General features: G+C 39.5%; 8 protein-coding genes and 1 long non-coding RNA gene across 19 annotated transcripts in view; 7 read left to right on the plus strand and 2 right to left on the minus strand.

Annotated features, from left to right (window-relative positions):
* The window catches only part of tor4aa (torsin family 4, member Aa), an 8,043-nt gene extending 5,718 nt beyond the window's left edge, over positions 1 to 2,325 (plus strand). Inside the window, 2 exon segments of the mRNA XM_079658333.1 lie at positions 340 to 585; positions 588 to 2,325. Coding sequence (XP_079514459.1) covers positions 340 to 585; positions 588 to 1,190 — 849 coding nt within the window. The 3' untranslated portion in view covers positions 1,191 to 2,325.
* A 140-nt stretch (positions 2,326 to 2,465) lies between these two features.
* On the minus strand, positions 2,466 to 15,000 carry LOC307024299 (non-selective voltage-gated ion channel VDAC2). The gene is made up of 9 exons (XM_079658338.1): positions 14,860 to 15,000; positions 11,564 to 11,634; positions 10,781 to 10,830; positions 8,569 to 8,721; positions 8,429 to 8,481; positions 7,675 to 7,896; positions 4,522 to 4,672; positions 4,368 to 4,425; positions 2,466 to 3,610 (listed from the first exon to the last, which is right to left on the minus strand). Exons 2-9 carry the CDS (start codon positions 11,628 to 11,630, stop codon positions 3,519 to 3,521), a joined length of 846 nt encoding a protein of 281 aa, XP_079514464.1. The 5' UTR covers positions 11,631 to 11,634; positions 14,860 to 15,000; the 3' UTR covers positions 2,466 to 3,518.
* Positions 15,001 to 16,715: 1,715 nt separating this feature from the next.
* On the plus strand, positions 16,716 to 25,444 carry slc25a1b (slc25a1 solute carrier family 25 member 1b). Of its 2 annotated transcripts, XM_079658918.1 has the most exons (9): positions 16,716 to 17,237; positions 20,502 to 20,609; positions 21,237 to 21,336; positions 22,196 to 22,334; positions 22,540 to 22,624; positions 22,832 to 22,936; positions 23,041 to 23,156; positions 23,249 to 23,322; positions 23,824 to 25,444. In XM_079658918.1, exons 1-9 carry the CDS (start codon positions 17,126 to 17,128, stop codon positions 23,936 to 23,938), a joined length of 954 nt encoding a protein of 317 aa, XP_079515044.1. In that variant the 5' UTR covers positions 16,716 to 17,125; the 3' UTR covers positions 23,939 to 25,444. The 2 variants fall into 2 exon arrangements, with proteins under 2 accessions (XP_079515044.1, XP_079515045.1); XM_079658919.1 differs by lacking the exon at positions 16,716 to 17,237 and having other exon boundaries at positions 21,208 to 21,336.
* A 744-nt stretch (positions 25,445 to 26,188) lies between these two features.
* pi4kaa (phosphatidylinositol 4-kinase, catalytic, alpha a) lies at positions 26,189 to 50,372 on the plus strand. Of its 2 annotated transcripts, none has more exons than XM_079659411.1 (54): positions 26,189 to 26,396; positions 29,197 to 29,313; positions 29,401 to 29,494; positions 29,652 to 29,740; positions 30,332 to 30,404; positions 30,482 to 30,729; positions 31,193 to 31,259; positions 31,360 to 31,508; positions 31,606 to 31,671; positions 31,761 to 31,857; positions 31,970 to 32,161; positions 32,256 to 32,356; positions 32,732 to 32,861; positions 32,950 to 33,079; positions 33,172 to 33,267; positions 33,352 to 33,535; positions 33,677 to 33,777; positions 34,347 to 34,515; positions 35,042 to 35,092; positions 35,397 to 35,505; positions 35,591 to 35,727; positions 35,814 to 35,947; positions 36,056 to 36,138; positions 36,216 to 36,286; positions 36,930 to 37,054; positions 37,138 to 37,219; positions 37,302 to 37,385; positions 37,502 to 37,591; positions 37,723 to 37,842; positions 38,173 to 38,265; positions 38,429 to 38,585; positions 38,697 to 38,824; positions 38,920 to 39,078; positions 39,183 to 39,334; positions 39,531 to 39,638; positions 40,046 to 40,266; positions 41,028 to 41,183; positions 41,856 to 41,935; positions 42,038 to 42,237; positions 43,643 to 43,730; positions 43,831 to 43,998; positions 44,087 to 44,140; positions 44,249 to 44,369; positions 44,968 to 45,097; positions 45,185 to 45,255; positions 45,630 to 45,702; positions 45,807 to 45,987; positions 46,074 to 46,178; positions 46,627 to 46,752; positions 46,925 to 47,045; positions 47,158 to 47,317; positions 47,511 to 47,600; positions 48,051 to 48,134; positions 48,250 to 50,372. In XM_079659411.1, exons 1-54 carry the CDS (start codon positions 26,298 to 26,300, stop codon positions 48,299 to 48,301), a joined length of 6,366 nt encoding a protein of 2,121 aa, XP_079515537.1. In that variant the 5' UTR covers positions 26,189 to 26,297; the 3' UTR covers positions 48,302 to 50,372. The 2 variants fall into 2 exon arrangements, with proteins under 2 accessions (XP_079515537.1, XP_079515538.1); XM_079659412.1 differs by having other exon boundaries at positions 40,046 to 40,173.
* Positions 50,373 to 54,954: 4,582 nt separating this feature from the next.
* On the plus strand, positions 54,955 to 64,621 carry marveld2a (MARVEL domain containing 2a). Of its 5 annotated transcripts, XM_079660696.1 has the most exons (10): positions 54,985 to 55,037; positions 56,311 to 56,406; positions 56,544 to 56,729; positions 57,468 to 58,436; positions 59,065 to 59,288; positions 60,244 to 60,279; positions 60,420 to 60,583; positions 60,734 to 60,905; positions 61,922 to 61,972; positions 63,377 to 64,621. In XM_079660696.1, the coding sequence occupies exons 4-10, from the start codon at positions 57,485 to 57,487 to the stop codon at positions 63,494 to 63,496; spliced, it is 1,719 nt and encodes a 572-aa protein (XP_079516822.1). In that variant the 5' UTR covers positions 54,985 to 55,037; positions 56,311 to 56,406; positions 56,544 to 56,729; positions 57,468 to 57,484; the 3' UTR covers positions 63,497 to 64,621. The 5 variants fall into 5 exon arrangements, with proteins under 5 accessions (XP_079516819.1, XP_079516818.1, XP_079516822.1 ...); XM_079660693.1 differs by lacking the exon at positions 56,544 to 56,729 and having other exon boundaries at positions 54,955 to 55,037; positions 56,311 to 56,373; XM_079660692.1 differs by lacking the exon at positions 56,544 to 56,729 and having other exon boundaries at positions 54,976 to 55,037.
* Positions 64,622 to 65,573: 952 nt separating this feature from the next.
* On the plus strand, positions 65,574 to 75,603 carry oclna (occludin a). Its single transcript, XM_079660704.1, has 9 exons — positions 65,574 to 65,647; positions 66,364 to 66,445; positions 67,083 to 67,755; positions 68,174 to 68,341; positions 71,911 to 72,041; positions 73,350 to 73,532; positions 74,016 to 74,187; positions 74,753 to 74,794; positions 74,948 to 75,603. Exons 2-9 carry the CDS (start codon positions 66,393 to 66,395, stop codon positions 75,044 to 75,046), a joined length of 1,521 nt encoding a protein of 506 aa, XP_079516830.1. The 5' UTR covers positions 65,574 to 65,647; positions 66,364 to 66,392; the 3' UTR covers positions 75,047 to 75,603.
* Positions 75,604 to 75,726: 123 nt separating this feature from the next.
* Positions 75,727 to 80,631, minus strand: ankrd34ba (ankyrin repeat domain 34Ba). 2 transcript variants are annotated; one of them, XM_079660698.1, is made up of 2 exons: positions 80,529 to 80,631; positions 75,727 to 78,158 (listed from the first exon to the last, which is right to left on the minus strand). In XM_079660698.1, exon 2 carries the CDS (start codon positions 78,107 to 78,109, stop codon positions 76,502 to 76,504), a length of 1,608 nt encoding a protein of 535 aa, XP_079516824.1. In that variant the 5' UTR covers positions 78,110 to 78,158; positions 80,529 to 80,631; the 3' UTR covers positions 75,727 to 76,501. The 2 variants fall into 2 exon arrangements, with proteins under 2 accessions (XP_079516824.1, XP_079516823.1); XM_079660697.1 differs by lacking the exon at positions 80,529 to 80,631 and adding an exon at positions 78,407 to 78,574.
* Positions 80,632 to 82,365: 1,734 nt separating this feature from the next.
* On the plus strand, positions 82,366 to 85,502 carry LOC307025819. The gene is made up of 3 exons (XR_013804286.1): positions 82,366 to 82,483; positions 83,605 to 83,727; positions 85,136 to 85,502. It is a non-coding gene; the product is annotated as an uncharacterized lncRNA (long non-coding RNA).
* A 3,184-nt stretch (positions 85,503 to 88,686) lies between these two features.
* Positions 88,687 to 119,039, plus strand: rasgrf2a (Ras protein-specific guanine nucleotide-releasing factor 2a). 4 transcript variants are annotated; one of them, XM_079660682.1, is made up of 29 exons: positions 88,687 to 89,472; positions 101,781 to 101,887; positions 103,321 to 103,468; positions 103,828 to 103,917; positions 104,696 to 104,949; positions 105,035 to 105,114; positions 105,472 to 105,665; positions 106,261 to 106,370; positions 106,457 to 106,575; positions 106,662 to 106,825; positions 107,000 to 107,066; positions 107,152 to 107,288; positions 107,374 to 107,456; positions 107,824 to 108,072; positions 108,735 to 108,827; positions 108,908 to 109,410; positions 109,993 to 110,118; positions 110,196 to 110,285; positions 110,776 to 110,882; positions 112,016 to 112,128; positions 112,316 to 112,376; positions 112,467 to 112,496; positions 113,804 to 113,907; positions 114,354 to 114,438; positions 114,877 to 115,074; positions 115,154 to 115,233; positions 115,322 to 115,439; positions 116,060 to 116,128; positions 116,223 to 119,039. In XM_079660682.1, the coding sequence occupies exons 1-29, from the start codon at positions 89,194 to 89,196 to the stop codon at positions 116,316 to 116,318; spliced, it is 3,954 nt and encodes a 1,317-aa protein (XP_079516808.1). In that variant the 5' UTR covers positions 88,687 to 89,193; the 3' UTR covers positions 116,319 to 119,039. The 4 variants fall into 4 exon arrangements, with proteins under 4 accessions (XP_079516808.1, XP_079516809.1, XP_079516810.1 ...); XM_079660683.1 differs by lacking the exon at positions 112,467 to 112,496; XM_079660684.1 differs by lacking the exon at positions 108,735 to 108,827.
* The last annotated feature ends 624 nt before the right edge of the window (positions 119,040 to 119,663 follow it).

A 119,663-nucleotide genomic window follows, 5' to 3' on the forward strand; every position in this document is an offset into this window, starting at 1 on the left:
TTAAATCACGGGTAGCGTTTAGCTGAGTTTCTGCCGGTAGACAGCCTTCTCTTCACAGAGCTCACCGCTTGCATGGCTCCAAAAGGGCGTGGCCAGCAGCAGCTCGGTTACATTTAAAGGGACAGACCCAGACTCAGCACTTTTGTAACAGGGCTGAAATAGAGGTGTATGAGGCATGCTACAATGGGTGATCTGTTTGGAATTTTGAGCAAAAAGATTCAGAGACATGTTTTGTATAGATATGGCACTATAATATATTGTTCAAATATAGTAAAATATGGGACCTTTAAGGGGGACCTATTATCAGTAATGTAATATTAACATCTCGTTTTTATCCAGGTGTACAACGCTATAGAGAACCTCGACGACCACCTTCTCAGGTACGACCTGGAGGGGCTGGACAAGACGCTGAGGAGGGAGGTGTTCGGGCAGCAGGGAGCGGTGGAGGGTCTACTGTCCCACCTGAAGGAATACCTGTCCACCTACGTCCACAACAAGCCCTGGTGCTGTCCCTGCACGGCCCCAGCGGGAGTGGGAAAAAGCCACCTGGGACGCCTCCTGGCGGGACATTTCCGCTCAGTGGTGGGGAGACGCTGGTGCTTCAGTACTACGTCCTCCACCACTGCCCCCAGGAGGCAGACGCCCTGCAGTGCGCCCGAGACCTCTCCGCTCTGATCTCGGAGATTGTGGAACGAGCCGAGGAGGAGGAGAAGATCCCGCTCTTCATCTTCGACGAGGCCGAGCACATGCACGGAGAGATCCTGGACGTGCTGCTGCAACTCGTGTCGTCCGAACAAACCAACGAGTATCTGAACGCTATCTACCTGTTCCTGAGCAACCTGGGGCACTCACACATCACCAAACATATGCTGCACAACTCCTCCAGTACTTCTATGGCGAAATCCGGTCGTTATAGTCACTTTGTAAAAGAGCTGACTCCGATTTTACGTAACACTCTGGAGAAGCTTCACGTGCTGTGGACCGAGGCGGACATCTTACCTTTGGGCCTTTTGGAGAAAGGTCAAGTGATGGAGTGCTTCCTGGATGAAATGACTCGAGAGGGCTTCTACCCGGATCATACCAACATAGAGCGCCTAGCGGGGGAGATTGAATACTACCCCGAGGTAGGGGGACATGAGTACTCCCAGACAGGATGCAAGCAAGTGGTAGCAAAGGTCAACCTGTTGTGAAATGCTCTGCAGGAAATCTTGGATGTTTCACATTCTTGAAAGCATGAAGAAAATGTGCATGATATGTGGGTGAGGTCTAAGGGTTATGAAACTTGAATGGCAAAACCACAGCTTTCGAGAAAATCGCAAAGGGTGTTGAAGATGTTCCCCTCTGTTGTGGGAAATGTGGCGTGAATCCTGTGAAGAGGTTTGAAAACGCGCGGTCACATACAGTAAACAGTCCTCAGAGGGTCAGTTCACCGTGAGAAAAAGCTGGTTTTGACTGAATGAATGTCAGCTCTCACATGTAGTTCGGACATTAATATACCCCTTAGAATTAATCGTTATAACTTTTATGCTCCCTTACTTTTCTTCTAATGCCATCATCAGATGCAAAGTTTACTTAATATTTTTGCAAATGCATTGACGTTTCCATCAGAGCAACTGTACTTGGTGGTCTTACTTCCAATATTCAAAATGACCACGGCAAATGAAGTTTCACTGATTTCCAGTATAATGAAGTTAAGGCAGACATCTAAGAGAAGCATTTTCAAAAACCTGAAACAAACATTTCCCTAGAGGTAATTGAAAATGACTTCTTTATTATGTGGGAACTGACCCTTTGCATACGTCACAACTACATGTTAGGCAGCTCAGACCGACATTGGACACAAGCAATATTCATTCATGTAATAAAGTGAAGTTCAGATATTTATAGTGCAGTTACTAACAAACATTGTTAGTCAATAAGAAGTTCCTTTTTTGTCAGAAATGTCTTACGTGATGCAGCATGACTTTTATTAATGCTAGTGCAAGTCTGTGGATAGTCTTATTTAGTCCACATTGTAGATCTACTTAAATAATGTGAATTTAAGTAACTCATTCTGGCTTTGACCTGCAGAAGAAGAATATCTCCTCTTTGTTTTAGAATACCTGACACATTTATTTATTAAAGATAGTTTTGCATGGGTATGCTACATGTTCACATCCAGAGATATTGACATAAGGTCAACACAGACTTGCACTAGGATGATGTTTTATTGACCTAATGAAAGTTATCGAGTCAAGAGTATGTTAATATCCTGTATTCAGGTATCCTACAGTCGAAATGTAAACTTAATTGTGTTTCAAATTAAAAAGACACCATTTAAACAGCTGTGAGATTGTTCTTTAAAAGCAAAACATGGATAAAAGCAAAATATGGCTCTTAAATAATGAAAGATTACGAGTTAAAAACAACAGCAAAAATAATAGTCTACCCTTATTGATGAAGCAATAATTACAACAACTTTCAGATAGTGTTTTTTCATGATTAGAATTCCTTTAATTGACATTGGAAAAAAATGAGGTACTGTGTCTAAGTCACAAATAAAAGTAAGCCTTATGACAACACAATAAGATAGAAACAAAAAACACACATTTTGGTTGCAGAAAGGATAAAAGGAAAGTCATTTAGGACAACCTCTTGAATAATCCTATGCAGTGTTTTGACCGAGTCCCTCTGAGGACAATCAGCTGTATTTTATGTACAGATCTGAGGAGTGTTTTCGAGGAGAGAGCACTGACGGCAATGGGTGCAGTCCTCGAGCAACATGAGGAAACAGCTGGAAGTGGAGTTAAGACGAGTAGTTACCAGCAGATGCTAAATATCCTCCCTCTTTGTGAACGGCTGAGACAGATAGATGAAAACAATATTGTAGAAATGCAAACTAACTACATACGCTACTATAAGATAAGATTCCACTACATTGATTTCACCTACCAAAAGTCACAAAGGATTTGAAAGATAATTCATGAGCACCTTTCCTTGTTTTAGTTTTTAATATTTTTGATTACCTCTCAATAATATTTCAGTCATATGTTCATGAAATGTGTTTAAACATTTATATGGATAATAGTCCACAGACAACACAGCCAAAGGTGCTTAAAATAAAAAATAAACAGACACTCAGCACCCTTTTTTTGACCAAGCGAATAAGCTTTCAGCTCTGCATCCACGTTTTTCATTCTTACATGCTTTCAGGAGGGAAGGAAACAACTGAATACAGAAGCTAAACATTAACGCCAACAGTTACTCCTTTCAGAGACCTACAGGGAAATAAATAGTGTCACTTCAATGACCGTAAAACTGTACGCCGTCAGTTTCGGGAACAACAACCTCACAGCTCCTCTCAGGGTGTTAAGCATGGTGCTGAGGCTCCACTATTACTGTCAGATACGGGGGGGGGAGGGGAGGAAGCGTGAGGGAGAGCCCAGAGAGAAGCTACATGACAGTGGTGGACTGTGAAGGGGGGAGGGGTGTGTGTAGTGATGAGGTTCAGGGGTTTGTTTCCTTCTCTTTTCTCCCCTCTATGCCTCCAGCTCGAAGCCCATGCCCACTTTGTGTCCGCCGGCGTTGAAGTTTTTCCCGTCGATCAGAGCGGAGAGGGTGACCTTCACACCTGCACACACACAAACGTAAGACTTTAAGATGTTTTTACGAACAATTACGATGCAGTATAATATCTGTTTGCCTACTGGGTTTTACTGTCAAATACTTAGATATTTAACTTTAGCAAAAGTAGCAATACCACATTGTAAAATCCTGCTATAAGTCAAAAAGTTAAAAGTACAAAAGTATTAGCATCAACATATATTTGAAGTACTGATCTTGCAGAATAGTCCTTTTCATGAAAGTTTACTATATTTTATTATTGGATTATTTATATGAATGCATTTATACGTACAGCACTTTTATGCATCAATGTATTGATTACTTTCATCCTGCTGGGTATCTTAAGAATATATATAAATTACATTTTAAAATTAATAAAGCCTTTTAATATTAATGAATAATATCATAATGTATCTATTGAGAATAAATGTATTGTTTATCAGGAAAGTCATTTAAGTTAATGAACTATTAATTGGTACCCTCTGAAATGTAGTGGAACATTGTACTTGAATCATTTATTTTAATTTATTTCCATCAATGACAAAGTATGTGTAAAATGAGCTACTCAAAGACATCACCATGGAAAACTAGGATGACATTTGACACTACTTTCTGACCCTTTTTTATAGAGCAAAGAGAATAACTTGTAAAATAGTTTGGAAAGTAATCAAATATGTCATGAAATATAAAGACAGCCCTACAAAGCTACAGGGTCAACCCTTCTCTTATCTCAGATATTTTAGGTAAATATTGAAGTGTGTTACCTGGCCGAAGGCTCTGGGTGTAGCCCACTCCGATCAGACTGGCATTGTTGACTTTGGCCTGCGGGGGGGGGAAACATGATGAGTCATGAAACAGAACAGCACATTTGTTTGGGATCATTTATCTTTCACAACAGAGCTGTGACCCAGCACTCACAGACAGAGAGGCGTCTTTGTCCAGCTTGTATTTGGCGGCGATGCCGAAGCGAGTGTTGTTGCTGCCGGCGGTCCAGGCCAGAGTGACCGCTGTCTCCAGGTCGTCGTTCACCTTCTGGTAGATGGAGCCGCCGAACTCCGTCCCGTCGTTACTGAGAGACGAGATCCAGAGACAGATAGTGAGATTTGTTCAGAGTGTAATCCTGCAGACCCCTAACTCATCTGGAACATTAGAGTTTGTAATCTTGGCTATCATATGTCATACAGTGGTGCAGAATTTTAAATGAGCACTGATGTTGCACTCATCTACGAAAAGGAGCTGGAACATATTTCTACAAACTATTACTCGTTTTTTAAAGAAGTTCTTGATTTCCTTTTTGTGAATGATCATTTACTTTATTTTCATAGTGATTAAATCCGTTCGTCTTTGGTTGCCTTGACCTTTTTACAATTTTTAGACATCGATTTGTTTTAATAATAATAATAATAATAATAACTTTTATTTATATAGCGCTTTTCAATAACCCAAAGTCGCTTACAAAAAAAATTAAAAGTACAGAAAGGGGGTGAACAGGCAGAAGACAACATATTGGACAAGAAAATTGAACATGAACATTACATGAACAGGCAAAGGACAACACAGGGGGGGAGCAAGCATAGGACAACGAGCAAAAGACAACATAATGGAAAAGAGGAAAGAAAAAGTTGATGAATGTATGAATAAGAGATGCAGCGTGGGGTGAATAAGAGATACAGCGTGGGGTGTGAGTGAAGTCAGTGGGTTGGGGGGTAGGGTAAGTTGAAGGCTTGGGAGAAGAGGTATGTTTTCAGCTGGGTTTTGAAGGTAGACAGTGTGGGAGAGTGGCGGACAGATTGGGGGAGGGAGTTCCAGAGGCGGGGTGCTGATCTGGAGAATGCTCTGTTGCCAAATGTTTTGAGTCTTGATGGTGGTACTGTGAGGGAGAGAGTGGAGGAGGATCGGAGGGCTCGGGGGGGGTTGTAGGGGATGAGGAGGTCAGAGAGGTAGGGGGGGGCTAGGTGGTGAAGGGCTTTATAGGTGAGGAGGAGTGTTTTGAAGATGATGCGTTGTTTGATGGGGAGCCAGTGAAGAGAGCGGAGAACGGGAGTGATGTGTTCACGGGTCCGGGTGTGGGTGAGGAGGCGGGCAGCAGAGTTTTGTACCATTTGGAGTCTATGGAGGGAATGGGAGGAGATGCCATTGAGGAGGGCGTTGCAATAGTCGAGGCGGGAGGTGATGAAGGCATGGATGAGGGATTCAGCAGCACGGGGGGGGAGGTAGTGTTTGATTTTGGCAATGCGGCGGAGGTGGAAGTAGGAGATCTTGATGATGGAGCTGACATGGGGGTCAAAGGAGAGGGTGGGGTCCAGGATAACGCCAAGATTGCGTACCAGGGGGGAGGGGGTGATGGTTGAATTCTCAATGGTGAGTGAAATGGGTCCTGTTTTATTGAGGGTTGATCTGGTGCCTATGATGAGTAGCTCTGTTTTATCACTGTTGAGTTTAAGGAAATTGTGAGTCAGCCATGTTTTTATTGAAGAGATGCAGGTTTCGATATGGGTGAGGGGAGGGTTGTGAGGGGATTTGGTGGTGATGTAGATCTGGGTGTCATCGGCGTAACAGTGGAAATCAAGGTTGAGGTTGCGAATAATGTGACCAAGGGGGAAAAGATAGCAGATGAAGAGGAGGGGGCCGAGGACTGAGCCCTGGGGGACCCCCTGTGTGACTGGGGAGAGGGCGGATGTGTGGCCAGAGAGGGAGATGAATTGTTGCCTGTCGGTGAGGTAGGAGGTGAGCCAGTCGAGAGCGGAGCCCTCAACACCCTGTTGGCGCAGCCTTTGTAGGAGGATTGAGTGATTCACAGTGTCAAAGGCTGCGCTGAGGTCTAGTAGTAGCAGGATGTTGAGGGCACCGGAGTCTGCAGAGGAGAGGAGATCGTTGATTACTTTGACCAGGGCTGTTTCAGTGCTGTGGAGTGGGCGAAAACCAGACTGGAGGGGTTCATAGAGGTTGTTGGACTGGAGGTGGGTGTGGAGCTGGGTGGCGACAATACGCTCCAGTGTTTTGGAGAGGAATGGCAGGTTGGAGATGGGGCGGTAGTTGGAGAGGTTGGCTGGGTCAAGGGTGGGCTTTTTGAGGATGGGGGTGATGGAGGCAAGTTTGTAGATGGAGGGAACAAGACCAAGGGATAGAGATTGGTTGAAGAGGGTGGTGAGGTGGGGGATGAGGACAGGGAGGCAGGCCTTAGTTAGGGTCGTAGGGAGGGGGTCAAGAAAGCAGGTGGTTGTTTTGGATGAGGTGATGATGGCTAGGATGTGGGAGGAGTCAACAGGAGAGAAGGCAGTGAGGGGAGGGAAGGGCGGGTGGACTGGGAGAGGAGAGGGGGCGTGGGGGTTGGAGGAGATAGTGGTCATGGCAGTTAGGGAGCTGTTGATTTGTGAAACTTTGTTGTTGAAGGCGAGGAGGAAGGAGTTGCATAGGTCAGGGGAGGAGGGTGGATTGATGTCAGGTGGCTGGAGCAATTTATTGATGGTGGAAAACAGGATGCGGGGGTTCCGGTTGGTGCTGTCGATGAGGGTGGAGAAGTGGGCAGATTTGGCGGCTTGGAGAGCATCACGGTAGGAGGAGATGTGAACTTTATAGGCTTCGGCGTGGACGGTGAGGTGGGTTCGTTTGAACAATCTTTCAAGTTGACGGCCGGTCTGTTTCATGGTACGGAGTTCCGGGGTGTACCAGGGGGCGGGGTTGGTGAATGAAACAGAGGAGGTTTTCCAGGGGGCCAGAGAGTCGAGGGAGTCAGAGAGAATTGAGTTGAGTGTGGTGGCATAGTCGTCAGGGGAAGAGGGGGCAGAGTCGGGCGGGAAGGCAGAGGATATGAGCTGGGAGAGCGTGAGGGGGTTGACTGCCTTGATGTTGCCCATAAAAAAGGGAGAACAAATACTAACTATTACTACTTAAAAAATATCTTTCACAATCGAGGCAGCATCCAAAATACTTCATCCTACATTTCCTACAACGTAACTTATTATAAGTCTTTCAAAGATGTTTGTCATGAATGCTTTCTGCAAAGGTGTGTCTCCTAAGCTAAAGAACAGATGAGGATGAATGTGAGGTGTAGCCTCCTGGAGTACTCACACGTTGGTGTGCAGCTGGAAGTCTCCGGCCTTGTATCCCAGGGCGAAGTTGTTCTGGGCCAGTTTGGACTTGGCCGTGTCGAAGGCCATCTGGTAGCCGGCCAGCCAGCCCTCGTAGCCGAGCACCGCTGTGGCGTGGATGATGGGACCCTCGAAGTCCACGTCACAGCCCATGTTCACAAACTCACGCTTGTAGGCCGTCTTCAGCTTTCCACTCTTCTTACTGAAACAGGCAATCATAGGGTTAAATATTTATCTCTAATATCCATTGTAAATGTAATACATGTTCCTTGATCCCCATAGACACTGTGGTTTATGATCCCACATAAATACATCCATCCTGTCCCCAAATACTGACTAGATTACCAAATGTGGATTAATACGCCCCTGAAAGTAGTCCCCAACAATTACTATTATGGCCCTGTTTGTTTGTTTTGAAGGAGTAGCTGTTTTTCTTAGATTACTGAGACAGTTTTAATATCAAAAACTATATATTTGCGTGTCGTATTTGAATTAGGTAAAAGTTAAACTAATCTTTCAATGTAGGTTTGAAAATGTGTGAAAACAACAGATAATTGTTGACAAAATAAAAGAAACCTTAGTGTATATAATTATATATTGTGTATATTAATCACTGTGCTCTGACTTTACGGCACTACCAGGCCTTAGCCAAAGTTTATACTCACTGTATTACATTATGTTTCAAGTCAAACCCAAAGGAATGCTATAACTGATTCATCCAAATGTCCACTTACCCTGTGTTTGGTACAAAAGATGTATCCAAGGCGACCTTTAGTCCTTGAGTCAGCTGGAGGTAAAGTAGCAGAATAACAGTGTTAGAAATGCAATTTAACGTTTAGCAAAACCAAATCTGAACCCTGACGTTGGCACACACCTGGTCCTCCACGGTGACCTCGGTGGCCAGCGTGTTGTCTGTGTTCCACTTCTGGTTGAAGGTGAGGCCCAGCTCCTTCATCTTGTATTTGGTCTCCAGGCTCCCTGCAGCCTTCCCTGTGTCTGTGTTACTGGAGCCAGATGTGTTGAACTCCTGAAAGGAGGACATTCAGTCTTTAGTATACACAAGTTAATCACACTCGGATAATCAGACAATGTCCAACGCACTAGCAACACATAGAAAGAGACCTTAAAGACAAGCGTGGGGAAAAAAAGAGTAAAACCTGTGCAGACTACAACTGAAACTAAATATAATTATGATTAAACTGTACAGAAATAAATCCTATCAGAGGCATATAACATTGTTATCATTAAACAATACACTTGACAGACAGCCTCAACATGAATCCATGCAGGACACCAGTAGCACATGTAATGGACAGAAAAACATGTTGCAGAGTGTATGGTTAGAAAACATAGACCAGGGTGTTAAAAAGTGACCATATTGGCTTATAATGTAGTATTTACCATTTTAAACCTTGTTTCGTACGGCTGCTGTTGTCTTTCTTTTCATAATGTAGATGAAGTGTTTGGTTGTGCATGGTCAGTGTTTCCACGGCTTATCTCATATACTGCTTGACCCATCAGCCTAATATTTATTGAGCTAATTTATGACTGTATGCTCAAGGACCTCTTGTGGGTGCGGTGGTTCATGATTTATGAAAAGCTACTTATTGAATGTTATAGCGTTGTTGGCTGTGACTCTTATCTCCTCTTGAACAGCCGTTACAGGCAGCATACCCACTCTTTCAGTTAGGAAATGTTCCTAAGTAAGTCCATTAGTATTTCTGATCTATTTTCCATCTACATCGATGCATTTGATTGAGTGGTTGTGCTCAGTGAGTGTGTCGTTGGAAACAGAGCGTTTAGGGCAGAAAGCTGAATCTTTTTGTAACAATCTGACAGAACTCTGGAGGGGAAAAGGAGGAGGTGTGTGTTTCATGGTAACGGATGTATCGATTAAAAGGAGCTGACCGGATTGCATTTCACTAGAGTTGTACTTTTTACAGTTTAATGAGTTGTATAAATTGCCTGATTGATTTGTATAGTACATAATGTAATGAGGAAAGCAGCTTCCATGGAGCATGGATTGTGAATTTAAACTTTTCAAACGATTATTTTCTTTCTTTTTCGCCAACACATCACAGCTATCATGTTAAACTGTTTTAAATTAGATACAGTAGCCCATAGGCTGACATTCGTAAGCAGTGACATAATCTCAGTGGTTGACCAATCACATCCCTAGAACAAACAGTTAATGGATTAATTAAGACAATTGACTGACAAGGGAAATTAAGCCCTTAAGAAATGAAAAGTTAGAGGTTATTAAGAGTGAAGTGACAGGACATTAAAAGCAAATAATCGTTATAAAAACACATTAATATTCGTGCTGTGTGAATGATGCTCACAAAGACAAAAGAAGACAGACACTGGAGCATGAGAACAGCAGTGAGGCATGATGGAGGTGAACGGTAAATGAATAGCAGCTGTCAGCGCTGACTCCGATCTTACCATCTACATTATCGTCCGGCACAGAAGGCAGCAGCATGGAGACAGAGCAGCGGTTAGGGGAGGCAGGGGGAGACAGGTAGAGAGACAGACAGGCCACAGTACAAACATGTCTGTCCTGTTTCTTAGAGAACAAGTTTAGCAAAGCAGGTCTGCATCAGCACCGCTCAGATACCTGGAGGCGTCCCACTACAGGTCACAGCAGGGGGCGGGGTTCAGGTAGAAGGTGTGCTGAGGCTTTTATTTTGGAGGAGGGTGAGAGAGTGCAGCAGTGATGGAGAGCAGGAAGGTTGTAATATGAGATCAGTGTATTACTGTGAGCTTCTGAGATGTCCAACTCTGTAAAGAGCTTGCTGACGTGCTCCACTAGTTGTTTACCTATCATGTGCTACCATTTCCTGTTTGTTACATTGGTATCAGCTTCCAGAGCTTAAAAACACTTTGCCTGTCCGCCGGGCTCTGAGGACAACTATGGGGTTCTTTCTTAAATATCTGTTCACAAAATATTATCACAACGACACTCAGATAAAACCTTTCTCTGGTTATTTCAACAGTAAATTAGGTTTTAACAGAGATGGACTGGTCAGAAAGACACTAGAAAATGACAACTGGTAAAAGAAGTAATATAAGAAAAGAGTCCTCACCACTCCACTCTGTGATTTGGTCTTGAGGTCGAGCTTCACAACTCCAAAGCCTGGAAGATTGTAAAGGACAGAATGATGTGTTAGCAATGCAATGAACAAATAATTCCAATAAACAAGATTTAAAGGAATAGGTGGACATTTTGGAAAATATGTATATCCGGGAAAAACTACTCCTATCTGCCTGTTCAATAATATAAACCTGGAGCAGGAGGCATTTACATTAGCTTAGCATAAAGGCACATAAAACCTAGTGGCATTTTAACATGTCAGTGCCAGGAATGCATGATATGTTAATTATCGATCTAAGAGAGGTTGGAATTTGTTTTTAAATATTTGGACAAAGCCTGGTAAGCTCTTTCCCCCAGTGACCAGTCTTATTGCTAAGCTAAGCTAACAGTCTCCTGCATCTTCACATTTAACAAAATAAAATTTAAAATCATGTGGATATATATATTGATTTAAATATAATGAAATGTGTGCAATGTGATGACGTACATTGTTTGGAATTTGATTTGATCTATTTGGTTTGAAACTCACATCACCTACAATTAAGTTTATATAATAATGTGATATAAAGTGTATTCCTTTTGGCCTTCTCCTAGTTCAAACATTACAGAACTACTTTAAATCGTCATAGCTATAATCATCAATATATTTATATTATCTGCGCAACAGAGAGGAGTCTAAGAGCTACACTCACTAAACACCAGGTTTGAACAGTCTCTGTATTTTAGGAATTCCTCACGGATAATAATTGACTCTTTAGGCAAAAATAGTACTCACCATATCCCTTGCTGAATATATCCTTGGCAGATTTGCCCAAGTCCGCGTATGAAGGAGGGACAGCCATTGTGCTGGAGGAGAGAAAGTCAGTAATGTCATTAGTGTCGCTGACTCATTTTAATATAATATATATATATATATATGTTACAATGTATTTATTGTTATCAACTTATTTATTGTCATATGAACAACAATGAATCGTGTTTGCTCCCTCCAACAATGCTCAAACACATACAGATAAAAAGGAAAAAATAACTTGTTGTTGTGCAGCTCTGTTTATTGACCTTTCCAAAGCGTTTGACACCGTTGATCATCGTGTCTTAAAACAGAGGCTACTCAGTACTGGCATATCCAGCCATGCAGTGGGGTGGTTTGTGAACTACCTCTCTGAAAGGTCCCAATGTGTTCACTTTGATGGGCTGTCTTCTGAGTGGTTAAACATTGCTAATGGTGTTCCTCAAGGTTCTGTTTTAGGTCCACTTTTATTCTCCATATATATCAACAGTTTAGGTGAAAATGTGGATGAAGCTACTTTACATTTTTATGCGGACGATACCGTGATGTATTGTGCAGGTCCCTCCATTCAGGAGGCGGTTGTTAAATTACAGGCTGTTTTTAACATTATTCAGACTCAGCTCTCTGAACTAAAGCTTCTTTTAAATGTGGATAAAACCAAGATAATGCTCTTTTCAAAAGCTAAAAAGTCACCAGAGCCTGTTTTAGATATTGTATCAACGCAAGGAACAAAACTTGAAGTTGTTGCCTGTTACAAATACCTTGGTATCTTGCTTGATGACTGTCTCTCTTTTAAACTTCATGTCAATAACCTGCTTAAAAAACTGAGGGTTAGGCTAGGTTTCTTTTTCAGGAATAAGTCCTGTTTCTCGCTTGAGGCCAGGAAAAGGCTAGTCACTGTGACCTTTTTACCTGTGCTGGACTATGGTGATCTGCTGTATATGAATGCACCTGCCAACTACCTAAGCAAACTAGATGCTGCGTATCATAGTGCTCTGAGATTTGTCACTAACTGTAAAGCACTTACTCATCACTGTACACTGTATACCAAGGCAGGTTTACCATCACTCACTGTACGGAGGCTCAGTCACTGGTACACTTTTATCTATAAAGCTATGTTGGGCAAACTCCCGTATTATATCTGTTCATTGATAAAGCAGAAAGTTGCAAGCAGCTATTGTCTGCGATCACAGGATATAGTCTTGTTAGATGTGCCAAGAGTAAGGACTGTCTTAGGTAAGACAGCTTTTATGTGCGCAGCTCCACTTGCTTGGAACAGTCTACAGGCAAAATTGAAATTGAGCATTTTTATTTCTTTGAATGTATTTAAGGCATGTCTAAATGAAATGCTTTCTGACACTCTGGGTAGTTGTAAATGTTGAATATGTAAATATGATATCCTCTGTTGTTTGTATGTTGTTTTTATGTTTCATGTGGAACTAAATGATGCAGGTCTCCCTTGTAAATGAGATCGATGATCTCAAGGGACTAATCTGTCTAAATAAAGGTTTGAAATGAAATGAAAACTTATATTTAACTTAATAAAAAAATATAATACATAAAATAATGCAAAAGTTGATATCGAGAGATAAAACACAAGTATATAAAATACAATATTTTCTGTGGTATACAGTCATTGCAAAGTGAATGAACTCTAATGTAAACAGGAAAATAGTAAATGCATAAAGTAATAATAATAAATAAATTAAAATTTTTTTTGAATAAATGTACACATTTATTAATGTAATACTGTAAAAAAATTCATTACAAAAAATAAAAGAGCAGTTTGAAGCACGTTTTCTTCTCTGCTCTGTGTTGCAGTGGTTTAGTCCGTCACATGTGAGTCTTCCATGATGCCGCAACACTAGCGAAGCTCATCCTGATTGAAGTCAATAGGGTTTTGTCATATACCAACACAATGCAGTAGCCATCACTTAATTAAGTCACCATGTCTACAGGTTTGCTCCAGCAAAAGGGAACAAAATGTTCTTTTAGAGCAGCTGGGAGGCTAACAACCGAGGAGCTCTGCATCTGGATGCACCAAGGAGCTACTGGGGCACCTTAAGAGCCCAGCACCATGACATATACATTTAACTTGGAATATGAGTTCAAATGAACATAAAATAACATGAAATAACTAATCTAGCAGGTATTATATGTGATATTCTGTTCTGTCATACTGCTGTACAATACAATATATTATGAATACCTTACAACTCATACTATAACTAGTATCCCATACTTTATTATAGTTAACCATTTTGTTGTATGTTATAACTATTTGAACACTGGTTTGTGCATCATTTATCACACTACTGTCACTTTTGTCTCTCTTGTTTGCATCGTATACCTATTTTAATGTTTTACACCTCTTATTATAAACAATTTTTATTTTCTCTATTTAACTGTTCTCCTGCCTAACTTATAAAATATGTATTTCGTTTGATCCCCATCCTGTTGAAGCATCCGACCAAAAGGCTCTCTCTACACATCTCAAGGTTGTAAAAAGGGCCCTCATCCTGGGGATTCTGCTTTTGGATATGTTTCTACTGAATGAACATCTGTTTTAAATCAATCCCAATGTGAACAATGCTTTATTTGCTGCATGTAAAGCCCCTTGGTGCTGCATCTCTGATTCGGGACAAAGGACAGCAGATGGGCCTGAGAAAGAGGTGTGGGGGTGTTTTACAGCTAGCTCGCTAGCTAGCTAGATAACTAACTAGTGTGTTAGCTGCAGTAACAAGCTAGCTTACTTGCAATTATAGGATACGAAAGATATGCATCACTTAATTGTTATAGCTAGTTAGTTAATATATTATAGTCTGCATGCACCGCATTACACACACACACACACACACACACACACACACACACACACACACACACACACACACACACACACACACACACACACACACACACACACACACACACACACACACACACACACACACACACACACACACACACACACACACACCTACACCTACACCTTCAGGTCTAGTAGCTAGCCATAAACCTAGCAAATAAAGTTGAAAAATGCTAACCTGAATCTCTGCACCATAACACTGTTTAACCTAACATCAAGGATTAAACTGCACTCCAAGGCTCAGCATCATTACATAACTGAGCCACCGCTAGCTAAATCGCCTAACATGCTATACTAACCTTGGAGAGAACCGTTATCACAGCAGCCATTAGTACCGTTAATTATTACACAGGTATTATACAGCTGAACCCAATGTTTAATATGAATTTGTACTCATTGTATGTCTCCTTACCGTTGTGTGTTTGGAAGGGGGGTTTGCAGAGTTCCCTGGCGTGATGCTGCTGAGTGGATTGACAGCTAGCTTAGTTTGGCAATGGCAATGTCTAAAACCGGGGACAGGGCATAATGAAGGAGACATATAGCGCATGCGCAGTACCAGAGAGAGAGAAGAGCGATCAAAGAGTCAATGTACTGTAGAAGCAAGAGTTAAACCCACAGCGCACAGCATCATCCGAGCAGGTTCACCTGATTGTAAAAAATAAATATTGAATGTGTTTGTGTATTCAAATTAGAAAATGTTCAATTACTATACTTAACTTCAATTTTGAGGGACTTGTACTTTAATTGAGTATTGCACATGTGTTCTACTTTGTACTTCTACCCCCACTATGATTCATGAGGTTAATGGGTGTACATTTTCGATACAATAAATATACCTTTAGTTACTTTGCAGATTTGCATTCATATCGTTAAATATACAATACTTAAATAAGACCTACATCTTATACGTGTATTCAATTTCACAAGCTCCCCTGCAGTATACAAAGTCATTCAAACTAGCTGCACCTTTACCAGCTTTGATAACATTAATGCATCAATAATTATAATCAAAACATATAATATATCATTCTGAAATGGGCCTATTTGAATAATGAGTAATGAGGTAAATGTTGATGCTAAAATTGTTCTACTTTTACTTCAGTAACATTTTGAATGCAGGACTTGTAACAGAGTTTTCCTACACTCTGGGTCTTCTACTTTTGCTTAAGTACAAGATCTGAGTACTTCTCCCACCTCTACTTATTTTTTAAATGAACCACTATATTTATGTGTTGTCATGAATCCCTGGGCCATTGGGACAGACCGCAGGGCTCTTTCACCTTGTGGCTGACCATAGGAGGCTGGAACTCTTTACACTTATGAAATATAATATAATCATAAACGTTTTTTGTAAGAGAACAAATCCAATTACATCTGCCAAATAAAGTGGTGAAATAAGAATAAAATAGATTATTTTTGGTAAAAGTAGAAATTAACTGTAAAACAAACTGGCAAGTAAAAGAACTGCATAGAAAAATAATACCATAATATACTTTAGGCCTAAGTGCGCAAAGAGAGAGATCTTGTAATGCGTAATAGCCAGTGTTATTACAATGTATATTTTATTACTTGTTTATTATAACCATGGATGCATTATTTTGTCGCCACTCTTATTTTTGCTGCTTATAAGGGAGGGGATGATTGTAATTACCTTATTCAGGCCTACTGCTGGGTAGCTTTATCTATACTTCCCAATCATAATTCCTGGGTTGATGTGAGTAAAAAGTACAATGTGTTCCACACTGAGGTGTAGTGCAGTAAAAATACATTATCCCTGGTACAGTTCTGAGTGGAAGACCAGGGAAATACTCAAGAAAGTACAAAAACATCATCATTTTGTTAACGTTTGATTTATTAATACTGAGCGATTTAAGTAGTAGGCTACTCAAATAATTCACTTAAGAAAGATGTAAGCATCATAATAACCCCAAATACCAAAAGAAAGACACTCAGAATCATAAATATTACAGGACTATAATTATTCATGAGTTCATGTGTTCATAGTTTCAATGCTACAGCTAGTTAGGGTGAATTTTGTTTGGTTGACCTTTTATAAACTGTAGCTTATTCTATAAATCTTAGAGGATAAAAATCTTAGAGGATAAAAGAGGATTTTAATGCTGTTTTACCAATCTGAACACAAACATTGTCCAACTGTTACTTTGTTAGTTTGAAGATAAAAACATGACAGAAAATGCTATAAATTGATTGCTAGTGCACAGACAACGTGAATGATGTCCTTATATTCAGCTATTGGTTTCTGTACAGGGATAATGTGAGAAACAGCGCCGTCTACAGGGCCATTGTGCCCGGGACAAAGTGCAGCCTCCGGCTCTTCGCAGTGAATCTCTCCGGTCCTCCTTAAATGTTTGTGACAAACATGGCGTTCCTCCGTTTCATGGGGGAAAGTGTCTTTTCGTGCCCCGCCCTGAGTGAACACTGACTCGACGCTATCAACATCTCAGGGCCACGGAGGGAACTTCACTGTTGAAAGTACACAGAGATTATCAACTCTAGATCTGCACCAAAAGTCCAATGGTCAATGTTTGCAACAGGACTCCTGCACACAGCTCCCGACTGCATGAGGGCTTGAAGGCTGCCGAGCGGGTTTGAAGCCACCGATTAAGTCCGCATTTGACACCCAAATACAAAAGTTAGGCCGGGGTATCGCAGTCATAATGTCCGGACAACCTAGATTTGTGAGCCCGTTCTACAGACCCCGGTGCCTTGCTGCTGCAGCTCCGGCGGGGAAAGCCAAACTAACGCACCCCGGGAAGGCTATCATGGCAGGTAAGAAAGTTTCTCCTCACTCCTGAGCTCCGGAGCTGTTTACAAGTTTGCGCAATGAACGTGTGTGTGCAGATCTGATCAGAGGCTCTGCTGGAGCTATGTATACTACTCTTGCACTTATTTTAAGTGCAAATAACAGGTGCATTGTGCGTTAAAGGCAGAAACGTATGATGAAAAACAACAAAAAGTATATTTTTATGGTTAATATTGCACAACTAGAGTCATGGTTAAACTTACATCAGCCTCTGGAGTGGACACATCAGCATTACTTGTTGTTACTGGTCTTAATGGCTGGAGGTTGGACAGTTCTCAATGTCCTAGGACCTTTAAATGTTCACCATATCATGTTGAAAGAAACCTGACTTTTAATTCATGTTTTTGATTAGTCACTACCAAGTTATCAGCTGCTATTCCTGGGGTCCACACAATGAACTCCGATTGATTGTCAATCAGTGACATATGTTCAAACGTTAGTGTGCTACAGGGCAATCATTATTGATGTCATTGCAACATCAATAGGTTGTAAATAAGCTGACAGACACACTCCTGCTGAATCCATCAACCTATAAGTTCTAAAGAGCATTTGTATGCTCATGTAACTGTACCTGACTGTCAGCAGTATGGTGGCTGTTTTCTGTTGAACTACTGGCCTTTTACTGTGTGCTCAGAGGCCTCTGGGTCCACATGTTCAGATTCATGACCCACGATGACAAAGCACATTTCTCTGTCAGTCGCTGCACACATTCACCTGGTTACAACATGCCTGTCACACGCTGTGCTGTGGGCTTCAGCAGAGAGGCGTGAAAGGTCAAGACATGGCCACGTCCGCCTGCCAAGAAGCTGCTGTCCAGTTTTTTTTGTTAGATAACATCATAAGCCGCCTATGGTAATGTGTATTATCAGTCAGTTGTGGAATGTGCATATATTCAAGTACGGTACTATATTGAGGTAATTTTATGATTCTTTGTAATCTACATTTCAGAGGCCATATTGTAATTTCAACTTCATTTATTAAGCACTAACCATCATAAACTATAGTATATCAAGTAATTTAATAAGCTTAACTTAAACCAGCTACACCATTAGAGTGACAAACACATACTCTATGCATCTATCAGTAACTATTTGAAAATGGACCTTTCTCCATAATGATTACCTTTACTTTTGGTTATTAAACAAATATTTGTATGGTGATACTTTGCAATTTTACTTGAGTCAAGATGTGTTAAGCAGACCTTTCCCTTGTAACAGAGATCTGAGTACTTATTGAACCACTGTCTAAGCATAAATGTAATGCCAGCACAAAATCAGGGATGAATAGGCCCAAATCAGCAAGTCACAAGAGAATAATTAGCTCACATGCCAAGGCTTTACAAAAGCATTAATCCCCACTTAAACAGACAGCATCTTTTTTTAACACTGTGTAAACTGTGGCTTAAACACAATTGACATTTGTATGTTTTATTTTATATTTGTCGGACACATAAACATGATTCTTTATGCTAAGATAAGCAAATCAACTAGTGTTTGTAGCTTCATAATAAATGAAAAAATGTGAGTATGGGGAAAAAACTAAATGTCCTAAAATGTTAAAGTATTCCTTCAGTTGAATTATGAGTAACTTTCACACAAATCTTATCTAATCCATGACAATTAGCATGACTTCCTATCCTGTGATAACTATAATCATACACCACTCTAGCCTCATTATCAGCACATCAAATAGCATGTATTACGCAGTAATCATGAGTTCTGTCTTGAATGTTGAATCGGTAAATTGAGTCCTGACCATAGGTCCTGACTAGAAAACTAAAGGATACTTAGTGCAAGTGTTGCCAGTATCTTAAAATAGAAGTAGTATATGTGGACATCTGCCTGCACTGACTTTTAATATACCTGTTTAACTATCTGTACACCTCCGACTCGATAAACTGGTTCCATATCTTTTTCCAGCTTGAATACTGGGACAAAATGCAGGTACAACATGCAAGCTGTTTGTAGATGGTGATGTTGTGCACTTTTTTCTGGTGTAATGTGTAGGTACAACTACAGCTCTAAAGCCAAACATCTCTAACCAAAGGAATGCTTAACTGAGTCTGTAGCCAAAATACACTTCATGTTTTAGAGGAAAACTGTTATCTTGTGATTGCACAAGTAGTGTTTTGTTTCTCGCTGCATGACATTTTGGGAGAACTAATGCATGGTAAAGCATCAACAAAGGGTCCTTTTCTAAATGTGTGAGGAGGATTTCAAGCTTGTTTAAAAGTGAATCATGTGCCATCTACTTTACTAAACAGTAAGGGTTTTATTTCTGATGCAGCCTTCAGTTTCTCTACCTCTCTTCTGCAAAATGATGGTGTTTTTTTGTTTTTAATAGTTACTTTAAGCAAGGCCTTTGTGAGCCTTTTGAATAGAATAGTTTAGGTTAGTAAAAACAGGGATATTAGTAGGATATCTTCCCTTCATTTAACTTCATGGAAACTTGTCACTCCTAGTCCTAAGCTTTTAGGAGGAATCAGACCACTATCAAGCGGCTGCTCTGTGTGAGGGGTTAACACAGTGTGTGCTCTGAAGGCTACACAGTACACACCCCCATTGTTGGAGTCAGGCCAGGGGGAAGTGTCTGTAGGAGGCGTGCTCTGAGATCAGCTGAGCCAATCAGCTGCAGGCTGCATGTTAGCTGCTGAACGGCAGATGTGTGGTGACAGCCAGCATTTAAGGTGGAGCTGCTTCATACTGTACACGGTTCAAGGCTCACATGCATGAAACATCCATAGACACTGTAAACTACCTTTGATAATTACTAATGTTTACCCAGCTAACAACTTTTATTAAAACAAATCCCACAAACTTGTCTTGCCTTTAGTAGTAATTGTATTTATTTCTATAAGTTCTACTAATTTGGTGCATCTGTTTTTATTTGTAACTTTGAGTTCATTGTGAAGCACGTTGTTTTGCATCTTAGTTTTTATAAAGTAGTGTATAAATACATTTATTTCATTATTATCATTATAGATCATGACAAATTGTATGGAAGTACCTTAAATGTTAAATGGTGTGATTGTTATGGGCTGTTAAAACCAAACCTGTGGTCTGTGAAACGAAAAAGTATTTGAGTTTTATTTTCAATATCTTCATTATATAGTCAAGGTGATTGCTGTATTGCTTAAATGCACTTGTGTGGTGTTGACATAAAAACTGTTAATGTTTTTCAAATGTTCAAATGAGTCCATGCTTAAAGTTGTGTTTTTACTGTTATTTCAGGTGGGATAGCAGGAGGCATAGAGATCTGCATCACCTTCCCCACGGAGTATGTTAAAACACAGCTTCAGCTCGACGAGAAGGCCAATCCTCCCAAATACAGAGGCATCTGTGAGTTCTTTTCCACCGTCTGAAATGAGCCTTTCATTTTCAATTCATTGCTATAATCACATGTGATGATAATGCTACCTCACTCTGTGGGCACTATTACTTGCACCTGTAGACCTTAATAACAAAAATATACAGTAGTTAATAAAGACTGCATTACATTTTACAGGTGTAATAAAGTGGCCTTTTCTGTACATGATACAATATATTCCACTAAACCAAACAATCTACATTAAAATAACTGGTCCAACAGCAAGTTCTCAGTGTTCTTTTGATGAAGTTAAGACATCTTGTTTTTCCAGATTTTAGAGCAAACTATGCACAGATGTGTATTTGCCTAGTAAGTTAATGTTTGTTATCTGTTAGAGGAGAGCCTGTGAACTTTGGCATAGACAATGTTTGTCTGTAATAACTCAGTATGAAGGACTGTTGTTCCAGGCTGCAACCAACCAGAACCCAGAAACTCAATATGCTTGTCTTTAAACTACTTTACTGTTACAGTGAGATACTCCAAACAAAGCAGCTGCTGATCAAGAGATAGCTTTTCTTGGCAGTAGGGTTTACATTTATGAAAGTGGTGCAACAAATGATTGTTTAGTAGGCTGCTCTCTTTTTCCTCCTCTCCTACAGCTGACTGTGTGAAGCAGACAGTGAACGGTCATGGGGTGAGGGGTCTGTACAGAGGTCTAAGCTCTCTGCTGTACGGCTCTATACCTAAAGCAGCTGTCAGGTACCGCACGAACGCACGCACGCACGCACGCACGCACACACACACACACACACACACACACACACACACACACATTAATGTACAACAGCTTAATTCCAATAAACCTCCATAACACGTTCCACCAGCTTCTCAGATGAGAGGATTTGCTGTTTTTCTCTGTTTCATATCATTGTGTTGCACTTTTCTTTTCCCTAAACATGTGATGTTTTGGTGTTGTTGTTTTTTGTTGTTTTGTTTCTTTCCGTTAAAGTCAAGTGGGAAATAAGTATTTTTTTTTGTTTCTCTTAGTATCCTAAGATACTGTTAGGTTTGGCTGTGACATTTTTTTATTATGAAGGGCAGACCATATATTTGTATTTATTTTGTTTTTTTTAGAAAGGGGCAGGTCACATAAGATTTTATTCTTCTCCCTGCTCCTTTTCGCTTCATGGTGTTTTGGTAGAGTCATGTTTTGTTGGCAATTATTGTACATTTGGTTTTGCGTACCATGAGCGGGACAACTAAAAATGAAATGAAATTGTGAAGTGAATATCTTTGGGCAATTTCAAAAAGGGCTATTCATTTGAACAGATCCATCAAAAGAACAAACATAATAATGATCATTGTTCATTGCAAATAAATGATTATTTGTATCTACTGGTTTTATTATGTACCACCAATGTTTGTATACATTTTTAAGTCAATTATTGTTCTGCAGATTAATCTCTCAATAATCAATTAATTATTTGAGCTATAAAACTACAGGTGACATCCTCAGATTGCCTGATTTGTCCAAACAAAATGACTGTTATTAATGGTTTAGCAAGGCCACTGCAAGCCACGTAGACAAGTAACTCATATTTGTTTCCTTTGGCCGCAGGTTTGGAGTATTTGAATTCATCAGTAATAAGATGCGCGACGAAAATGGGAAACTCAGCAGCACACAAGGTTTACTCTGCGGCCTCGGGGCCGGAGTAGCTGAGGCTGTGGTCGTAGTCTGTCCTATGGAGACAGTAAAGGTAAAAAATAAATAAATAAAAAAACATAATTAATCCTGTATTAATTCATTATTTAGCCACTGGGGGAAGCATTAACACTGAATCCATCAACCTTGCAGAACCATTCTTCCTATTTAAGTGCTGCACTGTAAAGTTTCTGTTTTGATTATATATTTTACACTTTGGCTTGACAAATATATTTATCATTGTTATGATTTCATTTAAGGTCAAATTCATCCATGATCAGTCATCAGCAAACCCAAAGTACAAGGGATTTTACCACGGAGTGAGGGAGATTATCAGAGTTGAAGGTATGGAAGGTTTCTTCATCTTTAGTGCCACCTGCTGTTCAATCTCATAATGATATCGCCATGCAAGAAATTCTACTTCTGTATTTGAGTCATCACACCTGTTATTGAGGTTACATTTCTTTCTCTGCCTCATTAGCTCTGAACTGGATGGCTGTGAGAGTTTTGCTTTTGATGAAGTTCTGATGATGCTGATGTTTCTATCTGCAGGTCTCAAGGGGACTTACCAAGGCCTCACAGCCACCGTGTTGAAGCAAGGCTCCAACCAGGCCATCCGCTTCTATGTCATGACTTCCCTGAGGAACTGGTACAAAGGTGTGTGATAGTGAATAACTTCCACTTCTTTTATATCCGCTTTGTTTTGTGATAAACAGCCCAAACATTTCCGTTTTTTTGTTTTTGTTTTGTGAAACACGAAGGTGATGACCCCGACAAGGCCATTAACCCTCTGATAACTGGTATGTTTGGAGCTGTGGCTGGTGCTGTGAGTGTGTTTGGAAACACTCCACTGGATGTCATTAAGACCAGAATGCAGGTTGGTTGATTATCATGGTCTCCTCCAAAGAAAAACATAAATTCATTAAACCCTGAGCAGATTGACTAACATGTACAACTCTTATTTATCAGGGTCTCGAAGCAAAAAAGTACAAAAGCACACTGGACTGTGCCGTCAAGATCATGAAGCACGAGGGACCAAAGGCGTAAGTTTATAGAGAGAGTTGATTTTATATTTATAGAGAATGAGTGGCAATAGAAAGACTTTGCATATTTTGTATAAGTTGTCTTTTATGGAGGGTAAGACATCTTATCTTTAAAGGATTCACACTCTTTTCACATCAATTATTCAGTAATCATTTTGATTATCAAAATGTCAGCTACTGCTTAGCTCTATCTCAAGGTTAAAAAATTATAGTAATTTATCATGGTCCTTATTAACACCATTTTGAAAAAATAATGCACATAAAAAAACTAATTTTAAAGACATAGAACTATTTTTGGGCTTTTCCAACACTGAAATCACTAAATGATAAAGATATTATTATTATTATTATTATTGGGGAAGCATTTTTTCTAGAAGGGCGACTTGGTTCCAGTGATAAGGCATTTTTGTAAGTGTAGTAGTAAATGTATTTAAAACATTTTAGATGCATTTTTGAATGCCCTAAAGTACGATATTCACTCTGTCCTTGTGTGCCCTTCAGGTTCTACAAAGGTACTGTTCCCCGGCTGGGTCGGGTGTGCATGGACGTGGCCATAGTCTTCATTATTTACGAGGAAGTTGTGAAGGTCCTGAACAATGTTTGGAAGACGGACTAAGATGGGCCCCCACCGGTGCTACACAACAAGCAGGAGTGTTATGACAGGCCATTCATATTATTAACCAGGCCAAGTCCCAAACCAATCTCCTTTAAACCTGCTTATAGGTTCTAATATCTACCTCTTAGTGATTTTCAGAGAGAAAGAAAGGGATTGGTATGTTCTTGGATTTATTTATGACAAAGCTACTAAAAGCGTAAGCATTTTCTGCATGAAGAAAGCTCCAGACTGCAGAGTCAGTGCTTACACTTGGTTTTATTCCTTAAATTCCAGAGGGGGGCAGTTCCTTCAGATCTCAGGGAAAGGAACAGGGGCAGGCATTTAGATCCGATTGACTTGAGCAATGGGAAAGCTGTCAGCACAAACAACTACAGCGCTTTGAGTTCACTTATGCTAACGATGTATGTACTTCATCAAAGAGAAACCAATTGCCAACCGAACAAAATGTGATTTAGAAAACTGTAGATTAAAACGTTTTACTTGAAATGAGAGATTATAACAGATACAAACATTTAAAGCCCTCTTTAAAAGAAACTATTTAGACTTTTTTTTTTACAAGACTTTCAAAACCAGTATTTAATTCAGTGTCTGAACAAATCATTTATATTCAGATGTCATGCTGCAGAGGCATCAGGTACGTTAAGAACTAAATACCTTAAATTATAATTGTCAGATTAATCAAGTTTGCGGGATCCATAGATGCAGGTTTTTTTAAATATGTTGCATGTACAGTAGACAACTTCAGTAGTAATGCACATTTCCACATAATAGTGATTGATGAAAAGAGGGTTCTTTTAAGTTGCCGAGATGTTTTTAATCAACTAAGTAGATCGATGCTATAAAAAGTGCCTATGCATTATATGATTCATTTTAAGATCATTTGAGATTAAGAATGATTGAATGTTGTATGTACTTAAGAAACGACAGATTTTTAATAATGTGCTGCGGTGGTGCCAGATGTTTAATTCCAGTCTGTTTCTGAGGTATTCCTGAGATGTTCATATCTTCTAAATTCATCCTGTGTTTTGAGGTATATTTCCTTTGATTGCATAGACAGTTTGAGAAGTGCCATTAATAGTGCCTTCCATCTCATTCCAGGGAGTGCTATAGATTTTATTGCAGATTACGTTTTTAATGTCTAACTTTATTAATTGCCTTTACATTTTTTTCACCAATTGATGACCCAATGTGCCAACTGCTGCTCTTATACAATATATATATATATATATATATATATATATAAGAAGTCACCTAAAGACTGGAGTAGCTTGTTTACATGCAATGCTAATAATTGTTTTTACAAATGTTTACTTTGAGCTATATTTTTCAGCTCCAGCTTGCATACATGTAGACATCATGACATAGCTATTTAAATATCTTTGGAGTTTTCATATTTATACATGAAACACATCCACATCCAGTAGTCAAAACCAAGTATTGTGCCTTCAGTCTAATTCATTCTACTGTAACATGTATGCACACAAATAAACATTGGATCAGACGGTTCATTTTGTCGTGTTCATTTCATTCTGGTTATCTTATCATGATTTACAGAACTTATTCCTAGCAGGGGTGGAACATGTACTCAGATATTTAACTTAAGGAGTAGCAATACTACAGTGTAAAAAGACTGTTACAAATATATAAATAAAATCCCATCATTTAAAATCCTACCAAAATACAAGAACAAATACTACTCAAAAAACAATACTATATTAGCAATAATACTCTATTTTAGTATAATGTAGATTTAGTTTAATGGAACTGTATTTTTTACTGTAAATCTTATATTTTTGATTATGCTTGAAAGCGATTTAAATGACCCAGCGTATGAAATGTTGTTCAAATAAAGCTGCTTTGCCTTGCCTAATGTTGCAGCTGGTAAAGGTGGAGCTCATTTTAAGTCCTTCACAGACTTTAAGGTAGCTTAATCTAATAATAAATTTAAATGTATTTCTTGATTATGTGTTGTATTTATAATATCGATCTGTTTAAGACAAGTTTTAAAATTAATGTAATGGTGTAAAAGGTACACTATTTGCCTCTGAAATGTAGTGAAGGAGAAATATGAAGTAACTTAAAATAGAAATACCTAGTTGAAATTATTAGTCACGACAAATTACATTTAGGTATTTGTGTCCAGTAAATGTAGCATAATACTTTAATTGTCACTGTTTTTCTTCTCTTAGCCATGCTCTCCATCACTAGCTCCTTGTATGTTTCCTCTGTGACCTTGCTTTGCGCTTTTTAGTACCTTGCGCTTGCCGTAGTTGTCAGTGCAGCGTTCTCCTCCTTGAATCGGACGAATGAAAGAAGATGTTTGTTTTCATGTGGCGGCGGTATTAAGGCATCTTTAAACATGGCTCTCAATGGAGGGGGAAGCCGAGGATTTTACTTCAACACCGTCTTGTCTTTGGCTCGGTCGTTGGCAGCTCACAGGCAGGCCCCGCTAGAAAAGGTAACGTTATACGTGGCCCGGTAGCTAACGACAGTTTCAAGCTAATACCTGTCAAGAGTCTTTGACATTAAAGGCCTGTTCTTAACTTCGCTTCTCTAATGGGGTTATGTGATTTTTGATTTAAAAACCACAGTTAACATGTCTAGCAGTTTCCTAGTGTATGTATTACGTTGCCATTTTCTGATTTAAGACGACACAGTAGCACTTATAACTGACTTCAGAGGTGGCTAACGTCGGCTAACTGTTAGCTGTTTTGAACCTTTAGCTAATCTTCTCTTTGGTTTAAGACTTGATGTGTACGATCCTTAACAGGAAGCTTGATGTGTACGATCCTTAACAGGAAGGAAAGCTCACATTTCCATAAGGTGTACACTTATTCCTTTGTAATTTTATGTAATAGTTCATATTCATTAAGCTGTCAACACAAGTTGTATAACACAGATCTTCATAATGTTTTTTATTCTTTCTGCATAACATCAAGAAACTAATAATCCATTAGAAAATGACTTGAAAGACCAATTCATTACTAAATAAAAGATAGATAAAGTTAAAATGTTTGTAAGGAGGTTATTGGATCACATGTAATTGTACTGTATGTCATGCACAGAGTTAAGATACTAATATAACAAAGTGTCATTAACACAGAAATGTATAGAAACAAATAAATGTGTCTTAGGATAGCGTGGTTTCACTATTTTTTAATGCCAAACAGTCAAATTACTTATCATCAAAATGATGAGATTATTCCATGTTGGAAAAAACAAGTATGAATCTAATATTCGATTTTAAGCTGAGGGTAATTTTCATTACTATTTTGATTCTAGAAACATACTGTCATTCAGCATGGTGTCCAATATTACTTATTGTAAAACCAAATAATTCAGTTGGAGTGATGTCCTTAGGTTCAAAAGCAAGAGCAGTGTTTACTTCAGGTGTCAAAAACATTTTTTGTCCCCAAACAAAGAACCAATTAGTGCTAAAGTATTGCTTATCGCTATAGGGTGAATCAATGTATCCATTAAACTAATTGCAGCATTTTCGCGTGACAAAGTGAAGCAGTCAATGTGCTTTCACTGAAGCAATCAATAGTAGATGAGAAGAGTTCTAACCAGAGGACCACCAATCAGACAGCTGCCCTGGGGAACCACAAGTCCCAGAACACTGTGTGTCACTTTCTTTTTGGTAATTTAAGTACTTTCATATTGGTCTGGGAATGTCAACATTAATGTACAATATCAACCTTTTCCTGCATTTCTATGTAAACTTAAATAAACATGAAATAAAATAATGCTGTGATCTCTAGCGACAGCAGAGACCCCACCCAAACAGGTTCATCTGGCAATGACAAAGAGGAAGTATCACCTCTATATTACTGTCATCATTTAAAGACATAAAGGAAGATGTATTATGAAGTCATGACATGCAGACTAAGGAATCACAAAAGGGAGGCAACCAACTTGAAGTCCCACCCAGAAGATGTAATCATTTCTTCTCACAACATATTTTAGATGAAGGGTTTAAAAGTAAATTAGATGTATTTCTGTGTATTGGAAGTACTGTTGAAACTAAACTTATTTGGAATAATAGGGCAACTATGTAACTCAGTCAGGCGGTTAGGATTTGTATTCAGGGATTATGATGAGCCTGGGAAATATTTCACAACAAAAGAGCAGACAGGAATTGGAGTGATTTGACCACACACCCACTGAGATTTAAAATGGGGAAATGTTTTGAGCTAAAGAGGAAGTCTATCTTCTAATGAAAGAGCTGTGGTAGCAGTAATACAGTGAGCAGGCAGTTTAGTGAATTATTGTGAAAGTGGACTTTGCCTTTCTGATTTTTCTGTCTATGTAAGGTCTTTTGAAATGTGCTTGTTCTAGTGGTCTGCAGAAGCACACTTACAGGAGTAGTTTAAAGCATCCACCATTAATCAGACTTACAGTATGTTTTGCTGCAATAATAATTTTGATAGTTGATTTAAAATACATTTTTATTTGCCATAAATCACTCATGGGTTTATTCTTTAATATATTAGAAAAGCGTAAAAGTTAATAATTACCCAGAATCTAAAGAGACTGCTTGTTTTTTTAGTCTAAATCCTCCCAAAGGTTTATTTAACTATCAAATATGACAATTAATTGCAGCAAATCCTTAATTTGGCTTAACTTAGTTAATATATTGACTGTTTGAGTCCAATGCTTGTGTGGAATGTAAAGTTTCTGAATGTTATAAGTGCATAGACCAGATTGTCTGAACAATACCCTTCTTTCACTGGGTGCGAGAATGCCCTTTGGTACCTTAAGAACATGTTGTATTTGACTATACACTACTTTCATTAAGCACAGTTTCCCTGGCTCAGTGAAGATCTTAGCTGCTGTCAAAACACATAGCATTTTATTACTGTTTTAGGACTGAAAAACAACCGTTTTGAGATTTAGCTTTTGAGTCAAATGTAAATTCTCCACAAATGTTCTTCATCCTTTAACAGCATTAATTAAATATACTCTACATTGCATACTGAATAAAACATTCAAGACCTAGAGATCCTATTCTGTATTTGAAGGTGTATAAATCCCTCATAGCTTCAGCCCTTTGGCATTAGGTTAATTAATGCCAGAGGCAGACTTGGCTCAGTTCCTGCTGCATATTCAGGGAATCAAAATCATTATCACTAATGGCACCTAGCAGTGTGCAATTCATTAAGCTGAGATAAATAATGCACTGCAATTTTCAAATAGTGTGTTGTCCATAGCTGATGCTTACAGCTCATTTGAATAATTGTAATGTATTCCTCTCACAGGTACAGAAGCTACATTGCATGTGCCCCACAGACTACAGAGGAGTCTTCCAGCTGGATGAGAGGAGGAGAGATGCTGTCATTGCTCTGGGCATCTTTCTGGTTGAGTCAAACCTGCAGGTAAACCTAGTTCCTACTTACCTCTCTACTACTGTATTGGTGTCCTAGTATCTCTGTATAACTTCCTATGCAATACTTCTGTTGCAGCACAAAGATGCTATTGTCCCCTACCTTCTTGGGTTGCTTAAAGGGCTTCCTAAAGTTCAGTGGATTGAAGAGAGCTCAGAGCGCAAAGGAAGGGGTAATGATACACCTCTGATTTTGCAACATTATTAAATATAAAGCACATAAGATTCACTTTAATTGTGTGTTATTCAATATACTTGAGATATGGATGACTGAATACAATTTTTAAGGGCGTTGTTTTTTAAATATTTGGTGCACTTCCTGTCTTGCAGAGACCCTTCCTGTCGCGGAGAACTTCACCTTTGGTCTGGTAACACTACTGTCAGATGTTGCCCAACGTGATGAAACCTTACGAGGACAGGTGTGTGTGTGTGTGTGTGTGTGTGTGTGTGTGTGTGTGTGTGTGTGTGTGTGTGTGTGTGTGTGTGTGTGTGTGTGTGTGTGTGTGTGTGTGTGTGTGTGTGTGTGTGTGTGTGTGTGTGTGTGTGTGTGTGTGTGTGTGTGTGTGTGTGTGTGTGTGTGTGTGTGTGTGTGTGTGTGTGTGTGTGTGTGTGTGTGTGTGTGTGTGTGTGTGTGTGTGTGTGTGTGTGTGTGTGTGTGTCTTGCATTGTTCATGCTGTGAAGGAGTAAGTCATGGGAACATCTCCTTGCAAATCTCTGCAAAAAAGTAATCTTGTACTTCTTTAAGTTAAACAACCTTGGTTCTTTCTATCAACTTTGCAGTGGATGGAGTTCAACCATTCTTCTTTGTGTAACTCTCCTTTACGGCAGCCACCAAGGATAGACTCTCTTTGGGACATAGAGGAAAACATTTTGTAACAAAAGAGCTTTCTGCTGAGCCTAATATTGGTTTTGTCAAAAAAAGAGATTTCCATATTGACATCGAAAACTTTAAATGTTGATATGCATGGTTGAGGCAGAGTATATGATATCTTTGTATCATCTTTGACAGATTCTGGAGGCGATCATGGACATCATGCAGATCCTGCAAGATATCTGCAAGAATCCAGAAGTTCACGATAAAGGTGCCACATATCCTGCCTTCTTTGTATTCTACTTATCATTTCTAATGTTCTAACCTCCATGACTCTTTTCTGTACAGAATACCTGTGCAGGTACACTGTGCCCACCCTGCTGGGTGTTGCTCGAGCTTTTGGCCGCTACAGCAACACTGATGAGCCGTTACTGTCCAAGCTGTTCCCCCGACCGGTTGCTCCTCTCCCGGCTACGGCGGATGAAAGTGATGCACCGCACCGGCGCTCCTTCAATGACTTCCGCTCCATCATGCCGAGCTCTTTACTGTCGGTGTGTCAGGGAGACACTCTGAGGCGCAAAGGCTCCAGTCAGCAGGTAGAAATCATTTGGAAAAAGTAAAGGAACAAACTTAACCGAACCCCTAAAAAGCTATATGTTTTCCAATTATGGTGTCAGAATATACCAAAATTGATGATGAACATATTATTTAAAAAATTGAATTTTCATATATTGATAAAAATACATATATGACAATACCCTTGTGGCAGATGTTAGGCTGTTGGATGGTTTTGTTTATTGGTTAATCTGAATGCCTATTCACTATCCGTTAGTGTATTTGAACATTTTTGAAAATCAAGACTTTCTCGTCCTCCTTCTAATTAAGTGTATATGCAATTTATATGCAAATAAATTAACAAAACATACAATGAACAACGTTAAAAATAAATATGGCTAAAAGGATTTTATTTCCTCAAAAGTTCTAAAGATAAAACAATATTATAATTATGTAAATTGTTTAGGCCTAGATAATTACATACTGTTTTTTGTGTGTTTTCAGGCCAGTCCAGAGAGAGCCTGTCTGACCCCGATCTCCCCCTCTGACCCCTCCGCACAGTACTTTGAAGGTCAGTACCTGAGCAGAAGTGTTTGAGGCCGTTGGGCTTTCAGGAACCATCAGTGACTCTCTGAGGAAGCTGTTTTAAAAACTTCTGCTTCCCTCTTCAGGTTCATACCTCCCTGATGGCAGCGCAGTGGACCCTGACTACTACTTCTCCACCATCAGCTCCAGCTTCTCCGTCTCCCCTCTTTTCACTGGAAGCAGCTCCGGAGAGTTTCATGTCCCTCTGGATATGCTCAAACAGACCCTTCACATGGTTAGCAGCAGAAAATATGCAATTGATTCAAATAAAATTCAGTCCCAAGTAATGTATAAAAAGTGGAATTTCATTAACTTGTCTCTCTCTATAATAGGTTGAACATTTTGTCTCTGAGACATTTTTAAAAACACTGGATGACGCCTTGGCAGAAGTTATAGAGGTATGATTCTTAAATCACTTGTACTTGTGTACTTATTGTTTTCTTGATACATTTGGTTCATTAATACATTTTTGCTAATTTCTTGGCAGTTGAATCCTGGCTTTCATCTGTACTACAAAACCTTCAGTGATCCTCTGTATGTAGCCATTTTCAAAATGCTAAGAGACACGCTTTACAATTTAAAAGGTAAAGAATCCAGTTTTTTTACTCTTTTTCAAACGTTTTGAACATTTAGCGACATATTTCTCGTTTTTAAATGGGTCCATCAGCAATCATGTTTTATTGGTTGTGTTCCCAGACCTACAGACAGACTATGTGAAGGAGGTTCATGACTTTGTGCTGGAGCAGTTCAGCAGCAGCCAGTCGGAGCTGCAGAGGATCCTGCATGATGTTGAGTATCTCCAGAGTGAACTGAGCCCTCTCAAACTGCGCTGCCAGGCCAACGCTGCCTGTGTGGACCTCATGGTGTGGGCAGTGACTGAAGAGCAAGGTCAAATATCTCCTTTTCAGACCGAATGTAACTGTCAAGGAAATCATTACAGCAATTTTCATCTGTTTTCTGTCTATATATTTCATATCAATAGGAGCTGAGAACCTTTGCACCAAACTATCAGAGAAGCTGCAGTCCAAGACGTCGAGTAAAGTCATCATCGCTCACATGCCACTTCTCATCTGCTGCTTACAGGTAACCATTAACTGCTTGTTAAACAAAAAGGTTTCTGTCATTCTAATCTAGTCTTGGTTATTACACATCCTGTATCCATGGATCACACATTGCATGATATATCACCAGATCTTCACTTTTACAGTTTACACAGTTGCTTTAGTTAGCTACACAACCTTTTTTAACATATGGCAGTAATTGGGTGTAAATGTAAAGAAACAAGTAATCTACATGTTAGCCGTTTTAAATATTGGGTAAAACTAAGCTTTAAAAGTTCAAAATTACAAAATGTTGCTGCAACCTTCTCCAGGTATATCGTTTTTCTCAAAGCCTGGATGCAGTAGAACCATAGTTGTTCATTCGTTCACAAATTGACACAAATGTCTGTGTCTTCAGGGCCTGGGTCGTCTGTGTGAGCGCTTTCCGGTGGTGGCCCACTCTGTCACCATGTCCCTGAGAGACTTCTTGGTGGTACCCTCTCCTGTCCTGGTGAAGCTGTACAAATACCACACCCAGTGCGCTCAAGGTAACACAATAAACTCACAGCTCCACCAATCACTTGCAGTATTATCTCCATTGCAACGTTTACTCACCAAATCCTAAACAATTTGAAGGGACTGGTGAGATAAAGATCCATGTGACCAACGAACATTCCCAGTCAACCCTCAGTACAAATTCGAGCAAGAAGAGCCAGCCCTCCATGTACGAGCAGCTACGGGATATCTCCATCGATAACATCTGCAGGTGAATTCACTCACACACACTTGTACAGCATATACACACACACACACACTGGTATCCACACACATGTTACCTATCTCTCTCTCTGTTCTCAGGTGCCTGAAAGCCGGACTCACTATGGATAATGTCATCGTAGAAGCTTTTCTCGCCAGCCTGTCTAACCGTCTCTACATCTATCAGGAGAATGATAAGTAAGTCATATCATACTGACTTTGTAGAGCATGAAAAGTCTTCCTTTGAGAGTGTATTTACAGATGTTCCCCTCCCTTCCTCAGGGATGCTCACCTGATCCCAGACCACACCATCAGGGCTCTGGGTCACATCGCTGTGGCTTTACGGGACACCCCCAGAGTAATGGAGCCCATCCTCCAGATCCTGCAGCAGAAGTTCTGTCAGCCTCCCTCACAGCTCGACGTCCTCATCGTAGACCAGCTAGGCTGCATGGTCATCACTGGCAATGTAAGGAGTTATTTCTTTATTAATTATTTGAAAACAGACCTTACCCTGAAGATAAAACATCGATATAGCTAACAGCTGATTCTATACCTTTTTAACGTTAAATGTTTCTAACCTCATAACTTGATTTTTTTTCCATCTTAGCAATACATCTACCAGGAAGTGTGGAATCTGTTCCAGCAGATCAGTGTGAAAGCCAGCTCCATGGTTTACTCTAACAAAGACTACAAGGACCATGGATACAGGTGACCTAAAATCTTAACTGACACAATTGTTATCCTTCTGATTACATAAGCAAGTGATGCACAAGTGGGAGAATATTGTAATCCTCATAGTTGAGTATTAATCACATTTGTTGAGATTCTTGTAAGTGAATGTTGCTGTGTGCACACAGTAAAGTAGCTGCTGCAGCAGAGGCAACTGTTTTTCAATATTTTACTTCTGGGAAAAGCAGCACTGTTTCATTAGAGAGAAAGAAACTCGGTAAAAAGTGGAACTGAAGTTATTGACAGAACGTTAATCTGCAAATTATTCGAAAATGTATTGTTTTCTAGCAAAAACACAAGACATTGTCTACTTTTTTTCAATTTTGATGATTTGACACTTTTATATTTATATATATATATATATATATATATATATATATATATATATATATATATATATATATATATTCTAACCATTACTAAAATGTGGTTTGTATAAACTAGGGGAATGTAAAGTGGAAGAATATTCTCATCCTCATATAGTCGAGCATTATTCACAGTTTGTCATGAAAGTCTAGTAAATGTCATGTTCCTTTTCTTTTTTGCAGACACTGTTCCTTGGCTGTGATAAACGCTCTGGGTAACATAGCAGCGAACCTGCAGGCGGAGCAGATGGTGGACGAGCTTCTTGTCAACCTATTGGAGCTCTTTGTCCAACTGGGCTTAGAGGGGAAGAGAGCCAGCGAGAGAGCGCCAGACAAAGGCCCGGCTCTGAAGGTAGAGCACACACACATCTACACACACCGCAGCAATGAGACTGCAGTGTTGGCTCAGGGCGGTAAAAGTCCAGGAGAAAAGATGATCTTAACATAACCTTTGCAGCCGGTCGAGAGCATGTCAACATTTATTCCAGCTAGAACATTACCAATACATTTCCAAAATTAAATTATTGTTTTTTAAGGGTTTAATGAGCCAACCATTAACATCAGCATCTCTGGTTCGTCTCCAGCTGGGGACCTTTTGTTGCATGCCATTTCCTGTCAAGTCTCTGCCGTCAACTATCAATAAAGTGATCAACTGAACAAGAATATAAACAATGATTTAACTGCCATGATGAACGAGGCAATTACATCATCTCATCTTTATATATGAATAGCGACATTTATTATAAAGACAGAGATTGCAGGGAGAGAAGTAGGATTGCATGCCCCTTGAGGCTTGTGTAAAGTATGCATGCTTTTGTTGTAGAAAGTACTTTTAGTAGAATCATACTGACACTTAGATTCCTTCCTTTTCTCTTTAGGCATCAAGCAGTGCTGGGAACCTTGGTGTCTTGGTTCCAGTTATTGCAGTGGTAAGTGTTCTGGATAAAATGTCCAAAATGTTGAGCTTTAATCACACTTGTTTATTAACCATGTTACTACATATTCCCTTTTTAAGTTGAATTGGATCCTTCCCCCTTTGCTGCATGTAGTCCCCCCTCAACCTATTTCCGCTTAATCTGTTACTATCAATTAAGGCAAAAAGCCCCAAAAAAGTCAACTTGTTCCACTTTTTTTGTAACTTATATAATACTCTACCAGCAATGCTCTTCAGCTTTGAATATACTGTACCTTAACAACCGCTCAGATCCATTCTCTCTCTTCCTCTGCTGTTAGCTGACTAAGAGGTTGCAACCAATTAAAGAAGCAAAGCCGCGTCTGCAGAAGCTCTTCAGGGACTTCTGGCTCTACTCTGTTGTCATGGGATTTGCTGTTGAGGGCTCAGGTACAATAAAATACATTATATACATTAATAATAATCGACTATATCTTACTTCAGCATCACGTGTTGCTTCTGTTGAAATCTTCAGGTCTGTGGCCGGAGGAATGGTATGAGGGAGTTTGTGAGATTGCAACCAAATCACCCCTGCTCACTTTTCCAAGCGGGGAACCTTTACGCTCAGAGCTCCAGTACAACTCTGCACTGAAGAATGACACTGTCACTCCGGTATGAGAGCACAATCATGCACAGATATGCTCACACATCATATCACACAAGTGCTCATACGTTTGTGGTTGGTTGTTGTTTTTCAGGCGGAACTGAATGATCTGCGGAGCACCATCATCAACCTGCTGGATCCTCCTCCTGAGGTTTCTGCTCTCATCAACAAGCTGGACTTTGCCATGTCCACATATTTACTGTCTGTGTATAGATTGGAATACATGAGGTTTGCCAACATGTCTATAATATGTATTGGGTTATGTGCTTCACGGTGTTCGGGGATTATTCTAGTGTGCAGTATATCGTTTCTATAAGTGATGTTTTCTCCTTTTAGGATGCTCCGTGCTCTGGACTCTGAACGCTTTCAGGTCATGTTTCGATACTTTGAAGACAGAGCAATACAGAAGGATAAATCTGGTAAGCAAAAAAACAAACATAAACAGGTGCTTTTACATGCTTATTATAATCATGAACATTTAAAATATTCCTTCCAGGCATGATGCAGTGTGTCATTGCTGTGAGCGACAAGGTTTTTGAGGTCTTCCTGCATATGATGGCTGAAAAGGTAAGGGAGATGTTTTTTCAATGAAAAGAAACTTGTATCCTGTGAGGAATGTGTTTCTTCTTTAGTCATTAAACAGTCAAATTGCATTTGTACTTGTCACTTAAGGATTTCTAAGATTACATGGTTTGTTCCATTGGCATTAAAAAAATGCTGCTGCTCATATAAGGTATTTTAAGCGCTGCCTGCGTAGAGGCACAAATATAGGAGGGCTGAATGAAAATGAATTCAAGTTGCTGCAGCTGCACCTGATTTATTGTGGCTTTAAAATAAACTGTGTATAAGATGTTAACATCTGGGAAAGCAGATTTTTTTTAATGAGAGAGAAAGAAAACAGTAAAAAAAAGTCTTAACAGTTTAGAAAGTAAAAAAAAAAAAGCTTGTAAATCTTAACTAAGGAGTTAATTGACAGAACATTTATATAGAGCTTGTTTGAAAATGTTGGATTTTCTAGCAAAAATGTGCTTGTACTTCCAAATGTGATTGTTTTCCATTTTTGCCTGTTATCACTGTACTCTAAACATTATTCAACTTTGGACTGTTGGTTGAAACAAAACAAGACTTATTAGGACATTTCTAGAACAAATAAAGAATTAATTAATGAGAAAATAGCCAAACTTATCTAATATTTATGCTATATTTTCAGCCAAAAACCAAAGCCCACGAGGAGGAGCTGGAACGACATGCTCAGTTCCTCTTGGTCAACTTCAACCACATCCACAAGAGGATCCGCAGAGTGGCTGACAAATATCTGTCCGGCCTGGCTGAAACGTGAGAGTGCATCAATACACATGCCTATATATCCAGAATACTGTTTAATATACATTAGTGTCAACACTATTTTCTCTCCTCAGTTTCCCCCACTTGCTGTGGAGTGGCCGTGTGCTGAGAACCATGTTAGACATCCTGCAGACGCTTTCCCTCTCACTCAGTGCAGTAAGGGATGTTAAAAGTGGATTATTCAACAGTCATCAATCAGTTTCTCTCTATACTTAAGGGTGTTTGTGCTGCATTTCAGGACATTCACAAGGACCAACCTTATTACGACATCCCAGACACTCCACACAGAATCACCGTCCCAGACACATACGAAGCCAGAGAGGTAATTACACTTTATTCTTGATTTCCGCTTATAAAGAACTCAGCATTTACTTATGTTCTACATCTCTATGTGCAATTTGCTAAAAGTATCTAATGCTTTTGTATCTTAAATTGTAGAGCATAGTGAAGGATTTTGCTGCTCGTTGTGGAGAGATCCTTAAAGAGGCGATGAAGTGGGCGCCATCTGTGACCAAATCCCACCTCCAGGTAACATTTATTTCTGAAAAAAGTAGTTTTATAATACTAGAAATCTCTACATGTAGAGCCTCATATTAAATAAAGTTCACATTGCGGCCCAAAACATTCTTTCACCTTTGTACTTTATGTGTTTTTTTCAGGAGTATCTGAACAAACATCAGAACTGGGTGTCGGGCCTGTCCCAGCACACGGGCCTGGCCATGGCTACAGAGAGCATCCTGCACTTTGCTGGTTACAACAGACAGAGCAGCACACTGGGGGTAAGTCATACAGCTTACTTGTACTTATACTTGTTAATGCTGCAAATTGATAATTTATTTCAGAAATGAAAATGGCTCAAGAATGGAGCCTTGTGGGACACCATTAACAATAGTTGCTTAATTCACTGTTTATCCACTAATGGGGGCTTGTAGTTATTATAGGTGTACTTGACTTAACTCAAAATAAAGTGAAATAGATCCAGAATACTTAGAGCAAGAGAACAATGTATTTGAGAAATAAATGTGTTACTTAAATATGATGGCAAGTTAACCTTCTTTCTACTTTATAAATTACAATTGATATGCTTATTTCTTATGCTTCACCTGTAGACCACTCAGCTGACTGAGAGACCAGCCTGTGTGAAGAAGGACTACTCCAACTTCATGGCCTCCCTCAACCTCAGGAACAGATACGCTGGAGAGGTAAAACCAACAAATCATACATACAATTTCTCATAACTAACTGCTCTGCTTTCTGTGTCTTAAAACCACCAAATTATATTAACTTATTTGATCAAACACTTTTAAATGTCGCTTCACATGCTCACTTCTTCTCTATCTTCTTTTCTTTCTCTTTTGTCTGTAGGTATCTGGTATGATCAACTTCTCCGAGGCAGTTCGAGGACAATCCGATCTGAGCCAGATGATGATCAAGCAGATGGTAGAGGCTTTAGAATCTGCACAACCTAAAGCCTTCACTGAGTCCATGTTCAAACTGGCTGCTTTGCTCATTAGCTCCAAAGGTTTTACATTTTCACTTAGATTAATATGTTTTATTTTAAATGCACAGCTCTTTGTTCTTCTTTGCTCTGGACTTGTTGTCTGACTTCTACTTTCTCCATATTTTTCTTAAGAATGCGATCCTCAGCTCCTGCACCACCTCTGCTGGTCTCCTCTCAAGATGTTCACATCACACGGCATGGAAACGGCTATCGCCTGCTGGGAGTGGCTGTTGGCAGCACGTGTTGGAGTGGAAGTACCGGTATATATCTTTTTTTCTCTAAATCATTTTTGTGTCCTTTGGGACAGTGCATTTCTATAGTGCTTTTATACAGTAAAAATCGCTTTTCTACACAGTTTATGCGGGAGATGGCAGGAGCGTGGCAGATGACGGTGGAGCTTAAGATGGGCTTGTTCTCCGACGCTCAGGTGGAGGCTGATCCTCTGGCTGCTTCAGAGGAGAGTCAGCCTATCCCCTGCCCTCCAGACGTTAACCCTCATCAAATATGGATCGAGGTCAGACAAAAGCAATTCCACTTTGGTTACTATAACATGCTTTTATAAATGACCTTCCCCACTACTTATTGTCTCTCATGCCTACCTTTTTTATTCTTCTCCAGTTTCTAGTCCAGAGGTTTGAGATTGCAAAGTATTCCAGCGCAGATCAGGTTGAGATCTTTGGCAGTCTGCTACAACGCTCCCTGTCTCTCAATGTCGGTGGGGCGAAGAGTAGCCTCAACCGCCACGTAGCTGCCATTGGGCCTCGTTTCAGGTACATTAACACAAAAAGCTAAAAGATAATGTCGGTATGTTTTCTGATCCCTTTACTTTACCTACCTGTCAATTGATGTCTGTTGATTCTTCAAGGGTCTTCAAAACAAGCTTGTTTTTTAAGACAATGTGCTAATTGCATGGAAAGTGTAGAATTTTGTGTTGCAGATTTGTTTATATATGTCTATGTACTTCAGGTTGCTGACTCTGGGACTGGCTCTGCTCCACTCTGATGTCCTCACAAATTCAACTGTAAGAAATGTGCTCCGAGAGAAGATCTATTCTACAGCCTTTGATTACTTCAGGTACCTACAAACTCAAAATCTATGGAGCAACAAATATTTTCATGCAATACATGTGTAATGGCTTTTTCAATTACAATAATATATGCTATAAAACCTAAAAAGAATAGTACAAATACCACAGTAGCTTGAGAAGATTTCTTTATAGTGCTTGTTTCCAAAAATAGTCCGTATTCCAAAAGAATCAATTATATAAAGAAGAATGTTTTTTGCTAACATGCTAAACTAAGATGGTGAATGTTGTTTTACCTGCTAAACAGTGATATGTAAGCATTTTGATTGGGTGTATGTTAGCATGCTGACATTAGCCAATAACTAAAAGCATTGATTTGCCTAAGTAGAGCCTCAAAAAGAATTGAATTGCAAATCAAAATCCCACTCAATAAACTATTGATGATCTAACTCTCCAGCGCCCCTCCGAAGTTTCCAACCCAAGGTGACAAGCATCTCCGCGAGGACATCTGCATCATAATCCGTTTCTACGCCAGCATCCTATCTGACAAGAAGTACCTGGCAGCATGCCACTTGGTCCCACCTGGTGAGCTTGGTACTACCCCGGCCCCGAGCACGCTCTCTGCCGGGATATTTGGATCGCTTATCGTGTCCAGCACTTCTCCGATTTCCCTCTTAAGTAAGCCTAAAGCGGTGCAGCTCGGACTGCACTGCAGCAGGGGCATGCTTATGGCGCGTGACATATTTGACGCTGTTTGTCCTCACAAAGCTGCTGATAGATCCTGTTATCTATCGGTTTATATTACCAACCTAGCTCTTTACATTTTTAACGTTTTTTCCTCAGTGTTGGTTTTACACTTCTTTTCTTCCTCTTATTTTCAGTGCCTTTTTTTAAATTTGTATTTACAATATTTCCTGAATAATAAGCAGCTGTGAGGAAAAGCTCAAATTTGTCAACTGCGTTAAGATGCATGATTATTCATCATCTCAGCCCCACCCGTCTGCTCCAATCCTCGATTTGATCAACTTCCAAATAATTAATTAAAAGCTATAAAAATGCTTTTTTCTTCCAACACAGAAAATCCTCTCCTCTTCATTACTGACGACCCAGAGATAAGACATGGTCTCATTCTCATACACATTGTAGCGCTTCAGGTAGAAGGGTCCTCTAACCGCTGATCCTGGGTCAGAGTCATTCGCTGCCAGCCCCCCTGCACATTAACAAGACAAAAAAATATCTGACCCAGTATCAGTGGTTTAAAGGAAGCTCTGCTTACATGCTTTCAAACGCATGACCATCACAACAGCAGAGGACTAACTGATAACTCATCTCGCTCATCTCTCCTCATATTATGATCGTTTTGCACTGTTGAGAATTACTACATGAGTCTACATGTGCTTGTGTCTGGACCAAACTGAATCTGTTTGCGTGTAAAACAGATAATCAGGACCCGTCCCTGAACAGTCTGTCGGTGATGAACGCAGCCGACCTCCGGAGCAGCATGGACTCCAGTGCTCGCTCCCAGCAGAGCAGCCAGGGCTGGATCAACACCTACCCGCTGTCCAGTGGTATGTCCACTGCATCCAAGAAATCAGGTACTGCTTAGGATCAGCATGGGAACAATATGTTTACAGAGAAAGAGATTCCAAAAATGAGTTACAAACTCTTTTCCAATTTTCTTACCTCAGTTCTGCTGTTTTTTAAACAGTCTTATTTGTTTGTTTGAGGTTATGCCTGTATGGATTTATATGTAAGATCTCATAGTATCAGATGTTTTATCTTAACCTGTAGTGTTACAAATATGTGGAGACTCTTAATATGAACTAAATAAATAAGATGAAGTTGGTCATTTAACTCTCAAAACTGGGAGCATGCAATATGCTGGATATGCAACTTGTTCAGTCACTTTCAGGTGGTAACACTTCAACTATAAAGCTTAACAAGCTTTTTGAAAGGTTTCTGCATTAACGATGGAAACTGTAAAATAGACTGGTTATCTTAACTGTATAGCACCAAATATAACAATACATACAATTAATTGGAAAAATACTGCAACTGTTTTTATTTATTTAATTATTTATTTTGACCCTAAAGTAAACAAAGGGATGGACAACATTGACTGTCCCATAATAAAAGATAATTGAACCTTTAGACCTCCGATAGGAACAGAGTCCGGATTAAGACTAAAGAAATGTTCCCATTCCATGAGAACACAAATACAGTCAACTTAAACCCACATTATGGTCTAACTATTCTCTGTTCCCTAGGCACGTCTAAGAAGAGTAACAGAGGGACGCAGCTTCACAAATACTACATGAAACGCAGGACTCTGTTGCTGGCCCTGCTGGTGAGGGGGAAAAAATAAATGTCATTCATTGTTTTTAACTCCTCTTCTCCTTATCACCCAGTCTTCATGCTCTCTTTCTCGTTCCCCTTTCTGTGTTTCCAGGCCAGTGAGATCGAACGTTTGACCACGTGGTACAACCCCCTCTCCGCTCAGGAGCTGGCCATCGCAACGGAGCAATCTGTGGAGACCAGCATCGCCAACTGGAGGTCCAAATACATCAGTCTGACAGAGAAACAGTGGAAGGACAACGTGAACCTGGCCTGGGGCATCGCACCTTACCTGGCCATGCAGCTACCAACAAGGTTCTCACTCTGTTTGTTTTAAGGGGACCTATCATGCAAAATGCACTTTTCGATGTCTTTTATTCATAAATATGTGTCCCCGGTGTGTCAGGGAACTCACAAAGTGTCAGAAAACAAAACCCTCTCTCTTTTCCTCGGTACCCAAATCTAAAAAAAACGGAGGTACAACGGAGCTGATCCAGATCTGCGTCCAATATGACGTAATATCAGAAATGCAGACCACGGCCCTATCAGAAACAATTCCCGACGTGTTTTGGACGTAATATGGTCTTTGTTTACATTAGCAAGCATCGCTAACACTCAGAGCTAACCTGCACTGGAGAGAGTACTGTATGTGTAAAAAAGCAGGAAATAAAAAAAGGAACTCACCTTGTGGTAAACCAGCAAGAGAAAAAGCATTTGAGCTCCATACTGTTTCAGAAATAATCCTTGATGGGGTTTGGAACATGATATGGCGTTTCATCACGGCAACATTGAGCTGTTTCTCCGGTATAATTCTGAGCAGGCATTAGCTCCCCCTCCTCTTTTTTAGAACCTGCAGTTCTCTAACACAGGGGTTCCCAAACTTTTTAAACACGATAAAGAAAAAAACTCTTCCTCCCTTTTGTAAAACTAAATTTGATAGATTTATTTGTTTCTTCAATACATTTAGGAGTTTTGCAGCTGCAGCCTTACTTACAATACGTTTAGTAGCTTAAAGTGGATAATGTTCACTAAACCTTTTTAGGGAATACAGTATATTCTGATAAAATATAAAATCTTTAAACCAAGCTTTTTTAATTGTTTTACCACTATAATTTAATTTGGATGTCATTTTGAATGAAATGTTCTTATGTGTGTACCTCATTGGAATAACAGTTGCACTTCAACGCTTTTCTTTGTCACTTGTTGTTACGGTTGAGTGAAGGAAGCAGGACCCAAATGCAGATAACCCTGAAAATGCCTTTATTTCAAGGATAAAATAATAATAACTTGGACCAAACAGAACACTCACCGGTGAACTCAGTCACAAACAAAAGACGAACCAACACTGAACACAGGAAGAGACTAGACTAAATACAGGGAGGGGTAATCACAAGACGAGAAACAGCTGGGCAGGGGAGGAGAAACACAAGAGCAACAGGTGAACACAATCAGACAACTAGACACACCAGGGAAACTAACGACAGGTGAAAAACACAGGAAGAAGGACCAGACAATATACAAGGAGGAAAACATGACAGGGAGAACAGCAAAACACCCAAAACAAGACATACAAAACGTGACATAACACAATAATCCTGACACTTGTGACCGCATCGGCTTCCGTTCAGAAACAGTTATATCGTTTTTTGAATTCCAACCACTGAAAAAAGGTCAATCTCCTACCTGATCCAGATGATTTACTTGTTTGCTTGGTTCCCAGGTTTAAGAATGACGCTATTGTTGCTGAAGTGACCCGGCTGGTGAGACTTGACCCCGGAGCCGTCAGTGATGTCCCTGAGGCTGTCAAGGTAACAGCACTTAGTCCAGTATAGCTCAGATGCTAAGCTTCTGAAATTGTGTATTTTATGTTTTAATTTAATATTTTCGTTCACTCTCCTTACTTCCTAGTTCCTGGTGACGTGGCACACTATCGATGCAGACTCTCCTGAGCTGAGCCACATCTTGTGTTGGGCTCCAACAGACCCGCCCACTGGTCTGTCGTACTTCAGCAGCATGTACCCTCCTCATCCTCTCACCGCTCAGTACGGGGTGAAGGTGCTGCGCTCCTTTCCTCCAGTAAGTCACACACTAGTGGATTCCTGCTGTAGAGACATACAACTTGAGGGCATTCACAGATATAACGTTTGTTTATTTCTCTTTTTAGGATGCCATCTTGTTCTACATCCCTCAGATTGTTCAGGCTCTCCGTTATGACAAGGTAAACATGATCTGCTATAGCTAGAATGGTTAGCCGACTGAAATGAATCAACAACCGTTATACTTCATGAAGCAGTAGTAATACACTCTGATGCTCTGTCCTGCTCAGATGGGCTATGTGAGAGAGTACATCCTGTGGGCGGCCCAAAAGTCTCAACTTCTCGCCCATCAGTTCATCTGGAACATGAAGACCAACATCTTCATGGACGAGGAGGCGCACCAGAAAGACCGTGAGTAGAGGGTTCAAATCACAAAGACCTTTAATGCTTTGACTGTGGTTTACAGCAGCACTGACAATAGTGAGACCTCAGATTGCCAGATTTAAGTGTACAACTAAGGTTGAATACTAGAAATTGAGATCTTAGTATTACTTTATATTTTCAGTTACTTCAAGCTATTTAAAAAAAAAAATATTGGGCACCTCATGTCTGTTTGTGCTGAAAAAAACCTTATTAACTCTGACCTTTTATTACAGTAATGTAACTTGATACCCTTTTAGTTGATTAGTGATTTTCCTCCAGTTACTTTACACACTAAAATGGCAGTGTTGCAGGCCTTCATGTCTTTAGTCAGACTTCACTTCATTATACATCAATGAAGAGTGATGTTATTGAGATCAAAAATGTCCATTTGTCCTAATTCCATGTGTCTGTTAATCTTTAATACACTCTGAACTGTAACATTTTTACCTTCCAACAATTCCTTTTTCTTTTTATGTGTAATAACATTGTCCGCCTAACAGAAATCCATTATCAGGCATAATTCAATCCAATGAAGGTGAAAGTGTAGGTGTAATGTCATTAATTCCCGCCTCATTAACATGTGCAGCTGACATCGGGGAGCTGTTGGAGCAGATGGTGGAGGAGATCACAGGTTCTCTGTCGGGTCCGGCCAAAGACTTCTACCAAAGAGAGTTCGACTTCTTCAACAAGATCACCAACGTGTCTGCCATCCTCAAGTAAATTCCTCACCATTACTCTACAAATCATTAGCAAACAACGGGATGTTTTGGTGTATATTTAACTTGACATCTTTTTTTTTTCAGGCCTGTTCCTAAGGGAGAGGAGAGGAAACGGGCCTGCCTCAAAGCTCTGTCTGATATCAAAGTCCAGCCAGGTAACATACTCCTCCTCAGTCAGTCTGGATGGATCAGTAAACATTGCTAACACATGTTGTTTTAAGTAGTCATTTTTACAATATTTAATGGTCACAGTCTTATAGTGTAATAATTCATAGATATTTAAAAATAGAAAGAAAACTAAGACCACAGCAAATTCTTTCAAGTTTCTCCAAATTAGGTAAATGTATGTTTGTATATCTTAATAGAAATCAGCTTGTGCTCATTTGCCAACTATATCAAATATATTTTCTCTTTACATGTTTTCATTGTGGTGCTGTCTCTGTGTTGTGTTGTTTGTATACATATTTTTCTTTGTAAACTTATTATTATAATTATTGAAGTGTGATTGACTCCTTTTGGTGTTTTCTAGGCTGTTACCTACCAAGTAACCCTGAAGCCATAGTGCTGGACATCGACTACAAGTCAGGAACACCCATGCAGAGGTAAAGGAGATTTAGCATCTTTAACCTCAGATGAAATCGGCATGATACTTTATCGGGACCTATATTGTTGATATCTCATGGGAATATATTCTCTATCTTCACAGTGCTGCCAAGGCGCCCTATCTGGCCAAGTTCAAGGTGAAGCGCTGTGGAGTGAGTGAGTTGGAGAAGGAGGGTCTCCGCTGCCCCACAGACTCTACAGACGAAGGAGAGGAGAATCCAGACGGATCACGCAGGATCTGCTGGCAGGCGGCCATCTTTAAAGTGGGAGACGACTGCAGACAGGTAGCCCGCTGAGTTTATTCCCTGGGATATTTCAATAAAGGAAACTTTGACTTTTGTGTAACCCTGCTGCGTTCCTCTGTCTCCAGGATATGCTCGCTCTGCAGATCATTGGGCTTTTTAAGAATATTTTCCAGCTGGTGGGCCTGGATCTGTTTGTTTTCCCCTACAGAGTGGTGGCCACTGCACCAGGGGTAAGACTTCATGTTCAATCATCCACTAAAATAAATGATTCTCTTCTCTGTATTTCCGATTACATTTTTTCGCAGTCTGTAACTTATTGTTGTAGCTTTTATTTTTCATTTTGATGACGTAAACATGACAGCACTGCTACACACAGCTTAAGACCAATCTGGCTAATCACAAAATGTGAAAATACTCAACATTTCCTAATCATTCTTGCATAGTAAAACTAAAAGTACTGTAAGTTAAAATTGTCAGCATTTTGATAATAAATGGATTTCGGCAGTTAAAAGATATATGGCTTAAACTAGATGTTAAAAAATCCGTCATTGGCCGGTCATTGCAACCCCATATCTCAACAATTATACTGTTAAACATATTATAATTGTTAGGAAGGATGGCTAAAACGTTGTAACTGTAGATATGTACTTGTTTACTCACTGACCTTTTTTCCCTCAGTGCGGTGTGATCGAGTGCATCCCAGACTGCAAGTCCAGAGACCAGCTGGGCAGACAGACTGACTTCGGGATGTACGACTACTTCCGCAACCAGTACGGAGATGAATCCACCCTCGCGTTCCAGAAGGTGCAAAGAGTTTAACCTTTCAAAGTCACGCTTTTACTCACTGTTCATGAACGACTGTCAACCCTGTCTAATCATATTAAGTATTAAGACAAATAACGTACACCAAAACCGATCCAAAAGAAGATGCAGAATTGAACCGAGGTGTGGCTGTTTCTCTCTTCTCTTTCCACAGGCTCGGTATAACTTCATCCGCAGCATGGCCGCCTACAGCCTGTTGCTGTTCCTGCTGCAAATCAAAGACAGACACAACGGCAACATCATGCTGGACAGCAAGGGCCACCTCATCCACATAGGTATAGTGTTTAGATATTTAGACATGGAGGTCTGGACTAAGTTGTTGTGGGGGTTACATCCTTTTCAGATTCTTCCAAACACGATTTGTTCATGTCTTCCTTGTTTTTTTAGACTTTGGCTTCATGTTTGAGAGCTCTCCTGGAGGTAACCTGGGCTGGGAGCCTGACATCAAGCTGACCGACGAGATGGTGATGATCATGGGAGGAAAGATGGAGGCCACGCCGTTCAAATGGTTCATGGAGATGTGTGTCAGAGGATACCTGGCTGTACGGTAAGGAAAGAAAAGTGTGGACTCGGATTGTAGATTGTTTGTCCTCCATATGCTTTGTTAAGGGACAAAAGAGCTGTATTTCTTTTACGTTAAAGAAGGGAAACAGTGTTCACTTTCATATTGTTGTTCAACATGATACTTTGTTTAAATTTCAATATATCTTATGTTATGTGTGTCTTCTCTGAACATAAAGACCCTACATGGATGCAGTGGTTTCCCTAGTGACTCTTATGCTGGACACTGGACTGCCATGTTTCAGAGGACAGACGATCAAATTACTCAAGTGAGTCCAACAGTATGATGTCGGGAAATGTGTGTAAAATAGGGGGTATACTTGGTGACTTATATACTTATTAACGTTGCACACATCACTTTATTAAATGGACCTAATTGTGCAAATTCCACTTCTTTCCTATTTTACATTACATTTGTGTGCAGTAAATAGTGAGAAAGCGGATGGATAATACTGCAGTTATAATAATTGTTACTGCACTGTATATGTGCAGCGTTAAGCATTTATCTCAATGTGATTGGGACCAACAAGATACAGAGAATCAAAGGTGTTACAATAGAACAAAACTTATTTTTTGCTGAAACCTTTGTTTTCATCTTTCATTTTTTTATTTTGACACCCAGAATTATGTTTACGGCGTGTTTTGCTGCCCCTTAGTGGTCAGAAAATCCATGAACGCAGCATTGAACATTAATGTGTATTTTATTTTATTATAATCAGAGGACGGTTTAACCCTCAAATGAGTGAGAAAGAAGCGGCAGCCTTCATCATTAAAGTCATCCAAAGCTGTTTCCTCAGTAGCAGGTAAGCAAAATACTAAATGTTATCAACATTATGCAAAACACCAACAAAACAAGACATTAAACTGGCCGTCTTATTTCAAACATGTTATGACTTCCGTTGTCTTTTCTTTTATCAGGAGCAAAACGTACGACATGCTGCAGTATTACCAGAACCAAATTCCTTACTGAAAGACTTCTGCCGGACCACCACTGTCCGTCCGATACAAACGTCTCTACACAAGCAATGCAAACCTTCTTTGGGTTGATTTTAAAAAGGCTGTGCGATGCATTTTCCACTCCGAAACAACAATATGGCACTTTGTATCCTAAAGCTCTGATTTTATTCAGCATACTCTAAGTTGTCGGATTTTATATTGTACTTCTGTGTTTTAAAGTACGTCTTCATTCAACTTGAGACTAAAGAACAATGAACAACTTTTACCAAAACAGGTATTTAAACCACCCTTTAAGTATTTTCTTCTTGATGCTGTTGCTTGTTTCTAACACTAACTGTCACACTGGAGGAAGAAGTTTTTGTCAAAGCAGCTCTAATCATCATTGTGATCAATTGTTACTATGCTGTTATCCACTTTTATGCACTTTATAAATCCCAGTATTTCATCGGCTTCTCCTGCCTATGATCACAAGCTTAAATAGAGATTATAAATTAGAGACAAAGCAATCTGCATTTGAATCAACTGATTCTGTAATCACATTATGTTTGATTTAGTAGAATACTAAAGCTGGTAGACAGATCCAGAATTACTCTGCATTTAATCTAACAGTAGTTTTTAGGAATACAATTGGTATTTAGAGAATCAAATGTAATTATGCTGTAGTACGTACTGTAGAATATTTCCTGTAGATCAAATCAACATCGCAGCTAGTTTTCTGTGATTTATGTGGAACTTGTAGAGTGTATGTGAATAACTTATTAATCAGAAGATTATAATAGCTGTGCTGCTTTGAAGATAACCCTCAAAGCCAGTCGTGTCTCACATCAAAATGTTAGCTTTTGCTTTGTTTCAGTTATGTAGAGATTGTTTATTTTCCACTACATGAATCTGATGACTGACGACCTGCAGTTTGAGGAACCTGTACGGCTTTGGTGCAAGGTCCTGCTTTTTGTTTCCACTGTGTTTTTTAAACTGGGTTGTTATGGGTATACCTCTTCAAAAATACATTTCAAATGCTCTGTTTCTAAGCAGCGCTAAAAGGAAGGACAAGTGTAGAGAACAGAAGAGGAAAGCAGAACCTGTGGCTTCATGTTAAGTTCCTGTTGTGGAAAAGGACATGAGGATAGAGTAAAGCTGCAACAGTACATTTGTCAATTAAATTAAAAGTAAATGTCTACTATTTTCAAACTCTATTAATTGTTGAAGTAATTTGTCCTATAGAAAAGTCAGAAAATGCTGTTTCAAGCTTCTCAAATATGAAGCCGTTCCCTTTTTTTCTCAGTTTTATCTCATATTAAACTGAATATCTGGAGAAACTGGGATGAAAAACGAATTTCTGATATTTATAGACCATTTATAGACCAAACAATGAATAGATTGTATTCGGCAGATTAGCTAGCTGACGGCAGAACAGGAACCCACTGACTGCTAATCACATGTATGTCTTGTCTTATGAAATGTGTCAGAAACATTTTCCTAACATGTAACTGTTTGGAAACATTCCTTTGTGTATCTGAGTTATATTGAATCACTTGGGTTTGGAGTTTTGTTGGATGATCTTGCTTTTACCGCTGCAGACGATGATTATACCTTAAAAGCCATTTCTCATATACCTAAGGTAGAAACACAACTGTAGTAATACTTGACAAAAACCCTAACCTTATGCAATATATTGATGTATATTGATACTGTACTTGTGTGTTATATGCTCAACAAATGAACTCGCTATAATTCCTTCCATCGTGAGAAGTGTTTCTCTGTCTGTCTTAGTGTCGTTGCAGAATCGACGTAAACGCAAGTACTTGTTTAATGGCTTGTAAAAGAGTTAAAGAGGCTGCTGTGATAAACTCTTTATGAAGCCATTTCAATGTAGTGGATTTTATTCTTGAGTTGCTGTATTTTAAATGAGTTAGTCATCCCGTATCTCAATCAGATATGTAATATATAAATGTGTGTGCATTTTTTGTTTGTATTTGCTCAGTTTGTGGCGACATCATTGACGGTTCAGATTAATCACCTCTGTTGTTCTGATAATATGTGAAAATGTCTTCTTTCCAGATTAAATGTGTAAACATTTCAAATCACTGATGTGTGTTACTCCTTTGTTCTCTGCCTTGTTGTCATGAGCTCAAAATAACTTCCACAGCGGATTAGAGTTTTTTTTTTAAGAAGTTGGGTTCATTTTTCAACCCATAAAGAAACTAAATGCTAAATATATAAATAAAATGTTTTTTTGTTTTAAGGCAATCTGGTATGTATGCGGTGGAGTCGGCTACCAAGGGATTCTTATCACGTTTCAATCACATTTAATTGTATCTTAGAGAAAGGTATGCAAATTAAAATAATAAATCAATCAATCAAAGTTTATCCATATATCACAAACGTTACATTTGTCTCGGGGGGGGGGGGGCTTTACAGTTTGTAAAGAATATGACCCCCTCTGTCCCTCACATTGGACAAAGAAAAACTCCCAAGGAAAACCCAGAGTTAATGGAGATAATAATTATATTTTATTGTATATTAAGAATAAATAAATTAGGATTTTCATAAATGCCCCTTCAAATGATCAATAACTTCCACTATAGTTAATGTTAAAGATTATATTTGTTCAGCCCGTAAATCAAAGTTAGTATTTTTTTACTCTCATAATTCAGACCAGAATAATGAATTGGAGAAAGAATCCATCCATCCATCCATCTTCTCCCGCTTATCCGTGGTCGGGTCGCGGAGGTAGCAGTTCCAGCAGAGAGCCCCAAACTTTCTTTTCCCTGGCCACATCAACCAGCTCTGACTGGGGGATCCCAAGGCGCTCCCAGGCCAGAGAAGAGATATAATCCCTCCATCTGGTTCTAGGTCTACCCCTTGGTCTCTTCCCAGCTGGACGTGCCTGGAACACCTCCCTAGGGAGGCGCCCAGGTGGCATCCTAACTAGGTGCCCGAACCACCTCAACTGGCTCCTTTCGACGCGAAGGAGGAGCGGTTCAACTCCGAGTCCCTCCCGGATGACCGAACTTCTCACCTTATCCCTAAGGGAGACACCAGCCACCCTGCGGAGAAAACCCATCTCGGCCGCTTGTACCCGCGATCTCGTTCTTTCGGTCATGACCCATCCTTCATGACCATAGGTGAGGGTAGGAACGAAAATGGCCCGGTAGACAGAGAGCTTTGCCTTCTGGCTCAGCTCCCTTTTCGTCACAACGGTGCGGTAAAGAGACTGCAGTACCGCTCCCGCTGCTCCGATTCTCCGACCCATCTCACGCTCCATTGTTCCCTCACTCGAGAACAAGACCCCGAGATACTTGAACTCCTTCACTTGGGGTAAGGACTCATTCCCTACTTGGAGTGGACAGTCCATCGGTTTCCTGCTGAGAACCATGGCCTCAGATTTGGAGGTGCTGATCCTCATCCCAGCCGCTTCACACTCGGTTGCGAACCGATCCAGTGAGTGCTGAAGGTCGCAGACCGATGAAGCCATCAGAACCACATCATCTGCAAAAAGCAGTGGTGCAATCCTTAGTCCACCGAACTGCAGACCCCCTCCCCCACGACTACGCCTCGAAATCCGATCCATGTATATTACAAACAGGATTGGTGACAAAGCGCAGCCCTGGCGGAGGCCAACCCTCACCTGAAATGGGTCCGACTTACTGCCGAGGACACGGACACAGCTCTCGCTTTGGGAGTACAGAGATTGGATGGCCCTGAGTAGAGACCCCCTCACCCCATACTCCCGCAGCACCTCCCACAGTGACTCCCTGGGAACCCGGTCATACGCCTTCTCCAAGTCTACAAAACACATGTAGACTGGATAAGCATACTCCCAGGCCCCCTCCAGGATCCTTGCGAGAGTAAAAAGCTGATCCGTCGTTCCACGACCAGGACGGAATCCGCATTGTTCCTCCTCAATCTGAGGTTCGACAATCGGCCTGACCCTCCTTTCGAGTACCTTAGAGTAAACTTTCCCGGGGAGGCTGAGTAGTGTGATGCCTCGGTAATTGGCACACACCCTCTGATCCCCCTTTTTGAAAAGGGGAACCACCACTCCGGTCTGCCACTCCTTCGGTACTGTTTCCGACTTCCACGCAACGTTGATGAGACGTGTCAACCATGACAGTCCCTCAACACCCAGAGCCTTCAGCATTTCTGGGCGGATCTCATCCACCCCCGGGGCTTTGCCACTGTGAAGTTGTTTGACGACCTCAGTGACCTCCCCCCGGGAGATTGGTGTCGATCCCCCTTCATACTCCAGCTCTGCCTCTAACATAGAGGGCGGAGTTGTCGGGTTCAGGAGTTCCTCAAAGTGCTCCTTCCAACGCCCTAACACTCCATCAGTTGAGGTCAACAACGTCCCATCCTTACTGTACACAGCTTGGATGGTTCCCTGCTTCCCCCTCCTGAGGTGTCGGACAGTTTTCCAGAACAACTTTGGTGCCGCCCGAAAGTCTTTTTCCATGTCTTCTCCGAACTTCTCCCACACCCGCTGCTTTGCCTCGGCCACGGCTGAGGCTGCTGCCCTTCGGGCCTGTCGGTACCTTGCAACTGCCTCGGGAGTCCCCCGAGATAACAAATCCCTGAAGGCCTCCTTCTTCAGTCGGACGGCTTCCCTGACCACCGGTGTCCACCAGGAGGTTCGAGGGTTACCGCCCCTTGAGGCACCTAGGACCTTGAGACCACAGCTCCCCGCCGCGGCTTCGGCAATAGAGGCTTTGAACACTGGAGAAAGAATAAATGCTTTTAATGAATCTGAAAAGATATGAAGATCCTATAGCTTCTCCCTGATTGTTTCTATTAACGTATTGTTTGGTTATACACAAAATAATCCACTTTCTAAGGATAGCAGGGCAGCTGAAACTCTACTTATCATATTCTGTTGTCTGAGCCTGGAAGCTGTGAACGGAGACAAACAAAGGGGAGGAGAGTTTAATGAGAATGCAGCCAGTTGTGTTGAACTCTGACCTGGGACACAAGAGAAGGGGCCCATTTCACACCAGAGGGCCCCGTCATATGTCTGATAGGAAGCAGAATAATGTGATTTCATTAAGAAAAATCTGATATAGAGAAGTTAACAAAAAGGATTAAAATATGTTTCAAGTTTGGTGTTCTACAAACTATCGATAATAACATTTTTTATTTTGTGAACCAACAAGATGCCAACCGAAGAGAGAAATGTATGCCAGTAACACAAAGGCAAAGATGGCGGTGGGAGTGAAATCTTGGCTTGTGCACAAAGGACCCCCGACCCCCCCTCCTCGTTATTGTCACTGAGCTGTATAGGGCATGGGCCCCTGGGGACATTTTCACAAAAAATCCTATAACTAAAAATAGCTCCTAACTGGCCAAGCTTGGAGAAACTGCTAATAGTAATGTGGCTCCTACTTTGAGTCTCAATGAATTGTTGGTTTGTGCAACTCTTTACTGCAGAGATCCTGAAAAACACAGTTTGCAGCTTGATGGACTTTAAATATCTCAGAACTATGACCACACATTTTGTCTTAAGAACTAAATATAAACATTTGACTTTGTTTCACATATGAAATTTGTGATAGTTTAGTAAATATATTAAACATTTGTTTATGAAAAAGGACTTGATACATTATTTATTTCACAATCTCTGACACAGTCATCCTAGAATCACTGAAGCACAAAATACTCCCTCAGACTCTCTTATTTTAGACAGCATTGTGTGATCATGATTTGTATGTGTACCCTAACTTCAGAGCTCCATCTAGTGCTCAGAAAACACTTTCAAACTCAGATATTCGGAGGAGGACATGGGTCAGCTGCTGCTCTTACAGAAACGTGAGAAATGTGTCTGATTCAGCATTTAGTTTTTTCTATTCAGCCTATGTATACAACGACATGAAAAAGAAATGTGATGGTGAATAACTATTATATATGGACAGCAGTCCATCAGACAAATAAGTATAGAACTGAAGACTATGATAAGGGTGAATTTAGTTCAAAGTCCAGAATTACCAGTGTGACTATTACCACTTTCATGTTTGTATGCTAAATATAAAAGCCATTTATCTTAGCATATATATAAAAAAGCGTATAAAGAATGCAAACCCATGGAACGGCATGGCATATTCATAATAATAACCTTGTGGACTGTTTTAGTAAGATAGTTTTGTGCAATGGATTTCTTATGAATGTCAATAGACTCTAAACTTGTTTATAGCATGATTATAGCCCTGTCCTTTGTGTCCTTGTGATTACTGTTATCCTTATTGTTGACTTTTACTGAGTTTTATTTGATTTATTCATTTATTTTTGGCCCATTGCTGATACCAGGAATCTTCCAAATATTCTATGCGTTAGAATTGCTTTCTTACATTACTGTATAATTTAATGTCAAACTTTGCTGTTGTATATTTTCATGCATTTCTGCATGAATGAGAAACAATTCCACCTATAATATTTTGTCCTATAGTGGTGAATTGTAACTAAGTGTAATTACTTAACTGCATTTAACTGCAGGAAAGATTATGCAATAACTTATCATAACTAACACATAGTGAGTATGTTCCACTACGTCCTATAAATGAGAGGTTACTCACAGGTGAGTATCACTGTATGACTGTCTGTCAGGTGCTTTTATCAACAGGTACATTTCCCCCTCCAACTGAGTGACGTCATGGGGATGGGCAGGTCACGTGGTCCGGTCATAGGAGACCTGTTGGTGTAAAGTTACTGAAATGGGAGAGAAGAAGAAAAGGAGGAGGTGGATAAGGAAGGAGGCGAACAAGGTAGGTTAGGCAGAATAATAACTGCATTTATATCCTAATTTCAAAAGTATTTATCTATGGGGTTAGTTAGACATCAATATGGAGTCTTTTATAGCTTGAAACGGCAACCTTTTAAGGAAGAAAGGTCAGTAAACGTAGCGTTTTGTTATCTTAACGACGGCACCTCGAGTGAAGTTAACCGCCGTTGTCGTAACGAAACTTTTTTTTTTATACAGCTGTCTAAAGTGAAATTTAAGCAAGCTAATGTCTGTTTTTCTTTTATAATGTAACCTGAAGCATGATAGTTACCTTTAAACGGAGTCAAGTTATTGCGTTAATTTACTTTTCTCCCTGACCGAGCACTCTGGATGCGAGCCAACACTTGTTGCAATGTTATTAGGCCTCCTTCACTGCACACATGTATTACATACCTGCTGTGGACTGAGTTTTAAATGTAGCCTTTGTTGTCAGTACTTCAGTGTCATGTAATTATATCAGAGCCGAGATGTTTATAGACCTCTGTATTATTATAAAGCAGATTCCTCATAACAGGAGTCTCTGACATTATTACTGTAGGTGTACACAAAAGTACTTCCCTATGTGAGCCATTATTATAGGAGAAAAGTACTAATACCGTACTGGTTAGCACACATATAAGTACTGCATTAAAGGTATGAGTTACTTAGTAAAATTATGTAATTAGGAAGTGTACTTTACATGCAAATATTAAAAAGACAACGTACTCGCCATGTAGAGTTGCCCCTTTCAGAATATATCATATAATTGGATTATTATAATGTGGATGCATTTATGTGAGCTAGTTTTGATAGCGTTATATACTGCTGGGTAACTAAATGTATACGTTTGAAGTGTTGTTGAAGAACAGGATGAGTGAATTCATCAGTGGTGGAGAAATTATTCAAATGCTTTATTTACAAACTACTAATACCACACTGTAATAATGTAATACCTGTAAGTACAAGTAAACGTGAAAATATGTTACTTAGTATATAGTACAACACACTACTTGAGATGTAGTTTCTTGATGTGGTGCTATCAATTTTATAATATATATTTTTGTTTAAGGGAAACATTCTTTGTTTCCACCTTACATTTTGTGTTGCTTTTCTCAATTGTCCAGCACTGTAAATGTAATATATGTTTTTTAATGTTGGCTGGACAAAACACACATTGAAGACAGTTATTTGGGAAATTGTTAGAGTTTTTATTCTCATTAGATGCAGCGTTAAAGAAGTCGACCATCATCTCATCTCATCTTGTTGTTTCTCTGCAGGTGAACCATCCAACGACACACTGTCTGTTCATACAAGGTTTGCATTCTGACCTGCAGGCCAATGTAAGTCGTGTTGAGTGACTGCGTGTGAAAGAGGTATTGAAGCTCAGTTAATATCATTTTTTACCTCTCGAGATCATTAAAGAAATGGGCTTTTAAGGGCTGATTAAATGTCAAGAATACATTTTTGTGCTGCCTGCAACAACTATTCATAAGTTTTGATTCCTGGGTAGGACACATGAGAGCTTATTACAACATCAACAACAACAACAACGGGGGAATTCTTACTTCATATTGGATGGCAGCACAAAAATATATTCTTGACTCGGCTTGCATGGAGGATGCTGGGATAACATCTTCACTCATGAGGGCTTTTCTCTGGTGACCTCAGGTACTTGGGGGTTAGCTGCAGCTTGTAGGTATGTGGGGCAAGCAGATTTTGCATGAATGATATTCTTGAATGTCTAATTCAAATTTCTCATCAGTTTGGGAAAGGTTTTTATCTTCTGGCCTTTTCCTTCTTACATGTTTATTCTTTCTTTGCTTTCCTGGTTCAGGGTAATGATTTGAATCGATGAAAATGTATATCTAGGGCTGAAATGATTATTTTATTGACAAAAACATACAATACATTTTCTAGCAAGTTCCTGCCTCCGGGTACTTTTTTCAAGGATTTCCTGCTTTTTCTATGTCTTATAAGATTGTAAATTGAGTATGTTTCACTTTTTGACTTTAAGTTGGCAAAGCAAGGCATCACCTTAAAATGAGGCTTTGAAAACATTAACAGTTTTCTTGAATCACTTATTCATCTGGTCTATTAAGCATTGGAAAAGGATAACAAAAACTTATTTTCAATTTCAATTACCTAGAGCTCAAGATGATATCTTTAAATATCCCGTTTTTTTTAAAACCCAAAGATATAAGTGAACAATGTGATAAACAGAAAAAAAAGGCAACAAATCCTTTTATTTGAGTAGCTAAAAGCAGCTCATGTTTCTGCTTGAAAAAAGATAAATCAACTATAAAAATATTTGACAATAATGAAATAATGAGTTGTTGAGCAACTTATTATTTCAGCTTTAAAATAAGGATAGAAAGACCTGTTGGTCAAATTGAAACGCATTAAAACGTCTAAATGAATGTGTGTGTGCTCTCAGGGACCACTACCATCCTCATGTCCAATGGAGGAGGCTTTTATGGACGCACTGAGCGTGTCCGCCAGTCGCCGTACTACGACCAGGTGCCACTGGGCTCCTTACCACGAGCAGACTCCTACGATCCACTTCCGCTGAGAGAGCAGAGAGACACTCGCCTCGCTCAGAGCGCCGACCCCCTCCCTCCTCCGCCTCTCCCTGACCACCCCCCCGTGGGCCCAGAGTTAAATCCCAGCGGCAGTGAGGACAACGGAGACCCGGACGACCCCTCCTTAGATATCAAACCCGTCCACCGCTTCATCCCAGACTCCTGGAAGAACTTCTTCAGAGCAAGTGACCGCAGCAGTAAGCAGGCGTGGTCAATGCCTGACTCGTCATGTAACAACAACAACAGCACCAGTGACGGGGTGCGCTGCTCTCCTCCACAGTCCCCGGTCCCTGGGTCCTACCGAGATCCTTTTGGGGGCTCGGGAGGCAGCTACAACTCACGCAAGGAGCTTCTGGAACTACGGGATGGCAATGAGTCCTTGTCGGGGCGCACCCACCGCACAGGTCTGACCTACAGCGAGCGGGTGGAGGAGTACCATCAGCGCTACGACTACATGAAGTCCTGGTCAGGGCTGCTGAGGATTCTGGGATGTGTGGAGCTCCTGCTGGGGGCCGCTGTGTTCGCCTGCGTCTGCGCTTACATCCACAAAGACAACGAGTGGTTCAACATGTTTGGATACTCGTCTCCTGGAGCAGCGTACGGAGGAGGAGGGTTATATGGCGGAGGCACAGGGGGGTCCTACTACTCGGGCCCCAAGACCCCCTTTGTGTTGGTGGTGGCAGGGCTGGCCTGGCTGGTGACTGTGATCATGTTGGTGCTGGGGATGACCATGTACTACCGCACCATCCTGCTGGACTCCAACTGGTGGCCTCTGACCGAGTTCACCATCAACCTGGCGCTGGCTTTGCTTTACATGGCTGCAGGTCGGCAACAGCTCATATTACAAATGGTTTTTCACCTTGATGTATCCATACAGATAGTTTTAATATTACCGTTGCTTTTGTATGCATTTCAGTCACTTGTCAGGGACCATGTTCAATATTTAAAAAATACGATTGCCACTTGACATAGTGTACCAGACATCAAAAAAGATAGATTGTTGGTTAGAGTTGGTTACCTTTTTAGAAGACTTAAAATGTGTTTTAAGGATCATAGCAATTCATAAGATTGCTTTTACTAGTATTTGGCATGTTTCTTAATGGGAAATTGAGTTTTTTTTAAGGATAACTACAGCTTTTAAAATATAATGATTTGTCAAAAGTTCTAATGATTTGTCAAAAGTTCTAATTATTTCTAATTCTAAGTTCTAATTGAACTATTTTTGCAATTCAATTATGTGTACACATTAATGCATCTGTAATATATTTCCAATAATGTAATATAGTCTATTGTAGTATAACAATAATGTTAAATATGTTCTTTTTTTAGATATAGCATCAGAAATCTTGAAGACAGTTATCTTAAAATTGCTAGATACCACTTGGAAAGCAAGACATTTTACTTTCATGCATGGACTGCCTCTTCATAGCATGTTTGCTTTCTGTTTACCAGCCATTGTCTATGTTCGAGACACGACTCGCGGAGGGCTTTGCTCCTTGCCGATCTTCAACAATGGCATCAACGGGGCGTTCTGCAGAACAGAGGCAGGCCAGACGGCAGCCATTATCTTCCTGTTTGTCACCCTGATTGTTTATCTGATCGGAGCCATGGTGTGTCTCAAGCTGTGGAGACATGAAGCTGCACGCAGATACCGGGAGAAATACGGCGAGGAGGAGGTGAGAGCTATGACACTTTAATTATTTATTCAGTTTGAAGGGTTGGGACATGGGTTTCGTCTGACAGTTAATGATTAATGCAACACTATCTACCATTCACTATATTGAGTTAACAGACAGGCTGCAAACATGTTCTCACACACACACACACACACACACACACACACACACACACACACACACACACACACACACACACACACACGTGCACACTGCATTACAACAACACACCATATCATTTGCATACAGGACTACAGCTGTGGAGGAAGGAGTAGGCGGAGTCAGTGAGTCCTACCTGTTTATTGGAGGGCAAAACACTGCACACAGTCACACACACATTCTGATTCAACAACAATAGGTTTGAGATCCACATAAAACTCTTCTTTTGGGTTACTTGTTATTTGTTGTGTTTTGATGTGTTAAAAGAATATCTATTTGATTTATTGCGGAAAGTAAGATGAGAAGATTGATATCTCTCCTGTGTCACTAAAATACTTTAGCCAGGACATTGCTAGCTAAACCTAGCTAGACTGAATTAAGGGGTAAAAGCTTACCTTGCTCTATCTTCTAAAAGTAAAACAATCTGTCAATTGAAGCTCACTGCTCTTGGCCAGGCAACAGTCCACCACATACCCTCTTGTAAAACCACAGGAGGATGTTTTTAAATGTTGTTGTCTTCCAAATATACAAACAATAACATGTGTATCAATGAGCTTTAAGGACGTTGTAGGGTGGACAGAGCCAGGCTAGGTGTTGTCCCTGCTTTATACTTAGCGTCTTCTGACTATAGCTTCCTATGTGGCGGACGAGAGAGATATCTTATTTTTTATCAAGCTCTGCAAGAAAGCAACACAAAGTGTATTTCCCCAAATGTCTCTACTATCCCTTTAAATGGTAAGACATCATTAAAAGCCTAATGTTAACTGGATTCTATTTTTGTATGTTTTACACACAGATGCGTCCCTCGGACATAAGAGCTACACACTCATTGGTAAGCCTCCTGTAATTTGTTTTATTGTAAAGAAACATACTCACGTTTGTGTTTATTTAAACGTGAAAGTTGCTCCTCTTTTAATTCAATCTTTACAATCCTTTTGTCATAGCTGTGTTTGTCCTGTTTTGTCTCTGCAGATGGTTCCAGATTCAGCTCCCATTCCCAAAGCTCCAGAGCAGGTGCGAGGCTCCTCAGTGGTTCCCATCCACGCCGCTCCTAAAGCCATCCCACCTCACATTCTGCAGGGAGCTATACCATCAGGACACATCCCAAAACCTGTCATCGTGCCTGACTACATCGGGTAAGCTCTGCTCAAAATAAAAGCAAGACAAGTAGGTGCAATATGTGGGTTGCTATGTTGGTTAAATAGCAACTGTATGTCCGGCTTTGCCTAACATACATACAGTTTACCAACGTTAATAAAGAGTTGTTCTCTTCTTCCGTCCTGCAGTAAGTACCCGACGATCCGCTCAGAGGAGGAGAAGGACCAGTACCGAGCCGTGTTCAATGACCAGTACGCAGAGTACAAGGAGCTCCACGCCGAGGTGCAGGTCACCACCAAGAAGTTTGACGAGATGGACGCCATGATGCGCAGTCTGCCCCAGAACCCTTCCACCCAGATGGTGAGTGTTTACTCACTCAGAATACAATCGTGTTTTTCACTCAATAGTCAATCAGAACTCCTTTATCAGATTCTATCTGTACTCTATCTTCCAAAATGTAGATGCCATTTTTTTTAATCGCATGGGACTGTTTGTGCATTTATTCTATCTGCAGTCATGTATTGTCTTCAGTTTTTTGGTCTTTTTGTTTTCAGATAGAAATGCTATTTAGAGGTACATTTTCCAATGAATTTAACAAATCATAAAGACTTTAGAGATGCTGATCACACATTGTTTTACAAAGTAAAGTGCACACTAGACACTTTATTTTGTCAAAAATCAAAGCTAAGATACAGTTTCCTTTAGTTATTTTTTTTGTAAAATATGTTTTACTCTTATATCAGAAGATGCGTTCCTTGTTTTATACAGTGTATTTTTATTTCAACATTTTACATTCTGCAGAAAGTTTCAAACAAACCACACTGCCCAGAAATGATCTCAAAAAGGTTTCTGAGTTCGGAAACCCTTAAGTGTAGATCATTTTTAACAATGTCTTTGCAAACACTGGAAATCGGCCAACAAATACACATTTGATTGATCTTGAGGATTTTTAATCTCACCCAGTTCTCATGTGTGCTCCTGGTAGCCATGCCTTAACAAATGACACACACACTTAGTGCATCATCACACTGGACCTACTTTGCATGGATGAACACAAGTTAACATGAACCCTGCTGGACTGATACCATCAGGGTTTGGTATTATGACAGTGCTGGGAAAACCATTTCTGTCAGAGAATGATTGTGTGTCTGGAATATGCACCCAGTCTTTTTGTTGTTAAAATGTGCCTCATTTCCCCCTCTCATAACTTCCTCTGTTTGCACTTCCTGTTCCTGCTGTACTTCCCCTCCACCCTAACATTCCTTCTCTGCACCATCCACAAGCACCTAGTTGTATTACCTAACTGTACTACTTCATGTATTTCAATCTTTATGGATGACCTTTAATTGAATTCAGTCTCTTGTCTCTACTTGCAGGAGGTTGATCGCATTAACAGAATCCTTCAGGATTACCAGAAGAAGAAAAATGTGAGCCGATTCTCTTTTTTCGCTGTTTTGTATACAGTGTTGTTCTGCTGCCCGTGTTGATATGTTCTTAATAGATACTTAAATCGCTCAAAACACAAGTATGTATTTAGATTATTTTTTTAGATCTCAGTAATTTCTTAAAACAGCTGTTCACTTTAGTTTTTTATCAGACAGAACTAGGTGCATGTTTCGGCACTGCTTTCACTCATGGATTAATCCACATTTGGTGCTTTTGTGAGTTGTGTGGCAGCAGGACATTATATGTGATCCGCTCTATCGAAATCAGTCGGAAGTCGCAACGGCTCATTTCAAAATAAACGTGGATTTGCGTAAACAACTAGTTTTTCGGGGTTCGGGTGTTTTGTTTGATTTTTAAATAAACAAAGTCTTAGCTTTCAGAATATGAAACTTTTATTTCCAAAATCAAACGATAAATTCATACCAGCTGAAATTATGCATATAAGGCATATAGTAATCATAGATAACACGGCAGGGTCCATTACAGTTTGTTTTCATCTGATTTCAATTAAACAAAGTCTTGACTTTCAGAATATTAAACTTGTTTCAGCAAATTCAGATGATAAATACAACTTTGAAGCTTGTAACGGCATAATTACAAGCGGAGAACGGAGTAACTTAATGTCACAGCAGGCATAACAACAGCCGGTGTTTCTCGTGAGTGTTTTCCCCGGGAAACAAACACAATACACACAAACGCAAAAATACACACACACACACACACACACACACACACACACACACACACACACACACATTCGCGAGCTTGCCCCAGACCAGTAATCCAAACAAAAATATTATTTTGATCATTTGCTCCGCTAATAATCAATCAGATCTATGGATTCCAGAGAAGAGGAAACTTTGAAGGCCTTTTTCTTAAAATGATGACTCGTGACAGTCATTATATAATGTGACATATTTTGCTTAATATTTGGAGTACAAAAACAATCCTGATATCATTAGAAAGCTAGGAATCTCCTCTTTCCAGCAGTGTATACAACTCAAAATGTGTCTTCGGATCAATGCTACTGATTTCGATAGAGCAGGACACATATGCAGAGTTAAGTCAAATGTAATGACAGTGTGTGTTCATAGGAATACAGGAACATGTCACCCAGTTGGACAGTGTGGCTCATTTATGTTTTTTTTAATCAATGGAACTGAGGAAAATATATAGCAGATTGTGGTGCACACACAATACTTGTTAGTAGATATTTATTCAGTGTTGGTTTCCATCTTTTCATTTGATTTGTTGACGGGGAGAAAAAACTCATTCATTATAATAGTTAACAAACGGCCCTTGAACAGCTGAATTATACAGTAAAAAGTGTGTATCTCAAACTTACATTTTGTATTCTCATCGGGGTTTCTTCTTTATCAAATCAGGACCCGACTTTCCTCGAGAAGAAGGAGCGCTGTGAGTACCTGAAGAGCAAACTGTCGCACATCAAACAGAAGATCCAAGAATACGATAAGGTGATGGAGTGGAACGACGGATACAGCTAAACCTCTTGCAAATATCTGTACCCGGGCACACCTCTGAACACTAATACAGAACTAATGCTGACAGCTGGGCTACTGGTGGGGAAAGTGACATTTTAACTGGAGAGCGAACATGACGCATGTACATCTGTACAGCTGTTTTCATCTATCAGCAGCTTTGACTGACTGTGTTCATTAAGAAGTAGAACCAAATGTGACAGTTTTATATTTAAAGACATGTCTTGACATTTTGGGAAACATGTTTGATCGCTTTCTGGTGTGGAGTTAGATGAGGAAATAGAAATAGCTCTAATATTTGTGAGGTAACTATAAATACACATCAAGAAGCCAGATCAGCAAAAAGCTTGTAAGTAACAAAAATAAAACAAAGTCAGCCTATGAACACCTTCATTTCACTAATGTACATGTTATTTTTTATTCCAGTGTAAAATGGAGTTATGTGCGGGACTATTTTCTTAGAAATAGAGGCTAAGCACATAAATAAAACAGATATGGATGATATTTTTACTCATAATTTTACAAATCAAACAAACAAGATATAAAAAGTTAATTCAAGGCTTTGAAAGTGCTGGTTGGTGGGTTTCGGTTCCTTTCCGCTAAGCTATCTGTGACTGGCTATAGTTTTATGTTAAAATGATAAGACTCCTAAGTCTTTGCCTGAAAGCGAATAAGCATGTTTGCCAAACATGTAAAACTATTCCTTTATTTTAAATGGTTTGAATATGCAAATAACTGGATATGAATATACAAGATATTTATGTTTAATACTGTGATTATGATAACACTGGTATCCCTAGTGAATGTTTGCGTTTAATTAGTGGGAGATGGAAGAAGCAAGGGAAAGTTCACATGATTATCTTTCTATTAGTCCACTTGTTTGCCTGTTTACATTAATTTCACAACTTTAAAGCCTGAAATGAAAACCACTGCTTATCCGGACATATACCATCTAGCTGCTTTATGTAAAGGATTGTTTTAATTGCACACTGTTTTATTTTTTTAACGCGTATCTGTTTTTCTAAATCTGGAAATATCCATGTCTGATAGTATAATTTAAAATGTTGTTTGTTCTGTGTGTTGTAAAATTATGTTCTACCATTTCACTGATTAAACATTTTGTACTTTATAGCCACGTAGCTCCCTGAATATCTTCATTTTATCCTCTTTATACTGTACACATGTGACCTCTTGATTCAGTGAGAATATTATCATGGGTCTGTGTTTGCCTAATGTTATTAAGAGAAATTGTAAATATGTTGCTGTAAATGTCCATATTCTTTCATAATTTAAAGTGATCATTTTGTGCTTTTGGTCGCAAGAATACAATTTTGCTTCTCTACTGACGGTCTGTGGGGTTTTTTGTTTGATCAGCTGGCAGCTACAGTTCATTTTTTATTGTAAAAAGGAACAAATAAAAAACAGTGCCCAATTAGAATAAGCTGAATGAAGTTATGAAACTACAGAGATGAAATAGGTCAATTAGTTTTGTTCTAGTCGTTTTAGATTTTTTAAAATCAAATCAATGTGACATTCACTGAGTCATTACTTGAATATTGAATTAATTGAGAAAACTGCCATCTTAATACTTCAATAATAAAAAAATTGTGTGTGTATACTTGCACCTGGGTAAAAAATAGCTACACCGCAGGCATTTGGCTATCTGTTGTAGCAGTAATTATTCAATAATATCTCAATGGCGTTTATTTAAAAATGTAAACATCAATTATTATTATTATTTTATCTCCTTTATTTTTATAATAAATATGAAGAATAATCTGAGGGTTCAATAACGATGCATTATAGGCCCTTCTTAATCATAAGACTTTCATAAGTGTAAAATATTTGTAGGGTAGGCCTACTATATATTTACTTTTTTTGGGTCAATTTCTCTGGTTGTTTACCCAGTTAAATTTATTTGATGCTGCATTTTAACAACCAAAAAAATAGCCTACAATGTTGTGTTTGCACTGTTAGGTTTACTGAAGCCTTTCATAGTATTTTCCACAGGTATTTCTATGAAGACTAGGTGAGGACTTCCGGTGTTGCGGGCGGGGCTAAAATGACCGACAGCGGCTAGGTGTGGCCTGCATTGTTTTTAACAGCAGTCAGTTTCAGTTGAAACATTTCAGGTGGAGTATAGAGACAGGACGACAGGTGAGTGTGTGCACCTCAGTTTGTGAGATTAGCATCAGAGTCTACTTTAAATCTGTGATTATTTGCTAAATCCTTAATAATTGGACACCTGTTGCGACAAAAAACAGGTGTGTTGTTAGATACTTTAAATCACTTATCTCCTTAGCGCGGCACCTCGACTGTGTTGTCAAATGGATGTGTTGAATTGTCTTAAAAGTGCGTAAATACTGTGAATTTATCCGTGGGAAGTGGTTGAGTTTGTTGTCTAACAATTTATTTTGGATTTAACAAGAAATGTGGTACTTCAGTAGTTTATATTAACATGAATATATCCAAGGCCAGAGATGTTCCAGCCGCCGCCTAACCTGATATTAAAAATGGCCATTTAAAATAGATATGTTATAACATGAGACAGCCCTGATATTACTAATCGGTTTGTTAAACGACAGAATATGTTTTTACTATGGAATTTATCAAGCAAAAGGTGTCCCCAGTCCTAAATTATTTAATGTGAGAAATTACTGCCTTGTTTTGGCCTTCTCTTAGTGAATGTAGTCCCTATTTTATAGTAGACTCGTCTTGATATGTTATGGTCTTCAATAACCTCTGGGTCATTTTTATAATTTATTTAAAAATGTTCAGGCCTAATGATCATTCAAAAAAGGAATCAATTGTTGCAGCTCTATTTTAAATAAGTTTTGTTAAATGATGGCCTAACAACATAAATATTCTTTCAGATTATTTTTAACCAGCGGATCCAGCAGTGATGTCCTCGAGGCCGAATGGGAGTCCACCTCCCTACGAATCAGATACTGGATAGTGAGTCTCTTTCAATGAATATAGCCTACAGTAAACCTTACGGTTGTTGAATATTTTAGATTTATTTAAATGCTTTGAAATGTTCACCTAGATAAAGCTTAATACAGACTGTTTATGGATACCCTATGGAAGCAAAGAAAGGCCACAATAATTTGAGTTTGGTTGAAATGTTGGAAAATGTTACTGAATTCTTTATGTTTCATGCAGAATAAAAAATATGTTTGCTTTGAAAATTAAACTAGGGGTGTCTAGGTGGCAATTTGAATATTCCTATTTCTGAAAAACACTTTTATTTAATTATGGGTTCACAGATTCAAAGCAACTATATAAGTGTTGGGTTTTCAGTCGGTCATCTAAGTTTGAAAAAAATCATTTAAAATTCCTATTCCCTATTTGACATTTTGGATTAAAGCAATTGATTGTTTTTAACTTTTAGATGTATAAATAACCAATTTGACTATTTGAACCTGTAACTGACATGAAGAAAACCTCTGAAATCAAGATTTTAAAAATCACACAAATTCTTAGTCACAAATGTAAAACCTCATAAATTCAGCCTTACGGTTTTACAAAAAAATATTTCAGGGGTGTTTCAATTCTACATATTCCGCTGATTTCTTTGTTACTGTCTTCTCAGTAATGTGCCCCCCCAACCAGCCTATTCCTACTACCCAGACGATGAGTTCCAGCATTTCTACCGCTGGACATCTCCACCAGGCGTCCTCAAAATCATGTCCATCATCTCCCTCGTGATGTGCGTGGCCATATTTGCCTGTGTTGCCTCCACGCTGGCCTGGGACAGTCAGGGAGCGATGAGTGGCATGGGAGGGTCCTACGGGGGAACTGGGGTTGGTGGGTATGGTGGCGGTGGGTATGGTGGCGGTGGGTATGGTGGCGGTGGGTATAGCAGCTTTGGAGGCGGTGGATATGGAGCTGGAAACAGCTATGGCTACGGTGGGCTCGGAGGAAACTACAATGACCCCCGCAAGGGCAAAGGGTTCATCATCGCCATGGCAGCCATCACCTTCATCGCCTGCCTGGCCATCTTCATCATCGTAATTTCTCACCAGACCCTATCAACAAGCAGGAGGTTCTACCTAGCAGTCGTGATCATCAGCGCTATCTTAGCACTGCTAATGCTAATAGCAGCTATAGTGTACCTGGTGGCAGTGAACCCCGCCTCTCAGTCCTCGGGATCGTCCTTCGGCAGCCAGATCGCTGCACTATGTGCTCCGTACAAACAAACACAGCCCACTGGAGTGTTTGTCAATCAGTATCTGTACCACTACTGCGTGGTAGAGCCACAAGAGGTGAACACACACTTGAATTTGTTTAAGTCTTTAAAGGGGGATTTGTTGTAGGGTGTGGCCATGTATCAATGTTAAATTTGATATGGTGATATCAGACTAGATTTCGTTTAGATTTTTGATATCGTAATATGGTAAAATTGTAAGTTTTCCCAATTTTAATGGATGCACCGAAGTAAAGTGTTGTCATTTTCAAATTTGTATTAATTCTATTTACCCACTTAAATAAATATAACTACTTATAATCCAATTACTGTTGTTTATTTATCAAACATCTCCTTGGGTAAACATTAACCCTAAACATTTTTCACAATATCGATTTTGAGGTATTTGGTCAAAAATATTTAGATTCTTTGGATATAATCCGTATGGTCCAGCCCTTATTTGTTGTGTTTGTAACTCAGTTTCTTTCTCCTCTCAGGCCATCGCGGTAGTGTTCGGCTTCCTGGTCGCCATCGCTCTCATCATCATGCTCGTCTTCGCTCTAAAGACTCGCAAGAAAATCCAAAACCACGGCAAGAACAACATCCTATGGAAGAGGGTGAAGGTTATCGAGGAGATGGAGCCACCTCAAGATGTAGAGGCATGGGTGAGTTAATTGTTCAAAAACTAGTGTACATGCACATCCAACCCTAATCAAACAGGTGTTGAGCTGAAGGGGAGCACACAATGATGTCAAATAAATAGCTTGCACACACAGCATGGGAGCCCTACAGTGTTCAAGCTGTTTAAGCCATTTGTTTTGAGTTAATTATTCAACCTGACTGTTGGGGAATAATTTGCTTAGGTATTCAGCCTTTGACACAGTTAATAATTTGCCCTTTCACTGTCTCTTTTCCCATGGCATAAGTCTAAGGCCTTGGGTATTGCTGATATCTCTCTTAAGGAGGGGCAGCTGGGTGCATTGTTGTTGCCAGCTTATGACCAAGCACAAGCTGACATGAGATAGTTTATTGTTCAGGGACATCAAGATGCCCTTCTTTTCTGGGACGTAGGTTCCCTGGCGCACATTATTTTCTATGGACGACAGCTCTAGTTAGATTTAGGGTCCATATTTGTCTCGCTGATAAAGAATGTTGATTATTACACTCCGAACTACTTAAAACCTCAAACTACAGAAGAGTTCTTCAGAATTGATTTGGCATCTCTATCCATCTCTGCCCATGACATGTCTTGCGAATTCTCCGGCCGAAGCTCCAAATAAACCGTCAGTGTTTGCCATCAAAGCTCCAGCTCTGGGGCCTCATGTATAACGCCGTGCGTAGGATTGACGTGGGAAGGTTGCTTACGTAGTAGAAATCCGAAAAATAAGCCCCTTTCCGATTCACCAAACATTGCGTACCTGCGAGGAAAGTGCGTATGGCACTTCCTACGTCGGTTTCCCTTTTTATAAATCACAACCGACTTGAAATGCGGTGCAGCTTTTGCGGGCTTCACGTAACGCCCATATTTGCCTATAAATAGTCAAAGAAACGCCCTTTCTTTCATTCATTCATTTTGACTGACTGCATGGAGAAGATCGCAGGAAATGACGACAGAACAGCTAAAAAAGAAATCTCACACCGTGTCAGATTTTGGTTATTTTTGGGAGGTCGAGATAAATCATATTGTTTGGTGGATGCAGTTTGAACCAGAGTAGCAGCATGGAGGTCGGATCGTCACCAAAATAAATAAATAAGTGGTCCGAAAAAGGTTAATGACAAAAAAAATACACATAGCCTTCCTCAGGCAGTGTGTTTGTACCGGGGACAGGAGACCCCCCCCCTTGATGAGAAACTGTAAGAAATGATCGGGGAGTCACTCCGGAGTGGAGTCATGACGACTGGATCTGAATTATGTTTTTGTATTTGGTGGTTTGTGTCCCAGCTGTCGATCAGCTGTGCGCAGCGCACTGCAGCTTGTGCATCTCAACACCAAAAAACATTTCATAACATTAACACAACATATTCGAGGTGGTTTTAAATAACATATCCGTATTTATTTATTTCTCCCAGTTATGTTTTTGTGTGCACTGAGGAGTCGCAAAGAGGCGTTTGTTAAATCATTTTAAGATTGGCTTTAATCAATGTTGGAAAATGAATTCTTCATATATGATAAATGAGAGGTAACATTTTATTTATGGTATTATTTCCACATATTTCTCTCCATTTTTCCTTCTGACAATGGTGTCGCAGTTTCTCGTCTCTCCCGTTGTGCGTACGCATGGGTTAGAGTTTACGTGGAGGACCGCACGTTTTCCTGTCAAGTTAGTATCTTATAAATCGCAAACATTGCGTAGAAACTGCCGTACGCCATTTTTTTTGAGCGTATACCGCTTTATAAATGAGGCCCCTGGTCCTGTTTCCAATTGCTTCAGAAGAGCTGAAAACTATAAGTCAGTACAGTCGATAGACAATTTAACGGAAACAACTTCAATCATTGTTTGTGCCGTATTTACAGCAAAAATAGTAATAAAACATGATGAACATACTATGCCTCCAGTTGCTCCAATAAGAGGATTCGCTGCTTTTAGTGTTGTATATGCTTTTTGTTATTTTAGCTGAATGTTTTTTGGGTTTGATTGTTGGTTGGATGAAAACAAAACATTTGAAGACATTACCTTTTTTAAAACTGATGTGGGCAATTTCAAGGACTAAAAAAAGTGTTTTTCAATTGTATTTAATATTCTAGTTGTTTTCTCGACCAATAAAATAAACTGTAAAATCGTTACGTGTGTAACGTATGAAATATTTGGCATTTTGCTTTATTATTTAAATGAACGGTAAAGGGATAAAACAATTGGTCGATTAATTGATTAGTTGCTTGACAGAAAATTAATTGGCCACTTTTTTTAAATTGAATAATCAAACTGTGATGTTTCAATGTTATTCTCAATCACCCATGACGGTAACCTGTTTAGTGTTTTGGATAAATCAAGACAAGGAGTCCCATCTCATTCCCATTTTCAGTGTTGTTGTTTTTTTAAGACAAAGAAATGAAAAAGATAAATCCACTATTACAAAAACTGCAGGCCTAAAAAGTTAAGTAATTATAGAACAAGTTCATTTAATTGTTAATTGATTGACTCGACCAGCTCTTAAAAATGTTTGAAGTTAAAATCAGAAGAAGCTATCGTGGCAGATCTTTTAGGCCTGTCTTTAAATTGTCTTTCTGATGAAGCAGCAGTTGAGTGTAACAGCCAAAGCAGTAAAACCAGTTTAGTGGCAGTCACCTGTTGCTCAGCGGGGGAGGGGAACTGCTCCTGTTTTCAAGGTGTGGTGTTTACACTGGATGAGTGTTTCAATGTTACACAGGCATGTCCCTATGGTAGGAAGAACTCGCAGCAATAAAAACCTGGACTTTTTATTGCCTATTTCTTCAAATATTATTTACATTTCACGGTGAATCATTCTTTCTGAAGTTATTTTAGAAGTGTTTGGCAACAGCTGTCACATCTGAACTACTCCAGTGTACCAATGAGTAGGTGAGTCATTTTTGTAATGATGACATTCAGTGCAGTGAAGTCCTGAGCTCACTGCAGAGCAATGAAGAGGAAGAACAGGTCGGACTGGTCCTCTTAAACCTCAAATCCCACCAGTTTGCAGAGACATAACACCGGTAACATGATACTGGGAGCTAGAGGTATTTACCTTTAGTGTACTTAGTGGAAACTCATGTGAAAAGTGCTGAGGCGACCTGCAGAACATGCAGGTGTTGTTTTGGAGGTGTGCAGCAGGGTGAAGCTCCCATGTCTCACATTTTCAGAGGACAAGTCCATGCAGGTGGATCATACCAGAGTTGGCAGAGATCCAGTCTTTCTGTTCAAGGAAACCGCCCGTAATTGTATCATGGTTGAAAGCACTGTTTACTGCACACTGTAGTGTAGATCATTTGGGTAAAGCTATATTTTTAACAACAAATCTTGCAAAAACACGCCTTTTTGTGATGATTTTCTTAGTCCAAGCTCAAGTCTAATGTCTTCTTTTGTCCGACCAAAACCCCCAAATAGTCAGTTTGATATCATACAGTATATTAAGGAAGCATCAAGCTGTCCCGTTTGTGTAGCACAACATTTATGCTTAAAAGATCATTTAAACGATTATTGGATTTGTCAAAATAGGCATTTAGACATCTTTTTTTTAAATATTATTTTGCTAATATGTTTTTTTCCTCACCTAGGTGAACAATGTGTCTGGAAGCCCAGGAGTGCTCCCAATGTCAGACTACCCCGAGAAGCTGAGAGGCTCCAGGAGTCACCTGGATGACGAGAGCACCAACTATGACAAACCCCCCTACATCTACACCCCTCAGTGAGTATGATAAGGAGGAGGACGTGTGTGATGTTGCACGTAAAAACACTCTGTGCCCTAATGACATTTTAAATGGTTTAAAAAGTAACTGGTAGAGTGAGATTAATTGTAGGTGGAGAAAGCAAGTTACCCAGGTGTAACCAAAATCGTGGATGTTGCAGTTACACAGTGTGAGTTTTCACCAAAAAACCACAGCGTTTGAGCACTCATGCTGCAAACTTTGAATATCCTTTGAATATCCTTTGAATATCCTGAATCCTCAACAATGTGTTAAAAGTTCAACTTTGTCCTTGAATGCAACACAGAAAAGTTGCTCGGAGCTGGATGAAATTTTAACCTAAATTGGACTGAAACAAGACCACTAAAGTGATAAAGCCGTGTAATATTATTAGCATCTTGATGAACATTTAATTGTATCCTTGTTATTCATATTAGAGCCGCATTTTCTTTTTCAGCTTTTATGTTGAACTTGTGTATTTTACATTTTATCAACATGTTCATCAACTTTATCATTGCTTTTGGATCATTGTTACAATAAGAAAATAGATTGTAGTCACTGAGATTCTAATAATAACCAAAAATTGAAATAATTTGCTCTATCTTTTATTCTTTTCTGTTAATACTGTATGTCATCAAGTATAAACATATAGTATTTTAATATTATCAGTATATAGGACATGAGATTGGGCACAGCTTTTAGAACAGTTTTCAGGTGTCTGCTGTCATAAAAAACTTGCTGGAACTTGTTATTCCGCAAAAATACTTTAAGGAAAGTCAGGACATACAACACAGATGTCAGTGTCTCCCAATATGAGCTTTTTTTAATTAAATAAAAACATTGCCAGTTTCGGCATGAATTACATCACACTGAAACTACGTCAAATACTTTTGTGCTGATCAGGGAACGTGAAGTATGAATAAGAGAAACAGGAAGTCATTGTTGACATATTTACTCATTCAAGATGAACTGATAGATCATTATGCTATGTTGTACTTCCTCCTGCAGCATTGAAAGGTGACTAAACAGTAGAAAGATTAAAACATTTGAACTAATGATCATACTTAGAGCAGTTTATTGGATTACAGATGTTATTTTGCCGGGTAAACCATCTCCACCTTTAACGTGAATTGCAGGTTTTTTTGTATTTAACCAGATGAAAGCATTTACAATGTTGACCTGGCCAAGAAGGCAGCAACGTTACACATTATTACACAGGTGTAAGGTGAAAAGCATATGCTCTGTCATTTTTATATATACAATTCTGTATACTTACTCTAACAATATGAATACTCTTCCTTGTTCCACAGGCCTGCAGAAGAGAACATGCCTCTGCAAAATGGAGCTCCCTACAGCAGTGTCTCAGAGGTGGCCAGCTCTCGTGGAAAGCCCAAAAAGAGACGAGCAGGGCGGCCGCGCCGGGCCGACGGACAGGAGTACGAAACGGACTACAACTCTTCCGGAGACGAGCTGGACGACAACGACTTCGACAGGTAGGAAGAAACTAAAGACCCACCTCTCTCCCCTCTAAAGTTTAAAGTCTTAAGTAAAGGAAGTGTAATTGACAATGTCTAATTGAATTACAAAAATATGCAGAATGTCTTTTAAACATGTAACATATTATTTAATACCATTCATGTGCATTAACACAGTTTGGCAGCATTTTAATGTCAGTTAAATTCAGCTCCACATAAATAAACTATGTGAAATGATGATTGTGTTTGCACTCCAAAAAATAGGAATTAGTTATTGCAAGTCTTTTTTCACCAAATAAAATAAAATCAAGATTAGTGGTTTTCTGACGGAAAATAATATGTTGAATAACAAGTGGGAGTATAGCAACATCGTCCTCGCAGTATTTTCACCTACCTTTTCCAACTGATACTGTAGTCAGCTAAGTTTCCTTTTTGTTTTTGTTGACTTGTTTTGTTGTTCTTCTCTAACTGAAGTGTTCCCTCTCTTATTTTCTGCTTTAGTGAATACCCTCCCATAAGAAACGAGGTGGAGCGCAATGACTATAAACGTGATTTTGATCGCGAACACCAGGAGTACAAAGACCTGCAGGCGGAGCTGGACGCCCTCAATAAGGGTCTGTCAGACCTCGACAGAGAGCTGGACGACCTGCAGGAGGGCAGCCCACAGTTCCTGGTGAGACTTAGTTTAAATTAACAGTTTAATATTGATTTATTGACTGCCTTATTGAATATAACCAATATTTCTGTTTTCATTTCAATTATGTTGAAGGATATTCCCAATTTGAAAACGAGATGTATCTGTGCAAAGACCCAGCAGTAACTGACAGCATGAGCTCAGAAATGTAGTTTGCTTTAAAATTCATAGCAGTGAAGCTGCGTAGTCAAAAATGTGTGTGCCATTAAAGGAAGCTTTTACAGAAAATGTGCACCAACGATGCCGTTTCAGTGTCTTTTAACACCTCATTGTGATTTTGTGATTTCCCTTTGGAGAAGACCAAAAACAGAGCTAACAGATATGAATTATTGGAGTTATAAAGGCTAATGTTAAGAAGATACTGTTAGCTAACAAGTTCAACCTTGTAATTTATACGGTTACAATATTTCAGTTGCGTGTTTACTTTCAACCGACAAGTGGCTTTTAGTTTAAGACGGATAAAGTAATGAAGATAAAGAAAGACTGTGTTAGAGAAATCGTGACATTTTGAAATGTGATACATTGTTGATTCACTCTTTAACAGGATGCTTTGGATGAGTACAACAGGATAAAGAACACTAAGAAGGTATGTGTTATTGTTGTTGATTTACAGTACAAACAGAACCAGAATACAGATTTATCATGGTCATAATAGCTTCTGCTTTTTACAATTGATGAAGCTTTTATATAAAACTCGTACTCATTATGTCTCGTCTTCTTTCTCCAATCATATCTGCAGTCTCCAGACTACCTGGTGAAGAAGCGCAGGTGTAAATATCTGAAGTCCAAACTGAGCCACATCAAGAAGATGGTCAGTGATTTTGACCGCAGAGCCTGAACAACTACTTGAGGATCTTACGGGTGAAATGTTTGAGGATTTCAGACAACAGAGGAGGAGCTACACTGATGTCGAACACAACAGTGTCTGAGCTGTTAGCTGGTGAAACATTGCAAAGGTTGTTTTCTACTTTTGAGACACAGAAAACGAAGATTCCCTGTTGTGTTATGATACTGTTTGTATTACGAGTATCACCTGCTATAGATACTGTTATATGTATTTATTTTGCCTCATGTTATGTGAAATCATCTATAAGAGGAGGTTAAGCTACTACATAGTGGAGGGAACACAAAACAAATCGGTTTGTTTTTAAATTGCTCTTTTTATGTTGATTTATTATGAGATTCCTTTTCAAGAGCCTTTTTATTCTCATTTCTTGCGATATCGATGTAAATATGTGGGAAACGCTGAGATTTGTAATGATTTTAGCAATGTGTGTTACGGTGAGTTATGGTAGAAAAAACAGACACTTTTAAATGCATGTTTAATGCATATTGATGTACTTTTTAAATGATTCGATGACTCTTTTTTTATTATAATAAATACATTTTATTGAACTTTTCTTATGCTGTATTTTTACACAATGGCTTCTCAGACATTTTTAAGACTACAAGCTATTTTCGAAGAACATGCTAAGGATTTATGGGAAACGTGTTAAGAACCAATCTCAACTTGAGTTTGGGTTAAATAAATAAATAATGCTCCCATCAACCCTTACCCTAATGTTAAAAGTATAGCTTGTAGGGACAAAACCACAGAGAATTACCACCTGACTATGAAGTTCCCTTCAGCCCTTTGCATCTTTTTAAGCTTCTTTTAGCATTGTTTTGATTTTGAACCTGCATATTCTGCTCAGCAACCCTGTTTTCCGGGCAAAGAAAGTTGTGATAAACATATTATACACAACCTGTCCAGCACAAACAGAAGACAGACACTGTTATTAATTAGCTGGTGAACATAGTGGAACATTTATCAACTAAAGAGACACATATTTCCCTATGGAGCTGGTGGAGACCAAAGCCAGGTCAGCTGAAAGGTGTGTACATATTGAATTGATCTCTCTAGTGTCGAAAAACACAACTTCAGATTAAAGCTCATGTGTTTAGCAAAGTCTGATGGATGTCTTAACTTCTTGCTAACATGCTAGCTTTAACAGCTTCATAAGGTGGCAATATATCAGATCCTATGTTTTTAGCTCGCTCTGCTGCCACCGAAGGCAAGCAACTCTTAACACGGCTTTATGGAAGTGTTACAAACACTGACGCCATATACACAGTGACGGCACGCTAAAGCAGAGGAAAGTACCTTAAGTTTGTGGCTTTACTCGATAAGGATGCTTTGTTTTCTCATATATCTTCTTTGGTTTCCTCATTGAATTACACCACAGAGACACTTATTCACATGACACCATATTTCACATTAAGACACAAACTGCTCTTCCCTCCTGGCTGAATTTCAGGCAGTGGTTTTGAACTGTTCGGTCTGCATCGAGTGTCTCCTCAGCAGCATCCTCCTGGTCATCTCCTTGGGATGGCCCGGTGGCGCTGAGGGAAGGAAACTCTTTAGGCCAGACTCTTTCTCACAGATTGCACCCCCAGCGCTGGAGCCGAGGTTATACACATTAAGGATGGGAGCCAGAGGGGGCAGAGATCTAGGCCTGGCTTGGGAGGTGTGGTCCAACAAGAAGGCCCCAGATCCTCTGCGCTCGTACCCAGACAACACCCTCCTGTTTGGGCCCAAACTCGATAGTGACTCCCTGGAGCCCATTGTGCCGGAGCAGTGTAAGGGAGCCAGCTTCTTGCCATCTAAAAGGTCTCTTGTTCTCTGCTGGGACTCCTCCGGCAGACAGTGGATGTCTCTAGCTAGCTGCGGGTCGGAGCTGTAGATGTCCTCCCCAAGCTTGCGCCTTTGGATAATGCTTTGAAGGCTTGAGGAGGCCATGCTGTGAAGTGGAGTGCTGAGGTTTTTGCCACCAGAGAAGGAGGAAGAGGAGGCGAGGGAATCTGTTCCAAGGTTTACAGAGTGGAGGTTAGGGTGGGAGGCAGAGTGGGAGGACTGGAGACCTGGTACGGATATATTTAGTCCCACATGTTTGTCACATTCATTCTTTCCTTCTACTCCTTTGTCCCTTGCCAATCGTTCTTCATACCATCTGAAGGTCTCTGCTGATGAATTTATGCTGTCCAGCTTGTGTATTCTGAAAGGCAAGTCCTCCGTTTGGTTGAGGTCTTTGCTGTTTTCTGTAGAAGAGGCGGGATGATGATGCTGGTGGAGCAGAGACGTTGGGATCTTTAGCCAGGGCTCAGAGTTCAACCTCATGAGGGGCTGCTGCAGGCCGTAGCCCGCCACGTGGCCCAGCCTTTGGAACCGAGAAGGGGAACCAGGATGGGAGCTTACGCCTTCTTTAAACGAGAAGACATTCTTAGGGGGACATAAGGAAGAGGAGGAATGACATTGGGGTGAGGTGATAAGCTGGATTTCAGACGGAGAAGCAGGAGCTGCTGATGCCGTTTTGTCCATCTGATCAAGAGGACCAACAGAAGGCGTGCTGAGGTACTGTTTGGCTTGTGAGTTCCCACATGGGAAATGATCAGTGGTTATGATGATCACCTCCTTCCCCTTGGCTTTGCATGTGTCCAGCAGTACCTTCAAAACCTTTAAGTCTCCAGCCATGACTGTGTACACCAGCGCTGACGTCCCGGACTGGTCCTCCAGGCTGATGTCCGCTCCACTAGCCAGCAGCAGAGACACCACCTCGGGGCCGGCCTGCTCCCGGCAGGCGTGCATGAGCGCAGAGCGACCCTCCTTGTCCTGGATGTTGGGGTCCGCTCCTTTCTCCAGGAGGAACTGGAGCAGCTTGACCCGGCTGGCGCTCTGGGCGTCAGTATGCTGGGTCCTGCAGGCCACCATAAGGGGGGTCTGGCCCTGGCTGTCGCTCTCGTTGATGTAAGCCCCCCCCTCCAGGAGCAGCCGGGTGAGACGCAGGCGACGGAGGAACACCGCTCTTAACAAGGGGTTTCCTGAATCCAGCGTCACCGCAGGATTACTGCCTTCTGCCTCCATCCCTCTGGGTCCAAGCTGCTGGCTTTCAGAGATGTAGTAGGATGGGTTTCTGTGGAAAACAAAAACTACTTTTAGGAAATTATGCTAAAATGTAAAGCTATTTTCTTTCACAAGCCACGGATAAACTTTTAATTCCCAAGTTGTGACTTTGGGATCATGCATTCAGGTCTCACACATTACACAACGGCAAAATCCCTCTTTTATTTAGTTTGTTTATCATTCAGTGTTTTCTGCCGGTTCTCATCTTTGATCCTCTTTACTTGCATGTGAAAGGCTTTGGAAAAGCTGAACATTTACAGTTTTTGTCTTTTCTTCTTGCATATAGGATCCATTCAACAGCTCCTTTTCATGCGCTCCTCCTCCACAGCACCAGCAGAGGCAGACACTTTCTATCAGCCTTTGTGCTGTTTGTCCTTGCTTCTCTCCATTAGACCAAATAAGATGGCAGTTACAATGTCTCAGACAGGAGAATATCAATGTCCGCATAATGTTGCACTTCTGCCTCATACTGTGTCTCCATATGTTAGTACGTTCTGCCCTGTGTAGGAGAATAGGCCTACAAGCTGACCTTCACGATCCAGAATGATGATTAGCATGTGTTGCTATTAGCATTTCCCGAAATGTCATATATTAATAAACCAATACACTGCTATTTGTTTAACCTCCAAGTAAAGGGAATGATTTACAAATCTGTAACAATATATTTTCCTTTTTCATAGTAAATTGAATGAGGCCCAAAACCAACTATGTATACTAACAAGTATTGTGTGTGGAAAACTATTTTTAAGGGCAAATAATGTACTTTTTACTACATTAATTTGACAAAATGAGGCACTATGTAGAGTCAAAATAATAAAACAAAAATATAATTCAACTAATAAATGAGGTAGCATTGCTAACCAGCACATATAAAAGTAATTTGAATTAGCTCCACCTTTAGCTTCTTCAAAATGCAAGTGATATTCACAATAATGAATCAATAACTATAATCCAGTTTTATAATAGTATTGGGAAAAGGACCAACCTACAAAATGACTCCCTTAACTTTAAACGCTTTAGGTAAATTCTGATGCTAACACTTTTGTAATTTTGCTCAAGAGTTTGAATGCTGGACTTTCCCATCTAATATACACTTTTTTTTACACTGTAATTGGACAGTACAATGAGTTCCACTGCTAGTCACCTTATAAAAGCACACTGATAAAAGCCTATACGTCATGTTTTCTGTCATCGTCTTTTTCTCCCTTATCCTGTTGCTGCCGTCAGCAATTACATCATCACTGAAAACAACTGAGCTCTTTCCGCTGGCAGCCACACATCCAACACAAACACCACCTGCATGCCTGACAGATGAGATGGAGGTGGTGCGCATATAATCATGCTCTTTCTTTTTTGGTTGGTACTTTCGCCTAATTACTGTTCAAAATATCAATCATTGAGTCAACCCTTTAACAGAACTCTGCAGTTTTTAATGTGCCCTGGCCTCCTACTGCACATAACTATATTTCACTTCATCTATAGAGAGATTGTATTTCTTCATTCTTATATTTCTGTGACCCTTTACTTTACACAAAATGTCATCCTCTTCTTTTACCCTTACATACCCTTTACCCTGAGTTATTTTATGTTGGTTGGTTTCATTTAGAGAAAAACACTGCATCATGTTTAATATGCTTGTATAGATTTTAAATATAACTCTTAGAAAAACAGAGCAGTACAAAGTATAATATTTTTCAATTATATTAAATAGTTTGCATACAATGTAAATACTTAAGTGAAGCACAACAACACATTTCCACCCTTCATTTTAAGACACTGGTTTTCACATTTCTTTAGATGTGAAGAAACAACAGACAAATGTCCCACCTAGACCTAGAATCAGATTTATTACAGGTGGTTCTCCTAAAATGACAGTACAGTGTGTGGGTTACATTTCCCCCAATGTTGACCTGATATGGATATGGTAAACACCTTGAAATTGAGGCTGAAAGTCTCTTTTATATGTTCATGTCTTAATACTCACAGTAGCACTGTCCACTATATGCAAATATTTTACAGTATGTTGCAGTGGTTTGTTTCCACCCTGCCTTTAGATTGAGAATAGAAAACTCCACTTCACCTGAACAAGCCTCGCTCAACACTCATCTTCCATAAGAGCCCACTCACATCACTGTGTGTGTCCGTGTGTGTGTGTGTGAGCGCACATATGCTAATTGCTGGTGTTTGTTACTTGTACACATGTCCGAACGCGCTTTCAAATTGACAAAATAAATATATAAAGCATCTTGTTAAATACCACAAAACGTAAAATCATCCATACATTCAGATTCCTTCTGAGTTCCCTACCACATCATGTCAAAAGGTCACAAGAAGACAGCAATAAATACTAAATGTCCTGTAGTGTGTGTGAACTACTTACCAATCTTCAGTAGGGTTGGTCTTCTCTGGCAGACATTTACTCTCCTGTTGCAGAGCTGCTACTGACTGTGCCCAGGCAGTGCTGAGGCGTGTGTGTGTGTGTGTGTGTGTGCGTGCGTGCGTGCGTGTGTGAAAGAGTGAGAGAGAGACAGTAAGTCAGAGAAGACGGGAGTTGCAGCAGTCAAGGTTTTCCAGCTTGTGTTTGCTCCTCAGACAAAGTAGAGTGTTACAGGCTTGTCGTCAGGCAGGTCTAAGAAACGGTTAATCCATCCCCGCAGCAGCAGCAGCAGCAGCTCTGCAGAGTTAACAGAGGCAAACAGGAGAGGTTGACAAAAATGAACGCGTTGAAGGTGAAGCACTATAGCAACCGGCCCAGCACCGCCACACCATGTCTGATCTGTCTTTTCCTTACAGGACGCTCTGATTCACCACAGGCCTGTTAGATTTGAATCTGCCTCACCGGACTTTTTTATTTCTTTAGTTGCACGCAGAAAAGAGAAATTGTTTTGTCCACCTTATCAATGACATCTCCATGACAACCATCAAGGAGGCCGAATGACGGCACATGCTGTGATTGTGCTAGAGGAACTGTTTCTTTGTGTCTGTGTGGGAGTGTGCATGCACCTGTGTGTGGATAAGATCTTCTGCATACTTTGCATGAACATGATTTCATTATTGTGTGATCATTTGAGAGACTCTTTAATTGAGTACTTGATTTGAATTGTAACATATTGAAACATAAGACAGGATCAGTACAATGACAGGACACACTGTTTGCACTTTGTTATTGCATTAACATTATATCATGTATGCATTGAATCTGGAAGATAATTGTGTAGAGTCCTGGAGAGACTGCAGGAGTGAGTGAAACCACTATTGGCATTGTGATAAACCAAATTCTCTGCTGCATGATTTAAAAAAAAAAATGAAACAACACTGTTCTTTGTATCCTTTGCAGACTATTACTAAGCCAGCTGTTAATTGTGCAGACCCGTAGCCATAGAAACACTGTGACTTCACGGTGCAGTTTGTTAACCCTACACAAGATGTCAGCATCCCACAAGATTTATCACATTCGTGGACTAACCTTTACTTTCAGACTGCATTGGTTTGAATCTCCATGCATAGGAACACAATAACAAGACCTAAGGAAGTACAAATGTTGCAGATTACTTCAAAACAACAAGAAACAGTTCAAACTAAAGATAGGAACAAAAACAAATTTAGATAAAAGAGATTGCATGTTTGATTTACGAATAGTGTAATGTTTTAGCCGAAAAATGGGGAAGCAAGTTATTTTTGTAAAAGAAAATACTTTTAAGGGCATAATAAAAAATCACTCTTAATATATGTTATTTTTATCATTGTGTTGGAGAAAAAAACAAGCAGGAGCAAGTTGGACAAAACACTTGAAAATAATTATTAAACCCATTGAGACATTTTTTCAAAAGAGCTAAATGGACAGTTTGCACAACATTTAAAGTGTCAGTTGCTGTTTACAATTGCTTTTCTAAAAAAAACAACAACATCTGAATAACTCTTAATTTGTATTTCAAGGAGGACGTAAGCTTTCAGATAAGTTTAGTGTTTGTTGTTTTCATGCTGTTATCCATTTGCAGAGCTCAAACCTGAGGCATATTTATGTACGTATATTAATCTGCAATGTCAAAAGTAGGACAATTGTGTCTTTAATGCAGTACAAATTTACAGTAGCAGAAAAAGTAAATCCTCAAATAAAGAACAGATAGCTTGACATTGCGAAGCTTGTTGGCTTTTCTTTGCAACATTGTAGAATAACTTCTGTTAATGATGTGAATGTCTGGTGTTTGTTCCAGGGGAGGATCCTCTCTGGGAGTCTTGCTCAGGGACACAGGCGTCCTGCTCCCCCTCTGCCCTGATGGAAATCAGCGCGGTGAACAAATACCCTCAGCCAGGAACAGAGACACCCACGGGACGGTATGTTTAGCCGCCATGACTAACCAGAGGCACCTGCTTGATGGTCCTCTTAGGGAGATTTGTTTCATACACATCCACCATGCCTGTCAGTGATCCTGCACAATCTCTAAGTTTGTGATACCTACAGTGTTCCTTAAAACAGCTGACAAACCTTAAACCAAAGTGTCTTTTAACCAGTGGCGAATTTTTAGGTACTTGTACTTTTACTTGAGTATTTCCATTTTCTGCAACTTCACACTTACATTGTAAAAGTACCACTCTTTAAACACTACATTTATTTTAAAGTTTTAATTTCTACTAACAAATTCAGATTTAGATTATTAATACAAAATAGTATGCAGGAATACATCATGCTGTAATGTACACATACATGGATCACTTATTCAAATCAAATCGTATAATATATTATATTCTGAAATGAACTATTCATCATGATGAGGAATTGTAGTTTTGGTACCTTCAGTATAGTTTTATCCGTTTACAAATAATCTTTCTAAAGTATTGTATTGTAGTAATTTTTACGTTATTCATTTAAATATTCATGCAGACAGACAGTGCATTTAAACGTGAACATTCTCATGATATCACATTGAGATGAGTAGCATGTGTTTGGAACATGTCACATGAAGTGACATTGAATACTAAATATTTTTTTCAGTTTAATCTTATTTCTGTATCTTTTACAACCACACTCCGTTCCCTTTATGGCTTTGCATTGTCATTTTCTCTCCATCAACCATATTCCCTTGCACTTCTTGTTTTTCCTCATCTCTGGATTTTCCAGGCCCACCTTTCACTTTCCTCATTAGTCCTCTAGACATTGAATAAGTCTATATTGCCACTGACTCCTGGACAGTTTATCATAGTTGCAATGTTTCTTATTCCTTTCTGTCTTTGGCTTTCAATACTCTGACACATAAAGCCCTTTACCGGTCAGACCCACAGACTAATGCTTTTTTTCACAACTCCTTTGGATACGTTTGGACTACCTGACTTGTGATTCTCTGCCTACCTGCCTGCCTATAGTAGGAATATACAGTATGTACCTCCACTTAAATCACTGATCTATCCACGTCTGACTCAGCTCCACAATCATTTATCTGGAGATGTGTCTCCCATAGGCGATGATCCCGTATGTTAAGATGAACCTCAGCCCACTGCCATCTTGTCAACGTCATCAGACATGCCTGGAGAATAATAGACCTGAACTGTCAGTATCTACACTCACCTGAATACATCTCAAGGTGGGAGCTTTTCTCTCCCTAAATCTGCTGCTTTGACCGACAAACAGGTTTCATTTTGGTGAAAAAAGCTAACCACAGAGACAAAGGGAGCTTTGTTCAAAGTATATTTCTGTTATGTTTTGTAGTTCAAAGCACAGATATATTACACAGCATGCATATAGTTCGACCAAAGGACTGCAGTGTTGTGTAAGAGCCTCTTTGAATTTAAAGTGTTTCAAGGCATAAACAGAAGAAATGCAGCAGCAGCTTGTAAATAGATCAGCTGATCCACGTTGTGCAACAGAAACAATGCAGATCCTGATCAGTAATGTTTGGTGATTTATGTGCAGCGGTCATAGTGGCAGACACACAGTGATAGTAATCCCCCATAATCCTTTGCTGGCTATATCTACAGATGAGAGTGCTGTTATTAAAGCCCCTTATGTCCCTATACCCGAGACCACCCAGTGTGACTTATCACTCACGATAAAAAAAAAACTGTTCATGTCATCACTCCATCAGATTGTTATCTTGTTACACTGTAAGAATAGATTTAAAATTCTAATAAGGACTTTGTGGCTTTGCAAATGACTTGACTTAAACACTTATTTTACTTGAAAGCTTGACCAATTGATTTTAAATATATAATCAATGATCGAAATAACAATTGTTTATGGTAAAAGTGTCGCTCACATTGAAAATATGCAGAATTTGCAGTTCCCCTCAGCTCTTAAAAGCCTCTTTATCATCTTTCAGCGGGTTGTTTTGGTTTCTTTATATAACTTTACTGTTTTGCTTTAGTATCGCGTTTCTTATCAGCATTGTTTCCTTCAGGCTATGACACGGTTTGCAAACACGTTTCCCACAAAATCTTTTGTGAGTTATTTTTCTGATCATCAACCTGTTCATATTATTTTACGTAGTGTATTTATTGGACTGGCACATAACAAATATTTCATATTTAAATGTGCACATAGTATATATTTGCAGTTTTAACTAGGGAGGGAAATATTAAACTCCTTACTTTTATATATTTCTGATAACTGGAGTTACTTTTCAAATTAAGATTTAAAATCAAAATATAACATTTCCAATTAATAGTTTGGACGTTTCATTATCACCGTTTTGAATTAATTAATACCAATGTGTTTATGCAAACTTAGTTTCTTCTTATTTCCTTTCCCATGAATAATCTCAAAAGTCCTCAGATTAATTTGGGGACCCTTGGAGGGGTCTGAACTTGCTGAAGTGAAAGATCTGAGTGCTTCTTCACACTTGGTTTTCTGTTGCAAATTCTTGTCTTTTCTTTCTCATGTTATTGTAGTGTGCTTTTAATACATGTACAGCACTTAGGCTCGACCAAAAATCGTTTTTAAATGTGCTCTATAAATAAAACTTGATTTGATTTGTTGAACTGTCTCCCCTTCAGGCTGAAATGAGTGTAAACTGAGCATCGGTCTGGTGCAGCAGTGAAGCAACATGTCCTTGCCCTCTCCTTTAACCTCGGGGAATTGTTTCTATCTCCCTGCGGCTCCGCTCATGATATAAAGCTGCAATGAGACTTTTTCATTTGTCAGCATTCCCAATGTTTGCCTGTGGACGCTGGATGTCTGTCTGTAAAGCTTTGGATCTGATAAGACGCGACAGGATGAGGTTAATCTACCTCAGTGGTTAATGTGTTTACTCACAAAGACTTTATAGGTGCCTGTTTACCTATAAACCCTTGATTGATACATCCACATTTAAATATTTTTGTTTTACTAGAAAAAATGAACAATCTAAGACATTATTTGATTGAGTGCTGGAAAAATACATTATTTAATCATTTATCCTCAAATCAAAACATTTTAATTAGCATTTTAGATTAAATTACAAATATTCTAAAATTATTTTATAATTTTTTTATTTACTGAAAATTCAATATATCCTGGGGTTTAAGCTTTAAGTAATTTTGCTGTTTATTATCTTTTCTGTTATTATATAAATAAAATACATATTTTTGAGGATATATGAAGCTGGTTGATAAAGTTAGTTTCAGCAATTAAAAAATGATGGCCATTTTTCACTATTTTCAGTGATTTTGTAAAAACATTTCTTTATAATTTAATCATCAAAAGATCATATCCAGATTATACAAAAAATAACATAATTATAACTTTCAGCCCTGTTCTTATTCAAAATCGAAATATCTTATCTGTGTTATTTTAATTCATTATTTATGTTATGTCTCATTCTTTGCCTTTTTATATTCAACATTTTGCCTCATTTGTCCTTATTGTTTCAATCCTGGTTTAACTTTTAAAGCTCTTTTAAACAGTTTTTTGTGCTTAATATTTAAAATGTATTATTAATATGTTGTTGTTTCTCCATTACTTTCCTACAGCATGCTTTATTTGCATCAGAGCAGAAGAGTTTGGGGATGGGGGGGGGGGGGGGGTTGGGGTTACAGGAGTTGGTGTGCAGTTGCTTACTGCTTCCTGTTTTAGCAGCTGGGAGCAGCTCTGCAGCAACGTGGGTTTCATTACCCTCCGTCAGCACTGCTGGTGTGGGTGGGATCTGTTGAAAGATATACTCTGTGATATGTTCTCTCTATGAAATGAAAGTTGTGGTCTGCAGTTGTGGAGGAAATATTCTGACCCTTTACTTTGGTTAAGTATCAGGATACTGAAAAGTCTCTGTTAAAATTCCTTCAGTGAAAATGATACATATTGTGAGCATATTCAGAGTACTCAATGCAGAACTAAATGTCCCCTTTGACTTTTATTCTATGATATATAATATTTTAGTGCTATCATCAAAGCCCCTGCTAAAATGTTTGACTTAATTTAGCATAATTTTGTTGCTGCATTTTACTGTTGTTCGTGGTTAATGGGGCTGATTTTACTATTTCATTTAATGTCAGTTAACATTGTAAAAAAATAAAAAAATATTTACAATTTCTTAACGTTTGTAGTGCAGACCTAAAGATTATGGAATATTCATTTAGATCTCTTTTAGGAAAAGCAGTAAAGCTTTACATTCTATAAGCCATACTCATATAACATTTGTAGTTTCTCCTGCAGAGAAACACAACATCTATGTTTTGTGTTCAAAAATCTGAATCTGTAACGTGCCTAAAGCTTCCAGACGCAGTAAAGTATGAAGTGGCGTTGACACCAATTTGAACCTGAGTGCAGTACTCGAGTAAATGTACTCAGTTACATCCCAGCACTGTAAGCAGGTCAGCGTGGAGTCGGGTTAGACTTCATCACAGTAAACTGATACTAAGCTGCCTAACAGATTAGACTGGCATCGTCTGTGCGTGACATTGTGTCTTTTGATGGTGTGATACATGTGTTATCTGTTACACCAGGTCCACCCCAGTTGCATTTACCCGACCTCAGCCAGACCCTGACCTCTGCGACTGGAGGGTTGAGGGCTGGAGGGGGGGTTAATACTCCTCCGTCCCTCCAATCAACCACCACATCATGCACAGTGAACAGAAGTGAAATGCAAACAGCTCTGTGGAAGCTTAGTAAAAAAAGAAACACGAATGTATGCACATTTAACATCTGTCTCCATGCATTTACACAAACACACACACACACACACACACACACACACACACACACACACGTGCACACACACACGTGCGCGCACACCCACACACACACCCACACACACACCCACACACCCACACACACACACACACACACACACACACACACACACACACACACACACACACACACACACACACACACACACACACACACACACACACACACATCGTCTACTTGAGCAACATCTGTTTGTGCATTCAGGCTGGATGTTTCAAAGGCAGTTTCAAAACAAACACCCATCTTCTGAAGCATATCATACATTTATAATAATAGGAACTTCTGCTTTTGTTCTGTGTGTGTGTGTGTGTGTGTGTGTGTGTGTGTGTGTGTGGGTGTGTGTGTGTGTGTGTGTGTGTGTGTGTGTGTGTGTGTGTGTGTGTGTGTGTGTGTTTGTGTGTGTGTGTGAAGACTGAGAAAGATGCAAAGATCTCTGGTACGCAGGGATATTGTGTGTATCGCAGTTTAAATTACTCTATTTCCAAAATGTCCTCAATTTAAACTAGACTTTTGTGTGAAATTGTCATAGTTCGAATTTTTGTGAAGTCGGTGGCCCAACAGTTAATGTGGATTAAAGGATATATTCAACATTTCTGTCCTAAAACAAAGCTCACATCTATATGATATAAGAGATGGTATAGTCGCTGTAATAATTTATTTTGTTCATCATGTTCCTTGAGTAATAGGTTTATAAAATAATTTCAATGTGTGTTTTTATCTATCTTGTACATTGTATTAAGCCATATTACATTTTACAAATGAAAAGAAAGGCAAAGTTACTTAAGGTAGGCCTACTATGAACGCAAAGTTAGAAGGAAAAGAAAATTGGGGGGCATCAGATGGCTGAAAGTCAAACTGTGCACGAAAGCAATTTCTATTTTAGTCAAAGTTAATATGAAGGTTAAGTAGATAGAGTGAAAACAAGTGAATTTCATCATACGTTGTTCTGAGATACTTGTGAGACACCAAACGAAAAAGTAATGCACTTTAATGTAAACTTTATTTGATTTGTCCAGCTCAGACTGCTAAAACCTCAAATAAGCTTTAGTGAATTTTGTCCCCATCACTTAAACTTCTTCAAAAAGACATTTGGACTGAGACTCCTTTTGAAAAACATTTGGACTGAAACTGCTTTAAAAAGAGATTTGGACTGAAACTGCTTTAGAAAAACATTTGGACTGAAACTGCTTTAAAAAGAGATTTGTTTCTGTCCAGTTTGGACGAGAGTGATGAATGCAACAGACACAAAACAATTGAAAAAACTAAAAGCTGAAGAAAATACGTGTATCGCTCCTTTAATCCAACATGGATGTCAGCCAAAACGCCTCACTGTGATACTAGTGTACACTTTGGCCCCTTCACCCGCCCCTGCGCACCTGCACCTCGGGGCGTTCCTGGGCTCGTGCGCTCAGAAGCGCAGCGCGCGGCGGCAGGCTGCAGCGACCTGTCTCTTTAAATTGGTGTCAAAGCCGATTACCGCTGATCTCCATCGTGATTCTGTTTTCACCGTCTGTTCCCTCAATCTATTTCTGTTTTGCGTCGCTGCCGGGACGATAAGCTTTCTCGTTTTGATACATTTTCGCCGAGCCCGGTAACTCCTGCAAACTTTGGAGCATGCTGAAGTGTTTCCTTGCAGGCTCTGCTTTTTCTGGGAAAGCCGACATTAGAGCTGTAATCTGGCAGTGAACTGCTGAGTGTGATGTGAGCTGCACCGCGGACTAACTTTTTGTACCATGGTAAACCTGGATTACCTTTCCTGCTAACGGAGTTTTGAAGCGCGTTCTACCCACTGCAGTGAGCGCCTAGTGGGGATGTGATGTGATGCCTCGGGTTACTGTTTGAAAGTTGGCACCAAAAAAATCAAAATCAAAATCCGGGTGGACATAAAATGCAGAAGGGCGTGCGGTACAACGAGGGCCACGCTCTGTTTCTGTCTGTGGTTGCCCGTAAAGAGGGCTCAAAGCGCGGCTTCCTGAGCAAGAAGACCACGGAGAACAGCCGCTGGACCGAGAAGTACTTCGCCCTCTACCAGAACGTGCTCTTCTACTTCGAGAACGACCAGAGCTCGAGACCCTCCGGGATATACCTGCTGGAGGGATGCACGTGCGAGCGGGCACCTGCACCCAAAGTCTCCGCCATCAGCAAGGAGCCGGTGGAGAAACAGCAGGTGAGCCCCACTAAAGAGAGCGGGAGACAGGGCGCAGTGGAGATGGAGCAGTTACAAATTAAATAAGGGTGCTGTTGTATTCCTTTGTGATTTAGGTAATGAAGCTATTCCTTTTTCTTTTTAAATAAATGTTTCCTCTTGAGCCTAATTTTGCCTCCTTTCGGACTTTGTATGCATTGATCTGTGTTTGTTTCCACTTCTACAATAGTATTTCCTCTACATTCAGAATGCACATTTTCAGCACTTCTGTGATTCTGACAAATTCATTTAAGTGCAAAGCAGCCAGGAACCCAACATACAAGAAAAGGACATGCACTACTATAAAATGTATCTTCAGTGACAATTATTCAAAAATATTATTAGAGAACAGTTAAAGGTTGTGAAATAGTTTCACTATAATACATAGGTAAAAACTGAATAATAATGTAAGAAAAGTATCATACCGTTTGTTTATACGCCTTTGTCTTTAAAAGCCTAGAGTTTTACATTTTTAATCACTACAAATGTGAATTATTTACAATATCAAAAAAGTGTTACGGTCTACAGACTTCAATAACATATTTTATCAGCTAGTGTCCACCTGATTAAAAACTCTGTGTTGTAGTTTCATGTTACGTTTGGCTTAAAGTTTTTTCCTATAAATTACTTCTATCTAAACTGGTGCTGTTTCAGTTTTGGTCCACTGATTATTTGAAAAAACATTTGAGCTCTAACTTGATCCTCCTCTATTGAGTTTATACAGACTTCTCTTACAACTTCATGTTCTGCAGTATAGTCATTTACATAATACGTTCCTGAACACATCTCACCAGTCTCTTGTATTGCTGTGAGATCCTGTACTCTGTATCGTGTGCAAAGTAACACGTCCTATATACAAATTGTCTGTATAGATGTAGACATAAAGGGCCTGATACTATTGATACACTTGAGTTGTCAACACAGTTAGCACCTATGAAAATATCTGTTCTCTGAGAGCTAATTTTAAATGACCCATATTGTGCTGCTGATGTGGTTCATCTCATTAGCAGCAGGCGTGATATAGACGAGTGTATATTTTCAAAACTATAATAGCACTTAGATTATATGGGTTGAATCTAATTTTCTCATCAAAATGCAGGTTATCTGTCATGCCTCTTGGGAGAAATGCTGCTTACGACACCCCGACTCAGTCATGACTTCACATTTTTTAGAGGCAGAATAAAACCATATATGCTTTTTGGACATTGTCCGCCTACACTTTGTTCCCATTTCTGGGGTGATTCTTTTGCAAATACAGAGTTACATTTGTCATTGAAACTGCCTTAATAAGTCTGTTCTCAAGTCTATTTAATTTTATTGACATTTTAAACTGTGAGAGATCGTGAAGAGAACACAAATACGTTCCTACCTTATTAATGAAAAATAAGACTCAGCCTATCACTACAAAACATATTGCAGTTATGTAATGAATATTGTTTTTAAAATGTCCTTTTATATTGTTATTGAAGAGAGTCTGACAAGGGAGTTTCTTTAATTGTATTCATACCTCATAGTTTTATTTCATTTCAGGCTTCCCCCTGTGAGACCTGTTTATATAAAAGAGATTACATATTTTTGTGTGCACTACAGGTTATAAAGATTTTTGTCTATAAAGAATGATATTCCTGTCTCTGTATCGGAGCTTTATTTTCCTCATCACAATCCAGCATGAGGTAATGGGTCCAATATGTCAGTACATGGATTACTGTTGGGGATTTATCACTGCCTTTAGCAAAGAATGCATCCCTTTTTTAAATTCCCTTTTATACATATTTAAAATGTGTTGGGGGCTTTATATTATAGTGGAGACTAAGTTACAAAGGCTCAACTAGGTTATTTGGATGTGTGCTGTCATGGCCTGGCTCTTAGCTATAACAAACGCGTGGAGAAGGACGAGTATATATAGGAAAAAGGTATTTAATATATATTATAAAGCTCAATGTGGCCGAAGCCAAACAAAAAAGACAAAGCAAAGAAAGAATAGGCAACGTGGCAGCTCTCTCAGGTCCGGTCCTCTGCAGGGGAGAGAGATCAAGAATCTGGCTCCGGCCTCTTAAACCTCCGGTGCCATCCGTCAGGTGTCCTCAGTCAGTGCAAGCAGAGGAAGAACGTTAAAGGGCCATACACACCACAGGACCTTAAAGCAGGGGTCGTCACAGTGTTAAAATGTAGTCTGCATCACATCGGAAAGCAAAGCTGCTGTTACGTTAGCACCTCTGACAATATTTCTCTGTAACATTGACATACTGCTAATTTCCCTCATGCCCAGCCATATTGTGAAAATCAATGTCTCTGCTGAAATTAAATGTTTAAATTGGTAAACACTGTCCAACAGGGATGCTTCTCATCATTGCAATATAGAGTGAAAATCTCATAACTATTGGATAGATTGGCGCATCATTTTGTAAAGACACTCATATTCTCCAGAAAACTAATTGAGATGACTTTAGTGGTCCTTACCAACTATTGGATTAATCGACATGAAACTTAGCAAAGACAATCAGACACAAAAGGCTTCATACAACAGACATTTTTCCCATATTTGCATTAAACCCTGGAAAACACTTGAACTTGCAGAGCGTTCAAAGGAACTAATAACAGTTGGGAGAGTCCTGCTTCTTTAGAAGGAAGAATAAGAAGTTCAATTCTCCCCCCCACCCAAATATGTTCGTGTTTTTTTCAACACCTAAAAATCCCCTTAGAAATTCAGTCTGGGTTTATCGTCTGTACATCTTTTCATCCCCACTTGAGAGCAATCACTGTATTCTCAGCAGAGTCGGTATGTGTCCATTGTAGTTTCCCTGCAGCAACACCTGGTCCTTTCTGCCGCCGAGAAACACTCATAACTGCATCTCTGGAGATAAAGGAGTTTTCAGTAATTGTACTTGGCCGGGAAAAGAAAAAGGAGGGCAGTTTTTACTCCAAATACCCAGTTTGCCTCTGGTTGTTTTTTTTGCACATTGTTCATTTGTTTCATAATGAAAACATTTTTCTTTTAAAAAGGCCTGTAATGAAACTTTAATTACAGGCCTTTTTAAAAGAACATTTTCCCAGAGTAGAGTGTTTTGCATTGTTGGATTTTTGCAGCTCACATGTAAAACCTGTTACCAGATAGGTATCGTTAGCAGGAGGCAGACGAAGAAGAGTGAAATCTGTCAGTATCATTTTAAACACGCACACTTGTACAGAGCAGATTGTGTGTGATGTCATGTTTCATAATGCAACATAGAGATCATGAACCATTACGAGTAGAAGTTATTCCTTTTTCTTCATGTAGATTTCAGGGTTCCTTTTTTGTTAGGCCATGTAAAAACATCTCCTCATATAAAGTCATTTGTATTGGTATCTTAAAAACTTCTAAAACAAGTAGAAACAATTCCTCTGTTAATGCAATAAGACTGCCTAAACGATTTAAAAAATAATTAAACTCACTTAGAATGTACTGCTGAAAATAAAGAACACAGTCACTAGAAACAAATGATATGAATGTAGACTTCAGACAACAATTTGATTTGCATTTGGAGTTGCAAATGCTTGTTTTAAGATAATTCAAAGACGGACTTAAAGTTTAGGAAAGAAGTTTTCATGAGCTACAACCAAAAAGAGAACAGTTGGCATTAGAGGTGCGGGGGGGGCTGTCTGCTCTGAGGTCAGCGCTGCCAGCAGGAAACCAGAGGGGACAGTACACACAAGCCAGATTCAACACCTTCTAAAGTAGTCCTTTAATAAGGCCTGTTGTCTGAAGGCCAAAGTGTTTCACTTCTGGTGGGAGTGAAAGGAGTGATACAAGTTTGTACACATGAAAAGTGATAGTAGTTCATGCACAATACTACCACTTATGAAACAGCACAGCCCTTCCACTAAATCGAATGCAAACATTTTTCACAGTACTTTGACATTGTTATTGTATTCCCATTTTTGTATATTTACATTTCCTGTTAACATGTTTTAATGATTTTTTAAATACATTTTATTATATGTATTTAACATCTGCTCTTAGTTTTCATCTTAATTAATCAAATTCCTTGTATGTGTAAACCGGAGTTGGTTCTGATTCTTTCTTAATGTATTGTTTATTCCTTAACAATCAGAAATCTGAAAATTCACATCACAATTATTCCTAAACTCCAGATGACTTCATCAAATGTCTAGTTTTGTCCAAGCAAAAGGAAAATAAAATATCTATAAGGCATAATGCAGCAAAAGCCTCTGAGGAACCATCAAATGTTTGGCATTTTTACGATTAATCCATTATCAAAGTAGTTGCAGATTCATTTTTGAATCAACTGACTGTAGGAGCTACTGAGAATACAGCTGTAAGAACATGAATACTTTAATTCACTTTTAATTGACATTTTACCATAGTTTTTATGCGGAGAGATGCAGTTCTGTGTCAGAAGAAACTCATCTAACATCCAGCCTAACAGCAGCCTCTCTAGATTCACGACACAGACGCACTCATTGTTGATCTCCGGCTGATGGAGGCCAGTGTGAGCTCAATCTAAAGCCCGTTTCTAATGCAGCGACATTAAAGTCGGATAAGACATCAGAGAGCATCAAAGTACTCTACTGAAATTGGTAACTCGGCTCATTTGATGTCCAGTCTCTGCACAGATTTGAAATATTCAGTGTCCTGTTTCTGTGGCTGGTCATAATAATGCTGTTCATTAACATGTCTGTGATCAGGTCTGTGATGTCTTCAGTGGTCCTCTCGTCCTTATTTTATTTGCAGTTAGATTTGAACTACTGAGAGTGAGTGACTTTAATGAGGAATTCTTTATTTTAGCAAATAAAAGCCATAAAAATACAAATATAATAGGAAACGGTCCACCTAACAGTGAGTTAGTCACTTCACAATGGTTACATTTAGAACACTTAAATATTTTATTTATACTCATCTTTGTGAAGTTAAATCTTCCGATTCGGCTTTGCAAATTCAAAAACGTGAATCGAAGTATATTGTGAGGTTTACAAATTCAAAGAATTAGATTAAACAATGTAAAAGAAGTTTTCTATTTGAATAGTTGCTGATTGATATTCAAAGTAAAATATTTCATTCTATATATATATATATATATATATATATATATATATATATTCATATTATTGTATATTGCTTAACTAAAATACAATTATCATTACCACTCAGTGGAAAATTATATGTGGTAAAGTGTTGTATCTAAAATTAAAGGGACTAAAATTTCAATAAATATAGTTCAGTTAAAAGTACAATAGTGTCCTCCAATATAGTGGTGGAGCTGAAGTATAAATTGGATGTATAATTAAAGGACACGTATCTCAGTATATGTACTTACTCACATTCCACCACAGCAAGGAGGATGTCATTTTAAATTATTATGGCTATTATTTGCTTTCATCGTTTTGTCAAGATAAACGTACTTCTTTTATTGTTCATTATATGAAGCGTAAAGGCACATTTTTGTTATGAGTTCTTCTGGGTAGATGATTGTACAAGACTTCAGTTGTGTTATACGCCAGGTACCATCTTTTTGTGGCAAATCTTATTTGTAATGCCGGTGAAAGGGAGAGCTGCCATTTTTTGTTTTCACTGTGATGTTATACAGTATAAAGGCAGAATATTTTTCTTGTCTGAGAAATGTTTCACCTCTGCCGCTGCATTATTGGTTTCTTATTAGTGCTTGTGGATATGCGAGACAAAATAAACGACTTAAATACCCACAAATACCATAAAAAAGTATTAATCCACATGGAGTTGTTTACATCAGTTTCAATGTTGTCCTGGAAAGCTACAGTAGTGTTTACTCACTGAACCTGATGCCACATCCCTCTTAATTGGATTAGTCTTTGAGATAAATGGGCTGTTGCGTATAAACAACAGTGAGTGACAATATAACTCTCTGCTGCGAGTTGGTGCTTAATTCACTGCAAACATTATAATCCAGGCTCAAAGTTCAAGTAACTCAGTGAAACCTATGGTTGTTTCTGAGCATTTACTTCCATCATGTCAGAACATATGCAGACAATAAGGCAGTGATCTATGCAAGACCCTGAATTATGATCAATTCAAGCATTAATCTGTTTACTTCCTGTATAAATACGATATATGTGCGTCTTCAACCATTTGCTTCAATGAATAAGATGAAACAATCACACGATGCCACTATGGATCAAAATTAGAAGATACTTCTCAATACAAAATATCGATTATTTAGAAATAATACGACATTTGCTGATTTAAATACAAAGCATTTCACAATTTCAGGGCCTGCGATCTATATCAGATCATTTCATATTGCCTTTTAACCCAAACTAAAACAATGAATTGGGATGTTGCAAATACCAAAACAATGCGCTGAAAGACAATAAAAAGCTTAAAAACACAAGACATTTCCGTTTTCTCCGTCTGTTCTGGGCTAGGCAAGTTGGGAAGTATTTTTATCTAAAGTTAAAGGGGCCCTATTAAGCTTTTGGGGGGTTTCCCTTTCCTGTAGTGTGTTATATAGGTTTGTGTGCATGTAAATGGTCTGCAAAGGCTAACATCCCTATGTTCCCTCCAGAGGGAGTTCCTCTCCCACACACCCCGCCCCCTGTCTGAAACGCCTCTATTTGACTCCTTTGTAAACTTGAGTAACACAATGACATCACTACGTAACACTTGCACTACTATTGGCAAGCAAAAAATTGCGCATGAAAGGCTAAGGGGTGGGACATCTCTAAGTTGTTGACCAATCAAAAAGAGCCGGCCAGCTAAGCAATCAGAGCAGACTGGGCTCTGGTTTCAGACAGAGGGTGAAAAGAGTTGCTGCAGCACAGGCAGTATGAGAAACCTTTTTGAACATTAAAGCATGTCAGAGTTGGGGCACAAAATACAAATGTGAACCTGAAACTGAGCATAATAGGGCCCCTTTAAATAAACTCAATTGTTGCTTTTATTTTGTAAGGTCTGACCACATTTGAAATCTTTTGTAAAAAATGTTCTTCCTCCTGCCCACTGTTTTAGCTTTATGCTAATGCTGCTGCCCACTATAGGCTATCTGACTGATGTGTTTCCATGGCGACAAGGGTTGATAGTTGGAGTGGCTAATGTAATTTTACACTATACAGCAAGTTGAATAAACACAGCGCTGGACACATTTTAGTAAGAGGAGAATTACGCAGTAATATAAACGATAGAGGCGATCTGTGATGGACAACATGAGGGGATACGATTATAAGTGTGTGCTAAGTTAGACTTTTAAAATATTGTTTGCAATTCTTTGGGTTTGACAGCTTTACTCTTACAATTATACTCTTACAGTTATAGAAATATATAATCTGAACAGCCCTCCATTTTAAGATACGATATACTGCAGTTGCTCATTTATTCATTGTAATGTACTTATGTACTTAATGTACTTATTTTGTATATTTACATTTGGTGTCAATACTTGCATTTTTTTTAATGCTTAATAGTGTTTCAAAAATATTTATTTTGTATAATCGTTATATTTTTGACCTTCTCTTGCACCTTATTTCCTCATTTTGTTTTTGTTTGCTCCATCATACACCAAAGCAAATTCCTTGTATGTGTAAACGTACCTGGCAATAAACTTGATTCTGATTCTGATATATGAGAACAGTTGATTGTTTTCAATTAAAACCAATTATTTTATTGTTAGAAGTTGCATTTAAATGAAAACTTAAGCAGGATTCTGTCTGAACATGCAGTCCTGTCTGAGTTTGTAGCTAACGTGTGGCATGGCTCTGGGAGGCTGCTGTGCTCGACTAAGAATAGCCTCCTTTTGCCTACAGTCACTGTCTGAATACAGAGCCAACACCACTGCACACAGACTCCACTACACCCTGCTGGTCCCTGTGCTATTTGTAGCCCACCTTTAACTGACTCTCTTGTCGATAGGAATACATTTGATGATGCAACACTTATTTAAAGTACTTTTGATTCTTTATTTAGATACCTGTTAGTCTACAAAGTGGCCTCTAGTCTTGATACTAGTTTTCACTGTACTACTTAAACACACTTGCTTCTTAAATAAAAAGAAAATGAGAGGAAATCAATTCCATAATTCTTTCATCAAAAAAAATTGAACATCGAAATTAACTAAAAAATCATAAATTAAAGAGTTAAGTCTGGTCTCATCTATACCTGGAAGACCCAGGTGCCATTTAGGATACCATGTTTCTACAGTGAGTTGGAAAGTCTCCCAATACTTTCAATGTTGTGGCTTTTCAGATCCAAACCCACTGGTGCATACTTAAGACATACATCTTAATAAACTTTAAAAGATAACACTTAAAAAGGCTCAGTGCCTTCCTAAAACAGCTGGTCACTGTAGTCTTGTATCATAGCAGACAGAAGGAAATGTGATTAGGACTATTTTTAAAGTACAGTGTGTGTGAGTTCATGGTCATTCAGGAACATGTCAACCAGTAAGATGTGTTTTTTTATAGTTCTTGGACACGGTGAAACTCTATGGCACAGAGGGAAGGAGATATCGGGCTTTGATGCATGTTCTTCATGAGCTTTTGTCTTATGCTCTCTCTGTAAGTGGAGGACACGCGAAGCGAAATAATTCAAACACAAAACCAATGTACTGCGGGTCGTGTTGTAAGTGAGTCTCAAACATTGTGAGCTGAAACCAAGCAGGAGCTCGTACATCAGTGTCTGTGCACGGCAGACAGATGAGATAATTATTTTTGTGACGGGGCGTAGTGAGGCTGCGTGCGGGGCGATGCTCAGCTTAAAGCTGTGTTTGTCTGTCCGTCCCTCTCATTGTTATCCTCTAGCTTAGAGCAGGCTTGTGGCCGGGCAAGCCGCATTAGCAATGCGAGGAGCTGTACGAGCCCTGATGGTTATGTAACCCCTCCCCTCCCGCCAACACACACACAAACACACATGCATTCATGCACGCACACACACAAACAAACAAGCCCTTAAGCCTCTCTGGTCCGTAGCAGGCACACGCTAGCAAGTGTCTCTTACCCGCTTATCGTTACATCATTACTATACAGGCCTACTTTCTCCATGCAGCCCGCTCAGTTTAAAGTAAACTGTCAGATGTTAAATGCAATGCAAAAAATATATGTGCAGCAAGTTACTGCCTTCAATGCATGGCTTACTTTAGTAGGCACATCTACCAAAATGTATACAATTATTTCTTTATCAGCTGAAAAATAGCTCAATTTCTTTATGTTTAGCTAACTCTCTATCAACAATTGCAAGTAAGTATTTTTTTTATTGTAAGCTTTTTCCATATAACTTTTATAACTAATAAAGCAAGTATTTATACCGTTTGAAATCTGCTGTTCATGCTATGCATGCTCATCTGTGTGCAGTGTATTAGGAAAAATGATTATATAATGTTTGTGGTGGCTCTTTGTGATGCTCACAATATCTCAGTTGTTGACTTGTCTGTTCAGATTCTGCTGATTCTGGAGAACAATATTAATGTAGTTATTACTGTCTGTGCTTATTTCCATTATGTCTTCGGATGTAGTGAAACATTGTGTGTTACATATATTTGTTGATACAAACAGCTCTGTAGGAGACAGGGGAAGCAATGTAAAACAATTTCTCTTCACAACTAGACCTGGGGAATGTATGGTTTAGTAGACACACACACACACACACACACACACACATACACACACACACACACACACACACACACACACACACACACACACACACACACACACACACACACACACACACACACACACACACACACACACACACACACACACACACTTCTTAAGCAACATCTGTTTGTGCATTCAGGCTGGATGTTTCAAAACACACACCCATCTTCTGAAGCATATCATACATTTACAAAAATAGAAACTTCTGCTTTTGGTGTGTGTGTGTGTGTGTGTGTGTGTGTGTGTGTGTGTGTGTGTGTGTGTGTGTGTGTGTGTGTGTGTGTGTGTGTGTGTGTGTGTGTGTGTGTGTGTGTGTGTGTGTGTGTGTGTGTGTGTGTGTGTGTGTGTGTGTGTGTGTGTGTGTGTGTGTGTGTGTGTGTGTGTGTGTGTGTCTACTAAACCAGACATTCCCCAGGTAAAGATAAAGTCCGTCAAAAAGCACACTATACAGCCTAAAAACGTGTTATTTGTTGTCACTGAAGCCTATGTACTCATGCATAAACGAAAGTCAGCATGTTCAGAAGAATAACATACCCAAATGTGTACTTTTTAAATTGTGCATACCATGATTTAAACATAAGTTGGTGAATGGATGAATTAATGATTGAAACAAAGTCCCTGTTGAGCCTAAATATTGCAGCAAGTCGCATTTATCATTTGTTCTTTTTACGTTGAGGAAAGTGAAGCAGCTGGTAAAAGGTTTGCTCTCATAATAAAACAAGAGTATGACATGAGTACTTTTTGAATTGTATAACATGTTATTAATGAATGACTTGGTCATTACAAAAATCTAGCTTTAATGTCTCCTTAATCTTTGAGTCATTGCTATGTATGAGATTTGTGATATCTTGGCGTTGAGACTCGACAAAAGTATACAAGGTAACGCTGGCAATCGCTGCTTTGAAATTTGGACTTCTGCTTTCTACCTTGAAACAATATCTGTCAGGTTTCATGATCAGGAAGTGAGGGCTGTCTGCTAAACAAAACTGCATTGTTTGTTGATTCTTTGAACCACAAGGCACCAAAGGTTTGGATGTGTTGATCTACGAGGATCAGGTTACTGTATCATTTTAATGCAATAGACATTAATGTTGCAGGAGGAAGCATCGATCCTCACAGTAATCATAATAACACCAAGGTTGTAGTGATGACATTGCACTTAGCTCTGGTATATTCAGCATTTTTTACTATCAGAGTGCTGTGGCTCCACACATGATATTATAAGCACTATTTAAGTTAATCTCCCAGGTTGCTGTGAGTCACTGTTTGATGCATTGTTGATATTGATGTTGGTGATTTTTAAGCTTCTCTTGATCAAATCAAAATGACGGATGGAGTTTTGTTGAATGTAAAATGTGAAACACTGAGTGATGGAGGAGAATACAGTTAGTGTCTTTACTGGAAGTTAAAGCGATGATGGATAAAAGACACTGGAAGACAATAACCTGCTCTCTCACTGGTTTTCACTTATAGTGAACAAGACTGCTGAGTAAGTCCTTACCCAAGAGGTAATAGTGTTTTTAAAATGTAGAACTCAATAACAATACAATAAACACAATAAAAGGTGTGTACAAAGAAGTATAACCCAACTGTTTATTGATGGTTTAACACTGGATTTGTTAGTGAGTGGTACACTGTGGTCATAAAGGGTTGGACATGGTCAGCAACAATGCTCAGGTCGGCTGTGTTGTTTAAACCATGCTCAACTGGGACTATTGGCACAAAGTATGCCAAGAAAATATCCCCCACACCTTTATACCAGCCTGAACCGTTGGATGGATCCATGCTTTCATGTTGTTTGCGCCAAATTCTGACCCTACCGTCCGAATGTCGCAGCAGAAATCGAGACTCATCACACCAGGCAATATTTTTCCGATCTTCTAGGGTCCAGTCTTGGGGAGCCCGTGTGAATTGTAAACTGAGTTTCCTGTTCTTAGCTGACAGAATTTGCACCCGGTGGGGTCTTCTGCTGCTGTAGCCCATCTGCTTCAAGGTTTCCTGTGTTGTGCGTTCAGAGAGGGTCTTCTGCATACCTTGGTTGAAACTCGTGGTTATTTGAGTTACTGTTGCCTTTCTATCATCTTGAACCAGTCCATTCTCCTCTGACCTCTGGCATCAACAAGGCATTTTCTCCCAGAGAACTGCTGCACACTGGATATTTTCCCTTTTTCGGATCATTCTCTGTAAACCTTAGAGATGGTTGTGCATGATAATCCCAGTAGATCAGCAGTTTCTGAAACAGACCAGCCCGCCTGGCCCTTAAATCACCTTTTCTTCCCAATTCTGATGCTCTGTTTGAACTTCACCAGGTCGTCTTGACCATGTCTAAAGGCATTGAGTTGCTGCCATGTGATTGGCTGATTTAGATATTTGCATTAATGGGCGATTGAACATGTGTACACAATAAAGCAGCCACTGAGTGTATTATAGCTCTTTTCTTCCTGGCAAAAAAAGGTTGATCCTGATTAAGTCAAATTATATCCAAAAGTTTAAAAGCATTAATGGTGTTGTGTGTACAGTACTTTATATCAACAGCACCTTTGCTCATTCTCACCTCATGTCAATATGAATCTTATAAGAAATGCATATGATAAATTGAATCATTCTCCTGCACATTTTTTATAAAAATAAAATAATGTAACTATGTTGTATTTGTGTCTCTTCTGCAGCACTACTTCCTGGTGGTTTTTGGCCACGATGGACAGAAACCTCTGGAGCTGCGGACGGAGGAAGAGTCCGACTGCAACGAGTGGGTGGAGTCTGTGCAGCAGGCCAGGTAAAAGACTAAATAAAGAATTTCACTAAGGTTTAATGTTATAGTGGTGTACTTTTATTCAGTAGTGTACTTGATTTTGAACAACATATTGTATTTCTACCTCAAGATGCAACAATAGTAAAAAGCTTAAAATTCCAGTACTAACAAACTAATAATAAAAGAATCAGACACCAGTAACTGGCAACATTTTAATGCAGAACCAGCACTTTACCTGTAATGGAGTATGTTATGTTATGATATTAATACTTTTACTAAGGTAAAGGATCTGAATACTTCATCCACCATGGTCATCTCCTTACAAATGAAGTGTTTTTCATACACAACACACAGTTATTCTTTATCTTTCATGACATAAGGTGTTGAATAACTCTCAGTTTTTCTACTCTCTGCTTGGATTTTGTGCTGAGGCACATTTGACATAACGACCACGTGTTATTCCATAGTTGTTTAACATCTAAGAGTGTGTGTGGTGTGTGTGTGTGTGTGTGTGTGTGTGTGAACGTGGACGTGTTCTGCTCACAGCGGTTCACATTTAGATCACACTGGTGCTGTATGGCTACACCGGTTACATCACAGAGCTGATCTAGCCACTCGACCTCTAGTCTTCTCTTTTCACTCTGTTTATTTCTCTATAAAAATATAAAGCAAACCAGCTTTATTTCATATTTCAGGAAGACATATCACACATAATGTCAGGTGGTTACTTTTTGACAGAGAGAAGAAGTTCTCAGATACCTAAAAGTAAATAAAAAATATAAATAAAGGCATTAAACTCTTGTCTAAAAATACTCAACATAAAAGTCTAATGGATTTTTGGTAGCCTATCAGAAGTAAAAGTACTCATTGCTCAGAATTGCTCCTTTCATAGTATATCATTATCATAGAACAATATTCAGTTTTTTTACAAACACCTTGAGTAGAAGTATAACGTTTCTTACATTTATAAAAACACTCAAGTAAAGTACACTTAGGTCAACATTTTTACTTGCTTAAGTACAGTATTTAGGTAAAAAATACTATATAACATATACAAACATGCATTCAAAGTACAGTACTTGATTACGTAAGTGTTTTTATTCATATCTTAGTATAATCAGTTAAAATCACTTCATCATATCAAAAGTACTCATAATGCAGAATGTGTCCTTTGGCCTTTTCGTTATTATAAAATATTAAAATATTTTAAGAGCCAATTTGAGGCATATTATATACGTATATATATATATTTATATATATATTTATTTTAAACAACTAAGTGTTAAGTACATTTAGAGTAGTAAAGAGTTCAATCATTCCCTCTGAATTTGATTGGAGTAAGAGTATTGGGTAAAAGAAAATGTAAATACAATTCCAGTTTGTGATAAACATGATGAATCTCTTGGTTTGTTTTATTTATCTCACACACGTCTCGTTTCCCCACTTGCTTGCTGTAGTTACTCCGATATCATCATCGAGCGTGAGATCCTGATGCAGAAGTACATCCACCTGGTGCAGATCATGGAGACGGAGAAGATCGCAGCCAATCAGCTCCGCACTCAGCTGGAGGACCAGGACACGGAGATCGAGAGGCTCAAAGCTGAGGTATGCATGAGTGCATCCACATCTGCGTGTGCATGCATACATAAACACACACACACACACACAGACACACACACACACACACACACACACACACACACACACACACACACACACACACACACACACACACATGCATGTGCTCGGACACTCGGATGCAGATCTGGCATGCATGATGGGAAAACACTTGAGTTTGGAGCGCATGTGTCTCTTAAATGTAAACACAGCAGGGCTCCAGTGATTCCCAGAACATTACTTCCTCATCATGCATCAAAATATTTGTTGTTTTCAGCCTCTAAAGCTGTTTCATGAATGTTTTAACCTCTGGGCCCGTGTATTCACATGGAGACTGTTATTGCCAGATTGTTATGATGAACAAAACCAAGGAGAGGATGCTGCCTTACCACAACAACCAAGAGGAGGAAGACCCAGATATTAAAAAGATCAAAAAGGTACATTGATGGTTTCTAGTGCTGGAATGCAGTTTCCACAATGCCTTTCCTCAACTACTGAACTTAAGTTTATATTCAAGGTAGTTTGCTTGTTTATTTCCATTTAATACAACAGAGAGAAATGTTTTGAGTTCTACTCTACTTCATTATCTGAGCTTTAGATAGTTAACAGAATAATGTTTTACACCCTTCCTGTCCAGTGTTAACCATGTATCTCCAGATGTGTTCATCTTTATTGCAATATTCTGAAGAACTAAATATTCCTTAATTGTTCTACTTTCTAAGCAAAATAAACTATTTGAAAACCTATTTAAAAAATCAGCTCTGTTATGATCTCATAAAGACATTTTACTTTAAAGGTCGTTCTCACAAGACAGCAACACCACAAACATATGATGATTGTATAGAATATGATAAATTGCCATAGATGTAACCATCTATAAGTATAGAAAGGCATTCAAAATAGCACAACCTTTACAATGTTAAGCATTAAAATATAACATACACACAAGTGCAGAAGTAATATCTATCAAAAAATATTATAAACGATAGTTAAATACTGCACAATTGCCCCTTTATGTACATCTTGCTTACACATACTTTACTTAAGTAAGGTTTTGAATGCAATACTTTTACTTGTCGTGGAGATTTTTAACAGTGTGGTTTTATGTCCTTCACTAAAGCAAATGATCTAAATACTTCTGCCACCTTTGTTAACTTCACAAAATAACGAAGGCAGGAGAACAAAAATGGATCTTATTGTGCTGTGGCTGTGCAGGTTCAGAGCTTCATGCGAGGCTGGCTGTGTCGGAGGAAGTGGAAGATCATCGTCCAGGACTACATCTCCTCCCCTCACGCTGAGAGCATGAGGAAGAGGAACCAGATCGTCTTCAACATGGTGGAGGCAGAGACAGAGTACGTCCACCAGCTCTCCATCCTCGTCAACTGTTTCCTGCGGCCGCTCCGCATGGCGGCCAGCTCCAAGAAACCTCCCATCAACCACGATAACGTCAGCACCATCTTCCTAAACAGGTATCTTATTATAATTGACTGTTAATTTGAAGTGAATGCTATCTGTAATAGTTGATAGTTACAATAAGGATCTCTCCCTCTGTAGTGAGACCATCATGTTTTTGCACGAGATCTTCCATCAAGGTCTGAATGCTCGGATCGCCAACTGGCCCACTCTAGTTCTTGGTGAGTCCTGCGCTACACTTTTGGCTGATTGAATTACAATTTGCATATGCATTACGTCCCTAGAAACCCTTTTGACATCACTGATTTCCAAACTTGCTGTATCCACTTCCCTGCAGTATGAAAAAAACAAACATTTGAAAAACATTTGACATATTTATCACATTTATCATCTCACATCTGAAGAAATCCCCCAAATAAAAACAGAAATTATAAAAACTTTACTGTTTTCTGTGGTGGATAAAGTAACAAAGAAAATCAGTTTAAACCATTTTGTCCAGTTAAAAGCTGCTTACTTTATGATTATTATGATTTTCTATCTCAAAGTTAATATTTGAGTTGTTTGTTTTTCGCGCGCAGCGGACCTGTTTGACATCCTGCTGCCGATGCTGAACATCTACCAGGAGTTTGTGCGTAACCACCAGTACAGCCTGCAGGTTCTGGCTAACTGTAAGCAGAACAGAGACTTCGACAAGCTGCTCAAACAGTACGAGTCCAACGCTGCCTGTGAGGGCCGCATGCTGGAGACCTTCCTCACCTACCCCATGTTCCAGGTGAGCTAGTGCACACTACATAGTACAATTACTCATGTACAATACGCAAGTACACATTGAGGTTCTTTTACTTGAGTAATTCATGCATCTTTATACTTTTACATCACTTTTTAATTAATATATTCTTAATTTATCAGTCAAGTACTTTTGAGTCAACTACAGCGTTAGATATTTTCAGATTTATATTTTTCTTTCCGGATAACACAGCGTCTCTTCAAATGTGTGGATTTTGAATGGCATGAAAATGACTGCTTCTAATTTAAATTAACTTTTTTAAAACCATCTTCAATCGGCTTGCAAATACATCGCTGAAAACCTGGCGTTTTTTTTCTAAGCTAACAGGACAACGTACACATTAATGTAACAGTAACATTAATCCAAAAACATAAAATATAAAGACCTGAAACAATGACAGGCAACATGTGATTGCCTTCTTTTACTTTTCGTGCTCTATATACTTTCTGTTAAATATTAACACATTACTTTTCACTGATTCAAACACCCTCTTATATACGATGTTCAAAAAGCAGCTTTCACTTTTTATCGTCGTCGATTGAGACAAAGCTGACGAAGACAATTGTTGTGTGTATTTCAGATTCCACGGTACATCATCACTCTTCATGAGCTGCTGGCTCACACACCTCATGAGCATGTGGAGCGAAAGAGTCTGGAGTTTGCCAAATCCAAGCTGGAGGAGCTGTCGAAGTGAGTGTCAGAACATCACGCAGATAACAATAGTGATGGATGGTAATTGGTGATGATGATGATGATGATGATTTGTGTGTTGTTAGGATGATGCACGATGAGGTGAGCGACACTGAGAACATCAGGAAGAATCTGGCCATAGAGAGGATGATTGTAGAGGGCTGTGACATCCTTTTAGACACCAGTCAGACTTTTGTCAGACAAGGTGAGCTTCTTCTACAGCACCTGTTGTAAAAAAACAAAATTTTATTCCACCACCTTCCTCTCACTCCCGTCTGTCTCCATGAACAGGCTCTCTCATCCAGCTGCCGTCCAGCAGCGAGCGGGGGATGCTCAGTAAAGTCCGCCTGGGCTCCCTCTCTCTGAGGAAGGAAGGAGAGCGCCAGTGTTTCCTCTTCACCAAACACTTCCTCATCTGTACACGAACATCTGGAGGAAAGCTTCACCTGCTGAAGGTCAGCCTCATCTGTCTGGATATATTTATCCAAACATGGTTGAAGTTATAGTTTAGTACTTTGAAATCACTTTGATTGTCTTCTAAAACTAGTGAAACCACTTCCTGGTGAGATTGTATTTCAGTGCAAATCAAATAATTAATTTGCATTGTAACATCTTCTCTCCCCCAACAGCAAGGAGGCACGTTGTCTCTGATAGAGTGCACCCTAATTGAAGAACTAGAGGCCAATGACGAGGACTGTGAGTATCCTTCATACCAAACCATTTGTTGTTTCTTTTTTTAACGTTATTTGTTGTTAACTGAGGCTTGGACCTTTTGATGCAGACAATGCAGCAGGTCAAGGCTTCAACCACCTGGAGTTTAAGATCGTGGTGGAGCCTCCTGACGGTCAGGCCTTCTCTGTCGTCCTCTTGGCTCCTTCACGCCAAGAAAAGGCCGCCTGGACCAGCGATATCAGCCAGGTATGCCTGACTGTTTTAAAGCTGCTAGCCATCTCTCAAATGCTAGATAAAAGAGGACCAAAGTGTCTACTAACCTTTGTTTCAGTGCATCGATAATATCCGATGTAACGGCCTGATGACCAGCGTCTTTGAGGAGAACTCCAAAGTATCGGTGCCGCACATGATCAAGTAAGAAAAAAGGGAATTCTGATGGTCTAAGAAACATATAGAACATGAAGAAGCTTACAATTAGAACCAGTGACAATTACACAGCTCAATCATCTCTATGTATTTGAGCCCCTTCAAAAGTTTACATTACAAATATATGACTCACTAAGGTTCCAAATGTGGATGAATCCACTGCGGAAATGCATTATACCTTCCTTTTTGTGTAAAATTTGCTAAAAAGCTGTTTTATGTAATAACTGAGCCTTTTTAAAAAAAATTAAAGGAACCCATTTGTATGAGAGTTATCTTTCAAGTAGAGTTGAGTTTAAAGTAGAGCTGATTTTAAGAATGTCCTCATCCTTTTGACTTTACTTTTTTTTTTGCCAAGATCCGATGCCCGCCTGCATAAAGACGACATCGACATCTGCTTCAGTAAGACCCTGAACTCCTGTAAGGTCCCTCAGATCCGGTATGCCAGCGTGGAGCGGCTGCTGGAGCGACTCACTGACCTGCGCTTCCTCTCCATCGACTTCCTGAACACCTTCCTCCACACCTACAGGATCTTCACTACGGCGGCCGTCGTCATCGACAAGCTGGCCGACATCTACAGGAAGCCGTTCACATCCATACCCGTCAGGTACATAACACCGTGTCAAGCTGTAACACCTGCACATACTGTAGGCTACTAAATACATTTAAGTACTGTACTAAATTACTTAACCGGTACACCATGCAACAAAGTTTGTTCATGTAAAATCTAATTGTTTCATGGTTCCAGATTTACAAATGCAAATAAATCCTTCGTTTTAGTAATTGTACTGTATTTATAGTAACATTAAGGTTTATTAAGAAACATTTTCACAGTGTCACAGAATTTCTCATCTTTTCACAAACCAAATGGTAAATTCATTAATTGAGAAAATAAGCAGCATCCATATTGAAATAAAGATATCTTAAGATAAACCTTTATTAATCCAGGAAATCCGACAAGTACATGCTTTTTCTCAAGAAGTATTTTAATGCAGGACTTTTGCTTGCTGTAAACTGTTAATAGTACTTTAAATTAAGTTAAACAATTTTAAATACCTCCTCCATACTTCCTCCACCGCAGCATCACTGTGTTAATTTGTTTGCACACATTCATCCATCCTCATTGTCCTTCCCTCTCCTCTTATGTAACGGACTCATCCTGCAGTGCATTCACTCCATCTCCATGTTGTTCTTCATCCTCCTCATTATTCACCTCCTCTCTTCATCTATCTCTCTGCCATACTCTTCCTCTTCCTGTCACTGTCCCAGGATCGAGCGGCTTTCATGTGACCGTCTGTCCATCATGTCCCTCTGTCCTGACTACAGTCTGAAGATCACACAGCTGGCCCTGGACCAGTCCAAGTAAAGCCCATCAGTAGAGAGAGAGCTCAGTCTGCGTTTTTCAGGGACACCTCTACAGATCCTCTCTCTTTGTCTCTCAGGTCTCTGGAGCTCTTCTTCGCCACCAACCAGGGCTCATGGGGGACGGACCCTCTGAACAACAAATCCCCGAGGCTGATCCGCAAGTTTTCCTCTCCTCCGCCCCTCACCCTCTCCTCCCGCACCTCCTCCCCCGTCCACTGTCGCAAGCTCTCCCTCAATTGCCCCATCAGTGGAAAACCAGGAGTCTTGGATGTGTCCCCCACCTCTTCTGCAGCCAACTCCCCCACCTTCAGTCACTGCCCCTCCATCTCCTCCCCTCCTCCCAACTCACCCAGGCCTACCTCTGGCTTTTTCTCCTCTCTGCCCACCGCCCCGCGCTCTCCCAGCCTCCCCCATGCCTCTGGAGTTTCCTCCCCGCCCCCCACCTCCACCAAGGCCCCCGTGGACTTCAGCCGCGGTCCCGGGTCCCCAGAGCCGAGCCCAGCTGCCGGGGAGGACGTCAGCGGAGAGCTGCCTCGTTTAGACGCCTTCTGTGGGAAGCTGAGGCGCAGCATCCGCAGGGGTGTGTAGCTGGAGCACAAAGCATATGGTTCACACTCTGCAGTCTCATGTGAAAATCAGGCACGCAACTGTTCCAGAAATATGGTTTAGAAACAGGTAAAAGCAGAGTTTAGGTGGCTTTGCGATCTAGTGCAAATAGAGGGACACAGAAATGGGTCACTGTTACCCAACGGAGGAATAATCGTGCTCTTGGATCACCATCTGGCTCCAGCAGACAGCTTATTCACTATAAAAGCAGCGGCAGAGCACCAGGTCAGAAAATGTCTGACAACAAATTAGGAGGAGAGAAAGAAATGAAGAGATAAACTTAGCTCTTACGTGGCAGCTGGAGTGTCTCCTAAGAGGAAAATGACGTATTGAATGGACGAGCCCTCCAACAAAACCCAAAATACCTCAGATTAGGACCAAGTAGGCCAAAAATAGACATGAGCCAGAGCCTGTTTAAAGTTATATTGTTGAGTTGTTTTTTGTATCCACTCTACTGTAATTTCTCACTTGTACCAAACCATGTTTAGAATAAGAATGAAGTATTGTAACATCATGTTGCAAATGTTTGAGCTCTCTCTTTCCTTTACCGTAAAAGTTGTCCTGGAGTCAGTTTCTATGGACAAGTTTCTCCCTGAAACACCGGCCAGCAGCGAGCCGGGCGACATGTCTCCCTGCCGCTCGCCTTCAACACCGAGACACCTCCGCTTCAGACAGTCAGGAGGTACGACCAGTACAAACACACACAGACACACACTTATTGTATTCCCTTGTGTTTCTAATGCCTGTTATTCCCTGCAGTCACTCCCGGGGATAACTCACGCTGCCCGTTGTCGCCAGCTTCAGCGTTTGCAATCGCCACAGCTGCTGCGGGCCATAGCAGCACCCAGAGTGAGTACGGCGTCTGTGGTGGAAAGTGACTAAGTTCATTTATTTAGAACTGCACGTTGTTTAGAAATGCAATTTGAGATACTTGACAATTTCCACTTTCTGCTACTTTAAACTTCCACTACACTATATCTCATAGACACATATTGTACTTTTTACTCCACTAAATGTATTCGATAATATATTTTCTGAAATGAGCCATTTTGCATAGTGAGTACTTTTGGTACCTTTATCATATTTTGATATTGCTATACTTTTATATGTAACTATTGAATGCAGGACTACATGTAACATAGAGTTTTTCTATACTGTTGTATAGCTACTTTTACTTATGTGTACGTTTTTTTACTATCACTTTAGGAGTACTAATTTCACCACTTTTCTTTAGACCTGAAACTCCACATATCACAATGAAGTCTGTTAACAGGGAGCTAAATAGCGATTACTGACCTCAGACTTTTAAAATGGTTGCCCTTATCTTTACCCCTCGTAGGTTTTATTAATTCTGACAAAGTCTGTGACAAGGAATTCATCATCCGGAGAGCTGCGACCAACAGAGTTCTCAACGTGCTGCGACACTGGATTTCCAAGCACTCTCAGGTGAGTCCACAAGAACAAAAAGCCTTTACATGCGTCCAAAAGATCCAAACACTTTGAGCCAGCCCACCTGAAAGAGTCTGTTGTTGTGTCTGTTATCATTGCCATCGGGCCTACCCCCCTCTGTGTGTGTGTCCTCACCTGTCAGTATTTCCCCGATGGAGGTGCTCTTTGCTCTGCGTGTCCTCCTCCCACCCATGAGGCGAGCAGAAAGGTCAACCTCCTCCCCTGGGACACTAAAACAACTATCACTTTCTGTCAAGATTATATAAGATGCTATTTTTGTACCTGCATGTTTGTGGCCTGAAATGTGAACATTTATAATGTATTAAGTGGTCCTTTTAATAAACACAGTTCTGGGTCCATGTGGGCAATATCAGTCTGTGTGCTATGACCTTAAGTTTCACCACAGAAGTTCACTTTGTAAAGAAACAAAACCATTTACTTAGAAAAAAAGTAACTTCATTTTTTATCAAACTGCTAAACGCAACCACAGTTTTTTTAACGCAGCTCTTTCCCTTGCCAAATAAGTGTGAACATGATTTTAAGACTGTTAGTGATTTCTTTTTTTTCCTTTTCTTTTCTGTCTGGGATTAAGTAAAAATACACCAATAGATGTGAATTTCCCTCTAGAAGGCATCCTTCTCATGTCTGCTGCTACATTAAGAGGCAGTTGGGATTTGAATGCACTTTAATACAATGAAATCAGTTTGATGTGCTTTTCAAAAGTGCCATGATTTTTCCTTGATTCTTGGAGACTCTAATTATTATATTTTTTGTTTTTTTGTTTGTTAGTTTGTTTTTGTTTTTTCTCTGGTTATAGTATACAGTGTACATTTTAGTTTTGCAGGACTCCCTGGCAGAGGAGATATTATATCTCAATGGGACTTTTATGGTTAAAATATTAAACTGTTTTCTAAAATATACTTTGAGTGTGTGTCATGTTGATTATAACGCAGATATGGTTACATTCAAGCAAAATGTCTTTGAATAATCATAACATGGATATCATAGACAACATTTTACATTGTTGACCTGAATCTGCTCAAGTAAGTCTTTCTGCAAACATGCAATACCCAAATATTATCTGTAGCTGTAACTTAGTAGTAAATCTGTATAAATGTGTTCTCCATCAGGACTTTGAAATGAACATTGAGCTGAAGATGGGGGTGATCAATCTGCTGGAGGAGGTGCTGCGAGACCCTGACCTGCTGCCTCAGGAGAGAAAAGCAACATCAAACATTTTAAGGTACAAAGTCAGCAAGGTGTTATAAAATTGAAAAAATTGCTTTTTTGTGATTCACGTATTATCTATCTATATATAATGCCAGCATAATGAAAAGAACATATATTAAAACTGAAGAAAATGTAGTGCAGTGCATCTGCAGTTTATGCGATGTGTCAATGTGCATAACAGTGTCTGTTTTGTTCTTCAGTGCACTTTCTCAAGAAGAACAAGATGATGCTCAGCTAAAGATAGAGGACATATTACAGATGGTCAGTATGAACACCTATTAGGAGCACAATGTATTAATATACTTAATCATAAGTGCATTTTAAGCAATTTTTGAAATAATTTATCTCCAGAAAAGCTGTCCCCTACTACACTTCATTGTGGTAAGAATAATGATAATGTATAATCATCAGAGGTGGGGGACTCGAGTCGCATATTTTTGGACTAGAGACAGTTACCGGAGCGCCAAGTAGGAAGTGGAGCACACAGGAGACAACCGTTTCATTGCAGACTGTAATGTTTATGTTGGGAAATGGCAGTGCATACATTATTTTAGATATATTTCTAACTCAGACTCTTATTCACTTCATGAAATTGCTATAGCACCAGGAGGCAGCGGGACGTGTATCTCCGCCTCTGAGAAGTGCAGCACCAGCGCGCAAAGAGCTGTGCCTTTTACGCAACGCCTGCACTGTGTTTACTTTCATGAGAACGGCTAAAGAGTGACCGCAGGCTGCTACGTTTTAACCACGCACACCTCTACACACATCGAACTGCCCGATTAGTCCCCCTATTACTCGTTTTATGAAGGAGATGTGGAGATCACTAAGGAGCATGATGTGTGTGTGTTTGTGCTCTGCTCAGCTCTGCTCTGTGTGTGTGTGTTTGGTGAGTTTGTGTGTGTCCGACAACAGCATTTGTTTTCAAATGACCATGAACAGTAATTTACACACATCTGTCCAACTCCATATGTACAGTATATGTGGGTGTTCCCAAATGAAATAAATGTGTTTAATCTTAATGTCGCACTGTCTGCACACAAACACACATATCATGCGCCCTGGTACACTATTCCGGTGTATTAGCTTTGAGCACAGACGCAATTAGGAAAACAATGAGACATATGGGAGCACCTTAGACAGACCATAGAGAAATGCTGTGAACCTGCTGAAGGGGAGCCAGGGCAGGAGGCTTAACATGTTAATGTAACATATTTGTGTTGTACTCCTGTTTTCACTTTAGAGCCCTTTTAGTACTTATCGGGTTATCATTTCAGCGCCCCACTCTCCATCGCTGTTTATGTTGAAAATAAAACAAAACTTTTCATAACCACAATATTTTAACTGATTTAAATGCGGAAACTGGGGTTACTCATCAGAATTTAGTATGACTTGACTTGTGACTTGCTTGACCTGAGCAATGACTTTTCTTGCTTGACTCTCACCACAGTGACTTGGGACTTGCTTGAGACTTGTAGGTCAAGACTTGAGACTTGCTCATGACTTGCACATGTAGGACTTACTCCCACCTCTGATAATCATACAGTTAGCTGTAGTGTAGTTTCTTTGCATCGTGGTGAATTGAGTTATAGGTGCATTCCCAGTATGTGGAGGTAACGTAGTGTATTAGTACAGTAGTTATTCCAAACTACTATTAGGTCTGGACTACAAATAGTTTGTGTGTGTTCCAGGCCGAGAGTCCTAAAGCGGAGTGTTTTGAGTCCCTCTCAGCCATGGAGCTTGCAGAGCAGATCACAATGCTGGACCACATCGTGTTCAGGAGTATTCTCTACGAGTGAGTACATCATACAGAGAGTACAAACGTTTCTTAAAACAACATATTTCAAAAGGATAATTTTGTATGTTTGTATTTTACAGGTCTGTAATTTTTTCAAATCATATCCTCTAGGGTTATCTAGAAATAACTGTTATTTGATACTGCAATACTGGGCTCAGTTGGTAGTATACTATATTAGCCAGTTCACATCAGGTCATCTGAACATGATAATCTGATTAGATACATACGGAGAATACATTTTCCAATAGTAAATCAAATGTAATGACTAATTACATAAGAAATGTAATAAAAGCATATTTTATTGCTGTACTTGGTTGAGTTGGACATAATTTGAACTACTACTAAATAGTGTACAAGATTACGGAATATTTGTCTGATGATGTGTAGAGTTAACACATGTCAAACCAAAAATACAGTGTGTCTGACTGTACTGTGATCTGCAGGGAGTTCCTCGGTCAGGGCTGGATGAAGGTCGACAAAACAGAGAGGACTCCGTACATCATGAAGACCAGCCAGCATTTTAATGATGTAAGACTAAACAGGGTTTTTTCCTTTAAATTCTGCAAAATAACCAAAGGTATATTGACACAAAATTAAAGCAGCTATGTTGATATTTTATTTAGCATTTTAATATTTTTCAGCAAAAAATGATCTTTTTAAATTGGTTCCACTTTTTCAAATGTGAGTATTTGATGTTTTTGTTTGTTATATATCATGACATTTGAATATGTTCGTGGATCTCACTGTTGCATGTGTCAACTTTGATTTGAGGACATTTTAACAGCGATTTAGAAGGTTTGCTGAGATTTTAAAGCCAAATTCTTAAAAGGTTTAGTGAAATAATAATTTGCATATTAAAGGACAATTCATTTCGGCTTTTTTCTTTATTGTAATGCAGAAATTGAACAATTGTTGGCTTCTTTTTGTCAGTGAAATAGAAGTGTTCCTCTCACCCTCTGTCCTCAGATGAGTAACCTGGTGGCGTCTCAGATCATGGCCCACACTGACGTTGGCTCCCGAGCTAACTCCATAGAGAAGTGGCTGGCAGTGGCCGATATCTGCCGCTGCCTCAACAACTACAACGGCGTGCTGGAGATCACCTCGGCTCTGAACCGCAGCCCCATCTACAGGCTGAAGAAGACCTGGGCCAAAGTCTGCAAACAGGTTGGAACTATTTCATTGTTGTTTAAAAATAAACCTACTCTCTCTGCACAAAACCTTTATGATTTATTTGTGTTTTTAGACAAAGGCGCTCATGGACAGGCTGCAGAAGACTGTGTCAACGGAAGGACGGTTCAAGAATCTCAGAGAGACACTGAAAAAGTAAATATTGCTTATCAACCAGACATATTAGTGTCTGAATACAGTCCCTTTTTTTAATAACTTTTTCATGTTTGTGATGTGTGTGTAGCTGTAACCCTCCATGTGTCCCGTACCTGGGCATGTACCTCACTGACCTGGCTTTCATTGAGGAGGGAACACCCAACTTCACAGAGGAAGGCCTGGTTAACTTCTCCAAAATGAGGATGGTAAGGAATGCAATTATTTCCTTGCTCCTCTTCTTTTATAATCATTATTCAAGCCTTACCCTGAACAAAAGGCTTTACAAACTGTGTGTTTTATAATCAGTAATCGTTAGCTTGTGAGGCTAACAAGCTTACATACAGTAAGCCAAGGAGCACAGCATTAACTAAGTATTTTTAGTTTTAGTATTAGTTTGGGGGTCACATTGAAATACTTTGTTGTACACAGTGCTTATGTCTACGTCTCTCTGGGAGCAGAGACCTATTGTTTGAAAAATATATTTTGGATCGATTTAAAGGGTTCTTCTTAAAAAACAGACAGTGCCATTTTAAGGCAACTCGGTGACGCTTAAATGAGCTTAAAGCTAGCTGGCTAAAGTTGATTAAATCTGTCTGCTGCAACAACTGCAAAATTAAAGTTTGTGTGCTAGAAATAAGGAGCTGCTTTTGTGTACCACTGCTTAAAACAATAACGCTCAATTTTATTTATTTTATTTTATTAAAAAGGCATTACGATGTTAAATAGGTCGCAGTTATACACTGCGATCTTGACAGGCATAGCAAAAGCAATTAAGGGCTTAGCAAACAGTCCATTTCAGCTGTCTATTAACTCTCTACTTTTTCAGATTTCTCATATTATCCGGGAGATTCGTCAGTTTCAGCAAGCACCTTACAGGATAGAGCACCAGCCCAAGGTGAGTTTAATAAAATGCATTACTTATGAAACATAACATTTGTGTTTTTTGAACGAATAATACAAAATATTTTGTCTTTTCTGACTTCCTCCAGGTGACTCAGTTCCTCCTGGACAAGACACTAGTGATGGATGAAGATACCCTCTATGATCTCTCGCTGAAGATCGAACCCCGAGTACCCCCTGGCTAACTTCATTACACACAAACATATTCACTTCGACAAAATATACATCCATCTTTACAATATTAACTATAATTAAACACAACTTGAGTTTCTTTCTTAATGGCGGGGGTCGTTTCATAAAACACCCCGAGTTATTGTGCTAAGGAAACTCGGGAGAAAATGTGCCTTGTTGTGTAAATATCTGATGTGTATATTTAGTAAACAGAATGAACTGTATAACACACACAACTCTGCCATACAATCGTACAGTTATGACTGTAGAAACAACCATGTTAACTACTTAAACATGGCACTAGAAACTAACATGTTGCTGCTATCACATTGTAAATACTAAACAACCTGCCTCTGTAGTCTTGCACATAAACATTGTTCGATCATTTGTATGATAATGTCCAGATTAATCTGCTCAGTCCCCGGGTATCATTTTGTGAAGCATTTACACAGAATACATAAAAGTAACTTGATGATGTGTTCAAAGACATTCACTGGGAGCAAACAGTCCCTTGTTTGGCCACTTGGGGCAGCAGAACAAGCTGGAAACATGATTATGAATTGTTACTTCGAGCTCTGTTTTGGTCTCCACCAACACTTTAGAGGAATATCAGTTAAAAAGCTTCACTTTCCCAACAAGCTTTTCTTTAAATGTGTGTGTTTGCTACACAGTGTTTTTTATATAGAGATTAACCAAAAAATAGCTGCCCTCTACAGCAAGAAGCAAGGTCTATGAGAGCTGTAAGACTCAACCATATTTGTGAAGTTGCGGGATGTAGGCCTACTGTATTGCCCTTAACAATATTTTAATATTAATAATGCAATATTTCTCTGATGCACACACTGTACACTACCTAGTAAGCACCAAAAAGCAGACCAATAAACATACTTGCCAACCTTTAGACCTCAGAAATCGGGAGCATTTCAAAATGCAAAATGGGGGGGGGGGTGCTAGTGGATCGCCGGAGCTGTTAGATTAACATTAACATGCTTATTGTAGTTGTAACTAAGTGCACTGCCTTGCGATCTGTAGCACCGTCCTTGATGGAGCATATGTGTTGGCTGGACCTGTATTTTACAGGAAAGGAGTGAGCAGAGAGTAGTTGTCGATTCTTGTTCTGTTTTCTGTGAATATCTGCCTCACCCTCTCAAACTTTGAGTTGCGCGCGCTACTAAAGAGACGTGTTACCATGGAAACCAAACAATGGTGTAGCTGTATTAAAGTCCGAGTGGAAACAGTCGTGTGTAAATCTGATTTTGTCAGAAATCGGGAGAAATGCGGGAGAAATATGACCCCGGGAGGAAACCGGGAGAGGGCAATGAAATCGGGAGTCTCCCGCGAAAATCGGGAGGGTTGACAAGTATGCCAACAAAGTTAGCAGTACGCTGCTAACAAATTGTGGAGAGTTAAGAAGTTAAAGAGGAAGATATTTCGCTCATTATTTGGAGACCAGAAAAAGAACAAAAAAACAACCAAACAGAACAGTTATAATATATCGCGGTTGTGTTTGCAGCTTGTTGATTGGAAAGAAAAACTATTATTGCTGCTTAAAGATATATTTTTATTGAACAAAACGGCTTAAATTGAGTACAAAGAATAATTTGTAACACTGTAGTGTTTTAAGGCAGCTTGCATGTGGGGATAAAGTACTACCGGGGGGCCCTGTGGGTGTCACACTACCTGCAGTACCAACTGTGGCCACCTCTGTGATATTGCCTCTCAGGCCAGATCTGATCACAGTGAGAGCTGATTTCAGATCAAGGCCCCCACTGTATCATGTCAGTTTATATTAAGCTTTAATATTGCGTATACCAAAAAGATAAGTAATTAAATTGCCAGAGACCAAAATCCCCACAGTATTGGAGGCTCGAGGTGCACCGCTCTGGGGAATTTCCACTTGACCTGGTTGGTAGGTCAGCTTTCTGCATATGTCTGGAGTACAGTTAAAATATGTGTATCTTAAACTTACTGTCTCGCCTGTATCTTGGTGACGTTGAGCTCACAGGGGATGACGGAGCATTTTCTTATCATTGCTCATCCGTTAAGGTTTATATTGTTGCAGTTGCCACTTTATTGCATTTGCATTTTACAGCAAAACTCTTTGTAGTTTACACACATTCCAAATCTGAAAATGTACTGCAAATGTCATATTTATTCATATGTTTGACAATCAAAACCTGTTTCAAATCATATTTCTTCAGTTTTGTAATATTAGTGATTTTGTGCACAAATCTTTCTGATTTTGAATAATCACATTCCTGCTCTTGTCACCAGTATCAGCCTGAAAGGTTTCTTACATGATACAAAGCCCCGACAGTTACATTTTATTTTATGTGTACCATTTTCTTTTATAATTCCATGTCAATGTGATATTGAAATCATATTCATATGTTAAACCTTGTGGACTGTTTTAGTAAAATAGGAATAGCTTTGCACTATGGATTTCTTATGAATGTCAATAGACTCTAAACTTGTTTATAGCATGATTATAGCACAATGTCCTTTGTGTCCTTGGGATTACTGTTATCCTTATTATTGACTCTTACTGAGTTTTAGATTTATTCATTTATTTTGGCTATTTCCTGATGTCAGGAATCTTCAAAATATTCGCTGCGTTAGTATTGCTTTCTTACATTGCTGTATACTTTAAATTCAAAATTTTCTGTTGTATTTTTCCATGCATTCCTCGGTTTAATGTACAGATATTTACGCACAATAAAAGCAAAAAAAGCTAATTATGTTGTTACAAAGGTTTTTTATGGTGATTAAAGGGAGATATGGTTGGCGCTCATACTTGCCAACCTTTAGACCTCAGAAATCGGGAGCATTTCAAAATGCAAAATGGGGGGGGGGGGGGGGGGTGCTAGCGGATCGCCGGAGCTGTTAGATTAACATTAACATGCTTCTTGTAGTTGTAAGTGCACTGCCTTGCGGCCTGTAGCACCGTCCTTGATGGAGCATATGTGTGGGCTGGACCTGTATTTTACAGGAAAGGAGTGAGCAGAGAGTAGAGTAGTTGTCGATTCTTGTTCTGTTTTCTGTGAATATCTGCCTCACCCTCTCAGACTTTGAGTTGCGCGCGCTACTAAAGAGACGTGTTACCATGGAAACCAAACAATGGTGGAGCTGTATTAAAGTCCGAGTGGAAACAGTCGTGTGTGAATCTGATTTTGTCAGAAATCGGGAGAAATGCGGGAGAAATATGACCCCGGGAGGAAACCGGGAGAGGGCAATGAAATCGGGAGTCTCCCGCGAAAATCGGGAGGGTTGACAAGTATGTTGGCGCTGAGGACTCAATGCCCCACTAGAAAACAAGCTAAACAACCAAACACAGAAATGCACTGCAAATATAGAATACC

The sequence above is a fragment of the Notothenia rossii genome (assembly GCF_949606895.1).
Source record: "Notothenia rossii genome assembly, chromosome: 11".
Classification (NCBI taxonomy): domain Eukaryota; kingdom Metazoa; phylum Chordata; class Actinopteri; order Perciformes; family Nototheniidae; genus Notothenia; species Notothenia rossii.

Bases quoted from the DNA above. Each gene is read 5' to 3' on its own strand.
- rasgrf2a (XM_079660682.1), top strand. From the start codon at position 89,194: ATGCAGAAGGGCGTGCGGTACAACGAGGGCCACGCTCTGTTTCTGTCT. The intron at 107,067-107,151 runs GTGAGTATCCTT...CTTTTGATGCAG, and splicing joins AGAGGCCAATGACGAGGACT to ACAATGCAGCAGGTCAAGGC. The intron at 115,075-115,153 runs GTTGGAACTATT...TTGTGTTTTTAG, and splicing joins GGGCCAAAGTCTGCAAACAG to ACAAAGGCGCTCATGGACAG.
- pi4kaa (XM_079659411.1), top strand. From the start codon at position 26,298: ATGGCTCTCAATGGAGGGGGAAGCCGAGGATTTTACTTCAACACCGTC. The intron at 31,260-31,359 runs GTCAGTACCTGA...TTCCCTCTTCAG, and splicing joins CTCCGCACAGTACTTTGAAG to GTTCATACCTCCCTGATGGC. The intron at 43,999-44,086 runs GTAAGTCACACA...TTCTCTTTTTAG, and splicing joins TGCTGCGCTCCTTTCCTCCA to GATGCCATCTTGTTCTACAT.
- oclna (XM_079660704.1), top strand. From the start codon at position 66,393: ATGTCCTCGAGGCCGAATGGGAGTCCACCTCCCTACGAATCAGATACT. The intron at 67,756-68,173 runs GTGAACACACAC...TTCTCCTCTCAG, and splicing joins GCGTGGTAGAGCCACAAGAG to GCCATCGCGGTAGTGTTCGG. The intron at 68,342-71,910 runs GTGAGTTAATTG...TTCCTCACCTAG, and splicing joins CTCAAGATGTAGAGGCATGG to GTGAACAATGTGTCTGGAAG.
- LOC307024299 (XM_079658338.1), bottom strand. From the start codon at position 11,630: ATGGCTGTCCCTCCTTCATACGCGGACTTGGGCAAATCTGCCAAGGAT. The intron at 10,831-11,563 runs GTGAGTACTATT...ACAATCTTCCAG, and splicing joins TATATTCAGCAAGGGATATG to GCTTTGGAGTTGTGAAGCTC. The intron at 8,482-8,568 runs GTGTGTGCCAAC...CTTTACCTCCAG, and splicing joins AGGTCACCGTGGAGGACCAG to CTGACTCAAGGACTAAAGGT.
- slc25a1b (XM_079658918.1), top strand. From the start codon at position 17,126: ATGTCCGGACAACCTAGATTTGTGAGCCCGTTCTACAGACCCCGGTGC. The intron at 22,335-22,539 runs GTAAAAAATAAA...ATTTCATTTAAG, and splicing joins GTCCTATGGAGACAGTAAAG to GTCAAATTCATCCATGATCA. The intron at 23,323-23,823 runs GTAAGTTTATAG...TGTGCCCTTCAG, and splicing joins AAGCACGAGGGACCAAAGGC to GTTCTACAAAGGTACTGTTC.
- marveld2a (XM_079660693.1), top strand. From the start codon at position 57,485: ATGTCCAATGGAGGAGGCTTTTATGGACGCACTGAGCGTGTCCGCCAG. The intron at 58,437-59,064 runs GTCGGCAACAGC...TCTGTTTACCAG, and splicing joins TTTGCTTTACATGGCTGCAG to CCATTGTCTATGTTCGAGAC. The intron at 60,280-60,419 runs GTAAGCCTCCTG...TTGTCTCTGCAG, and splicing joins TAAGAGCTACACACTCATTG to ATGGTTCCAGATTCAGCTCC.
- ankrd34ba (XM_079660697.1), bottom strand. From the start codon at position 78,441: ATGGATCCTATATGCAAGAAGAAAAGACAAAAACT. The intron at 78,159-78,406 runs GTAAATGTTCAG...TGTTTTCCACAG, and splicing joins AAGAAGAAAAGACAAAAACT to AAACCCATCCTACTACATCT.